Below are 144,179 nucleotides of genomic sequence, written 5' to 3'. Positions count from 1 at the left end.
ATGCTAAAGACCCAGAGTCTTTAGGTCTTGCCTCAGATCACATGGAAGAGATGCATTATATCTGGGCATTTCCAGCCCTTGACTGGATACCATTGTTCTGCCCCCTCCAGAACAATCAAAATCTGTATTTGGACCACAGGGGGTACCTCTGGCAGGCTCAGTGAGCTTTTAGGATAAATTTATTTTTAAAAATAGTATCCTCAGGATTCTGTGTGAATCTCCAGTCCTTCTTCTCAACATAAACTATTTTATGTAAAAATCCACTCAAATATCTACTTTTCCAGGGCAGAAATTTCCACATATAACTATTTTGTTCTCTTTGGGGTTGGGTTCTCCTTCCAGGGGTCTTATTGGACGATTGACACCTGTCCTGACATCTCCCGAAAGAGAAGACACCCCCCAGATGATGATGTAAGTCCTCACCTCATGGGGAGATGCCATTTCTGAGCCAGCTGCTCCTTCTACATGCCTTCCTGTATTTTCAATCCTTTCCTATATTTGGGGCAAAGGACGAATACCAGCGGAGGTGAAACTGTGGGTGTTGGGAGGGTATTTAGCTCCTGCTTACAGATACCCATTCTTTTATAATCCTCAGCTATCCCAAGACTCACCAGAACAGGAGGCAAGCAAGAGCCCACGGGGAGGTGTTCCAGGGAGTGGGGAAGCCTCGCTCCCCCCTGAGGGGAATCCTCAGATGGCACTTCAGAGCCCTGCATCTATCACCGGCTACAGCCAGGTGGGACACAGAGGTGGCAGAGGACATCGGGATGGATGGGTGGGTGGCTGGTGAAAGATCAGGAAAAAAAGTGAAAGGAGAAGGGGAGTGTCAGGAAGACCCTGTGAATGTAGTGTAGGAAAAGGGCCAGAGGCTACATCAGGATAAGAACAGATGAGGAAAGGAGAAAATGATAGTCATTCATTGAGAAGCTGGGAGACGATGGAAGGCAGACAGGAGAACTTGGAGACAGCTGAAGGGCTCTATTGGTCTCTCATTTAGGGCATACATCAAGTCTTTTCTTCCCTCTTTTTCCAGGGCACAGGATCTGTGGATGGTGGAGCAGTAGCAGCAGGGGCTCCAGGCCGGGAAAGTGCTGAGGGTCCTCCTCCCCTGTATAATACCAACCATGACTTCAAATTCTCCTACTCAGAGATCAATTTTCAGGATCTAAGCTGGTCCTTCCGTAACCTCTACAAATCCATGCTGGAGAAGTCGTCTTCCTCCTCTCAGCATGGTGAGTCTGGCACTGGGATGGGAGTATGGACAGCATTGTATTTTTGAATAGGTGGTGACATTCTCTTCTCTCCCTTCTTTCTTATTTTTTAACACAAGGAGAGGTTGATCACTGGTGAGGGGAAGCATGTCATGAACCCAAACTGACGGAGTTGAGCTCTTCTGGCTTAGTTCTGAAGGACAGCTGTTTCAAGAGGCGGGTGGGTTATTAGCTTCAGGAAGTGAGTTGGAGGAATCACCCTTCTAGAACTAAGGGCAGTGACTTTATGGCTGCAAACGAGTCATTTAGAGGATGGACACTAGGGGGCAGCAGTACACTCCCTTCCCTGCGATTCCCTGTTTTGTTGAGAACAATTTAACTTTTTAGCATATTTATATTTATTAGGAAAAATTTCAAACAGATGCAAAAATAGAGAAAATAGTATAATAAAACCTCATGGTTCCATTGGCCAACTTTAACAGTTACCGATATGTTGCTAACCTTGTTTCATTTACCCTCCAGCTTTTTTTTTTGAATTGAGATAATTTAATATCATTACACCTGTAAATACCATTCAATATACATCCTTCATCTAAAGACTTTTCATTTAGTTATCCACTGTCATATCACTCGTAACATAATCAACAATGCTTCCTTAGTATCGGTTTATATCTTGTCTGTACTCAAATTTCCTGAATCATCATGTGAGAATGATTTAAAGTTCTTATTGGGAGGCTTCTTGAGAGCTCCTTTGGCTCAGCCCTCTGCAATTCCTGATTGTTTTTGTTTGTTTGTTTTAAAGAAATGAGAGGTACAGTGGAGTCAAGACTTCAGGCGAAGCAGCAGGACTTGCTCTGCGCAGTGGCCCCATATAGGCAGCAGGAGAGGAACAGAATGACCAAAAGGGGTTAGAAATCACCTTTTGGAAGATTCATATTCATTGTCATGAGTTCTGTCTTTCCCATCCCAGGGGATTCATACTGTAGCATTTGCTGAGTCCAGCTGAAGTGACTGGTCAGTTGCAAGTGGGGATCTTGGAGAAGCTTTCAGAAACAAAGTGAAAAATTAGATTGAGTGAGGACAGCGAAGTTAAATTGTGGCTGGAAGCCCCAAGCCTCCATCTCTAGTCCTTCCCTGCCCAGTCTGAGGAATTCATCCATCCCTCTTCTGGGGTTCTCCCAACTCCATTTGTTGGTGGTAAATATTAAGAAGAATGCAGGGACGATAGGAAGAGGAGAGAAGAGATGCCTAATTGCATTGTTTTATTTATAATTTACTTTTTAACTTTACCTGATGTCTGATTTCTTTTGAAACTCTGATTCCAGACCTACACCAAACTCCCTGAAAAATAGCATGAAGAGGTACATGCTGACCTTTTTGCTAAATCCCAGCAGTCACCACAGTGTCACTGAGCCTCTGTCATAGCTGGCAGGGGAAGGTGGAGGGGGCGGGGGCAGGGCCAAGGAGACCCTTGCTGTCCCAGAACACCCTTTCCCTTTGAAGCCTGCAGTGCTTGTCTGAGGCCTCCCATCTCAACCCGGTGGAAATCCTGTTCAGTGAAAAATGCCCTGCCCGAGTGACTTGCCTCATTCCTCCAACCCTGCAGGCTTCTCGTCTCTCCTGGGGGACATGCCACCCTCTAACAACTACTACATGTACCAGCAGCAGCCACCGCCTCAACAGCAGCCGCCCCCGCCGCCCCAGCCGCCCCCACAGCCTGCGCAGCCGCAGCCACAGACACCAGCCCAGGGCCCCTCAACTGTAGGCGGTGCCCCTCCACTGCACGCCCCAAGCCCAGATGGCTGTACCCCACCAGGGGGGAAGCAAGCCGGTGCAGAAGGCTATGGGCCTCCCCAAGTGATGGCCATGCACCCCCCCCAACTGCAGCATGCAGGCTATCACCATCCCCATCAGCACCATCCCCACCCCCACCCTGCCCAGCAGCCACCGCAGCAGCAGGCACAAGGCCAGCCTCCTCTCAACAGTGCTGGCTTCGGTGAGTTAGTGTGCATGTGGAGCCTAGGGTGGAATGACTCCTTGTTCTGACTCTGTATGTAGTCGTCTGCGGTCAGCTGGCTGAATCTTAGACAGCACCCATTACTCACTTTTCCTTCCTCTTTGCAGCCTTTCCTTCTGACTGGTGCTCAAACATCGACTCCTTAAAGGAAAGCTTCAAGATGGTAAATCGGCTCAACTGGTCCAGCATTGAGCAGTCACAGTTCTCAGGTCAGTGACTGAAGGGTGATAAGCTGCAGGGGAAGGGATACATCATAAATGGAAGAACCTGATAGAGACTGGAACCAGCAGGGGATGACTAAGTGAAGTTTGAGGATTGGGGAATTCATTGTGCCCTTCCTTATTTCACAAGATGGATTATGTTGATATTATTTTCAAACTAATTTTGCCTTAATTCAATATATGACAATGGTTTTTCCTAGCTAATTCTGTCTCAGGAATTCTCCTGGATCCCTATTTTGTAGTTTTGTTACCATTTATTGACAGTGTGACCACAACCAATTCGCTCATTTTGACATTTTGTTTTATTCATCAATAAGATGGAAATATAATAAGTGTTTATAAAGAGCACATAGAATGAGTTCGAGAATACAGAGCTCTAAGAGATGTCCATCATTACCAGTAGTGTGGAAGGGGCTCTGGGCCTCTGCAAGGTTAGCACTTCTTGCTTCTCTGCAGACCTGATGGAGAGCCTGCGACAGGCAGAGCAGAAGAACTGGAGCCTCGACCAGCATCATATTGCCAATCTGTGCGACTCCCTCAACCACTTCCTTACACAGACTGGTCATGTGCCCCCCCAGGGGGCCCCCCACCGGCCACCAGCCCCTGCCCGTATTCCTGACTCCTGTGCCCTCACCAGTGGCAAGCAAGAGCCAGCCATGAACCAAGGTACTGAACAAACAACTTGCCCAGGCGGTGGAAACTATGAAGAAAAGGGAGGGGAAGAGAAGGGCGGGAGAGGATTGGAGAAATCGTCCTATGAGCAGTTATCCACTGAGCAGTGGGACTAGTTTGTCCAGCGTACTCACTGAGCATCTATTGTATCAGCAAAGTCATCTACTGAAAACTGCCAAAGAAATAGGCCATATGGTTCCTTTTTAGACCTTGAATTGGGAGATCAGAACTACTTAAGAAAGGGGAGGAGAAAGTCCCCACTACAAATTTGGGTCTTAGCAAGCCCTACCCAGATCATATCAGGTGGAGTGATGATTCTCTTGTTATATGATCTTTAAACCAGTGAAATGAGAGATTCAGTGATCATGTTTCTTATTCATCATCCTTCTCATAGCTGTTACATTGTATAACTCTGGTACCTCATCCCTTTTTATCCTAAGTGGTGAGGACTGTAACTTCTGCAGACAGCCTTCATGCCTGCAGGAGCTACAGAACAGAGCAGGGAGGGGAGAAGAGACTGGGGAGGAAGAGTACTTTTCTCCTCCCTCTATTGGATCCTGCTTCACTGAGTATATGATCCCATTCAAATAAATCTTGTCTTACTTTGGCAGTGAACTCTTATGTGCACCCACAAGCCCCCCATCTCTACCCTGGCCCATCACCAATGTACCCAATTCCCACCCAGGACTCAGCAGGGTACAATCGCCCAGGTAAGAGCCACGAAGCTTGTTTCACCACCAACCCAGTATCTCTACTTTGACAAGTCTTACTTTCCTCTGGCTCTGAGCCTACATCTCTGTCTTCTTGCCGGCCCCTGGTGGGAGGGTGTAAGCCTTTGTGATTCCCAAGGCCTGAGGGTGGGCTGCCTGCTAGGGAGGTGTGTGTCATGGGAGACTAAAGACCCATTTACTTTAAAATTAGCTCAGGCCTGCCATAGTGAAAGGAAATAAAGTTATGAATATAAGCAAAAGATAGATACATAGAACATTTATATGTAGCTTTGGAATCTAGATAGGGGATATACTCAGGCAAATAAAATGATCATGTTATATAAACATATCTGCTTTGTGCCCATGTCTGCTTTCCTGTTGCCTGACCTCTGGCTTCAGGGGTCTAGGATTGAACTATCTCTGATGGTGGGAGTTGGCAGGGGAGACCCTAAATTGCCATAAGTAGTACAAAATGAACTGATCTTTCACCTTTAAATACATTTTACAAATTCACTATTATCATCTTCCCTAAGCACAAGTGTTTTCAGTTTTTTAGGTGACATCTGACTCTTCATGCATATATTCCTTATCCGTGTAACACATACACAAATTTCTGTTTTGCTATTTCATATAATAGCACCTTCTATATGCTTTTGTCATTATTACAGAGCCTTCATAAGAATAATCTTTAATGGCTACATGTATTATTTTGCTATATGACCTAGTATACTCTAGTTTATTTCCTGAGACCTGACTGAATGGGTGCAGGTGACAAAAATAACTCTGGGCTGATAAAGACAATAGTTTCACCAGACCTTCCTCATGGTATTATTCAGGACTGAGCATTGTCCATCTAGCCTGAGAGAAGAGCTTCCCATCTACTCTCCTTTTAATGTCTTTTTCTTTTCCTGACAGCACACCACATGGTCCCTCGGCCACCAGTTCCCCCTCCTGGTGCCAGTGAGGAGATCCCTGATGATTTCGACTGGGACTTGATCACTTAGTGCATCATCGAGTGTGGCTGTCAGCCCAGGGCTGGGCGGTGAAGTCCGGCGATGGGGAAAGGGCAGCCCCAGCCCATCCCTCCCCAACTCGCCTGTACATAGATAAACATCCTCTTTCTTTCTTGCTCTGTCAGAGAAGCCGCTGCAAGATGCTGCCGAAGATAACCCCCTTTCCTGCCTCATTCTTTCTCTTCCTCCTTTTTCCCCACTTCTTTTATTATTATTCTTATTATATTATTATTATTATTATTATATTATTGGGTATATGCTGTCCCCAGTCTCCTATCCCTACACCATGGACTGTGTCCACCCCTTGGCTAATTTAAAATCATTTGGCTGGAAGGTGAGGCCTTGGTAGCTATGGAGAAAGGTTTGAACTCCAATTACTTTTCTCTTAGAGAAATTCAATGCTAATCCCACCTTTCAGGCCTAAATTGTTTTCTGTTCCTGTCAGTTCAGCCCAGGACTGGAGAGGCCACATTATCAAGTAAAAGTGATCCTAAAACACTGCTTGGTAGCCATAAATTTGCAGGTTTTACTCAATGGTGCTAATTTTGTCCTCTGAGTTCTTCCTCATCCCTTTATATCTTCAGTCCTTACTCCTGCCAATCCTCATTCCCCATTAAGTGTCAGAGTGATGGTGGTGGTACAGGAGGGCGACAGTATAATCCTAGTGGAGTAAGAGCCTGGGTTGGGTCACGTAGAACACTGTAGAGGGGTGATGGAATGTAACGGAGTCAGAAATGGGGTATATGCTACTGTCAAATAAACTTCTGTTGGCCTATTCCTAGCCCATTCTCTGTAGAAGATAGAGTTGGTCTCAGCCAGAACTTTGCTTCTGTGGTGGGGATGAAGACAACTATTCAGCATAGGCTCAGCTTTTAGGAGATGGTTTCAATGTAACCACATTGGCTTTTTAAACAAAATTTTCTCTGGAAATTAAGTGTGGCTAGTAATTACACTTGTAAATTATCCCTCCATCCCCAGTACTCCTATATGAGTATTATTTTGTCCTCCTTTAGTTGTTTGCTCATCCTGTCCACCCATCTTATTTTGTTTCCCCATTTTCTGGGATTCTCAAAAGAAAAGTAACCCATTATCACTCTTAATTTCATCATGTCCTAGGACACGATGGAATCTCTTTCCCACCAATCATAGTAGAACCAAACCTATAGTACTGGTGGCAGGAGGGCGGGGAAACGAAAAGGAAGCTGGTGTGGACACGAGTAGGGAATATTCCAGTTATTTAATTACACAGGCAGATGCTTCTCTTGGAATCCAGATAATTGGGCTGAAGCTTTTGGAATTAGGCTTTTTTGGGGTGAAGAAAGTTAATAGAGGATATTGAATAATCTAGATGGAAGAGTTCAGTAAAGGCTGAGGGAGACCCCTAGAAAAAGGTACAGACAACATATCTCTTTGAACAAGGAGTGGTCATGATTTATTGCTGCAAAGGACTAGTGTATATTTAATGTTAACTGTTGAATTTTAGTTATGGGAGGGAAGATCAATTTTACTTCTGTTTTTATTTCACTGAATGTTCACTTTCCAAAAGCTACAGGAACAAAATGTATGGAATGGGCAGGACCCCTCTCTCTGTGACTTTTGCTTTTTGTTCAGATTCTTTTATTTACTGATGATTTCCAAGAGGTCTAGCTTTCCACTCTCCTGCTTTTTCCCCTCACCCACTCCTTCCTCCCCTTGGTAAGGGGGTTATATATGAAAGTCTGTTGAAGTCCGATGAGACTGAAGTAAAGGGGCAGGAAAGGGCTGTTAACTAAAGAGCACTTTATTTCTTTGAAGTTCTTTGTAAGAAATGGGAATAGGCATAGCTTGAATCCCCCATGTATTGGGGGGCAGTCAGTGAGGCTGAAGGATGACAAAATATTCCCCACTGGGGAGAGGAGAATTTCTCATAGAGGGAGCAAAATGCCCTTGCCCACTGTCCCTTCTTTTCCTTCTTTCTGGTCCAGGTGCCTCCTACACACAACTTCCCAGCTTTCCCCCTAAGATTCCCCCTTGACAGATTATGATTCATCTTTTCCGAACCCCTTCTCTACTCAGATCCATCCAGGATTTGTGAGAGTAGACTAAATCATCCATGTGAATGTCCCTTGTTTATAATTCATCTGTGTCTTCTGAAAACTAGTCTCATTAAGGACTCTGGTGGACAGCCAGGGTAACTGAAGTTTGGGGCTAGGGCTGGAGATTGGCCGTCAGGCCTCCCGAGATTTTAGCTCTCCTCCACTAAACTCAGCCTTGAGAAATGGCACAGGACCAACCTGGCCCTCTTTGGGTCTCAGTTTCCCCTCCCTTCCATAAAATGGAAAATACTTTTTCTTGTTGGTCCTGCATTGCTGGACTTGAAGTATAGTCGTCGTCGTATTGGGTGATGTGTGCAACACTGCAGAAGCTCACTGCCTAAAGAGGAAGTAAGGGAGAAAGTGGAGGAAAGGGACTTAAGGAGCAATTACTTGGTATAGATCCACCCATCCCTGCCTTCCTCTCTTCAACCCCCATGTTTCTGGTTTGCTGCGTCCTTCATACCACCCATAATGCTTTGCATTGGTGCAGGCTGGGAAATGGGTGTATGGTCTCACAAGTTGTTTTTTGCATGCTTTCTTAATAAAAAAAAAAAATGTTTATGGTTTTATTTTCCTGGTATTGGTCTCAAATTTCTCTTTTTGTCAGGGTCAGAAGGGAGAAATGTCAAAGTCTTTGTTTACAGTTGGCTTTTTGTGTCTTCCCCACATCCCACCACTGTGTTTGTTAACCCTGAAGTTCTTATAAGATTGATGAGAAAGAATAGCGAAAACCATACTGTTAACATTCCTTTTTCCAAATTTTATTAAATACAGTGAAATGTTGTTGGGAGAGGCAGCTTACACCCCCTGAAGCTTGGTGTGTGGACTAGGCCACCTTGCTTACATTTCTGAGATGTTTTAAAGATTAAAGAGACTGCAGTTTGAGAAGGAGTTGGGTCCCTATCTGCAACTTCTGTGAACACTTTGAGGTACTCACCAGTTTTTCATCAGAAGTGAGAACATTCCAAATGTAAGAATTTTTTCAGAATATATGTCCAAGATAAATGGAACTCTCAGAAGGAGTCCAGACATGCCAACTATTGAATCTTATAACTGTGCTAAGATCGTTCACCCTAATATCCTATACACTAGCTCCAGGAGTTTGGGACTCATACTCAGGGTCTTGTGAGATGCATTGGGATTTCCAGAAGCCTCGCTAAGCCATTATAGCAATCCTACAGCTACCCACCATGAAATTTATTTACTGTAGATTATGATATATTCTGAGTGTCAAACAAAAGAATCCATGAATCAGCTTTGCAAAGAACCATCAAAAAGCATATATTTATTCACATCAAATACATAAGCAGATTAAGCTGAAAGGTAGCTTTGCAAATCCTACATCATGTCAGACATTACCTTACCTTACAAAGAATTCCTAATGGTTTGAGTTGGCTACTTTATAATTTACTTGTAGTCCAGACCTTCACCTCATCTATTGAACAAATAATAGTGCCTTGCAAGCCTAAAGTATCTCATTTTTTAGATTAAGTCATTGTATTCAGCTTAGATGAGGCTATGTTGTATAAACTTGAAGTTTTAGAGGTTTAACACATAAAAGTTCATGTACAGAGAAAAATGAGGTTATGTAGAGTTGAATAATGTTTTTTTAAAGCTATATATTGGCTGGAATGGATAGACAAGTCGAAAATGTGTGGTCATGAACAAATGAATGAATATTGAGATGCTGGATAAAAAAGTAAAGAATGTGGATAAAATTCATCTTTCAAAACAAAAAGTCATTTTAACATGCTTGCAAAAACTAGCAGCATAAGCACATGACTTAGAAACATGGTTAAATAGAAGAAACGTAAAATTGTCGCGAGTGTTATCTCTGGGAAGTGGGGTTGGGAGGAGGGATTGGTTGGGCAGAGTGTGATGAGAAACTCCTTATATTTCATTATAAGCCTGGAATTCTCTTTAAATTATGTGCATGTATTGCTTTGGTAAAGATAAACATTAATTTTTAAAATGCAAAGGTATGTCTGGTAATTTTGGTGTGAAAGAAACATACCTAGAGTCACGTGTTTAGAAGTTGGATGGTACTCCTAAGGGTGCTCAAACAGGCTGGGGTGAATTCCAAAAGGGAGGCTCCACACCCACCCTCTTTCTCCTTTCATTTGAGATGAGTTTCTTAGGAAATCTTAATTTGGAGCAAAAGGCAGGAAATAATCTGAATCTTATGAATTTAGACGTTATTAGAGGCGCAAAGTCAAATGTGGAAGACTATTTAGAGGCAAAGGAGGACTAAGGGAATTGACAACTTAAGAAAAGGAATGAAAGATAGATGGCTCTATCAAAAGGCAGATAAACAGAGAAGGGAGATTCCCGAACCGCAGCTTACACACCGTTTCATGAGTAAGTTTTTAGATGCCTTAGCAGTACGTCTACACAATATGCTACATAATACACAATGACAATAATGCTAAAATTTCATAGACTTCATCTTGAACCTTTTTTTTTTTTCATTCAAAAACATCACCACGATCAGCACAACAAAGCCATAGAGTAAATGATCATTTTTCATGCAGGTGGGACCAGAAGAAAAGGTTTTAAATTGAATCTGGGAGGGGACTTAGATAATACCAAAGAAAAAAATGTAGTGATGGAAACATCATTTTAAAGCTGACTAGATTTTCATTCATCTCACATGGCTTAGTTTGGGATAGGAACAAACTAATTCTTGCAGAGATTCTCAAATTCAGCATTCATCAGAAACAAGAGAGCTTGTTAGAACACTTGCTGAGACCCACCCCCAGAGATTCTGATTCAGCAAGTCTGGGGTGGGACTTAAGACTCTGTGTTTCTAACAAGTTTCCAGGTGAAGCTGATGTCACTAGTCTGGGACCAGACTTTGAAGGCCTCTGAATTGATGCTTTGATGGTTTTCCTGAAGGTCCCCTGCCCACCATATCCCTCATCCTTAGAAACATTTTGCACTGGGTGAATTCCTAAGAACCTGTGCCCAGGGCAGCTGCTTCATATTTTCACACAGCTGTACTGATGCTGTTTCTTCCCAAAGAGACTTTGTTTGGGGTACAGCTGGTAGAATGTGTGAGCTCCTCACTGAAAGCTGCCTCCAGAATGCCCTTTATGGACTGCCTTGCTTTCTTCCTAAAATCTTTCCCCAGGAGGGCATAGAGGAAGGGATTCAAGCAACTATTGGCAGATGCTAGAGCAAGGGACACATGGTCCCAGGACAGCAGAGCTTCTCTAGAGGGATTTTCTGAGTCAATCAGCAATAATAGGACTCCAACAATGTGGTACGGAGCCCAGCAGACAAGGAAGACAACCACCACAGCTGTGGCCACTCGCGAGGTTTTGCTCCAAGACTTGTTGAAGCTGGCCCGTCGTAGTCGGAAAATGATGAGGCCGTAGCAGGTCACCATGACAACCAAGGGCAGCAGGAAACCTACCACTAGTCTAGTGATGGTCATTGCCACCAGGGCTGTTGGCACTTGAATGTCATATGCAAATTGGTATAAATTATCATCCTGGAAATAATATGTGTATAAATAATTGCTGGAAACACCAGAGAAAAGCTCTGAATCAGTAGAGAAAAAAGCATCAGAGTTGTCCAGAGGGATAGTTCTGTGATTTTCAATGGGAAACCCACTTGGAATTGTAGGTGAGACCTCACCAGCAGACTTAAGTAAATTATAATATGGATGTTGACCAGGTGATCTAGCTGCATCCACAGCGAGTGAGTCTCCAGAAGGTGTTTGCAATGCTTCAGAATATAGGACAGCAGTGGCTGTCCTAGGATGATCATTTGTTTGTAAAGAGAAAGATTCTAACCTGTCATCCATTTCCCCAGGCAGCTGAATGATGGAGTTGTTAACAGTCCTGTTTTCCAGCACATCAAAGGTGAAGTCTGAATAGTCTAGTGAGCTGTAGAGATCAAAATTGTAGCCACACATATTATGGTCATCTACAGTGAACATTTCCCGGTACATGAACACAGGTATACACATTATAAAGGCCACTACCCAAATACATCCACAGACGGTGAAGGCTGTCCTCACATTGCGGTGATTCTGGCACCAGATCGGCTTGAGCACCAAAAGACAGCGGTCCAGGCTAATGGCCGTTAGCAGGAAGACGCTGGCAAACATGTTGAGGATGATGACAGAGGGGATGAGCTTGCACAGGAGCCAGCCGTAGGGCCAGTGTCCCTGGAGAGCCAAGTGAGCCAGGGAAAAGGGCAAGGAGAGGCAGCAGAGAAAGTCCGCCAGCGTGAGATGGAGAAACCACACTGTGTTCACTGTCCGCTGCATCTTCAGGCCGGCCACCCACAGCACCAGCCCGTTGCCTGGCAACCCCAACAGGAAAGTGAGGCTGAGGATGACCATGGAGAGAATTACCTGGGGTTTATCCCAGAGCTGTGAGGGGAGGTCAGTTGAATTGGTCTCAGCAGAGAAAGACTCCATTGCTAAACTTCTATAAAAATATAAACAGAAAAATGTTAGCACTATCATTTTAAAAAGTGCCTATTCTTAGAAGTCTAACCTTCTCCTGTAAAGATGTAGACCCACAAAGGCCTTCCCATCATTTTACTTTGTATTCCTTGACTTCACATTGAACCATGCACATTCTCTGATAAACAATTTAAAATCTACTGTATCAATTCAAATGTGTGTCAAAGTAATAATTTCATTTGGAAGTCCTGTCAATGTAAGTTTCTCTCCTCTTTCTTGCACTTTCAATCTCTAATTTCCACTGGTTCCTTTCCTTACTTAACATCCCCTGTGAAAAACAAACCAACAGGCTAAATGGACAAACAAATAGCAGCTTCTAGACCAGAGGTTCCCAGCTTGAGATCCATGAAAGGGCATGAGAAGCTCCATCACCACCTGGAATGGTATGTGCAAGTGGAACTTTACATCAGCTTCATTTATCTGGGGGCAGAAGGTCTGTTCATTCCCTCCACCAGGTTGTCAAAGGGCTCATCACCAGAGAGGGGCTGCTCCAGACTCGGTATGTTTTTTAGATACAGCCTCATCTTTTCCTTTTGCTCTAAAATTTCTCGAGAGTTGTTTACCCTCCTTGCATTAACTTCCTCACCACCCATCATTTGATTCTCATTTATTTGTTTTTTAATGAATATAACTGGAAAATAGCTTTATTATTAGAGAAGCAGTAAATAGGCATGAAGAAAATTGGAAAATATAGAAAGCAAAAATAAGAAAATAAAATTGTTTTTTATTTTTTATATGCCACCAGTCAATGGTTACTATTTTAGCACCTTAATTTACATCCTTCTGGATCTTTTATATATATGTGTGTGTGTGTGTGTGTGTGTGTGTGTGTGTGTATTTTTTGTTAAGCAAAATTTGATGAAACTACATCATGCTGTGCATATCAGTCTTTAAAATTTTTTAATTGTGGTAAAAAACATGTAACAAAATTTACCATCTTAAGCCATTTTTAAGTGTATAGCTGTGTTAAGTATATTCACATTATTGTGCAACTGGTCTCCAGAATTTTTTCAGTTTGTGAAACTGAAACTGTGTACCTATTAGACAACATCTCCCCACTTCCCTCTTCCCTGAGCCCCTGGAAATCACCATTCTACTTTCTGTTTCTATGCATTTGATTATTCTAGATACCTCATATGGATGGTATCATACAACATTAGTCATTTATAACTGGCTTATTTCATTTAGCATAATGTCCTCTAGGTTCATCACGTTGTAGCATGTGTCAGGATTTCCTTGCCTTTTTTTTTTATTAAGGTATTATTGATATACACTCTTAGGAAGGTTTCACATGAAAAAACAATGGGGTTACTGCATTCACCCATATTATCATGTCTCCCCCCATACCCCATTGCAGTCACTGTCCATCGGTGTAGTAAGATGCCACAGAGTCACTATTTGCCTTCTCTGTGCTACACTGTCTTCCCCATGATCCCCCCCCACCATGTGTGCCAATCATAATACCCCTCAATCCCCTCCCGCTCTCTCCCACCCCTCCCCTTTGGTAACCGCTAGTCCCTTCTTGGGGTCTGTGAGTATTGCTGTTTTGGTCCTTCAGTTTTGCTTAGTTGTTATACTCCCCAAATGAGGGAAAGGCTTTCCTTGCTTTTTAAGGCTGAATACTATCCCATTGTATGTTTCTACCACATTTTGCATATCCATTCATCTGTTGATAGACATTTGAGTGGCTTTCTCCTTTTAGCTATTGTGAATAATGCAGCTATGAGCATGAATGTAAATGCGTGTTTGTTTGACATACCGGGAACTTCACTGAGGCAGAAGGATCTGCTGAGGCACTGTCCCTAACTCATGTATAACTCTGTAAACAGTTCAGTCTAAGTAGGCTTAAAGAGTGGCTGATGGACATAAGTGGCTCTAACAGTAACAACATTTTATCTTGGGCATTAAGTAAAGTAACTTTAACAGGTATTGTTTTTAAATCAAAATAATATATGATGCATGGTAAAAACAAAAAACAAAAAACTTACGCTAGAAAGTTTATAGCAAATAACAGTTCTCTGCATTCCCAAAGCCTAGACCTACTCTTCAGAGGTAATAAATGCATGTTGTTTTATGAACTGCTTGCTTTTTTTACTTAGCAGTCTCCACATTATACATTAAGGTTGTACCTTAAGGAATACTTAGTCAATACCAATTTTTTCCAAATTGCCCCAAATTTCTTTTCTAGCTGATTTGCCCACAATCATATCCAGTCTAGGGTCACACTTCACATCAGGTTGTTGAGTTTCTTAAATCTCTTGATTTAGGATAACTTCTCTTTTTTTTTCAAGGATACTGGCTTGTTTTGAGGTCTGTTGTTCTTACCACTTACTCCTTAACCCTTTGTAATTTGTCTTCTGCCCCTATCACTCCACTAAAATTTCCCCTAAATGACAAATCCAAGCATCTCTTTTTCTGTCTTCATCCTCTACAATATATGTCATTTGTTGCATTGACTCCTTAATACTCTCTTCTCTTGGCCTCTGTGACATTATTCTCCCCTAATTCTGAACCCTCCTGAAAACACACCCAGCTTCAAGCTGTCCTGAACAACTCACTATTCCATGTTAACGCTGTTATCTATTCCTTAGCTAATGCTGTTTACTTCTGTCTGGAACTATGTCCTTCACTTTAACCTCCTCCATCCTTAATCTCTACCTGTTGAAATCCTAGCCATTCTTCAAGATCAAGCTCAAATATTATACCTTCCTTGAAACCTCTCTCCTCTTATAATCCCAATTGGAAATCAGTTCTTCAGTCTCTTAAATTTGTGTCTGTGTGAGTTGAACCTCTTTTCATAGCCTCTGAACAATGACAAATCTTGTATTATAATAATTACTGTGGCTGTCTTATCTATTATTCTGGCCTTAAATTTCATGATGGCAAAAATGAGTCTCATTCTTAAATGCTTGTTCCATAGAATTTAGCACAATGCATTATATGACATAAACAACAAAGATTATTTGAATGGATGAATGCTCACTTTGGAGTTTTACTTTTTTTTCTGTTTTCAACTAAATTAAAAATTCTTATTCTCATCCATTTAATCCAGTAAGGATGCTGCCTCTTCTAACTTCCTTTTTGTTTTCCAGTTCCAAATTCTTTCTGATTGTAATAACATTTTATGTTTCCTCTCATAGAGGCCCAAAATACTTTTGTGACTTAGACGTAGTTCTGCTGAGTTAACCAAATGTCACAGGGTCTTCTTACATGATTAGCAGAAGTTAAAATAACTGAGTCAACAAAACAAAAAAGAAGAAGTAACTATTATTCCCCTTACTCAATACTTAATACTATTAGGATTTCTGTTGTGCATGGCAGCTGATCTAATGTCCTCCTTTGACGTAGGATATATGTACAGATCCACCAGAGAGAGAAGGATAGAGTTATAGAGTTCTGGGTCTGAAAGGAAACAGCTATCAACTCTCCTTGTTTCTATTTTTATTTTGCAGTTTTCAACACTGAATGCAGAAAATTAGGTGACTTTCACATATGCACATCTAGGAGGGTTCTCAGATCCTCAGTCCAATGACTGTCAGCCCATACCCCTTCACCACAAAGAATCACAACTGAAAAGCCTTTGGTACTAAGACAGGCCAAGGTACTGACAGCTGCACAAATTGAAGCAATAAAGACAGAAAAGAGCAAAATTCCAAGATAAAGAATTGGAATTATCTGGGAGCTCTGTTTTAAATACCACATATTATCTGTCTCAATGAAAGTATGTATGAGTCAGTGCCTTAAAAGTCTTTCAGAACAAGAGCACTTTTTACATTTCCCCAAGTGTTTTGGCTGAAAAGTACATTGACATTTAAGATAAGTAGAGGCTATTTTTTTTCTTCTTTTTTAGATTTCAATACTAAACTGGCCAACAGTAATCAAAACGATAAATAAAATACTGAAACTCAAACTCAACTATGAAAGGGAAAGGGAAGTAGATTCCAGGACCAAATACTAATGATAGAATCACTAGAAATAAAGAATAAAATAAAAAAAAGGAAATGGAATGAGAAAAATACACACACACATATATAAAATAGATTATTCAATGATTCAAAAAGCAAAACAACTAGGGAAAGCTGAAATCAAAGTTCAGAAGGAGAAACATAGCTAATTTAAGAGAGGGAAAAATGAGATAAAAATTCCCCGTTAGTTCCGGAATGAAAATAATAAGAGCAAAGTTAAACAAAATGTGGAATATTAAGAAAAAGACAGGTGGACATGGGCTAACACAAAAGTTGGGGACAGAATATAATGAAGGAAACTGAAGATAATGATCCTCAAATCGCTATCTATAATAAGCAAAACAAGCCAGGCACAAGTCACTGGTGGATCTAGATTTTCTTACCAAAAAGATGAGACAATGGCTGAAAGCTTCTGCACGGATCTGGTGGCCACCACGAGCCCTTTCTGGTCCTCACACTTAAATCACTATCACGTCATGAAGTGTGTTTAGGAAACTTGCAGAGTGCTTCCCCTTCCAGCTCCCTGTTCGTTTCTGATGGTAAATGAAACTCTGCAGTTTTGACTACCATCTGACTTCACAGAAGAGTTTCAAAGGCAGTCCCTTCTAAATGTTTCAGATAAAGGTGAAAAAGCAGAAGTGGAAGGGCTTGAATCCCAGATGTTGCTGCAGTACACAGAGTACGTATTAGAGAGAGTACTACATAGGTGTGTTCTGTTTTGTTTTAGAAATGAACAAAAATGACCCTCTGGTAGGTGAGGGTGAGGGTGGGAGTGGTTGGGAGGAATGACCTGCACACTCCCATATAATGAATCTCAAATAACATCTCTTATTAAATGGCTTAATATGCGTAAAGAAAGATGCTAGGCCAAAAGCAGATTATTTAAACTATGTTGTAATCTCTAAAGATTCCCAATCTAATGGGAATATGCACCCATACACAAAACACAGATTGTAATGATAGCCATAAGGACAGAAAAGTAGTGGAAATTAACAGTCTGGGGTGTATTTAGCCTGGGGCATCAAGGAAAGCCCTGTGGCAGAACTAAGATCTGGCAGGGCCTTAAGGAACTACAGGTCTCCTATAGGCAGAAAAAGGTAGCTAAGCTGTTTAGTGTTTAAGTGAGCATAGGCCGAAACAGGTGGGTGGGAGAGTATCCAGGCCCTGGGGGATGGGCAGGGGTCTAGTTGCTCAGAGTGTGTTTCATTAAGAAGTTAGGGCAGGAGACTGAACAAGAACTTTGAGCAATGATTCCTGCTTCAAGGACCCCCCTCATAAAGAATTTTCACTCACATTATTCTTTTACACGTTACATATGAAATGAAGTTTGAGTCCAGTGCATGTGAGCACCGTTGCCTGTGGTGAATGTTTCAGTCAGTATTAAACAACTGATTGTCCAAACAATAATATCTGATTCTCTACTTGTTTGTATTCCAATCACCATGGAATATTTCTGAAGAAGAAAGACCCAAGAAAAATGCCAACAATGGAGATTTAATTAGTTAATTTCCATTGTTATTACCTAATTTCAAAAACTGTATATACTTACAAGAGAGATTAATTGAAATAATAGAGAGGTATAAAGGGTAAAAGGATGAAAGTTTTTATCTCTCATTCTACTTCCAGAAAGTAACTATTTTTTTAATACATTAGTTTTCATTCTTTGTGAATTATTTCTATGTGCAATGCATTTTCTAAAAAAGGTAGTTTCAAACAAAAATGTGATTATAATTTACATGGGATTTTATGACTTCTTTTTCACCGAACCCTGTATCAGGACATATTTCCATGCTATTGCATGTCATTGTATTAATTATGGTCAGTCTTTTTAGCCCAATATTTGGAAACGTTGAATAATGAACGTATTTAGAAAGCAGAGACATGTAACATACAAAAGACACTTACTGTAAGTATATATATATATGCACATAACATGCACTTTATATATATATGCACACACGTGTATATATATATATGCATATATATAAAAATACATATATAGAGAGAAATTCATTCCCATGATAAAAAATTTAAATATAGAAGAATTAAAGTAAAAATTGAAATTTCCTGAACACTTAGTTAACCTAATTCCACTCCCAGGAGGTAACCTCTTTCATAAGCACAAATGTAATTCCATTACACCTGTTTTATTCTGCTTTTCCCATTTATCATTTCATAGTAGGACATAATAGTCCACGTTTTTAAATGGTTCCATATTAATCCATTTAATCAATTATTCCCCTGTTGATGGATATTGTTTTTATCCAATTTTAAAGCTGTCACATACAATGCTTCAGTGAGCACTGTTCTATTTTACACATCTGTGACTATTTCCATAGAACGGATTCTTAGGATTGTAATTTCTAAATCTAAAAGAATGTGCATTTAGATTTTTTTGAAAGATACGGAATTTCTCACTACAGAGACTCCATCAATTTTCACTCCCACCAACAGTGGTGAGAGTATCTTTTCCACTTGTGAAAGGTAAGGTTCAATGTCATACACACGTACTCTGCTCCTACGACAGACACTAGGCTTTTTACTGTAGGAGATGCAGAAACAATGAGAGGTGTACATATTCATAATAGAGTAAGGGCTGCCTAGGAGGGCCCACCATACCCTGAGAACATTGAAGAAAGGCTGATTCGCACTGAAGTAAACAGGAAGATGATGCACTGAAGAGCAGGTAGAAATTTGATAGACACTAATAGGTGCCGTAAAATAGCACATTATCTGCCTCTGTGGCCTGTGGACCGTGAATTTGTTTCTATCTCCAGTTGCCTGCTACGTTGCCTGGTATAACACATTTGGGGCACAAATGAATGAACCAATAGATGTTTCATTGAAAAGGAGGTTGACTTTGAATATAATTTAGAGAGTTAATTTTAGTCTTTAAAGTTGTTTTTGGCATGGATTCAGTTTAACTGGGTCCTCTTTAAAGATTATAGAGCAATTAAAACCAGTGAGAGAGAGAGTGCAGCTGTATTCCTTGGATTTTCAGATCAACAAGGAACTTAGTGAAAACATCTTGTGAATAGAACATCCCTGTTTCTGGATGACTTCTATCCCTTCTTATAAAATGCTAGTGTTTTGTGCTGTAATGTGGAAAATGTGGGGGAATTTATGAGGTTCCCTTCTGTTTTGTTTAATATCTAATTAAAAATTTATAAGCTTCCACAACAGAGAGGGCAGGTGTGGTCATGGCAGCCACTGGCAACTGTGGGCTCTAACAGGATTACTGGTTTCCCTACCAGCTACAGGCCTGTGGGTTCCTAAATTCCTGCCAAGCACCAGCAAGACCTTTCAGCCTCAAAGACAAGCACATGCTTGTTGTTCCAGGTAACACCCTTTTACATTTTTCTCTTTGAATTCTAGGAATACAGTCTCCTGCAGTTATACCATCTTCTCCTATTCCTCTAGTCCTTCTAACACATTTGTACCCAAATCCTTGCATTAAATACCCTGTTTGAAGTACCCACAGTGGTTTCTACTTTCCTGGCTGGGTAATGACTGATTCAGGGAGTATTCACTGTATCTTCTCTGTAGGATTATTAAGAACAAATAAATTAAAATGTGCATGGCAGTACCGGCAAATGAACACTCAGTCAATGTTAACAATTAGTATGTCAAAAAACTAATGTGGTTCCCAGTAGTCTATCATATCAAAACCAATCTCCATCTTGGACATGTAGCAAATAATTTACAGAATATTCCCTTCCTGTTCTGAAGTGGCATCCTTTCTGTCAAATGACATCCTAACCCATGGCCCTCAAGGATACAGAATAGACGAACTCTCTACTCCCTATAACATAACTAATTATGCTCAGTTATACTAAACCAAGTAGAAACACAGACTGAACAACAAAGTCACCTAGAAATTCAGTAGTTCAGTAGAAAAGTAAATACAACAAAAAAAACTTAATCACATCATAATAACAAATATCTGATGAATTTATGCCTGGGTCTTGAAAGATATCAGCCAACTTTGGCATGATAATCATTCAAACCTGAATGGTTTAAAGAAAACTTAACAAACTTTGTTTCTTCTATTGATTTCTTGGCCATTGATTTCCTATTATAATATATATCAAGTATGCATCTAGGACAGCAAATGAAGCAGGATTGGAGGGGAAGTAAACTGAGTGTAGGCACATGTTTCATGACACCCTTTGTGACTTTAGTCCCATGAAACCGGAAGTGGAGAAGGGGACAAGGCTTTGCTCTGTGTTTATCTAATCTAATGAGAAGCCCTGGAAATGTTTTTAGTGGGGACAGGATTCAGGACTATTGAGGGGTAGATGGCTCTCCTAAATGTAGGTTTAGATCGATTTTTGAGTACATTTTGATGAATTTTTTTAGGTTAGCTATTCTACTTGTTGCATTATTTAGAAAATGTCTTCTTCATTTCCTCTCTACTTTGACTTCTCTTCCCCATTTCATTTCCACTAGAATGCAAGAAAATGATATGATACTGGTTGGAAAAACACCCAGTTTTTCCCTCTATGTAGGGAAAAATCCAGTTCTCCATCTGCTGTGTGTCACCTTTACATGCACACAGCTGATACTTCACTTCTGACACTTCTGATCCTAAAAACGTGTTTTTTCTTCCCCCAGCAAACAATTTTGTGACACCAACTGGATGTCCTACAATTTAACTCAATTCTGACACTCTCTGCCTAGAGAGAGTGTCAGATCCCAGAGGTTAAGGGATGAGTCCCATAAGACTCTACCCCACATTAGATGCTAATCACAAGTAGTAGGTCCCCAGGTTACTAACCCACAAACTTATGCCCATCTTGGCTGCACATCAGAGGGTTCTTATGACCCCCTTCCTCTTGGATTCAATTATTCACTAGCGTGGGTCGTGGAACTCAGGGAAACACTTACTTGTGTTTGCCAGTTTATTAAAGGATAGCAATGTACAGACATACGTAGGGTGAGGTCTGGGAGAGTCCTGAGTACAGGACTTCTGTTCCTGTGGAGCTGGGGTATGTCATCCACCCAGTATGGATGTGTTTACCAATCTGGAAGCTTTCTGAATCCCATACTTTGGGATATTTATGGAGCTTTTATCAGGTAGGCATGATCAATCATTAACTCTATTTTCAGCCCTTCTTCCTTCTCAAGAGAAGGGGGACAAGGCTGGAAATTCCAAGCTTCTAATCATGGCTTTCTCTTTTCGGAGCCCCCATCTAGGAACCCACCCAGAGTCACCTCATTAGAACAAAAGACACTCCTATCACCCAAGAAATCACAAGGTTTCAGGAGCCCTGTGCCAGGAACTGGGGTCAAAGATCAAATATTAGAACTAAAGATGCTCCTAATGCTCTTATCACTTAGGAATTTATAAGGGCTTTAGGAGCTCTGTGTCAGGAACCAGGGGCAGAGATCAAGATATACATTTCTTATTGTCTATTACAATATCACATCTACCCACTTCAAAAAAATGTTCTTTCCATACTGGCTGCATTTGCCAGCCACGTAGGGACAAATGGTGTTACAATGATTACTCCATTTTAGTTATTATGTTCTCTGTTGTGTAGCTTCTAAAATACTAAAAATGAATGTGCCAATGTTTACATCGATCTAAACAACATACTTCTTTTTTCAAATGTAGATTAGTATCAACAATAAGAATAACTTGCACAGTGAGAGTTTATTGACCAGACACTGTGCTGAGTACTTCACTGGCTGTAAGCTACTTAACTTTCATAACCCCAATTGATGAGATAGGTGCTAATATAAGTACCTCATCGTCAGAAAGGACATGGAGATGCCAAGAAGCTAAGGAGCTGTCTGAGTTCACAGCACCTTGTAAATGGCAGAACTGGACCCAGAGCACAGGCTGTCAGCCACCACACCGCCCTGCGAGTGCTCAGACAGTCTCTTCTCTTGGTAATCCCGGTAGTCATGCTCTATAAAGTCTCCAAGGACACTGAATTAGCAGAGGCTGAACCACTGCTTCTAGAGGAAATGCAGGGTTAGGTTGTAACTAGAGGGTAGGTTCTAATACTACCTACCAGCCTCTGGTCACAGCAGTTTGGCCAACAGATCAATATATCACCTTGCTTTATGTGTGCTTCTGTTTCAAGGCAGCTTTTAAAATACCTATCGTTGACTCATTGGCATTGACTTCTGCACCAACAGCAATATAGCTCAAGCCCGGATGAAATTTATTTAACACCCCTATTTCCTCCATAAGGCACATCACAGGCTTCTTGAGCTTAGGACCACTACATACAGCACTTCAGCACTATGCTTGGGGGCCATTTTCAATAGCAAAATCACCAACAAAAAGCACAAAACTGCAAAAAAAAAAAAAAGTGACACTAAATAGGCTGTTAAAAGGACACTTGTTTACAATATGAGAACTGAAGAAAGAAGGCAAAGCGCCACCTGCTTTGACCTCAGCTGTGGATGTGCAATTCCAGGGAACCCAATTTTTTTGCCACTCTGTGCATGTCCAAGAATGACTGGAAGTTGGGTGAATATTGATATTTCCGTTATAAATAAATTTAAGCAAATAGGCAGATTTTCAAATATGGAATCTATGAGTAATGGGGATCTGCTATGATTGCTTAGATTGTTGTACATTCTGTCCATTTTCTGAATGGAAAGGGACAAATTACTGAGGCAGAATTGCATACTGGTTAAGGACCTGGGCTCAGAGACACTTGAATCTATGCCAATTGCTTAATCACACAGTCTCAATTTTTTCATTTGCAAAATGGGCAGGATAATAATAATACCTATCTGATGTGAGGATTCATGTTATGATGAACATTAACATGTAGAACAGTACTCAGTACTTAATAAATGCTGGTTGTTGCTGTAACTCAACCATAGGCACAGGAATACTACTAATACATACAAACATTTAAATATAAGGTAGAGGCAGCTGCTGTGTGTTGGTATCAGAAATTTAAGATCTTCCTTTCCTGACACTTAAATATTGGGTGAGCAAGTCAATGACCTTTCTGTATGTCAACATATTTTCTTAATGAAAATGGGGATAATACTACCTACCAGGCAAGATTGTTAAGAGAAATGAATGAGATAGTGTATGTATTTTGTAATCTTAAAGGTACTATGTAACTATTAGGTAATAGCATCATTATTGTTACATAGAATGTTTATTGTTGAAATCAATAACTGACACCTTAGCTGCTTCACATACCTCTTTTTAAGTTTTATTGTGAGGTATATAATACATTTGAATGAGTGTCTATAGTGAATATGTGCATTTTAAGTAATAAAATAACTACCTATGAGCTTACCATCCCGTCTTAGAAGTAGAATGCTACCCGTATCTCTAAAGTACCCTCTGTGTCACGCTGATCTCCTTCCTGTACCTCCCTCCTCAGTATCTACAATTGGGAATTTGGTGTTCATCATTTCCTTACACTTAAAAATGGTTTTGCCACCTAACTGTATTTCCTAAAACTCTACAATTTGAGATTTGTCTGTTTTGAACGTTGTTGAAGTGGACAATCTTATTTTATTTTTTATTAACTTACCTTCCCCCCAAACTCGTCATGGTGTTTTTGTGATGTATGCTTGTTAATACACAAACCAAGCAGCTCATTCATGTTCACTATTTATATATGCTTATGCCACAGTTAATTTGTTCCAATGACAGACATTTATTTCCAATGTCTTGCTGTTATACATGATAAATACTGCAATGAAATCTTGGTGCATTTTTCCTAATTATGCGCAGCTCCTGGATGTATGCTGCACCGAGGGAACATCTGTAGGAGTTGTTCTGCTTCAGCGGGGGGACTCCTGGTATGAGCATGTACAACTTTCCTAGGTACTGCTGAACTCCCACCAGTTCCCTTTGCCCCACATTCTTGCCAACACTGGATATTGGCAGATATAAAAATGTTTGGCCGTCTGGGTTGTGAGAAGAGTCCTCTAAGACTCATCACTGAATAAGGAGATTACCCTGGAAATCAAGTGTTTCCTTAGTAAATTGTCTGCAGAATCTAATAACCATAGTAGGAAGTAGAAGTTGTTTTTGTTGTGTTTGTGTTTGGGGGTGCACTATAGGATGACAGAATGAGGATGAAAATCAGACACCTGTAGCTTTAACATTTTATCCTTTTCGTAATTACACCCAGCACTTGCCACCTGTGTCCTCAAATGGAGTGGAGATTCTCAAAGTATGAGTTATTGCTGCAAACCTCTCTGGGGCCAAATCATTATCCATGTTCTGTAACTGCTAAGGCTTGAACACCTAGGAGGAAACCAGTTATTTTCCTTAGATCAGGAAAAAGAGTCCTAACTCAGGAGCTCTCATATAGAACTTTGAGTGTCTCCAAGTGAGACATATGCTTTGCTTTTCAGAATTGTAGGACCTGGTAGTTTTCTCCATAAATACTAAGTGGCTTTAATCTTAAATTCTGTAGTTCTAGAATTCTGTCTTTTTTTTTTTTTTTTTTGTCTCTAGGTCTCTAGGTCATTATCATTCAAATTATAGATGTTTAATGAACACATCATCACGTGCCAGGCACTGTTTTATACGCTGGGGATATGGCAGTAGAGCAATAGATAAAGTTAGAATTCATTACCCCTCAGGTATAGAGGCCATCAGATCCACAAGCTAGGCCAGTTTAACCTGACACAGTAGCTGCGGCACAACTTTGGGGAGCAAGGAGTGGGAAGAGCTAGATTTAGGTCAGTGGCTGACCTTATTTACTGTTTAATTAAAACACCATAAAGTCATTTTAAGGCCAGTGTAGTGTTTTTAACTTTTAAGAATGTTCATTTAAAAAAAATTACACACTGATATTGCTTACCGTAAGAATCAGATGCAGACATGTGTAAAATCAAAAAGTTAAAATTCTTTTTCTACTTCTCTTCTCCCCAAGTCCATTCCATAAGAGGTGATAGCTATTAAATGTAGGTGTGCATCCTTTGCAGAATCTTTCTATGTACATGTATACGTGTGTGTGTTTTGTGTTTTTGAACATTGCACAAACTCATTTTAAATAATAGGTATAATTCTGCCATCACTTACATCACTCAGTGATTTTTTTTATTTTGGTATCTTTAATCTACAATTACATGAGGAACATTATGTTTACTAGACTCCCCCCATCACCAAGTCCCCCCAACATACCCCATTACAGTCACTGTCCATCAGCATAGTAAGATGCTGTAGAGTCACTACTTGTCTTCTCTGTGTTGCACAGCCCTCCCCGTGCCCCCCCAACATTTTACATGCTAATCATAATGCTCCCTTTCTTTCCCCACCTTATCCCTCCCTTCCCACCCATCATCCCCAGTCCCTTTCCCTTTGGTAACTGTTAGTCCATTCTTGGGTTCTGTGAGTCTGCTGCTGTTTTGCTTCTTCAGTTTTTTTCTTTGTTCTTATACTCCACATATGAGTGAAATCATTTGATACTTGTCTTTCTCTGCCTGGCTTATTTCATTGAGTATAATACCCTCTAGCTCCATCCATGTTGTTGCAAATGGTAGAATTTGTTTTCTTCTTATGGCTGAATAATATTCCATTGTGTATATGTACCACATCTTCTTTATCCATTCATCTACTGATGGATACTTAGGTTGCTTCCAATTCTTGGCTGTTGTAAATAGTGCTGCGATAAACATAGGGGTGCATCTGTCTTTTTCAAACTGGGCTGCTGCATTCTTAGGGTAAATTCCTAGGAGTGGAATTCCTGGGCCAAATGGTATTTCTATTTTGAGGTTTCTGAGCAACCTCCATACTGCTTTCCACAATGGTTGAACTAGTTTACATTCCCACCGGCAGTGTAGGAGGGTTCCTGTTTCTCCACAACCTCACCAACATTTGTTGTTGTTTGCCTTTTCGATAGTGGTGATCCTTACTGGTGTGAGGTGATATCTCACTGTGGTTTTAATTTGCAGTTCTCTGACGACTAGCGATGTGGAGCATCTTTTCATGTGTCTGTTGGCCATCTGAATTTCTTCTTTGGAGAACTGTCTGCTCAGCTCCTCTGCCCATTTTTTAATTGGATGATTTGCTTTTTGTTTGTTGAGGTGTGTGAGCTCTTTATATATTTTGGATGTCAACCCTTTATCGGATCTGTCATTTATGAACATATTCCCCCATACTGTAGGATGCCTTTTTTGTTCTATTGGTGGTGTCCTTGCTGTACAGAAGCTTTTCAGCTTGATGTAGTCCCACTTGTTCATTTTTGCTTTTGTTTCCCTTGCCTATCACTCAGTAATTTACCAGGTCATTTCTTCACTATCTAACTAAAAATTTTTATCTCCTGGACTCCCAGTCTCCATTATATTATAATGAAGTATTTGAAACAAACAAATAAATATACAAAAAATATGATTAACACCAGCATTATTAAGTTATAACTAATGAGCTTTATTCAGGTTCTAATATTTTGCTGTATTTACTTCAGGTATTTTTTAAAGGTATATACTTTTCCCCCAATCTCTCATCTCCTTTGGTCCCCAGAGGTAACCACTTTTCTTTCCTTACTCACTTTTATACTTTCATTACATATGTATAATTCCATAAGCAATATGTAGTTTATTTTCATGTTTAAAAATTTTATATGAATAGTTCTTGATTTACTTTTATGAGTGACATAAAGAAGGGCACAAAATGAAAAGTTATTTCCCTTCCTGTCCTCTTTCCATTTCCCAGAAATAACAGCCCCTGTTAAAGGTCTCAGCTATAGTTCCATAATTATTTTATGCCTTTCAAACCTAAATATTTTATATTCATTTTTTATACAAATGACCTAATATTATACTTTTTCTTCTGTACCTTGCTGTTTTCACTTATTAATTTCCCTTTTCATATCTGAACACATAGATCAGTCTCAGTTTTTAATGGGCACATAGTACTTTATTGATATGTTTGATTATTTATTTATTTGTGGAATTAATCAATTCCAGATTGATGGACATTTAACTTATTTCCATTTTTTAATTATAAAGATTCTGCAATAAACATCCCATATATCTTTGTGTGCTTTGGTTTATAAATTAAATGAAAAACATAGATGTACACACAAAACTACACAATAGTACTATTCTTGAAGCTGTACCATAGGTGCTTCTTGTATTAGCATGTGGTGACGTGTCTCATTTGTAAACCATGAGACGTGAGGTTCCAGGTTTTTTTTACTGAAGCATAGCTGATATACTAATATCGTGTTGTTTTCAGATATACAACATAGTGATTTGACAGGTATCTACACTATTATGATCACTCCAACCAGTGTAGTTACTATCTGCCAACATAGAAAGATATTACAGTATTACTGACTATATTCTCTTTGTTGTACTTTCATCCCCATGACTAATTTATATTGTAATTGAGATTTTGTGCCTTTTCATCTGCTTCTGCTATTTCACCCACCCCTCCTCCGTGGTAACTCCCATCTTTTCTCTGTGTCTGTGAATCTATTTCTGTTTCGTCCAATTTTTTTTTTGGTTTCCAAATATAAGTGAAATTATATGGTATTTGTCTTTGTCTGTTTCACTTAGCATAATACCCTCTAGGTCCATTCATGTTGCTGCAATTGGCAAGATATTTTTCTTTTTTATGGTTGAAAAAATATTCTATGTATATATGTACCACATCTTTTTCATCTGTCTATTGTTGGAACTTTGGTTGTTTTCATACCTTGGCTATTTTAAATAATGCTACAATAAATAAAGGAGTGCATATGTCTTTTTGAATCAATTATTTTGTTTTTGGGTAAATTCCCAGAAGCAGAATTGTTGTGTCATGTGGCATTTCTATTTTTGGTTTTTTGAGGAAACTCCATATTGCTTTCCACAGTGGCTGCAGGAATTGACTTTCCCAGCAACAGTGTAGGTGGGTTCCCCTTTCTCTGCATCCTCACCAACACTTGTTATTTCTTGTCTTTTGGATAATGTGAGGTGATATCTCATTGTGGTTATGATTTGCATTCTCTGATGATTAGTGATAGGGAGCATCTTTTCATGTGCCTGTTTGCCATCTGTATTTCTTCTTTGGAAACATGTCTCTTCAGGTTCTCAGCCCATTTTTTAAGTGGGTTATTTGTTTTGTTTTGTTTTTGTTGAGTTGTAAGAGTTCTTTATATATTTTGGATATTAGTTTCTTACTGGATATGTCATTTGCAAATACTTTCTCCCATACTGTAGGTTGCCTGTCCAATCTTGACTGTATCACCGTGTCTTTGGACAAATGATTTAATAAGTGGAGGATTTAAGTCTGTGATATGTGAAATGCAGAATTTCAATTACACTGAAGACCACTCTAAGGAAGAAAAATCTGTAAACTATGGTTCAAATCTCATTACAGTTCTCATTGTTTCACTTGTAGCAACCCCAGGATTTAGGAAAATTATACTTTAATAAGTACCATTTCATGATAGATAACAGTACCCTGAGCAAAGGTAAATCAAGATTTAAAATCTGTGATAAATAACTTTTTTGCGTGTGGGTAAAGAAGAGAGCTGAAAATATGTTACGGTGGAGGTAAGTCAAGAAAACCACAACTTTTTTTTTCTTGTTTAAATTATATCTAAAAGTAGTCAATATTTGAGATGGATGATATCTCTATAATTTCCAACAAAAGTTCCTTCGTTAAATTTAGTTAAATCACATATATTTGTAAAGACACACATATGAGAAAATTAGCTCGATTTCCAGGACAGTGAATCTTTCTCCAGCTCAGAATTTTAGAATTGTGTAGCTACTACCCTCTAGTGGTAGGAAAAGGTGAGTTCCACCTAAGGTACAAAGTTTTCTCCATTAGGAAAGAACAAATTATCGCTGTTAAAGATGGACAGAAAAGATGTCTTTCATTTAACAACGACAAAATATATAGAGTTCTTACTATATTCTGGAGACTGTGATAGATTCTTGGGAAACACAAACATGTTTCTTGCCCTTGGAATATAAAAATACTTATAAAGAGGTGAATGCAATGTGATAAGAACTAAAAACTGAAGTGTAAGAAATGTCGTGGGAACATAGAGGGAGTTACTAGATTTTTTTAGGGAGTTGAGGAAAGCTCCTTAAAGATATTGATATTGAAATGATATCTGAAAGCATTTTACCAAGGAATGCATGGGAAAGGCATTTCAATCTGTTCAAATAAGTTCAGCATGAACAAAGATGCTGTGTTTGGAAAATAACGGCAATGTGATCAATTAAGCTAGAAAGGACATTGGGGATGAGAGAGAACAAAGAGGATGTGAGGTAAGTGGCTTTTCCAGGAGAAGTTGGGGGCAAAATTATGAATATCATCAGCTAAGGAAACTAGACTTTATTGTATAGCCAGTGGAGAGTTTATATGATGACTCTTTCAAAAAGCAGAGTACAATGCATGTAATGATCTTAGTGTAAGATCGAATCATGAGAAACACTCTTGGACTCTTGGTCCTCTACATAACTTTTTTTTTAACCTGTAAAATGGTGAACAATGTTAGATGTCTCTATTTTTCTCACTGTGGGTCAAGATGTACATACTAGTGGGTATTGAAATCATTATCGTGGGTTTAGAGTAACAATGTAAAATAGACTAGACTAGAACAGAATAAAAGCTACAAAATGCCATCACATTTAGTAAGGGTATCATTTTGGGAAACCTTTGTTTCAGTGATTTTGAATTCAAGTATATATAGGTGCACTGGGTCCTAATTTAAAATGTCTTCTTACTGTGGGTCACAGTAAAAAGAATAAAAGACTTGGAAAAGACTATTAATGTCAAAAATATCTTTTCTTATTTGAAGCTCCTATGCTTCTACTATCTTTTAATAGCTGGCTGATTCTTTGGAAGTAAATCTTATTAATTTAGTTTGAAGAGATCCTATAGGTTGTCTTTCAATACAATGTATGAAATGTTCAAAAGTTTGAGGTCTACCTATATGTACTGATACAGAAAGTTGTTTTGATGTATTAAGTAAAAAGCCAAATGTAGACAGGACGTATACAATGATTCTTTGTGTAAATTCATACACTCACATACACACACACTTATAAATACATAATGCCAGGAAAGAATATATAAAAAATCTGTTTACAGTAGTTAATTCAGTGGAGAAATAAAGGAGAATGATTCAGAGAGGTGGACTTTAAATTTTTTAAGATAAATTTATTTACTTATAATTTCCATACAATAAAATGCATGCATTTTAAGTGTACACTTTGAGTCTTGACTAATACACACTCTGTTACCAACACCACAATAAAGATATAGAACATTTCCATCACATGTCAATCCCCTCTGCAACATACACCACACAATAGCCTCATACCTCTTCCTATACAATTACATTGCCTTTGGCACCAGGCTACCACTCATCTAAATTCTGTTACTACAGGTTAGTTTTCCAGAATTTTGCATAAATGGAGTCATACAGTATGTACTTTTTTGGGCCTGGCTCTTTTGTTCAATATAATGCTTCTGAGTTCTATCCATGTCATGGTGGGTATTAGTAGCAAACCTTTTTATTGCTGTCACTGAGTATTAGTTTGATTCTCTTTATCGCTATTTATCTTTATTTATTACTACTGCATATCAATGACAGCATTCTATTATATGGATACACAACAATTTGTTTATCCATTCACTTGTTGATAGACATTTTTTGTTTCCAATTTTTGGCTAACCTCATGTCAATATGACACTGTCTTAATTCTTGTATCCTGACTCTTGAAACAGGATAGTGTAAATTCTCTATTTTAGTTCTTAACTTTCAAAATTGTTTTGGCTATTCCAGGATCTTTGCATTTCCATATGCATTTCTACATCAGGCTGTTGCTTTCTACTAAAAAGCCTGCTCATATTTTGATTGGGATTGCACTGTATGTATCAATTTGGTAGAACTGACCTTTTAACAATATTAAATCTTTCAATACTTGAATATGGCATATCTCTATTAACTGAGATCTACCTTAATTTCTCTCAGCAATGTTAAATTTATCCCAAAATATGTCATGGTTTTTGATGCTATTTTAAAAGTTTTTTTCTTTTTAAAATTTCAATTTGTTTATTGCTAGTATTTGGAAATGCAATTGATTTTGGTACACTGACATCTTTTAACTTTAGTAAACTCAGTTGTGTTTTTTTTGTTTTTTTTTTTAGTAGATCCATTCAGATTTTCTATGTGCATAATAATGTCACCTATGAGTCAAGGCAGTTGTATTTCTTCCTTCCCAATCTGCACACTTACTCTTTTTCTTGCTCTATTGTTATTGACTGGGATGACAATGAACAAAAGTGGTGAGAGTAACACTTGCCTTGTTTTGTACTTGTTCTTCATCCCAGCAGAAAAGCATCCAATATTTAAACATTAAGCAAGATCTAGTTGTAGGTTTTTCATAGATGTCTTTTATCAAATTGAGGATAATGTTCTTTGCTGAAAACTTTTATCGTGAGTATTGAATTACAAAATGTTTTTTCTGCCTCTACTGGTATACTTATGTGCTTTTTCTTTATACTGTTAATATGGAGTATTACATTTATTGAATTTTGGATGTTAAACAAACCTTAAGTTCTTGGAGGTGAGTTCCAATTAGTCATAGTGTATTATCCTTTTTACTCATCTTTGGATTTGATTTGTTTGTATTTTGTAAAGAATTTTTGCTCATGAGGAAATAGTGCTCTATTCTTGTAACATCTTTGGTTTTGGCATCAAGGTAATGATTGTGGCATAAAAATTAGTTGGGAAGCTTTTTTTTTTTCCTCTTCCATCATCTTAGAGAGTTTGCATTGGATTTTTATTTCTTCCTGAAATATATGGTCAACACTGAAGCCATCTGGGCCTGGATTTTTAATTGTGGGCAGGTTTTCAGTTTATTAGTTAATTCAATTTCTTTGATATAGGGTCACTCAGATTTTCTATGTCTTCTTGAATTACTTTAGGTAGGTAGTGTACATCAGTGACCATTTAACTTATTGGATTTGTTGGCATAAAGTTGTTCATAAGATGTGGACTTTCAACTTTTCATATTGTACTTTTCTGTGTTCTTTGAATTTACTGCAAAGTATATGTAGAATCATGAAATCAGGGAATTTTGGTAAATGGCCAGATTAATAAGTTAAATGATTATACTTACAGAAATCTTTATTATTCAATAATTATTAGTGCCTATGTGAAGGATATTGTTCTGGGTGCTTAAAAAGAAACATTCTTGTTTTTGTGGAGCTTATAATTTAGGTACAATAAAAAGGTACCACAGAAACAAGAGGAAGCATTAGAAAAAATTCATCTAAAGTACCTGTGAAGTCACAGAGGAAGTATTATTTGAGCTGACATGTGAACATATCAGTTTGCCAAATTGACAGGCTAGGGGAGAGTGTTTAAGGCAGGTTCAATGAATGCAAAGGTATAAAGAATATGGACAAGGACAATTCAGGAAACTAGAAATAGTTAAAGATTACTGAAAAAAAATTTTTTAATCTTGGATCTTTCTATGACCTTAATGTCGAGATACACATGCAAAGCTTCCTATAGAAATGAATATGCCATTAACAATTTTCTGTTGACATTCACGTTTACATTTTTTCACTATTACAATGCTGTAATAACCAGTGTACATACTTTTTTGTGCTTATAAGAATTACTCTAAAATACATTATTTGCTAAATTGAAGGTGATGTACAATATTTTAATCAATTCTGCTAAATTTCCCTTCAAAAATGCTGTGCACATTTACATTCCTGTCACCAGTATATGAGATTAAGTGGATTACCCACATCCTTGCCAAGGATGGATATTATAATTCTTAAAATTTAAGATACCACTTGCTACGGGGACAAATTAGAGAGAGGTTTTCAACCAGTCAATATAATGAAGGGGTGGAAGATCACTGCTGTTGCCGTCCGACTGACTTGTGTTTCCATCTTGGGTTTGTCATTTGCTGTGTGCTAATTAATCGTTTCTTGTTGTGGCAAGTTTATATTTGGAGTGTACAGGGAACATTTATGGAGAGAGTTCCGCAGGATTTATCATTATAATAAGACTGGGAGCAAACAGCGACCATTTAAATAGGTCATTATGCTGCCCAAACTAGAATTGAGCTGGTCCCTGGTCCCACTTTAGAATTTAACAGAGTTAGATTTTCCGAAAAGATAATCAGAATACACGCTTAAAGTGCAGCAGACTATTTCAACAGGTGCCGTTCTGGAAAATCGGAGATATAAAGGTGCTATTAGACAACGAACCAGGCTGGGCATTTTTAACTTTCACACTCTGGAAGGGTTAAAATCCGCCATGTCTACGACTGGATCATACATTTCCCGTAGATACTCGGGGATTACCAACGGACGCCCCTCTTCTGTCAGGAAACTACGGTTAAGAAATGCCTCTCAGAAGAAAAGAATTCCAGATTTCAGGGTGGTCCTCGTCCTTCCAGAGCAGCGCGGGTACCGGGAAGGAGCAAGATGGCACTTTCCCGCATCGCCTCTCGGAGATGGGGATTTCCAGAGCGTGACTCACGCACTGTGGGGGCAGCCTTGCCATTACCCAAGATGGAGAGCAGCGCAGCCTCACCGTTTCCAGGTTTCAACATGGCTTCCCCAACGCGCGCCACCGGAGATTAATCCTATGAACCAAGCTAAACTCGAGCGGAAGTTGCGCAAGTGGAAGCGGCTTGTGTCGTAACTCCGCCCCCGCGTCCCGCCCCCGTCCTTACGACCGCCCCCGGTGGCGCCGCTAACAGAGCCAAGATGGCGGCCGAGTTGGAATATGAGTCTGTCCTGTGTGTGAAACCCGATGTCAGCGTCTACCGGATTCCTCCCCGGGCATCCAACCGCGGTTACAGGTACTAACCCCGAGGCTCTGCGGCACATGCGCACCCGTCGGGGTTGAAGGTTTCCTCCTCAGGTAGCACGCTGCCCATTCCTGGCACATCCACCTCTGGGCTGTCACCTTGCTAGCCTCCCCACCTGGACAATAACTGTCGCCCGTCTTCCTGCTCTCCCCCGAATCTGCACTGCCATTATCCTTGTTTCCTCCTCTTTTAAGTAAATTGCCGTTCTTCGGGCTCCCACCCCTCCTCTCCCCGGGCCCCTCCTGGGCTATCCGTCTGCCCGCCGTCATCTCCGTCCAGTGCCGCTCCAGCGCCCGTGTCCTTTCCTGCGCTCTTCCCCGCGCCCTTCGGTTTGTCACTCAGGTTCCACCCCCCCCCCCAATACACACACACATTTCCAACACCCGTGCACATGTGTGGGTGTTCACTGTGTGTTGGCCGCTCTCCGGATGATCCGATTTACCTTCTGGGCTGTTGTCATCCATGCCACTGTCAAGGTTTTCCCTTCAGCTCTTTTGCCAGTAGGCAAAGGTTATGATCACACGTCGTCCATTCTGGTTCTTTTCAATATGTCTTCTTGATGATTTGTGGTATTTTTTGTCTTCCTTCGCTGGCCAACTAACCACCTTGTAAATCCAATGGCTATGAGGGTCTGAGGACGCTGTAGGAAGTTACCAAGTCATGTAGTCGAAGAGTTAACGTGTAACTCACTGGGTTACATGTTAGCAAATGTGAGTATGAGCCCTGGCAACTTGACAGCAGTATGGTTTGGGAAAAACCTCTTAATCTCTCCAACCCTCAATTTTCTTATCTATAAAATACGGGGCGGGGGGAAAAGGTTAACGGTAGTAAAACCTGCTCTAGTTGTGTACCTCACAGAAGTTTTTGGAGAGTGAAATGAAGTGATATAATAAAGGTGAAAGAATTTAGGAAACAGTAAAGGAGTATGTAAATTTAAGATACTGTTCTTAATCCTTTTTCTGACCCACATCACCATTGTGATTTACCTCTTGGCATTTATTATTACATTGGCTGAAAAGTTACCCTCTTCCTATGTCCATTATTTTGCCTCCTTAATAGAGGTTTGTTCATCGTGAATCAGTATCTTTGTGCCTGCTGACCTGTGCACTAGACCCTGTGGGCTTTGCCTTATGACAAAGGGTAGTCCTAATAGTAAGCATTCAGTCAGACCCCAAGTCGACCATGAATAGGAATCAACATACTTTTTTGGTGGTAGTCACAGGTACTAATATGTGTGACTCATCTGAGACACCACCTTTGGGAGGCCTTTCTTGACTTCCATTCTGGCTTAGGTATGCTGTGTGCTTCCATAGTGCTCTTCCTTCTGTATTGTAATTGTTTGGTTTATTTGTCCAGACCAGACTATGAACAGTTTGAGGTCGTTTTTAACTTTGTATTCGCAGGGTCTACCATGCTGTCTGGCACTTAGTGGGCACTCTGTAAATGTTGACTTAAAAAAGAAATAGTAGATTACACTTAGTCACATAAATTAGCATTTACTGAACAATTAAATAAGGTAGTAGAGCCCATGACTTGCAACTTTAGGAGTTAAGACTTTCTAAAGAATATAATACATGTATATTGAAGTTGGATTCTGTTCTTTTTCTTCTACTTCAAGCTTTTCAAAAGGCCTTCCTTCTTCATCCATTTGCATTCTCTATCCTCACTTCCTAGTTTATCCACTGCCTTTATCCCTATGTCATTTAACTGCACTGAGCCATCCAAGCAATTAATTTTCCTTTTTTTGTTATCCTTCTGTTTTCATTACTTATTACTGACATTTTTTATCCTCTATGAGGCATTTTATCATCAACCCCTCTTCTCTTATATGGTAAGTGAAGAGAGCAGAACTAGGTTTGAATCAGAATTCTCATTTATTTGCTGGGTTACCATCTGGGGAAGTCATTTAATCTTTTGAGCATTAGTTTCCTCATCTATAAAAATGAATATAATACTACTTCCCTTGCAAGATCCTCTGACTTAATTTTCACAATAAATAGGCATACTGCCTGGCACATAACAGATGCTTGATAAATATTACTTTACTGTCTTTTTATCTGTGTAATCATTCTTGTTTATGAGAACCCATTTTACATTATGAGTGTGATTAATTCTCTAGGTTGCCATTAAAGGAAAAATTGGGCCTTTTAGGAGAAATGCCTTCTTTGAATGACTAATAATATCAGAGGGAATAAATGACTTTGATTTATCTGTGTAATTCAGCATAAGTGTAAATCAAGTATAAGCTGTTACATCTCAGACTTTCACTGACCAGACTTAGGGAAGGAAGATTAAAGCTTATGATAAATTTTATAAATGATTAAAAAAAATGGTTTCCCAACCTGTAAAACGTTTTTTATTCATCACTTCCATTGTCCCCAGCTAAACCAATATTAAATTCTATAGTGTGTAACTTAATATGTACTCTGTAAATAATGGTTGAGTTCAATGAAAGATAGTAATATGTTTAGGGGTTTGGGAAGGCTCCTGGTACCAGTATACTTCATTTATAGACTTTGTTGTTACATGATTAGTAAAACTCTGTAATATAAAGTATCACTTACAGTATGGAAATAGTATCAATATGAGCATTTTTAATTGATTTTATTTGTGTTTTATGTGTTTTGATTGATGCTTATTGGACTCCAAAATACTCCAGTGGTAACATTGTCTTCCATTTGCTTTGGACTGTGTGTAACATAGAACATCTATATAGGCAGAATCATGAGTTATTCTTATTGATTTTTTAATAGGTAGAAAGAATGAACATCAGCACAGGGAAATAGAAAAATGGCAAATGATTCTGCATAGGATTTCAGTATATTAAAGACATGGACCTGAGGCCTGAGGCTTCCATTTTTCTATCGTAGGGCATCTGACTGGAAGTTAGACCAGCCTGACTGGAGTGGTCGCCTCCGAATCACTTCAAAAGGGAAGATTGCTTATATCAAACTCGAGGATAAAGTTTCAGGTAATCTGTGCTGGTGACCTTCTAACATACTAAGAATACTGGTTTTATGTTTTAAGAAGGTACTTTTACAAGTACCTTCAAGCTGGGGACTGGAATGCAAATACTTGTTAACTGGAGTTTTAGATTTTTGCTTTCTTTGCTCAAAGAAGTCTTTTTCTTACCTGTCAGGGGAGCTCTTTGCTCAGGCACCGGTAGAACAATATCCTGGTATTGCTGTGGAGACAGTGACAGATTCCAGCCGCTACTTTGTAATCCGGATCCAGGATGGTACTGGTAAGGGATTTGGGATTTTGAATGGGATGAGAGTAGGAAATACTTAATGCACTTAAAAGACAGTGGGTCCCACGCTTCAGTTTGCTAAATTTGTCCTCCCTTTTCTCCAAAATTAACTAGTTGTTAAAGGATTAATATGTTATTTGTAATAGATATGAATACAAGTTTGAGATGTGGTAATTGATAGGTGGCTGTACATAAATCAAAATGTATATCTAACCAGAGAATTAACACATGTTGCCCATTCATTGTTTGTGGTGGCTTTTGGTGGCAGGATTTTAAACCATCTAAGTCTAGGGCAACCATTCTCTATCTTTTCTCCATAGTCTCTCTCAGATGTTGGCAAACTTTTTTTGTAAAGATAAAGATAGTAAGTATTTTAGGTTTTGCAGGCCAGACAGTCTCTGTTGCAGCTACTCAGTTCTGCTGTTGTAGTGTGAAAGTGGCCATAGATAATGTGCGAACAATTTGGTATGGCTATGTTCCAGCAAAACTTTATTTACAAAAACAAGCTATGGCAGCATTTGGCTCATGGGCTGTATGTAGTTTGCAGACCCTGACCTGTGAGAAAGTGTTTCACATTCACAGACTTTATCTAGTGAGGGTAATTGTTACATTTGCATTGGGTAGAATTTGCCCAAACACTTCCCATTCTGAGTGTTCCTGTCTTTTTCACAGGGCGTAGTGCTTTCATTGGCATTGGCTTCACAGATCGGGGTGATGCCTTCGACTTTAATGTCTCCTTGCAAGATCACTTCAAGTGAGTGGAATTTGTCCTTCGTTACCAGGTTAAATTGTTTGGGGAATGCTGCTTCAGTTAAATGGGCTCTGTCTCTTTTACCTCCTGGTTCCTTTATTTGGTTAGTTAATTCATTAGAAGTATAAATCTTCAGTTCTCTTTGTTTCCTTGCATTATCTCTGTATCTATTCTGTCTCTTCTTTACATACTGGAGTATGTTTTTGATCTCCTGTACAATGGTTTGAGATGATGCTTTTGTTTATGTCTCTTGGGAATTTGCTCTTGCTTTCAAGTGACTGAGGGAGGCCTACAGTAACATCAGGGCTCTTATGTGAGATATGTAAGCATTATGTGCCATTACTTGAGTAGCTGACATGTTTTGTGTCTATTGCAGCATTTCTTTAGTCCACCCAATTTCAGCGCAGCTGTTGTGGACAGCGGCATGCACAGTGTCAGCCTCCCGCCTCAAGGGCAGCCATACTTCTGCTTTTCTGCCTCAGGACTGAAGTCATGGAAGTCCACTCAGCACCGGGGTGCAACCTGAAGGGCTGAGGAATTAACACCCTCTTGGGGGCAGCCCTCAACCATGGGGGATGGGAATAGGTGGCAAAATGCCTTCCTTTGGAGGAACAAGTTTAATAGCATTCCGTATGGTTCCTCAGTGGTATTGAAGCCCATTCACCCTCCTTCTTGACTTTTCTTCCTTTCTCATTTTGCTGCTGGAATCTTGTTTCACATAAATTAGCTAGACTCAAATTTGTGTGTCAGACTCTACTTTCAGGGAATCCCAAATTAAGATGACTTACTCTTTTATTTACTAAAGGTGGGTAAAGCAGGAATCTGAGATTTCCAAAGAATCTCAGGAAATGGACACTCGTCCCAAGCTGGATCTGGGCTTCAAAGAAGGACAGACCATCAAGTTGAGTATTGGGGTGAGTATTGGTTACCCCCCACTACATTTCCATAAGCTGGTGACTTCTCATTTTCTTTCTCTTGCCCTCCTTCTTTCTTTTTTTTCTTTTGTAGAACATTACAACCAAGAAAGGAGGTGCTTCTAAGCCCAAGACTGCTGGGGCTGGGAGCCTAAGCTTACTCCCGCCCCCACCTGGAGGCAAAGTCACTGTTCCCCCTCCATCCTCGTCAGTGGCCATCAGCAATCATGTCACTCCACCACCCATTCCAAAATCTAACCATGGAGGTAGTGATGCAGGTAAATCTCGCCAGTACTATTAACTTTGAGGAATCACATAACACCTGTTTGCCGAGGAGTGTTGATATTTTTGCTATTAAATGGCACTTATTATTGGCAAAGTGATGCTGGCAGCCTCTAACAAGGGATCAGAGCTCCTCTAGTAAACCAAGAGTCATGGTATTTGGTAGTCATGGTATTTCTTTGACTGAAAATGGGTGGATACTAAAAAGACTCTTTCCTTCATTGTACTTTGCTTAGATTGTAGTAGGCCTGAAAGTCAGATGGACCAAGATTTCAGCCTTGGTTCTCCTACTTAATATCTGAACATGCTTGGTAACGTTGCTTAAGTTTTTTGTCTCAAAATCTGTAAAGTGGAGATACAAAACTACCCCAGGTTTGTGAAAGTTAAATTAGGTGACAGCACCTAGCATAGTACTTAGAACATAGTAGCTACTCAATAAATATTTTTTCTTAATCCTTTCCATTTCTTCATGAGGGCAATTGAGAGAAATGAAACATACATGTTTGTTCACTCTTCTTACTATCTGGCAGGAAAAAAGAATAGATGAATATAGTTATTTCCATTTAAAGAATGAGAGCATTGGAACTTGGAAAGGAAGATTAGAGAACCAGAATTAGAATCTGGGAGTTTTATTTTAATGTGTTAGATGATGCAGATCATTCATTCATATATGTGGTTGCTAAGAGTAAATATTATCTTTCTGAAGTTGTTGAGGTAAAAAATGGCTATAGCCTACTTCTTTTGGTAGGGCACAGGAGACAATATCTAAAATTTAATGATTTTTTAAAATTAAACTTTTTATTTTGAGATAATTGTAGATTCCCATGCAGTTGTAAAAATTAATACAAAGAAGTCATCCTGTTTACCCCTCCTTTACCCAGTTTCCCTCAAAGGTAACATTTGCAAAACTATAGTCAAAATATCACAACTAGGAAATTGACATTGATACCATTTGCTAATCTTAGAGTATATCAGTGTTACATGTTCTCATTTGTGTGTGTGTGTTTAGTTCTGTGCAGTTTTATTGTGTGTAGGCTCCTGGATCCCCCATGGTCAGGATAAAGAACAGTTCCATCATACGGGGTCCCTCATTTCACCCTTTTTTATAACCACACCTCCCTCTGGCCTCACCTTGTGTGTGTGTTGTGTTTGTCCTGTTCCTCACTGCCTCCCCTTCTGCCCTCCAACACACACTGTCTCTAACTCTTGATAATCACTAATTTGTTCACATCTCTATGATTTTATCACTTCAGGATGTTATATATCAGTGGAATTACATAGTATATAACCTTTTTGGATTGGCTTTTCCACTCTGTATAATACCCTTAAGATTCATTCAAGTTGTATGTATCTGTAGTTTGTTCTTATTTATTGCTGAGTAGTATTCCATGATATGGATGTACCACAGTGTGTTTAAGTCACCCGTGGAATGATATCTGGTTGTTTGTAGTTTTTGGCTATTATAAAATATTACAATATTAAAAAATGCTGGTCTTGTAAATAAAGGTGCTTTGAACATAAGTTTTCATTTCTAAGATTTTTATTATGTCTCCCCTTTTCTTTTTCCTTCTCTTACCTTGTATTCAGATATCCTTTTAGATTTGGATTCTCCTGCTCCTGTTACAACACCAGCACCAGCTCCAGTTTCTGCAAGCAATGACTTGTGGGGAGACTTTAGCACTGCACCCAGGTATGAGCACAGGGAAGCAGACATACCCTTTGTCAGGTCAGAGGATATGTACAGTCAGATGAAATCTTTGATCTGGCAAAGGGCAGTTACAGGTCATATAAAGTCTTTGGCAGAAATTCTGAGTAAGAAAGTGTAGGAGTGCTGAGGATGGTGGGATGAGAGAGCTATAGGATGAAGTTTGAGGGGGATGTTTCAGGCCTTGGTAAGTAGAACTGCTATAAAGTAGTTTCAGAAATTCTAGGCAATGAATTCTTGGAAACTGTTAAGTAAAGAGTGGAGTAGGTATCCTAATATTATGCCTTTGGCTTTCTCTCTGTTTTCCTTTCTTGCAGCTCTGTTCCAAACCAGGCACCACAGCCATCCAACTGGGTCCAGTTCTGAATAGCGTTGGCAGGACATTAAGGACAGACTTGAAGAATAAAAATGATCTTGAGGGCACCAATCTGTGAGGGAAGTTAGGAACCCCTTCCCTCCCAGAACCAAAATTACTGGACAATCTTTTTCATAGCTTTTCCATTGTGTTCAAGCTGATTTATGTCACTCCCCTATGTTGTTACTTGTTGTACAGCCAATATAGTACCTCTTACCTCCTGTTCATATCAAGGCAGGGGAATAGTGGGTCTTACCAAACTTGTGCTGACTGCAGGGCTCGAAAAGCCAGGGTCTCTGGGGGGTGGGAATGACTTCTAACATCTGTAAAATTTTTCTCCATCTTTTAAATTCTTCAGCTTATTTCAGAATCATCTCATGACTCTTGTGTGCCTCTTTGTGGAGCCCTATTTAGCAATTTTAGGGGACTCAAAAACCTTGAGACTTCCTTTTCCATTAACCTAAGACTCAAAAAATGGACAGACCGACCTCAGTGTTTACAAATTCAGAATTTTGGTAGGGGTGTGTATTGAAGAAAGACCTGTTCCTGGGTCTCTGTTGGGTGTCCACCTACAGGCTTATCCTTTTCAGTGAACATCCAGTGCTGGGTTCAGCTCCAGCTCCCTCTTGTGTTTACATGTCTCTTCCTTTGACGAGGGTGTTGTGTTGGTGGCGTCTCCACTGTCCTGTTTGTTGAATAGTGCAGCATCTTTGATCAGTGGATGTCTCCTGGATGAAGGAGGCTCAAGGGGCTGTTTTCCAAGTCACATTCTAAAGAAGTGTTTATTTTCTTGCAGCTCTGTCTAGTTGCTGCAGAGCATAGCATTACTTTGTATTTACCCCATTATTTGACCTAAAGTTAAAGGGTTTAGAGTTTTTAACCTGAGGGCAGAAAGGTTGAAAGCACTTAACTCTCTTTCACTACCCACACTGCCTTGCTGTCTGGGTATCTGGCCCCTTTCCATAAACATTTATTTTTCAATCCATCTAACTCTTCAGCAGAAAGCTGCTATTATAGGTGTTTTCCTTTATGAAGGAAGCTGGCGAGTCACAGCTTTAGCTGTGATTGGTTTTGCCCAAGTGACAGCTTCGATACCCATCACCCAGGGTATCTCAAAAGCAAGTTGCTGTCCCACTGCTTCCCTTTCCCTCTGCCCCACCATTCCTTTTACAATGCTGTGAAGAGAGTTCCCTTTCTTAGATGAATGGGCACTATCTATTTTGTTTGTTCATGGGTAATCTTGAGGATGATATGGGAGGATATTGTCTCCTCCCTTTGCACCTATTTAGAAGTATACACTCGGCTGAAGGGAGTCCTTATATTTAGTTTCAAAATATGTTCTCTTGGATTTCCTTAACTCTTTTTGACTTTGGGTCCATTGTTTTCATTGTCTCCTGTTGCAGGCAGCTCTCTTCTTACAGCCATGGCAGGATGTTTTAAAATTCCAATAGAAAACACTAAAAGGAAAATCTATAGAATCATTAGTGACTAACTGCTGGGAACCTATTTTCTCAATCTTCCTCCATGTTGTGTTCTTTGTATTCTCAAGATGATAATATATTATGTATTTGAATTCTGAATAATTGAAAATGAAGTTTAAGATATGTGTATATAAAGCATATGCTGTATTGGTGCAATATGTTAATTAAAAATACAGAAAAAGGTAGTGTCTCTCTTTTAATTTACCTATTTAATTACCTTTTAAATTGAATTGGCTTAATATAAATGGGCCAGTAGGTAATAAAAGGACATTTTATATCCATTACTCTTTTTTAAGAAGGGACTTTTAAGAAGTTGAGGCTAAACCTCTGTGCTCATGGTTCTAAACCCACAGAACATTCCATATAGAGATTATTTATATTCATTATTTGTTTGCTGGTATAGTAGTTAATTTCATTTGCTTCAAATTATCTTCATGGTCTAGGCCACCTGTCATAGCCCAGAACTATAGTCAGCATAACTGAAGGGAATCAGTGTAAGAGCCAGACCCAAAGCCAGAGTCATGGGCTTTGGGAGCTGGAAGGATCTTGGAGTTCTGATTCAGTGATTGTCACAGGAGATGAGTCAGCGTGATATGGGTGCTTGCTTTTTAATTTTTTTTAAATAAGGAAACATACTGCTTTCTCCAGAGATTCTGATCTACCTCCCCAATTCCCTTCCTGGATTGGGGCTTAGATGGCTTCCCCAACCATGGCCTTTCTTTACAGTTACTGAGGTTAGGAGGCACTATCATTGATAGAAGTGTACCCTAGATCTCAGATTTTGTTTGAGAAAAAATGTAGACATTTAAAAAATAATTTTTATTAAGGTTTTATTGATATACACTCTTACGAAGGTTTCACATGAAAAACAACGTGGTTACTACATTCACCCATATTATCGAGGTGGACCGTCATTTTTCTAGTTCAATCCCGTTGCACAGCAATATCTGCTTTCACAGTTGTAACGTGAACCTTTGTAACTCCTGACTTCCTCCATCCTGATGTCCTCTAGCTTCTGTAGCTCCGACTCAGCTTACACATTGCCACCATCACAATCTTCCTAAAACAAAGTGCTGCTCATGCCCTCTCCTCCCCTACTCACTGCTTTTAATGATTTTCCTCTGCCTGCAGAATAAAATCCAAAGTACCATTTCATCCTCAGCCCCCAGTTTTTCCCTTTCATGCACAATGTGGTCCAGCAAACCAAGGTACTTGGCATTCTTCAGATGGCACCGTGAGCACTGAATGCTTGCTAAAGGTCCCCCTGCTTGGAATACCTTCCCTTCTTTACCTGCTTGTTGAAACCCTTTCCATCCTAAGTGTAGCTCACATGCTACTTCATTAAATGTTACCTGTCCTGTTAGTATGAAAGATGATTTCCCTTGTTTTGTTTGGGTTGCTGTTAAAATTCTCTCCCTTACTAGTTTGTAAACTCTTGGAATATAAGGACCATGTCTTCATTTTTATCTGCTCATCATACTTTTCATATACTTTTCTAGATAGCAAATGCTTACTAAATACTTATTACTGGTGGTTTCAGTAAAGAGAGACTAGGAATCAATACGTTGGTGGTGTCTTGCCAATGGGTTTCAGCCTCCGGCAAGTTCGCTGTAGATTCAGTGTGACCAAAGAAATGACAGTAGAATGTTTCTTTGGGGTAAAAGGGTTTATTACCCTGCTTGTTCTCCTGGTTCACCAGGTTGAGTACTAGTGTCTCTGCCTCCACCCAGAGCACTGGGCAGTCGCTGCATAGTATAATAATAGCTTATTGCCTACGGGTGTGGAAGCAGTAGCCTAACATCAGGCCAGTTACATCATCAAGTGGTTTAAGTTCCGTGAGGATCCTGGCCATAGGAGCCCCAACTTCCCCACAGGTATTTTCTTCATTTATTCATTCTCATTTGGGTTCCTTGGTACATGACAAGTATTCCCTATGTTTTGTAGTAGTTGCAGAAAATCTCATTTATGTGCTCCAGACTAGTCAGTCTTAGGGATCAAGCAGTGGTGAAGATAAATTTTACTTTGGTACATAGGCCCTATGGAAAAAGATACTGTATAGCACAGCTGCTGATAGAATTTGTAGCTTAACTCTTATCTTAATTATCATTAACTGGCAAAGATTACATTGTACTTTGGTTATGTTATAGTTACTTTCTTTTTTTAAACTTCTTGTTATTGTTTCTTAATATATTTGTATATGAAGAAACTACGCGTGGTTTGTGATTAGAGCTCACACTCAAGAGCTCCTTATCAATTCACATATTCTTTCATGATAAAAGGGAAGAAGGAAGAGAGTTCTCTTTCCTTGCAGGTCCTTTTAGCCTGGGGGATATATAGGCTTGTGATTTTCACAGTAATTTTATGGCTTGGCATTTATTTCAGATTTTGAAAGAATTGTATTTTTTAGTCCCCTTTTGATGGATATCATGATGCAGCGGTGGCATGTTTTTAAAAAAGCTCTGAGATACTTCAATTGCTACATCTGAGCCAGTAGGGAAATAATTGTCCGTTGTGACCTCATGTTCTGCTCTATCAATTTAAGGGTTGTGTCACCCCCTCAATTAAACACAGTAATGCATTCAGGCCCATTACGAATTTTTTGTTTGCTTTTTAATATTTTCTTTTTTCTATGTGCTCTGTTACTGAGCCTGTAATAGGAAAGAAAGACTGAAGCACTTTGTGAATACTTTATCTGGCTGCATATCAGCATGAGACCACTAGAGGGCACGCGCCTGCTGGTAACTCCGCACAGCTGTAGGAAATACTGCTGACTGTGGTGACCGGAGGCATTTAAAAAGAAAGACATAAAGACTGTCAAGGGACATTTCATCTATGGAATCTAAATATGCACCTGTTCCAAAGTTCTTTGGAAATATAGAAGAATAGCTGTTTGGGTAGGCAGGACATGAAGTATAGAATAATACTTCCTTCAGACTTTAATACTTAAATATTCGAATGGGGAATATACTTATTAATTTTAATGACTCCCCTCAGCCCCTTCAAAATAGATGATTAGTAAATGGGTAGTAAAGAGGAGTAGTGGTTATTAGCATGAATTTGGGAGGCTGTTATTATGTTACAAAATTTTGCTCTGCCACTTACTGGCTTTTTGACCTTGGACAAATTAAACTTTGTTTACCTTAGTTTCTTATGCAAACAGGATACTAGCTCCTACTGTATAGGGTTATTGTGACAATAAAGTGCTTGAAACATGGCCTGGCACATGGTTAGCTCCATGTACAGCTGCTTGGCTGGCTATTCTACTTTTGACTGTTAGGATGTACAATAAGATGGTAAGTATATGGGCAAAATGATGGGAGTTCATTTTTAAAAAACATTTTACATTTTTACTGAGATACAATTGACATGTAGCATCGTGTATGTTTAGGTGTACATGTTGATTTGACACATTTATACATTTCACTATGATTACCACCATAGGGTTAATACATCACATAATTTAATTTTTGTGGTGGGGACATTTAAGATCTAGTCTTTTAGCCACTTTGAAGTTTATAATATGGTATTGTCTATAATGACCTATGCTTTGCATTAGATCTTCAGGACTGATGAATCTACTGGTTGCAAGTCTCCCCAGTTCCCCCAACCCCAGCCGCTGGTGACCACCAATCTACTTCTTTAGATTACACATTTAAGTAATATCATATAGTATTTATTTATCTTTCTCTGACTTACCTCACTTAGCATAATGCCCTCAGGGTCCTCCATGTCTTTGCAACTGGCAGGATTTCCTTCTTTCTCATGGCAGAATAAGATTCTGTTGTAAATATTATGCCGTATCTTCTTTATCCATTTATCAATAATGAACATATGTTTTCCATATCTTGGCTATTGTGAATAACGCAACAAACATGGGAGCGCATATGTCTTTTTGGTATCCTATTTTCATTTCTTTTGGATATATGCTCAGAAATGGAATTTCTGGATCAGATGGTGGTTTTATTTTTAATTTTTTGAGCAACATCCATGTTATTTTCCATAGTGGCTGTAGCACTTCGTATTCTCACCAACGGTGTTAGGAGGGTTCCCTTTTGTCCACATCCTTGCCATCACTTCCTCTCTCTTTGTCTTCTTGATAGCTATTCTAACAGATAAAAGGTAGTGTTTCTGTAGTTTTAATTTACATTTCCCTGATGATTTCAGATGTTGAACATCTTTTCATGTGAATACGCCCCAAGCATCACTCCTGCCAGTCTGGGCCCCTACTCTAAGACTTCAGAGTAGAATGATATACAAACGGTTACTTTGTGGTCTTGAGTCACACTGAGTCAGTCAAGTGCTTGTGACTAAACACAGACTATCTTTTGTTAAAAACACCAAAAAATCTCTTGGTATGTTATTCATATGTCATCGGGAAAATGTCTATTTGGTTCCTCCCCATTTTTTAATTGGATTGTTTGTTATTTTGTTACTGAGTTACATGAATTCTTCTATGTATTTTGAATATTAACTTCTTACCAGACCTATGGTTTGCAAGTATTTTTTTCCATTCTGTAGGTTGTCTTTTCATTTTTTTTTAAATGTATCTTTTTGTTGTGCAGAAGCTTTTTAGTTTGACATAGTCCCACTTGTTGATTTTTAGCTTTTGTTGCTTGTGCTTTTGGTGTCATCTAAAAAAAATCAGTGGCAGGAGCAATGTCAAGGAGTTTCCTCTGTTTTCTCCTGGTTTTAGTGTGTCAGGTCTATGTTTATGTGTCTAATCTATTTTGAGTTAATTTTTGGGAGTGGTGTAAGATAGGTGTCCAGTTTCATTTCTCTGCGTGTAGTAATCCAGTTTTCCCAGTATTGTATGTTGTAGAGACTGTCATTTTCCCATTGAGTGTTCTTGGCTCTCTTGTGAATTAGTTGACTGTTAGTGCCAAGGGTTTAATTCTGGGCTGTATATTGTGTTCTGTTGTTTTTATGCCAGTATTATAATGTTTTAATTACTATAGCTTTGTGGTATAGTTTGAAATCAGGAAATATGTGATGTCCCTGGCTTTATTCTTTCTTTTCCTGATTGCTTTGGCTATTGCTTTGGAGGTGTCTTTTGTGTTTCTATAAAAATTTTAATATTGTTCTATTTCTGTGAAAAATGCCATTGGAACTTTGATAGAGATTGACTTGACTACAGATGGCTTGTATAATATGGGCATTTTAACTATTAACATGAAATACTAATTCTTCCAACATATCAACCCGTGAATACAGGCTTTCCTTTTTTTTTTCCTACATTTAAAATTTTTTAATAAAAGTTGTATATTTTTAGTGTACAGAAATTTCACTTTCTTGGTTGAATTTATTCCTAAAGTATTTTATTGTTTTTGATGTTATTGTGAATGGGCTTGTTTTATTTCTTTTTTAGTTCTTTCATTGTTAGCATATAGAAATGCAACTGATTTTTGTATGTTTATTTTACAACTTGCAACTTTACTAACTGGTGTATTCTAATGTATTTTTAGTGAAGTCTTTAGGATTTTCTCTATAAGAGATCATATCACCTGCAAACAGAGACAGTTTTAATTCTCCCTTTCTGATTTGAATGGCTTTTTTTCCCCCACCTGGGTACTGTGGCTAGGACATCTAGTACTCTGTTGAATAGGAATGGTGAGAGTGGGCCCCCTTGTCTTGTTCCTGAACTTGGAGGAAAACCTTTCAAACTGTCACCATTGAATATGATGTTAGCTGTGGGCTTGTCAAATACGACCTTTGTCATGTTGAGGTATGTTCCTTCTATATTCAATTTGTTGAGTTTGTATCATGAAAGGGTACTATACTGGTCGAATGCTTTTTCTCCATCTATTGAAATGATTGTGTTTTTTTTTTTTCATTTTATTAATGTGGTATATCATAGTTAAATGATTTACATGTTCCACCATCCTTGCCTCCCAGGTATGAATCCTATTTGATCCTGGTGTATGATCTTTTTAATGTGGTGTTGAATTGGGTTTGCTAGTATTTTGTTGATTATTTTTGTATGTATATTCACTAGGCATGTATTGGCCTGTAATTATTTTTTTTATTGAAGTATAGTTGATACACAATATATTGGTTTCAAGTGTACAACACAGTGGTTCAACATTTACATACATTATTAAATCACCCCAACTAGGGCAGTTACTATTAGTCAACATAGAAAGATGTTACAGTACCATTGGCTGTGCTTCATTCCTGTGACCAACTTATATTATGATTGAGATTTTTGTGTCTTTTTATTCCCATCACCTCCCTTACCTACCCACCCGAACCCCTCCCCATGGTAAGACACTTGCCATTGTCTATAAGTTTACTGATACATTGTTCATTTTGTTTTGTTTTGTTTTTATATTCCAAAAATAAGTGAAATCATATGGTATTTGTCTTTCTCTGCCTGGCTTATTTCACTTGCATAATACCCTCTAGGTCCATCCATGTTTTGCAGATGGTAGGATTTTGTTTGTTTTTTAATGGCTGAATAGTATTCCATTGTGTATATGTACCACATCTTTATCCATTTCTCTATTGAGGGACACTTAGGTTGCTTCCATAACATGGCTGTTGTGAATAATGTGGCAGTAAACATAAGAGTGCGTATATCTTTTTGAATCAGGGATTTTGTTTTTCTTTGGGTAAATTCCTAGAAGTGGAATACTGAGTTTTATGGTATTTCTATTTTTAGTTTTTTGAGGATCCTCCATACTGCTTTCCACAGTGGTTGCACCAATTGACATTCCCACCAACAACATAAGAGGGTCCCCTTTTTTCCGCATCCTCACCAGCACTTGTTCTTTCTTCTCTTTTGGATGATCACCATTCTAACTGGTATGAGGTAATATCTCACTGTGGTTTTGATTTGCATTTCCCTAATGAATAGCTATGTGGAGCATCTTTTCACAAGTCTGCTGGCCATCTGTATTTCTTTTATTTATTTTTATTATGGTGTGATTGATATGCACATATACACATGAAGAAACAATGTGGTTACTACATTTACTCAAATTATCAAGTCCCACCCATACCCCAATGCAGTCACTGTCCGTCAGTGCAGCAAGATGGCACAGATTCACTATGTGCCTTCTCTGTGCTACAGTGTTCTCCCCGTGATCCCCCACACCATGTGTACTGAACATAATACCTCGCAATCTTCTTCTCCCTCCCTCCCCACCTGCCCTCCCACACCCCTCCCCATTGGTTTCTGCTAGTTCATTCTTGGAGTCTCTGAGTCTTCTGCCATTTTGTTCCTTCAGTTTTGCTTCATTATTATACTCTACAAATGAGGGAAATCATTTGGCACTTGTCTTTCTCTGCCTGGCTTATTTCACTGAGCATAATGTCCTCCAGCTCCATCCATGTTATTGCAAATGGTAGGATTTGTTTGTTTCTTATAGCTGAATAGTATTCCATTGTATATATGTACCACATCTTCTTTATCCATTCATCTACTGATGGACACTTAGGTTGCTTCCATATCTTGACTATTGTAAAAAGTGCTGCGATAAACATAGGGGTGCATATGTCTTTTTGAATCTGAGAAGTTGTATTCTTTGGGTAAATCCTAAGGAGTGGGATTCCTGGGTCAAATGGTATTTCTATTTTTAGTTTTTTGAGGAACCTCCATTTTGCTTTCCACAATGGTTGAACTACTTTACATTCCCACCAGCAGTGTAGGAGGGTTCCCCTTTCTCCACATCCTTGCTTGCTAGTATTTGTTGTTCTTAATCTTTTTGATGCTGGCCATCCTTACTGGTGTGAGGTGATATCTCATTGTGGTTTTAATTTGCATTTCCCTGATAATTAGTGATGTGGAGCATCTTTTCATGTATCTGTTTGGCCATCTGTATTTCTTTAGAAAATGTCTGTTCAGGTTCTTTGCCCATTTTTTATTTGGGTTATTTGTTTTTTTGGTGTTGAGTTGTATGAACTCTTGATATATTTTCAATATATAGGGATGTTTAACCCTAACTAAACAAATAATTTATGAATATTTCCTCCTATACTGTAGGTGGACTTTTTGTTTTATTGGTAGTGTCTTTTGCTGTATAGAAGCTTTTTAGTTTGATGTAGTCCTGCTTGTTCATTTTTTGTTTTGTTTCCCTTGCCTGGGCATATGTCTCCAGAAAAAAATTTCTCATGCTTATGCTCAAGATATTTTGCCTGTTTTCTTCTAAGAGTTTTATGGTTTCATGTCTTATATTTAGGTCTTTGATACATTTTGAGTTTACTTTTGTGTATGGAGTTAGACAGTAATCCAGTTTCATTCTCTTGTGTAGTAGCTGTCCAATTTTCTGAACACCTGCTACTGAAGAGGCTCTCTTTTCCCCACTGTATGTTCATGGCTTCTTTAATGTATATTAATCGACCATATATTTGTGCATTTTTTTCTGCTCACTCTTTTCTGTTCCATTGATCTATGGGTCTGTTCTTGTGCTGTACCATATTGTTTTGATTACTGGAGCTTTGTAGTATAGCTTGAATCAGGGAGGGTTATAATCAGCTTTGTTCTTCTTTCTCAAGATTTCTTTGGCTATTTGGGTCTTTTGTGGTTCCATATGAATTTTAAGATTCTTTGCTCCAATTCACTGAAAAAAGTCATTGATATTTTGCTAGGGATTGCATTGAATCTGTTAACTGCTTTGGGTAGGATGACCATTTTGACAATATTAATTTTCCCTATTCATAAGCATTGGATAGATTTCCATTCATTTGTGTCTCCTTTAATTTCTCTCATCAGTGTCTTACAGATTTTAGAGTGCAGGTCTTTTACCTCCTTGGTTAGGTTTATTCCTAGGTATTTTATTCTTTTTGATGCAATTACAAGTGCAATTGTTTTCCTGTTCTCTTTCTGCTAGTTTGTTATTAGTATGCAGAATTGTGACAGATTTCTGTATATTAATTTTGTCCTTTAACATTGCTGAATCCAGTTATTATTCTAATAGTTTTTTGGTAGAATCTTTAGGATTTTCTATATATAGTATCATGTCATCTGCAAATAGTGACAGTTTTACTTCTTCCTTACCAATTGGGATGTCTTATCTCTTTGTGTTGTCTCATTGCTGTGGCTAGGACCTCCAGTACTATGTTGAATAAAAGTGGTGAGAGTGGACATACTTGTCTTGTTCTGGTCTTAGAGGAAAAGCTTTCAGCTTTTTGCCATTATGATGTTAGTGGTTTTGTTGTATATGGCCTTTTAAAAAAATTTTATTAAGGTATTATTGATCTACACTCTTATGAAGGTTTCACATGAAAAAAAAGTGTGGTTACTAACATTTACCCATATTATCAAGTCCCCACCCATACCCCACTGTAGTCACTGTCCACGAGTGTAGTAGGATGCCACAGAATTCTGGAGTGAAAATCATCTGGTCTTGAGATTTTCTTGTTTGGAAGGTTTGGATTACTGATTACTATCTTTACTTGTTACTGGTTTGTTTAGATTTTCTATTACTTCCTGATTCAGTCTTGGTAGGCTGTTTGCTTCTAGGAATTTTTCCATTTTTCTAGGTTTATCCTATTTGTTGGTGTATCATTGTTCATAGCAGTCTTTCACGATTGATTGTATTTCTGTAGTACCAGTTGTAATGTCCCCTCTTTCATTTCTGATGTTACTTATTTGAATCTTTTTTTTGCAGTCTTGCTAAAGGTTTGTTAATTTTGTCAAAACACCAGCTCTTAGTTTCATTGATCTTCTCTATTGTTTTTCTGGACTCTGTTTCATTTATTTCCACTCTGAATTTGTTATTTCATGTCTTCTACTTACTTTGGGCTAGTTTGTTTTTCTTTTCCTGTTCCTTGAGGTGTAAAGTGAATTTGTTTGGGATTTTTTTTAAGGTAGGTATTTATTACTGTAAACTTTCCTTTTTGAACTGCTTTTGCAGCCTCCCATAGCTTTTGTTATGTTGTATTTCCACTTTAGTTTGTTTCAGGATTTTTTTTATTTCTTGATTTCTATTTCACTTACTGGTTCTTTAGGAATGTGTTGTTTAATTTCCGTGTATTTGTGAATTTCTCATTTTTTGTCCTGTTATTGATTTCTAGTTTCATACTGTTGTGGTTGGAGAAAATACTTTCTGTAGTGGTATTCTTTGAGTCCCTATTATTATGTGACTCTGTTGTTGACTTTTGCTTTGTGGGTTATTCTGAAGCTTACATAAAACATCTTATTTATATAACAGTCTATTTTATCGTGATAACAATTTAACTTTGATCAACTGAAAAACATCTACCTTTCTATTCCACTCCTTTTATGTTTTTGATGTCACTATTTACCTCTCTTTATGTTGTGCATCCATTAACAAATTACTGTAGGTATAGCTATTTCTAATTTTGTGTTTAACATTTATTATTATACTAAAAGTGTTTAACACACCACCATATTACAGTATGAGAATATCTGATATGACTATATGTTTATCTTTACCAGTGTGTCAAATATTTTCATGTTACTAATTAGCATCTTTCATTTCAGCTTGAAGAACTCCTTTCAGCATTTATTATAAGGCAGGTATAATGATGGTGAACTCTCTGAACTTTTTGTTTGTTAGGTTAAGTCTTTATCTTACCTTCATTTCTAAATGATAACTTTGATGGGTAAAATATTCTTGGTTAGCTGTTTCTTTCTTTCAGCACTTTGAATATATCATCCCATTCTCTCCTGGTCTACAGGGACTCTGATAACAAATTTGCTTATCGCCTTAAGAGGGTTTTTTTGTATGAGAGAAATTTTTAGTCTTGATATTTTAAAAATTCTTTGTCTATGATTTTAGATAGTTTTACTAGAAGTGTCTTGGGATAATTATTTGGGTTGAGATTTTGGGGTAACCTCTTGCCTTGACAACCTTTTGGATGTCTAAATCTCTCCCCAGGTTTGGAGTATTTTTAGCTATTCTTTTTTCTTTCTTTTTTTAATTAAAGTGTCATCGATATACAATCTTATGAAAGTTTTGCATGAGCAACATTGTGCTTTCAGCATTCACCCATATTATCAAGTCCTCACCCTCCTCCCCTATTGCAGTCACTGTCCATCAGCATAGTAAGATGGTATAGAGTCATTACTTGTCTTCTCCATGCTGTACTGCCTTCCCTGTGACCTACCTATATTGTGATTGTGAATTATAGAGCCCCTCAATACCCTTATCCCTCCCCACCTACCTTCCCCAACCTCTCCTCTTTGGTAACCACTAGTCCCTTCTTGGAGTCTGGATGTCTGTTGTTATTTTTGTTTCTTCAGTTTTTTTGTTTTTATACTCCCAAAATGAGTGAAGTCATTTGGCACTTGTCTTTTTCCACCTGGCTTATTTCACTGAGCATAATACCCTCTAGTTCCATCCATGCTGTAAATGGTAGGATTTCTTTTCTTTTTATGGCTGAATAACATTCCACTGTGTATATGTACCACATCTTCTTTATCCATTCATCTATTGATGGACACTTAAGGTTGCTTCCATATCTTGGCTTTTGTAAATAGTGCTGCAATAAACATAGGGGTGCATATGTCTTTTTGAATCTGAGATCTTGTTTCCTTTGGGTAAATTCCTAGGAGTGGAATTCCTGAGTCAAATGGTATTTCTATTTTTAGTTTTTTCAGGAACCTCCATATTGCTTTCCACAGTGGTTGAACCAATTCACATTCCCACCAGCAGTGTAGGAGAGTTCCCCTTTCTCCTCATCCTCTTCAGGATTTGTTGTTTCTTGTCTTTCAGATGTTGGCCATCTTAACTGGTGTGAGGTGATAGCTCACTGTGGTTTTAATTTGTATTTCCCTGATGATTAGCGATGTGGAACATCTTTTTTATGTTCCCATTTAGCCATTATTTCTCTAAATAGCTTTCTATCTCTTTCTCCCTCTTTTCTCCTTCTATAACTCTAATGATATGTACGTTGCTTTTAATGCTTTTCCATAAGTACTGTAGGCATTTTTCCTTCCTTTTTGTTTTTTCTTTTTGCTCCTCTGATTTGGATAATATCAAATGATCTGTCTTCTAGATCACTGACTCTTTCTTCTGCTTGGTTAATCTGCTGTTGGAGCTCTCTACTGAACTTCAGTCATTGCATTCTTCAGCTCTGAAATTTATGTTTTTTTTTTTAATGTTCTCTTTATTGAACTTCTCACTTTTTTCCTTGTATTTTTTTAAATAAAATTAAATTGTTTCTTTGTGTTCTCTTGTAGCTCCCTAAAATCCTTTAGAACAATTATTTTGAATTCTTTGTCAGGTAATTCCTGGATCTCCATTTCTTTAGGGCCAAAGAAAAACTGGAGGTTTTCTGTATTCCCTTATATGTTTCCCTGATCTGCATTATCCTGTAGCCTAGCATAGTTGTCTGAGTATTTGAAGAAGCAGTCACCTCATGTACTGACTTTGGTAAGGAAGACGTTCACTCATGCATGGGTGCATGCTAGTGTATGCTGTGACCCCAGGTCTAGTGGTGCAAGGTGCCAAGTGTTGGGATGTTTAGTTGCACTGGTCTGAAGGAGCCACAATATGTCTTTTTGTCTTTGGCTAAGGCTGATGGAGTCTACAATGATGACAACTGTGTGATCCTTGGTGAATATTTAAGGGGATCCACAAAAGCTTAAAGGGCTTTTGGGATCCTCAGCAGTGTTTCCAGGCTATAGTGGTGGCTGGAGCTGGTGGTAGAACACACTTGGCTTCAGGAACCAGCTGCAGGCACCTGTGAAATGGCAGGGGCCAGTTGCAGAAACACAGTGGTGTGGGCCAGAGTAGGCAGCAAGAACTGGAGCCAGCTATCGGCGAACTGGAGCCAGCTATCGGCTCACTGGCAACCATGTGCCTCCCCCTTGTGGTGTGCAGTGCTGTAGTGGAAGCTGGTGGCATGCATATACACAGCTGGATAAGCTAGCCTCCAGTGTGCACATGATATCTGAGGTCAGCTGCTGGGGTCTGTGCCAGCATCTTGTATTTGTGCATCCGCAGAGGGCTGCATTTGTTGCCAGTTTGGTTCAAGGGGTCCAATGAGGACAGCAGTGGAGGTGGGTGTTGTAGGGAGAGAGTAAGGTGGCTGCATCAACAAATATGCATACCCGTTGGACAAAAGCTGGTAAAATCTGCATGGGGTCTGCTGCAGCTGTTAGTTTCAGCAGTGGTGAAATCATCTGGGTCTGTCTGCAGAGCGGGTCACTCAACTGTGTTCTATCCTGCTGTGGGCTGCTATTGGTAGCCCCTGCTTTTCTTTAAAAAAAATTTTTTTTTAAATTTCATTATTTATTTAGATGTTTAAGCTTCTTCACTAGATTTTTACAAGCTGGTGAACACTGACAAATTATTTCTCCCACAGAACTATAACCACACATTCCCAGACAGTATAAGTATATGGTTGAACTAACATTAATACACATTACCATTTTATCAGTTACATAATAAAACAAATTATCAAGTATCCACATATTAAGTTACACAGCTCAAAAGGCATATAAAATATTAGATGTCTGCTCAATTCATTAGCAGATACCCACTTCTTTTTTTTGCAAGAGAGGTTGGGAAGAGAAAGGGAAAAAAAAATCACACTTCAAACAAAAGTAAGTTGGTAAACAACTTCAGATAACTATGAAAAAATTACAAGAATTTTGGAAATTTTATAATTGAGAATTGTTTTAGCTATAATGACAAAGCATCTCTACCTTTTGAAAAAATATTTACTAAATTAAAGAGCACATTCTACATATTCTGCACAAGACAAAGGCAACATTTTGCTAAAAATACTTAATAGCCTCCTATCTTTTTTCAGACCCTCCCTGTAAGTTGCACCCCAAAGTGCAAACATTAAAATTAACTGTAAGGCTTTTTTGTCTGGGAATGCTAAAGACATGTGCTTCTGTATGATGTAGATTTTCAAAATGGAGGTTTTCCATAATAGCACAAAGTGATATTTAGAGAAAGACATTAAAAAATCACTGTAAGACTTGGTTTAAAAAAAAAGTTGAGCAAACCTGATGTACACTGGTACAAATATGGGAGATGTAAACATAAAGTGAGCAGGCAAGTAACCATATTCGCTCTATTTTCTATGTTTGAAATGACTTATGGAATAAACCACATAAGGTCCAGAGTGTTCATAGTTCCTGGGATTTTAGTTCTGTATGATACTAAAAATATAGAAGTATTGTGCCGAGTATTTTAGCACCTAATCTTTCTAAATTTCTTATATATTGTTAAGATTCTGGCATGGGAATAAATTTAAAGACATAACTCAATGCTACATGATTTCAGGAAAGGTCAACTGGTAGAAATGATAAGCACATCTTAAATGCTGAGCAGCAAGAATCTTTTGCTAAGTGTCCAAATAGGTCGACTGTAACTCATAGAGGTTGCAATTCTTTCAAGCTTGTAGCATGGTAAAACTCTCTTCAAGATTCCTATGCAAGCTTCATTAGACTTTTTCACCAAGCCAACATGTTGGCTAATATGTACAAGTTCCTTTCTCAGGTTCCATGATGAAGGCAGTGGTATCACGCACCCCAGTTTTATTGAATGCAGCAGTTGTTTCTATGACCACTGAAGTCTTTGAAGCGCATCCCATTTCAGGACGATATTTTTCCAAATACAAAAGTTGCTTACTGTTAAAAGCTCCACGTCGCTTTTGTCTTAGGAACTGTACTGCATCTTCGTATTTCATTCCATCTTCAAATACTGCCAGGGAACCAAGCACTGGAGCTCTTCCGAGACCTGCAACACAATGAACAGCAATGCAGTAACCAGGTTCCTCATGAAACTTAATTTTTACAAGACTTAACCAGTAATCAACAATCTCGTTGGATGGTGGTGCACCATCATCAAAGGGCCAGTCAAGAACACAGATGCCTTCTTTCTCCACAAGAGTAGTGTCATAAGTTGCTTCACATACTCTTACTATTGTAGTAACTCCATACTTCTTAAGTTCCTCTATGAATTTGTTTAGGGTTGCATTGGTTGTGTTGTGTGTAATAAGAAATCTCACATTCTTGTCTGTGACTTTCACAGGAGCTGGGCGGATCATTCGAGCCATGTTAATTTAGTTAGAAAAAGACTCAGTAGGATTATGAAACAATTAAAAAAACTGAATACAGAAATGATGCAAAGAAACTGAGTCTACTTCAGAATACTCCACTTGAAATTCTCAGTGCTTTGGGTATGAAGTTGGGAATAATGGGAAATGAAATGAACCTCCTAACAAGAAGTAGCAATTCTTGAATCCAGTAATACTGAGGCAATAGAAAGGAAGTGCACTGAGGTTTACCCCATCCAGGTCAGAACTCTTGTAAAATGTTTTGTGGATTTCAATTCAACACTTCTGTGTCCAGGTTAACCACTCTTATGGGGGCTTCTTGGTGGAGTAGTAATGAATTTCTACAGTTCACTTGTCTGCATAGAGGTCGTGCTGTGCCTGGCAGTAATCTCCACTGCCCTTCAGAGACACCATAAATGTGTGACCAAGAACACCACAGAACTGAGGAATATGTTTACTCATTGAAGATTGTGGCCTAATCATACAGCCAGTTCTGAGGTGGCGGTGACACAGGTGGTGGGGGGGGCGGGGGTGGGTGGGAGGGGGAGGGCACTAGACTCTATCATGACTCTTTAAAAACTTTTTAAAATTTTACCAAATGCACATCATCACAGTGGTTCATCAGTCCTCCCCATCGCCATCCCTGCCCCTGTTCCTGCCTACTCCCCTTCCCCTTGGTAGCCACTAGTCACTTCTTAGTGTCTGTGAGTCTGATGCTGTTTTTTTTCCTTCTGTTCTGCCTTTTTTTGTATTCCACAAATAAGTAAAATCATCTGTATTTGTCTTTGTCTGGCTTATTTCACTGAACATAATACCCTCTAGATCCGTCCATGTTGTTGCAAATGGCAGGGTTTCTTTTCTTTTTATGCATAGCCTCTGCTTTTCTTTCTTTTTCCTAGCTGTCTGATGCATCTCAGCTTTGCTGGGTGGGATGAAACTGAAGCAGGACTCCTTGAAGTGCCCTGAAAGGCTAGGGAAGTTGATCACTCACTCCGTTCTTCCTTTCTGGGTAAAGGGAACTCCTCCTAGTTGGGAGGCACCCTCTTGGTGCTGAGCAGTGCTGGCTCGGGGGATGGGATGATACAGGTAAAATGAAGCTGTCTTTCTTCTTGAGTGTTTTTTCCCAGGTTTTTGTTCCACTATGTTGCTAAAGTTTCCTGAGTAACTCTGGAGTTCTTCTAGAGCTGTTTTTGCTCATGGATAGCTGTCTCGTTGTTGATTTTTGTTGGGTGGACAGATGGGATCTGCTTCATCACTATTTTGGTGACATTGAAAAATAATTTATCTAATTCCTTTGTATCTGATGGACTAAGTTGTTCCAGATTCACCTGGTACTTCCCTAGTGGTTTTTCTTTTTTTTAATCTAAAGCCCAGGGAGAGGTATTACTGATGGGTTTTCTCTTTCTAGTTTCCCTTTCACTGAATTTACAGTTGTGAAAGATTCTGAATTAGAGATATGAATTCCAACTTCTTGATCAGTGCTTGTCCAAGGGCTTGTTGCATCTCCTTTGTGTGCATTTAAATCCAAACCTTTTGGTGGTTACATGAATGTATGCACATATCAAAATTCATCAAGCTGTATACTAAGATTTGTGCATTTTACTATATGTACCTCAATTTAAAAAATACTTCTGAAACTTAAAAAAAAAATCCAAACTTAGCCTTTACTGAATCTGATGATCTTTCACTCAGATTAGACTCTCAGTTCATGATGGTTAACTCGGTTGCGTTTTCACCTCGTGTCCCACATTCTTGTATTCTGAACCCGTCAGGATCCAATGGCAAGTGGAGAACACTTCTCAGGAATAGAATAGTTACCTGCTGAAAAGACATGACTTACTCTAAAAAAGTACTAGAGGCTTCCTCTGGATTATCCTAGGGTTTGCCTTAGACTCCAGTCAGCATGGATTTCCCAAAGAGGATTTTAAATACCACTGGTTTCTTAGGGCTAAGTGCAGACTATCAGCTGTGCAGCCTGAACCATCTAGACAGCCTTTCTTTTATGTCACTAAGCCCTGGAATGTTTTCAGTTATCTAGTAATTAATGTGTTATATACCCAAATGTGGAGGATGTTGCCTTCAAAATCTGAAGATGCTTATGAGTTCTACCTTTTTTAATGGTAACTTGTTATTTTGGGAGGGATATTTACTTATTTTTTAAAATGAACACCCTGTAAATGCAGTACAGAGGAGCTATCTCATTAATTTGTGAACAGGCACTCCACTCAGTGTATTCTGCAAGTACTACTTTTATAAACGTCTTGCAACATGTGTTTAAACACTTTTCTGAATACAGTACAGAACTGTGTATCCATCAACTCCCAGAAATAACACTCTTCTTGAGGTATCCTGTGAGTACCACTTTCATAAACATCTTCGTATATGTTTTCAAACAGTTCTCTAAATGTGTTACAGAGGTGCTATCACTTTCATTCTGGAGGGGGTGTTTAAATGCCCTGGACAGTTATCCATCAGAATCACCTGAGGACTTGTTTAAACAGACTTCTGGGCCTCACCTCCAAAACTTCTGATTCAGCCGATCTAGAGTGGGACCCAAGAATTTGCATGTCTAATTTCTCAGGTGGTATTGATGCTGCTAGTTTGGGGAACACACAAAGAACCACTGCCTAGACCACTCAGAAATTCAGTGACATGAGGCTTACCAAGGTGTGTAAAGCACCAGATTGTCCTGCTCTCATAGTATCTCATGGTACTATCACTGGAGTGAACCAGCATGATGTCCTGTGAAATGCTGAGAGGTTAAAGTTCTCTGCAGTATAAATGGTGGGACAGAATGAACGAGTTTTGTCGATATGAGGCGAGGGTATGGCTCTTGTTTCTGATGGGAGAAAAAGCAGATTGATTCTGATGTTTCTTGCTTATTAAGTGGAGGAAAAGATACTCACCTCATTAATATTACATACTAAGGACCAAGGACTGCATTGATTTGCTGTAGACTTCATATTTGGAATAGCAGCTAAAGTTAGAGTCACCACCTGGCTAAATTTATGATAATCCACTGCCATTCTCTATCATTTACATCGTGGGATGGCGAGTTAAATCAAGAATATCCTAGGAATTGCCAATTCTTCATCTTTGAAATCTTTGTTAGTAGTACTAATCTCTGTGATTCCTTATGGATGCCTTACTGTTTTAGTTTTGTTAGGAAGGGGCAGATTCAGGGGCTTCAGTTTGGTCTTTTCACCCTAATGGATCTTACTCCACAGGCCACGGAGACAATGGGTATTCTGCCAGTTGAAGACTATCTATTCCACCTGTACAACAGAAAATTGACAACCACAGGGTGGATTCGGGCGCTCATGCCTACTGTTTTTGTGGGCAAAAGAAACTCAATAGACTTTGCATGTTTGGGATGCCTTGGGGTATATGGAAGTCCTTCATATATTGTTTTAAAATTAGTTCTTAAGGTCACATTTTATCACAATAAAGCCTCTAGTTTTCGTGTAAGAGACCTAGCAAAGCTTGAATTCAGCTGAGTTTATAGTTTTCCAATCTGTAGAATCAAAGCAAGTGTGCAATGATTGGTTTAATCTACAATATGGAAGTTACTGCCAAGTGAGCCACTTTTTGCCAAGGGTGGAACACTTGGTGGTTTGTGGAAGGTCTGCCTGGAATTATTTAATAGGGGAAGCTCTAAAGGGTTAAGTCTGAGATACCTCCTTAGCAGGATGAGTATCTCTCAACCATTGACAAGTTGTCACAACCTATATTAGTTGCATGGGATTTTGTAAAAATAACATTCAGTAATAGGGAGGACTGGAGACCCATCTCATTCCTTTTCTCACCAGCCCCCACTTAAACTCCATCCATTTTTATCAAAATCCTTAATATTCTTATAGGTTCCAAGGAATCACAAAGTCTTTGATTTGAAAGTGACTTAATGGTAATTTTGTAGAAAACATCCATTTTCATAACATTCTTGAAAGACAATTATCCAATATCTGCTTGGGTAGCTCCCTCTTTGAAAATTAACCTTTTATAATACAAACAAATATGGGGTTTGGAATTTGGCAGGCCTGGGTTAAAATTGAAAGTCAATTTTTATATGTAACTTTGGCCAATTGAATAACTACTCATACTCTCAATTCCCTTATTGGTCAAGGGGATAACTGCATAGTTTTTCAGGATTGACTTGAATATTAAGTGAGATGAAGGCAATGTGTTCATCACAGTGCAGAACATAGTAGGATCAAATGTGCTGAGCATTATTGCAGTCTTTTTCACTGTTGATGACTCTAGAAATAGAACTATTTGTTTTTAAGTCAACAATAAAGGAGAATTTGTTGAGTCACATTACCAGGAAGGACAAGTGCAAAGATGGACATTAGAGTGATTAGTACTAAGAGCTTCTTCACAGACTGAAGTCAGTCCATGATTGGTGCTATATGGCTATTTTATCATATGAATTGTGTTTAGAAGCCCAAGGAATCTTGATTATTCTTTGTGTGGGTTTGATGGAGGTATCATAAACCAGAAATGGAAAAACAGAATGGTTTTATTTTTCTAGTAACTGATAGCAGCTTATCCTTCTTTCTTTTTTTTAATTTATTTTATTTATTTATTTATTTTTAATTTTTTTATTGCAGGGTAGTTGACACACCGTATTACATTAGTTTCAGGTGTACAACACAGTGATTCAACATTTATATACATGATAATTCTAGGTACCAGCTATCACCATACCAAGTTGTTACAATATTTTGACTATATTCCTTATGCTATACATTACATCCCGGTTACTTATTTATTTTACAATTGGAAGTGTGTTTATATATATATATATATATATATATATATATATATATATATATATATATATTTTGTGAGGGCATCTCTCATATTTATTGATCAAATAGTTGTTAACAACAATAAAATTCTGTATAGGGGGGTCAATGCTCAATGCACAATCATTAATCCACCCCAAGCCTAACCTTCATCAGTCTCCAATCTTCTGATGCATAATGAACAAGTTCTTACATGGAGAACAAATTCTTACATAGTGAATAAGTTACATGGTGAACACCACAAGGGCAGTCATCACAGAAGCTCTCGGTTCTGCTCATGCATTATGAACTATAAACAGTTCAAATATGAATATTCATTTGATCTTTAAACTTGATCTATATGTGGATACCACACTTCTCTCTTTATTATTATTATTTTTAATAAAATGCTGAAGTGGTAGGTAGATACGAGATAAAGGTAGAAAACAGAGTTTAGTGTTGTAAGAGAGCAAATGTAGATGATCAGGTGTGTGCCTGTAGACTATGTGTTAATCCGAGCTAGACAAGGGCAATAAACATCCATGTATGCAGAAGATTTCTCTCAGAACATGAGGGGGGAGGTTCTAAGCCTCACCTCTGCTGATCCCCATTTTCTCACCTGATGGCCCCCTGCGACTGTGCCTGTCTTAGGTTGTTCCTCCCTTGAGGAATCTTACCCGTCTCTGGCTAACCAGTCATCTTCCGGGGCCATACAGGGAAATGTTAAGTTGGTAAGTGAGAGAGAAGCCTTATTGTTTGAAAAGGTTAGCTTGTTACTTCTTTGCATATTTATGCCCTGTGGCTTCTATGCCCAGCATTTGTCTTGACAGCTTATCCTTCTTTTTAAGGGTAGAGTCAGAAGAAGAAAAATACTGCAGTTTATGTTTCTTAGTTCTTTTCGATAAACATCAGTCCTTTCCAATACTGACTATGCAATCTATAATTAAAATGTCATTCTGGGGTCTGTCAGTTGCTGGTCATATGTATAGCTATTGATTCTGTGTCATCTGTTTGTCTGCTATACTTTGTTGACTTCCATTGCCCTAGAGAGCCCTTGGCTAAATAATTTAAAGAGTGCTATTAACCAAATATTTGTATCCTCTCAAAATTCATATGTTGAAATCCTAATCCCTAAAGTGATGGTATTAGGACATGGGGCTTTTGAAGGGTGATTAGGTCAGAAGAATGGAGTTTTCACGAGTGGGATTAATGTCCTTGTACAGAGACCCCAGAGAGCTCTCTTGCCTCTTATGCCATGTGAAGATGCAGTGAAAAGACAGCTATCTATGAACTAGGAAGGTGGGGTCTCACCAGATACTGAATTTGCTGGCACCTTGATCTTGGACTTCCCAGCTTCCACAACTGTGAGAAGTAAATGTTGTTTAAGCCCAGTCTATTGTATTTGCTGCCCTTGGCATGTCTCTAAGTGGGTAGAGTGTATTTCCCTGCCCCATTCACAGTAAGTCCAGGAAACTTGCATTGGCCAATGGAATCAGAGTGGATGTCATGTACATCCACTTACCTGAGTAGAGGATTTGAATGTTACTACATGTTTCAGCTTACAAGGAACTGCTCTATAATTCTAGGTTCTAGAAATAAAAACGACCTACAGAAAAGCCAACCAGGGTTACAGCTAACATTATGCAGACCCTAAACCCACATATAATGTGAGTAAGAAATAAGTGTTTGTCATTATAAGACACTCAGATTTTGGGGCTGTTTGTCATAGAGTGTGATCCTGTTACAATATGATTTACTGTAGGAGAGAGCTAACTTTAGGAATATGTATTTTGCTTTTTCCTTACAAGCTAACATTGTTACAACTGTGATAATCAATGATTATTATTGGGAGGATGGTGTGTGCACACACACTTGTCCACACATAAGTGCTTGTTAGGTCCAGAGTTATATGCTGGAAATTTGTAAGAATTTAACTCTTCCCCTTACCTTTTTTCATACCTTGTTCCCTTTCCTTACAAAACAAATCAGTCCTAAATAAAGCATCAGGTGGGTCAGAGCAAGGTAGGTGTCTTGTAGAGCTGGGTAGGAGGGCAGCACCGGTCTGGTGCTCATTGGCAGAACACAGGCAGGTTGAAGGGGAACCTTAGAGGGGGTTGGTCTGGCAGTGGTGCTGGAGGCCAGGAAGTGTGAGGAGAACATCCCTGCAGGGGTGGGAAAATATGCACGCTGAGGAGAGTGTCTGCACATGGCAATGACCTGCTGTGGTGGCAGCAAAGATAGAAGATTGGCTACCTCCAGGGGATTGATCGAAGTTAAAATCAGTGGAAGTGGGAAGGAGCCAAGATGGTGGTATGAGTAGAGCAGTGGAAATCTCCTCCCCAAACCATATATATTTTTGCAAATACAACAAATACAACTCTTCCTAAAAGAGAGACCAGAAGACACAGGACAACAGCCAGACCACATCCACACCTGCTAGAACCCAGCGCCTCATGAAGGGGGTAAGATACAAGCCATGGCCTGGTGGGACCTGAGCACCCCTCACCCCAGTTCCCAGCGGGAGGAGAGGAATCAGAGTGGGGAGGGAGAGGAAGCCCAGCACTGCTAAACACCCAGCCCCAGCCATCTGGACCAGACCACAGACACAGTGTGTGCGTGGAGTGCTGGAAACTAGGGAAACAGGACAGTAAGACCTGTGAGCAGGTCCCCGTAGCCAGTGCCCCTGGGACAAAGAAAAGTGAGTGCTTTTTGAAAGTCTTAAAGGGACAGTGACCCCCCAGCTGGACAGAAGCATCCTGGGACACTTAGCCCAGCAGCTGGGAATCCCGGGGAACTCCAGGTGCCCTAACCCCCTGGGCAGCAGTGCAGCTCGGAGGCCCCTCATGGAGATAAACAGCCTCTCAGCTGTTTTCCCTCCAATGCGGCTCTGCCATATTGGAGAAGCAGCCTGAGGCAGGCCACACCCACAGTAACCGCGGAGCTAAGCTCCATAGCGGCCGGGCAAGAATCAAGCCCCGTCTGCACACAGCTGCCCAGCACAAGCCACTAGAGGTCGCTGTTCTCTCAGGAGAGGAAGGCCACAAACCAGCAAGAAGGGACGTTCTCCCAGCCGTCACACACGCCAGCTCCGCAAACTATCTCTATCGCCATGAAAAGGCAGAAGAATTTGATATAGACCAAAGTAACAGAGTCAACCCCTGAGAAGGATATAGACCTAACCAGTCTTCCTGAAAAAGAATTCAAAATAAAGGTCATAACCATGCTGACAGAGCTGCAGAGAAATATACAAGAGCTAAGGGATGACGTCTGGAGGGAGATTACAGAAATGAAACAATCTCTGGAAGGATTTATAAGCAGAATGGATAAGATGCAAGAGGACAGATGGAATAGAAACCAGAGAACAGGAACACATAGAAGCTGATGCAGAGAGAGATAAAAGGATCTCCAGGAATGAAACAATATTAAGAGAACTGTGTGACCAATCCAAAAAGAACAGTATCCTCATTATAGGGGTACCAGAAGAAGAAGAAGAGAGAAAAATGGACAGAAAGTGTCTTTGAAGAAATAATTGCTGAAAACTTCCCCAAACTGGGGGATGAATTAATCAATCAGACCACAGAAGTACACAGAACTCCCAACAGAAGGGACCCAAGGACGACAACCTCAAGACACATAATAATTAAAATGGCAAAGATCAAGGACAAGGACAGTTTTAAAAGCAGTTAGAGAGAGGAAAAAGTCACCTACAAAGGAAAACCCATCAGGCTATCATCAGACTTCTCAACAGAAACCTTACAGGCCAGAAGAGAATGGCATGATATATTTAATGCAATGAAACAGAAGGGCCTTGAACCAAGAATACTGTATCCAGCATGATTATCATTTAAATATGAAGGAGAGATTAAACAATTTCCAGTCAAGCAAAAGTTGAGGGAATTTGCCTCCCACAAACCACCTCTACAGGGTATTTTAGAGGGACTGTTCTAGACAGGAGCACTCCTAAGACTAAACAGATGTCACCAGAGAAAATAAAAATCACAGCAAAGAAAGCAGACCAACCAAATACTAACTAAAGGCAAAAAATAGAATAAACTACCCACAAAAGCAGTTAAAGGAAACACAAAAGAGCACAGAATAAAACAACCAACATATAAAGAATGGAGGAGGAGGAATAAGAAGGGAGAGAAATAAAGAATCACCAGGCAGTGTTTATAACAGCGCATTAAGTGAGTTAAGTTAGACAGTATGATACTAAAGAAGCTAACTTTGAACCTTAGGTAACCATGAATCTAAAGCCTGCAATGGCAATAAGTACATATCTTTCAATAATCACCCTAAATGTAAATGGACTGAATGCACCAATCAAAAGACACAGAGTAACAGAATGGATAAAAAAGCAAGACCCATCTGTATGCTGCTTACAAGAAACTCACCTCAAACCCAAAGACATGCACGGACTAAAAGTCAAGGGATGGAAAAAGATATTTCATGCAAACAACAGGGAGAAAAAAACAGGTGTTGCAGTACTAGTATCAGACAAAATAGACTTCAAAACAAAGAAAGTAACAAGAGATAAAGAAGGACATTACATAATGATAAAGGGCTCAGTCCAACAAGAGGATATAACCATTATAAATATATATGCACCCAACACAGGAGCACCAACATATGTGAAACAAATACTAACAGAACTAAAGGAGGAAATTGACTGAAATGCATTCATTTTAGGAGACTTCAACACATCATTCACTCCAAAGGACAGATCCACCAGACAGAAAGTAAGTAAGTACATGGAGACACTGAACAACACACTAGAACAGATGGACCTAGTAGACATCTATAGAACTCTACATCCAAAAGCAACAGGATGCACATTCTTCTCAAGTGCACATGGAACATTCTCCAGATTAGACCACATACTAGGCCACAAAAAGAGCCTCAGTAAATTCCAAAAGATTGAAATTCTATCAACCAACCTTTCAGACCACAAAGGTATAAAACTAGAAATAAATTGTACAAAGAAATCAAAAAGGCTCACAAACACATGGAGGCTTAATAAGATGCTCCTAAATAATCAGTGGATCAACGACCAAATTAAAATAGAGATCAAGGAATATATGGAAACAAATGACAACAACAACACAAAGCCCCAACTTCTGTGGGAAGCAGTGAAAGCAGTCTTAAGAGAAAAGTATATAGCAATCCAGGCATACTTAAAGAAGGAAGAACAATCCCAAATGAGTAGTCTAACATCACAATTATTGAAATTGGAAAAAGAAAAACAAATGAGGCCTAAAGTCAGCAGAAGGAGGGACATAATAAAGATCAGAGAAGAAATAAACAAAATTGAGAAGAATGAATCAATAGAAAAAAATCAGTGAAACCAAGAGCTGGTTCGTTGAGAAAATAAACAAAATAGATAAGCCTCTAGTCAAACTTATAAGAGAAAAAGAGAATCAACACACATCAACAGAATCAGAAACGAGAATGGAAAAATCATCACAGACTCCACAGAAATACAAAGAATTATTAAAGACTACTATGAAAACCTATATGCTAACAAGCTGGAAAACCTAGAATAAATGGACAAATTCCTAGAAAAATACGACCCTCCAAGACTGACCAAGGAAGAAACACAAAAGTTAAACAAACCAATTACAAGCCAAGAAATTGGAGCGGTAATGAAAAAATACCCAAGAACAAAACCCCCGGGCCAGATGGATTTACCTCAGAATTTTATCAGACATATAGAGAAGACATAATGTCCATTCTCCTTAAAGTTTTCAAAAAAATAGAAGAGGAGGGAATACTCCCGAACTCATTCTATGAAACCAACATCGCCCTAATAGCAAAACCAGGGAAATGCCCCACCAAAAAAAGAAAATTACAGACCAATAACCCTGATGAATGTAGACGAAAAAATACTCAATAAAATATTAGCAAACTGAATTAAAAAATATATCAAAAGGATCATACACCATGACCAAGTGGGATTCATCCCAGGGATGCAAGGATGGTACAACATTTGAAAATCCATCAACATCATCCATCACATAAACAAAAAGGACAAAAGCCATATGATCATCCCCATAGATGCTGAAAAAGCATTCTACAAAATTCAACATCCATTCATGATAAAAACTCTCAACAAAATGGGTATAGAGAGCAAGTACCTCAACATAATAAAGGCTATATATGATAAACCCACAGCTAACATCATACTGAACAGTGAGAAGCTGAAAGCTTTTCCTCTGAGATCTGGAACAAGACAGGGATGCTCACCCTCCCCACTGTTATTTAACATAGTACTGGAAGTCCTAGCCACAGCAATTAGACAAAACAAAGAAATACAAGGAATCCAGATTGGTAAAGAAGAAGCTAAGCTTTCAGTATTTGGAGATGAAATGATATTGTACATAAAAAACCCTAAAGACTCCACTCCAAAACTACTAGAACTGATACTGGAATACAGCAAAGTTGCAGGATACAAAATTAACACACAGAAATCTGTGACTTTCCTATACACTAACAATGAACTAATAGAAAGAGAAATCAGGAAAACAATTCCATTCACAATAGCATCAAAAAGAATAACATACCTAGGAATAAACCTAACCTAGGAAGTGAAAGACCTATACCCTGAAAACTATAAGACACTCCTAAGAGAAATTAAAGAGGCCACTAACAAATGGAAACTCATCCCATGCTCTTGGCTAGGGAGAATTAATATCATCAAAATGACCATCCTGCCCAAAGCAATATACAGATTTGATGCAATCCCTATCAAATGACCAACAGCATTCTTCAATGAACTGGAAAAAATAGTTCAAAAAATCATATGGAAACACCAAAGACCCCAAATAGCCAAAGCAATCCTGAGAAGGAAAGAGAAAGTGGGGGGGGGGATCTCACTCCCCAACTTCAAGCTCTACTACAAAGCTATAGTAATCAAGACAATTTGGTACTGGCACAAGAACAGAGCCACAGACCAGTAGAACAGATTAGAGACTCCAGACATTAACCCAAACATATATGGTCAATTAATATATGATAAAGGTGCCATGAATACAATGGGGAAATGACAGTCTCTTCAACAGATGGTGCTGGCAAAACTGGACAGCTACATGTAAGAGAATGAAACTGGATCATTGCCTAACACCATACACAAAAGTAAATTCGAAATGGATCAATGACCTGAATGTAAGTCATGAAACCATAAAACTCTTAGAAAAAAACATAGGCAAAAATCTCTTGGACATAAACATGAGTGACTTCTTCATGAATATATCTCCCCGGGCAAGGAAAACAAAAGCAAAAATGAACAAGTGGGACTATATCAACCTGAAAAGCTTCTGTACAGCAAAGGACACCATAAATAGAACAAAAAGGTACCCTACAGTATGGGAGAATATATTTGTAAATGACAGATCCGATAAAGGCTTGACATCCAAAATATATAAAAAGCTCATGCACCTCAACAAGCAAAAAGCAAATAATCCAATTAAAAAATGGGCAAAGTTGCTGAACAGACAGTTCTCTAACGAAGAAATTCAGATGGCCAACAGACACATGAAAAGATGCTCCACATCACTAGTTATCAGAGAAATGCAAATTAAAACCACAATGAGATATCACCTCACACCAGTAAGGATGGCTACCATCCAAAAGACAAACAACAACAAATGTTGGCGAAGGTTGTGGGGAAAGGGGAGCCCTCCTACACTGCTGGTGGGAATGTAAATTAGTTCAACCATTGTGGAAAGCAATATGGAGGTTCCTCAAAATGCTCAAAATAGAAATACCATTTGACCCAGGAATTCCACTTCTAGGAATTTACCCTAAGAATGCAGCACTCCAGTTTGAAAAAGACAGATGCACCCCTATGTTCATCGCAGCACTATTTACAATAGCCAAGAAATGGAAGCAACCTAAGTGTCCATCAGTAGATGAATGGATAAAGAAGATGTGGTACATATACACAATGGAATATTATTCAGCCATAAGAAGAAAACAAATCCTACCATTTGCAGCAACATGGATGGAGCTAGAGGATATTATGCTCAGTGAAATAAGCCAAGTGGAGAAAGACAAGTACCAAATGATTTCACTCATCTGTGGAGTATAAGAACAAAAGAAAAACCGAAGGAACAAAACAGAAGCAGAATCACAGAACCCAAGAATGGACTAACAGTTACCAAAGGGAAAGAGACTGGGGAGAATGGGAGGGTAGGGAGGGATAAGGGTGGGGAAGAAGAAAGAGGGTATTATGATTAGCATGTATAATGTGGGGGTTGGAGGAAAGGGGAGGGCTTTACAACCCAGGAAAGACAAGTAGTGATTCTACAACATCTTACTATGCTGATGGACAGTGACTGTAATGGGGTTTGTGGGGGCAACTTGGGGTAGGGGAGAGCCTAGTATACATAATGTTCTTCATGTAATTGTAGATTAATGATAACAAAATAAAATTAAATTAAAAATTAAAAAAAAACATAGGCAAAAATCTCTTGCACATAAACATTAGCGACTTCTTCAAGAACATATCTCCCCGGGCAAGGAAAACAAAAGCAAAGTTGAACAAGTGGGACTACATCAAGCTGTAAAGCTTCTGTACAACAAAGGACACCATCAATAGATCAAAAAGGTATCCTACAGTATGGGAGAATATATTCATAAATGACAGATCCGATAAAGGCTTGACATCCAAAATATATAAAGAGCTCATGCACCTCAACAAACAAAAAGCAAATAATCCAATTAAAAAATGGGCAGGGGAGCTGAACCGACACTTCTCCAAAAAAGAAATTCAGATGGACAACAGACACTTGAAAAGATGCTCCAAATCGATAGTTATCAGAGAAATGCAAATTAAAACCACAATGAGATATCACCTCACACTAGTGAGGATGGCTACCATCCGAAAGACAAACAACAACAAATGTTGGCAAGGTTGTGGAGAAAGGGGAACCCTCCTACACTGCTGGTGGGAATGTAAATTAGTTCAACCATTTTGGAAAGCAGTATGGAGGTTCCTCAAAATGCTCAAAATATATTTACCCTAAGAATGCAGCAGCCCAGTTTGAAAAAGACAGATGCACCCCTATGTTTATCACAGCACTATTTACAATAGTCAAGAAATGGAAGCAACCTAAGTGTTCATCAGTAGATGAATGGATAAAGAAGATGTGGTACATATACACAATGGAATATTATTCAGCCATAAGAAGAAAACAAATCCTACCATTTGCAACAACATGGATGGAGCTAGAGGGTATTATGCTCAGTGAAATAAGCCAGGCGGAGAAAGACAAATACCAAATGATTTCACTCAATGTGGAGTATAAGAACAAAGAAAAACTGAAGGAACAAAACAGCAGAAGAATCACAGAATCCAAGAATGGACTAACAGTTACCAAAGGGAAAGAGACTGGGGAGAATGGGAGGGTAGGGAGGGATAAGGGTGGAGAAGAAGACAGGGGGTATTATGATTAGCATGTATAATGTGGGGGATGGGGGAAAGGGGAGGGCTGTGCAACACAGAGAAGACAAGTAGTGATTTTACAGCATCTTACTACACTGATGGACAGTGACTGTAGTGGGGCTTGTGGGGGGGACTTGGTGAAGGGGAGAGCCTAGTAAACATAATGCTCTTCATGTAATTGTTGATTAATAAGAACAAAATAATAAAAAATCAGTGGAAGCGGCTTCCTTACTATCACACGTGGAAGGGAGAAAACTAGGATGAATCCTTGGTATTGGGGTGGAATTAGAGGAGTTACTGTGAACTCATGGCTTGCAATATATTTGGATATAGAAATAAATGTAGAGGTAAATGCGTGTCATGCAGGAGTGGGAGGACTTAGGTGGGAAGGAGCATCGTTTGGTGGGTAGTTGAATCTAGGGTGTGAGCTTGGAGTATGTGGAAAGACTCCACATGAAAGATTTAGTTTTTGGAGTGTTTCCAATGGCCTTTGGAAAAAGTCATATTTAACACTTAGTTTATCTCCTAATTTGTGAGTCCATTTAATTATCCTAACTTACTAAAAGATTGTCATATGCAAGTAGTGACTCTATAGCATCTTACTACGCTGATAGTGACGGTAATGGGGTCTGTGGTGGGAACTAGATAATAGGGGGAGTCTAGTAACCATAATGTTGCTCATGTAATTGTACATTAATGATACCAAAAAAAAATAGTCACACATGCCTGTATAGCCTTTTGTTGTGGTGGCATGAAGATTCAAGGGATAGAGAAGGGTGGCCTACTTCTCTAACATCCAGTAGAAAGAACGGATTTCTGGTGTTGCTGGTGGTGACTGTAGGCAGATGAATGGAGGTACGTGATGGAGTTGGTCAAAAATAACATGGAATAACAGGGAGCACTGGGGAGCAGCTTCTGAAGGCAGATGATCTAAACTTTGACTCCCTATGACATTAAAAGATGCTGACTCATGAAAATGCGGAGGTTGACATGTGAGTTTGTCAATGATCCTCTTAGAATGTGGTCCCCAAAAGTTGCCTGAGCAGCCTCAAGTGATGAGGAGGATGCAGCATGAATGAGTGTGTACCCAGGTTGGGCATTTACATGGAGATGCAAACAGATATTTAAATTTCATTCTTGCTAATGACAGTTCTCAGGAAAAAATTCTAATTGCTTAGTTGTTCCTCTTTTCCTTCACTTCCTTTTTCTTTGCCTACCCTTTGAGTTCCTACTTATATTTGCAGGCGTATGTTTAAAGGCTGTTATCCTCACTGCGCTGGTCTGGGGGAGTGGACCAAGTAAAAATCTGAGGTTTTTAGTTTTCTCCGAGATTCCTGTAAGGGTTATTTGCCCATCCAGGGCGTCTATTCTCATCTAGTTGTGTGATAGGAAGTAAAACCAGTTACTACATGTTTGGGTTTCATTTTAAGATGCTTTAAGGAAGAGATGAAAAGGATTTTTTGAAGAGAGCAGAAGATCTCTTCTCAGTATGACTTCAGAGATCACTTATGCTGAAGTGAGTTTCAAGAAAGAATCCAAGCCCTCAGGCACCAAATCAAAGCCTCCTGCAGGTAAGAAACATTTTCTGGTGGTCAGAGAAAAAGCTGAAGAATTAAGAGAAAATACTACAAACAAAGCATAGGTAATGCTAATAGCTGATTCTCCTGACCGTCCACAGTGGGGAAACAGGATTCTCAGAAGACTGAGTTGTTGAGGATGAGCAGTAAGTGATTGTACAGTTGTAGAATAATAAACTGAGGTGTGAGAAAGCCACTACAGTACTAAACTACAAGAATGCTAATTATACTCAGATGTTGTATGCCTGTGCTTTCTGAGGCTGAGTGAGGACTTGTTAAGATTTACTCTCTTAGCAACTTTCAAATATGCAATAACATTTCATAGTTCATAATATTATTAAAATCTGTAGTAGTATTAACTATAGTTACCATGCTGCACATTACAGCCTCAGGACTTGTTTATTTTAATAATCGGAAATTCATATCTTTTGACTACCTTCATTCATTTTACCAGCTGTTCAGCCCTGCTTCTGGTAACCACCAATCTCATATGAGTTCAGTTTTGGGTTTTTTTTTGGGTTCCACATATAAGTGAGGTCATACAGTGTCTATCTTTCTCTTTCTGACTTATTTCATTTAGCATAATGCCCTCAAGGGTCCATCCATGTTGTCACAAATGGCAAGATTTCCTTTTTTTTACTGGCTGAATAATATTCTTTTGTGTATAAATAACAGATTTTCTTTATCCACTCATCCATTGATGGACACTTGAGAAAATAATTCTCATGAAATGGTGACTAAAAATGTCTGACCTTATTTTAAGGATATGATGAAGAATGCTTATAAAGATTTATTTGCTATTGCATTTTTGAAATAGTTAAAGTTGGAAGCAATCTAGATTATTTAAACATACAATGAAATAATATGCAACCACAATAGAATATATTAAAGAAGAAGCTATGGTAGTATGAAAAATGTTCATGATATAGTGTAAAAGAAAAGAGTAGGTCAGAAACCAATATATATGTTATATCAATCATGTGGGAAAATGTGAATGAATGTATACACACTTTAAAAATTGCTAGAGGATATATACCAAGATATTAAGCTATCCCCAATGGTAGAAGTCTGTGTTTTTATGCGTTTTCCAAAGTTTCTATAGGGAACATTATTCTTTCTTTCCTATTTTCATATTATTCAAATATATTGTTGGTAATAATGTGTCATCCAAGAAAAGAGAGAAGAGGAAGAGAAGAAAGAGGAAAGTCAGAATTTTTATAATTAAACTAATTTTATTTCTCCTTCAGCTCCCAAAGAGAACACCAACCTTCACAAAAGTTATCCCAGTTTTCTTACGCTGCTTCTTGCCTCATTGCTGATACTTCAGCTGCTATTGGCAATCTCATTTTTTATTGCTTTTATCAGTAAGTATCCAACTGAATCTATTAGGAATGTGTGCTTTATGTGAAGAGATGACCTCCATTAGAAACTGACATTTAGCAATGGGTTTATTCAGAAATCTGGAGAAGTCGTCTCTGGGGGGAGACATAGTGAGTGGGAATCCATTGGGAATTTTATTATTTGAATTTAGTTACTTTTCTATAAAAATAATGGAATATACTCTTTAGAGAAATTGGAGAGTATGTGTGTGCATGTGTTTGTGTTGTGAATGAAATCTATATGGCACCATTTCTGCACTAGACAGTTGTTTAAATGAAGACAAATGTGTTTTTCCTTAGTAGTGTTTCCTTAGGCCTTTGGGATGCACAGACAAATATTTTGGGATGAGAAGATGAACGAGAAGGAGATGGGAAGAAATATTCCAGAAAGAGTTCCCCATTGAATTTTTACCTTAGTTTTTTCTATCCTGCCCAAGACTGTGTGAGATTTAAAAGCCAATTTTGCAAATAGGTGAATTTCTGCACATCTTTGCTTTTAAGAATTTAACAGTTTTAAAAGGTATAAGAACTACAGTTAACCCTCGAACAAAGCCAGCGTTAAGGACGCTGACCCCCCCACCCCCAGTGCAGTTAAATATTGATGTGTAAGTTTTGACCCCCTAAAAACTTAACTTCTAATAGCCTACTGTTGACCAGAAGCTTTACTAATATCATAAACAGTTATTTACACATATTTTTTATGTTGTATGTATTATGTACTGTATTCTTAAAATAAATAAAGCTAGGGAAAAGTAAATGTTTTTACAAATCTCCAAACCATTTTCCAATATATTTATCGAAAAAAAATCCATGCATAGGTGGACCAAGTGTAGCTCAAACCCATGCTGTTCAGGGGTCAAACATAGTTTATATTTAGGTAGCTAGTTTGTTCATTCATTTGGCCATTCAGTAAGCAATGGTGTCCATTTACTTTATGTCAGGCATGGTGCCAGAGTCCAGACAGAGCCATAGCCCTATGTCTCAGGAAGTTCCGAGAATGATGGTAACCAAACAGATGACCTAGTGGTTATAATATTATACGGCAAGTGTAGTGCAAATAAGCACAGGAGGTTGAGATAGGCTTCCTGAAGGAGATGATGTCTATAGCTATACCAAGAATGACATGGAGATGTGAGACAGCATAAAAGAATTTGGGAAGTGTAAGTGTAAATGACTGGAACATATAGCACTAAGTAAACTGTGAGAAATGAAGTTGTTGGTGGGAGAAGTAAGCAGGGCTCAGATGATAAAGAGTGTTGGTTGTGTAATTCTAAAGAGTATGGATTGTCTTCTGCTGCTTAATAAACTCATCTAAAATTTACTGGATTAAGATGACTTTTTATCTCCTGAATCTGTGGTTTGGCAGTTTGGACTGGGCTCAGTTGGGAGGTACCTTCTGCCCTGGCTGAAATCATGCATGCATATGCAGTCAGGTGCCTGCCACTGGCAACTGAGCTTTTGAGGAAGAGGATGTCAGCTGGAATGACATGGGCAATTTGGCTATTTCTTTGGTAATTCATTAGGTTAGCCTGAGCTTATTCAGATGGTGACCTATGGGATCCTAAGAGTGAAAGCAGAAGTGAGCAAAGCCTCTTGAAGCTTTGCTTGGAACTAACCAGGGTTGTTCCTGCACATTCTATTGGCCAAAGGAAGTCCAGATTCAAGGGGCTGACTGGAAAAGCTGAGAAGTCATATTGCAACAGGGTTTACAGAGCAGAAAATTGTGGCCATTTTTGCAATGTGTCACAGTCTTGGATGGCCACTGAAGAATTGTAAACAGGCAAGTAATTTGACTTATAAAAATATGCTTTGGCAGAGGTGTGTAAATTGGATATATGAGGACAAAATTAGAAGCAAAGAGAGCTGTTAGAAAGCCAATTCAATGTCCAATTGAGAAATAGTAAGAACCTGATCTAAGGCTACTGAAAGAAAAGAAGGGGTCATTATGGGTGATAATGAGAAGGTAGAGAATCAAGAAGGTAGAGGTTTGATGAATATTAGACCTTGGCTGAGAGAAGTAAACTGTGGCTATAATATTTTGAGTTGGTGAACTCAGAAATCATGAAGTTCATCCAAAAATGTAGCTAATGTAGGAGGAGCATCAGGTTTGGGATGGAAGATGGTGATTTAAGTTTTGGGCATGTTTAGTTTTATGTGACTGGGAAACTCAACTGGACATGCCTAGCAGGAGGCATATTTGTCTGAATTCAGGAGCAAGGCCTGAGCTTTGGAAGTCATTTACATATAGGTAGCAGTTGAAGCCATGGAGACACTTGATATCACTCAGGGAGGGGATTTAGTGTGAAAAGGAAGGATTAGTATGGAACACTGGGGAATGTTACATTTTTAAAAAGATGGATGGAGAAAGAGGAGCTTGTAAAGGAGTATAAGAAGTAAAGGCAAAAAAGTGAGGCAAAACCAGGAAAGAGTAGTGTCTGAGAGTTAAGGGGAAAGAGAACTGGGGGTCAAGTATTGCAGGAAATCAAAAGGGAAAAAAACTAGGAAGTGGCCCTAGGATATTACTAACTCATTGCGAGGGTGGTTTTAGTGGAGTGGTGGAAGCAGAAGCCAGCACGTGGTGAGTCAAAGAGCAAATAGGAGGTAAGGAGGAAAGAAAAAGAAAATTCACTTCTAAAGGCGGATGTAAGTTAATTTTGAGGTGGGAGAGTCTTGGGCATGTTAGTGTGCTGAAGAATAAGAGCCAGTGGGGATGGATAGAGCAAAGGAAAGATGATTTAGAGATGCCCTTCCCTCCTCAGCAATGTCAGGTCTTTTTTTTTTTTTTTTTATTCCCCACTTTACAAGTAGTTCAGAACTTCTCAGAATTAGCTAAAATTCTCCCCCAAAGATCCATGCTGTGTAATTCTTAGAAGGATGCTTTCTCTCCATTCCCCCTCGTCCAAGTCTTAGCCTTTGCATGCATCATACATTTAGTATTGAAGAAAAATATGGACAAGTCCCTTCAGATACAGTATAATGGAACTGTCCCATCCTCTTTCAATTACTGATCTTTTCAGCAATTCCTGGAGAAATCTGTGGTTTCAAAAACCAGTAGAATTAGGGTTACATTGAATGTGGGGTGGTGGGAAATCTTCACAGTCAGGTTTTATCTACTCGTATTTGATATTTATAAATTTTGTTCCTATAAAGAATGCACAAAAGTAACAAGAGCAAAGTCATAATGCTACCAGAACAATGAATGGTCTTATTGTCTTTTTCAGTTTTTTTCCAGAAATATTCTGAGCTCCTCAAAGAAAAAAAGACCTTAAAAGAACTCACTCACACAGCATTGGAATGTGTACAAGAAAATTTGACCATTGAAGGTAAAAAATGGTGTACCTCTAATTCAGTTGTTGACTATACTGTGTACCCAAATAAATATTTCCAGTAAAACTCACAGGTTGATCATTCTAAGAAGTTGAGTCTCTTGGTCATTTTAAGCTTAAAGTTTACAAATATTTGAGACCTAAAATTCTTTCATGCATGTCTTTAACTTGCCTGTTTAAAGAAATAGAGCCTTAATTGTGGAAAAGGTGATACTGTTCTTGGATTTCTTTAGCTTTCATTTCTTCTGAACTTTCTGTGCACAGTTGCTTTTTTTGTCACGTTATCAGGTAAAACTCACTTTCTCAAGAGAGATCTAGTCATTTGTGTTTTAGAAAACATACTGTATGGGCATAAAACATTTCTGGGAGAATACACAAAATATTCTTACAGGTTTACCTTTGGAGATTAGGGTTGATGACGTTGGAAGAAAAAAAGTTTTAGTTTTATTTAATAAAAATGATGATGATGGTATGAAGATGATTTTAATATAGATGTGAGTTATTTAATGTAAAAAACAGACTATTTTTTAAAAAACAGACTATTTTTTAAAGAACAGTTCTGTTTTTACTGCAAAATTGAGCAGGTAACACAGAGTTCCTATATCATTCCCCTCCCCTGTGCATACAATTTCCTCAATTATTAACATTTTGCATTAGTTTGATATATCTATTACAACTAATGAACCAATATTGATATCCTATCACTAATTAAAAATTCATAGTTCATTCAATTTTCTTTAGTTTTTAATCTAAGTTTTATCTAATGTTGTTTTTCTATTCTAGGATCCTACCTAGGATACTGCATTACCCTTAATTTTCATATCTCTTTTGCCTCCTCTTGGCTGTGGCAGTTTCTCAGATGCTCCTTGTTTTTGATGACTTTGACAGTTTTGAGGGTTATTGACCAGGTATATTGTAGGATGTCCCTGTATTGGAATTTCTCTGATGTTTTTTAATGATTAGACTGGGCTTATTGGTGTTTAATTTAAGAAGAAGATCACAGGCATAAAGTGCCATTTTCATCACATCCAAGATAGGCACTGTCAACATGACTATTTTTTTCAGTTTCCCCTATTGTTTCTTTATTTTTTTAATGTTTTTTTTGGTATCATTAATCTACAATTACATGAGGAACATTATGTTTACTACACTCCCCCCATCACCAAGTCCCCCCCACATACCCCGTTACAGTCATTGTCCATCAGCGTAGTAAGATGCTGTAGAATCACTACTTGTCTTCTCTGTGTTGCACAGCCCTCCCCGTGCCCTCCCCTCACATTATACATGCTAATCGTAATGCCCTCTCTCTTCCCCTCCTTCCCTCCCATCCTCCCCAGTCCCTTTCCCTTTGGTAACTGTTAGTCCATTCTTGGGTTCTGTAGTTGGCTGCTGTTTTGCGCGTTCAGTTTTTTTCTTTGTTCTTATACTCCACATATGAATGAAATCATTTGGTACTTGTCTTTCTCCGCCTGGCCTATTTCACTGAGCATAATGCCCTCTAGTTCCATCCATGTTGTTGCAAATGGTAGGATTTGTTTTCTTCTTATGGCTGAGTAATATTCCATTGTGTATATGTACCACATCTTCTTTATCCATTCATCTACTGATGGACACTTAGGTTGCTTCCATTTCTTGGCTATTGTAAATAGTGCTGCGATAAACATAGCGGTACATATGTCTTTTTCAAACTGACCTGCTGCATTCTTAGGGTAAATTCCTAGGAGTGAAATTCCGGGGTCAAATGGTATTTCTATTTTGAGTTTTTTGAGGAACCTCCATACTGCTTTCCACAATGGTTGAACTAGTTTACATTCCCACCGGCAGTGTAGGAGGGTTCCCCTTTCTCCACAACCTCGCCAACATTTGTTGTTGTTTGTCTTTTGGATGGCAGCCATCCTTAATGGTGTGAGGTGATATCTCATTGTGGTTTTAATTTGCATTTCTCTGATGACAAGTGATGTGGAGCATCTTTTCATGTGTCTGTTGGCCATCTGAATTTTTTCTTTGGAGAAGTGTCTGTTCAGATCCTGTGCCAATTTTTTAATTGGATTATATGCTTTTTGTTTGTTGAGGTGGGTAAGTTCTTTATATATTTTGGATGTCAACCCTTTATCGGATCTGTCATTTATGAATATATTCTCCTATACTGTAGGATGTCTTTTTGTTCTATTGGTGGTGTCCTTTGCTGTACAGAAGCTTTTCAGCTTGATATAGTCCCACTTGTTCATTTTTGCTTTTGTTTTTCTTGCCTGGGGAGATATGTTCATGAAGAAGTTGCTCATGTTTATGTCCAAGAGATTTTTACTTATTTTATTTCTAAGAGTTTTATGGTTTCATGACTTACATTCAGGTCTTTAATCCATTTTGAATTTACTTTTGTGTATGGGGTACACAGTGATCCAGTTTCATTCTCTTACATGTAGCTGTCCAGTTTTGCCAACACCAGCTGTTCAGGAGGCTGTCATTTCCCCATTGTATGTCCATGGCTCCTTTATCATATATTAATTGACCATATATGTTTGGGTTAATGTCTGGAGTCTCTATTCTGTTCCACTGGTCTGTGGCTCTGTTCTTGTGCCAGTACCAAACTATCTTGATTACTGTGGCTTTGTAGTAGAGCTTGAAGTTGGAAAGCGAGATCCCCCTGCTTTATTCTTCCTTCTCAGGATTGCTTTGGCTATTTGGGGGCTTTTGTGGTTCCATATGAATTTTAGAACTATTTGTTCCAGTTCGTTGAAGAATGCTGTTGGTATTTTAATAGGGATTGCATTGAATCTGTAGATTGCTTTAGGCAGGATGGCCATTTTGACAATATTAATTCTCCCTAGCCAAGAGCATGGGATGAGTTTCCATTTGTTAGTGTCCTCTTTAATTTCTCTTAAGAGTGTCTTGTAGTTTTCAGGGTATAGGCCTTTCACCTCCTTGGTTAGGTTTATTCCTAGGTATTTTATTCTTTTTGATGCTATTGTGAATGGGATTGTTTTCCTGATTTCTTTTTATGCTAGTTCATTGTTAGTGTATAGGAAAGCCACAGATTTCTGTGTGTTAATTTTGTATTCTGTAACTTTGCTGAATTCAGATATTTGTTCTAGTAGTTTTGGAGTGAAGTCTTTAGGGTTTTTTATGTACAATATCATGTCATCTGCAAATAGTGACAGTTTGACTTCTTCTTTACCAATGTGGATGCCTTGTATTTCTTTGTTTTGTCTGATTGCCATGGCTAGGACCTCCAGTACTATGTTAAATAACAGTGGGGAGAGTGGGCATCCCTGTCTAGTTCCCGATCTTAAGAGGAAAAGCTTTCAGCTTCTCGCTGTTAAGTATGATGTTGGCTGTGGGTTTGTCATAGATGGCCTTTATTATGTTGAGGTACTTGCCCTCTATACTCATTTTGTTGAGAGTTTTTATCATGAATGGATGTTGAATTTTGTCAAATGCTTTTTCAGCATCTATGGAGATGATCACGTGGTTTTTGTTCTTCTTTTTGTTGATGTGGTGGATGATGTTGATGGATTTTCGAATGATGTACCATCCTTGCATCCCTGAGATCAATCCCACTTGATCATGGTGTATGATCCTTTTGATGTATTTTTGAATTCGCTTTCCTAATATTTTGTTGAGTATTTTTGTATGTATGTTCATCAGGGATATTGGTCTGTAATTTTCTTTTATGGTGGGGTCTTTGCCTGGTTTTGGTGTTAGAGTAATGTTGGCTTCATAGAATGAGTTTTTTTTTTTGTTTTTTTTTGTAGATAATCATTTTTTATTGAATGGTAGTTGACACACAGTATTACATTACATTAGTTTCAGGTGTACAACACAGTGATTCAACATTTATATACATGATAATTCTAGGTACCAGCTATCACCATATCAAGTTGTTACAATATTTTGACTATATTCCTTATGCTATATATTACATCCTGGTTACTTATTTATTTTACATTTGGAAGTGTGTACTTTTTTTTTTTTTTTTTTGTGAGGGCATCTCTCATATTTATTGATCAAATGGTTGTTAACAACAATAAAATTCTGTATAGGGGAGTCAATGCTCAATGCACAATCATTAATCCACCCCAAGCCTAATTTCCGTCAGTCTCCAATCTTCTGAGGCATAACAAACAAGTTCGTACATGGAGAACAAATTCTTACATAGTGAATAACTTACATGGTGAACAGTACAAGGGCAGTCATCACAGAAACTTTCGGTTTTGCTCATGCATTATGAACTATAAACAGTTCAAATATGAATACTCATTTGATTTTTATACTTGATTTATATGTGGATACAACATTTCTCTCTTTATTATTATTATTTTTAATAAAATGCCGAAGTGGTAGGTAGATACAAGATAAAGGTAGAAAACATAGTTTAGTGTTGTAAGAGAGCAAATGTAGATGATCAGGTGTGTGCCTGTAGACTATGTGTCAATCCAAGCTAGACCAGGGCAATAAGACATCCACGGATGCAGAAGATTTCTCTCAGAACAGGGGGGGGTGAGGTTCTAAGCCTCACCTCTGTTGATCCCCAATTTCTCACCTGATAGTCCCCCTGCGACTGTGCCTGTCTTCGGTTGTTCCTCCCTTGAGGAATCTTACCCGTCTCTGGCTAACCAGTCATCTTCCGGGGCCATACAGGGAAATGTAAAGTTGGTAAGTGAGAGAGAAGCCTTATTGTTTGAAAAGGTTAGCTTTTTACTTCTTTGCAGATTTATGCCCAGCATTTGTCTTGAGGTATCTTTACCACTTGGAAGAATTATGATACTCGGTAAATTTGATATGAGGCATGAATTCTATTTAAGGGTTGTAATTAGAAAGGAAGAAGAAAAGCTACAGAAGTAGCAGGTAGAAGAAAACATGGGAAGATTGATTATTTCTTTGACATATCTTCTTGTAGAGTAACTTCAGCATGTATAGGTTTTAAACTACTAATTAAATTGTGCACACACATTAACATAATAGGAGTATAGTTACATAACCAAAGCATACCTGTAATTACCAGCCATCTCCAGTGAAACCAAGAAAACCAGTTAGGCACCTTAGGCATTTGTGAAAACTTATCTATGATATGGTGGATATTGTCCAACTGAGCTTGAACAGTCTGAGGGAAATCAAATTAAAACAACCCATTCCTGGGGACTGTTCACATCCCATATGTTCTTTTAACAGTAAATAGTCTGTAGTTGTAAGATTTTGGAGTGCTACAATTTGCACTTCTCCTAATTCTTGGTTGAGTTCCAACAGTATAGATCCAGTCAAATTTGTTATTTTACTGTATGCACAGGCCAGTTTAGATATCTCCTTCTTCATTCCCATGGCAAGTCCAGGAACTGGTGGGCTGAGTTCATCTACAGCTGTAGCAGTGCATGGATCATTGTTGGGGTTTTTTGATGATCATCTTCTGGCATGAGTCTTCCAGAGAGTGCTGATGTTGGAAGTTCTTTTTCATATCGTATCTTAGTTCATTTTCGGGGTAGCCAAATTAGGCTTTGATCCTCTGTATAAACACAAACAGACCCTTTGCCTACACTTTTATATGCCCTTTATACCCTTGTGTAGGACTCATTGGAGGTCTCCACACAGGAACTGCCTTTTTTTTTTTTTTGGTATCATTAATCTATACTTACATGACGAATATTATGTTTAGTAGGCTCTCCCCTATACCAGGTCCCCCCTATAAACCCCTTTACAGTCACTGTCCATCAGCATAGCAAATGTTGTAGAATCACTACTTGTCTTCTCTGTGTTGTACAGCCCTCCTCTTTCTCCCACCCCCCCATGCATGCTAATCTTAATACCCCCCTCCTTCTCCCCCCCTTATCCCTCCCTACCCACCCATCCTCCCCAGTCCCTTTCCCTTTGGTACCTGTTAGTCCATTCTTGAGTTCTGTGACTCTGCTGCTGTTTTGTTCCTTCAGTTTTTCCTTTGTTCTTATATTCAACAGATGAGTGAAAGCATTTGGTATTTCTCTTTCTCTGCTTGGCTTGTTTCCTGAGCATAATACCCTCCAGCTCCATCCATGTTGCTGCAAATGGTAGGATTTGCCCTTTTCTTATGGCTGAGTAGTATTCCATTGTGTATATGTACCACATCTTCTTTATCCATTCATCTATCGATGGACATTTAGGTTGCTTCCATTTCTTGGCTATTGTAAATAGTGCTGCGATAAACATAGGGGTGCATTGGTCTTTCTCATACTTGATTGCTGCATTCTTAGGGTAAATTCCTAGGAGTGCAATTCCTGGGTCAAATGGTAAGTCTGTTTTGAGCATTTTGATGTACCTCCATACTGCTTTCCACAATGGTTGAACTAATTTACATTCCCACCAGCAGTGTAGGAGGGTTCCCCTTTCTCCACAGCCTCCCCAATATTTGTTGTTCTCTGTCTTTTGGATGGCAACCATCCTTACTGGTGTGAGGTGATACCTCATTGTAGTTTTAATTTGCATTTCTCTGATAATTAGCAATGTGGAGCATCTTTTCATGTGTCTGTTGGCCATCTGTATTTCTGTTTTGGAGAACTGTCTGTTCAGTTCCTCTGCCCATTTTTTAATTGCGTTATTTGATTTTTGTTTGTTGAGGCGTGTGAGCTCTTTATATATTCTGGACATCAAGCCTTTATCGGATGTGTCATTTTCAAATATATTCTCCCATACTGTAGGGTTCCTTTTTGTTCTATTGATGGTGTCTTTTGCTGTACAGAAGCTTTTCAGCTTAATATAGTCTCACTTGTTCATTTTTGCTGTTGTTTTCCTTGCCCGGGGAGATATGATCAAGAAGAGGTCACTCATGTTTATGTCTAAGAGGTTTTTGCCTATGTTTTCTTCCAAGAGTTTAATGGTTTCATGGCTTACATTCAGGTCTTTGATCCATTTTGAGTTTACTTTTGTATATGGGGTTAGACAATGGTCCAGTTTCATTCTCCTACATGTAGCTGTCCAGTTTTGCCAGCACCATCTGTTGAAGAGACTGTCATTTCGCCATTGTATGTCCATGGCTCCTTTATCAAATATTAATTGACCATATATGTCTGGGTTAATGTCTGGATTCTCTAGTCTGTTCCATTGGTCTGTGGCTCTGTTCTTGTGCCAGTACCAAATTGTCTTGATTACTATGGCTTTATAGTAGAGCTTGAAGTTGGGGAGTGAGATCCCCCCTACTTTATTCTTCTTTCTCAGGATTGCTTTGGCTATTAGGGGTCTTTTGTGTTTCCATATGAATTTTTGAATTATTTGTTCCCGTTCATTGAAGAATGTTGCTGGTAGTTTCATAGGGATTGCATCGAATCTGTCTATTGCTTTGGGCAGGATGGCCATTTTGACGATATTAATTCTTCCTAGCCACGAGCATGGGATGCGTTTCCATCTGTTAGTGTCCCCTTTAATTTCTCTTAAGAGTGACTTGTAGTTTTCAGAGTATAAGTCTTTCACTTCTTTGGTTAGGTTTATTCCTAGGTATTTTATTTTCTTTGATGCAATTGTGAATGGAGTTGTTTTCCTGATTTCTCTTTCTGTTGGTTCATTGTTAGTGCATAGGAAAGCCACAGATTTCTGTGTGTTGATTTTGTATCCTGCAACTTTGCTGTATTCCGATATCAGTCCTAGTAGTTTTGGGGTGGAGTCTTTAGGGTTTTTTATGTACAGTATCATGTCATCTGCAAATAGTGACAGTTTAACTTCTTCTTTACCAATCTGGATTCCTTGTATGTTTTTGTTTTGTGTGGTTGCCATGGCTAGGACCTCCAGTACTATGTTAAATAACAGTGGGGAGAGTGGGCATCCCTGTCTAGTTCCCGATCTCAGAGGAAATGCTTTCAGCTTCTCGCTGTTCAATATAATGTTGGCTGTGGGTTTATCATAGATGGCCTTTATTATGTTGAGGTACTTGCCCTCTACTCCCATTTTGCTGAGAGTTTTTATCATGAATGGATGTTGAACTTTGTCAAATGCTTTTTCAGCATCTATGGAGATGATCATGTGGTTTTTGTCCTTCTTTTTGTTGATGTGGTGGATGATGTTGATGGATTTTCGAATGTTGTACCATCCTTACATCCTTGAAATCAATCCCACTTGATCATGGTGTATGATCCTTTTGATGTATTTTTGAATTCGCTTTCCTAATATTTTGTTGAGTATTTTTGTATGTATGTTCATCAGGGATATTGGTCTGTAATTTTCTTTTATGGTGGGGTCTTTGCCTGGTTTTGGTATTAGAGTAGTGTTGACTTCATAGAATGAGTTTTGAAGTATTCCCTCCACTTCTATATTTTGGAAAACTTTAAGGAGAATGGGTATTATGTCTTCTCTATATGTCTGGTAAAATTAAAAGTTGAATCTGTCTGGCCTGGCGGTTTTGTTCTTGGGTAATTTTTTGATTACCGCTTCAATTTTGTTGCTGGTAATTGGTTGGTTTAGATTTTGTGTTTCTTCCTTGGTCAGTTTTGGAAGGTTGTATTTTTCTAGGAAGTTTTTCATTTCTTCTAGGTTTTCCAGCTTGTTAGCATATAGATTTTCATAGTATTCTCTAATAATTCCTTGTATTTCTGTGGGGTCTGTCATGTTTTTTCCTTTCTTTTTTCTGATTCTGTTGTGTGTAGATTCTCTTTTTCTTTTAATAAGTCTGGCTCAGGGCTTATCTATTTTGTTTATTTTCTCAAAGAACCAGCTCTTGGTTTTATTGATGTTTTCTATTGTTCTATTCTTCTCAATTTTATTTATTTCTTCTCTGATCTTTATTATGTCCCTCCTTCTGCTGTCTTTGGGCTTCATTTGTTCTTCTTTTTCCAGTTTCAATAATTGTGACTTTATTCATTTGGGATTGTTCTTCCTTCTTTAAATAGGCCTGCATTGTTGTATACTTTCTTCTTAGAACTGCCTTCTCTGTATCCCACAGAACTTGGAGCTTTGTGCTGATGATGTCATTTGTTTCCATATATTGTTTGATCTCTATTTTAATTTGGTCATTGATCCATTGATTATTTAGGAGCATGTTGTTAGGCCTCCGTGTGTTTGTGAGTCTTTTTGTTTTCTTTGTACAATTTATTTCTAGTTTTATACCTTTGTGGTCTGAGAAGTTGGTTTGTATGTCAACATGATTTTTAACTATTGACGTTGACTTTGATCACCTGGCTGAAGTTGTTGTGTTTGTCAGATTTCTCACTGTAGTTCTTGTTGCCCACTCCCCACCCCTGTGTCTGGCCAGTCACCACCACCAGTATTATAGTCTTTTCAGGGAAGTTGCTATGTGCAGTCCGCAATTAAGGATTAGAGATATGTTCCCTGTCCTTTGGGGTGGAATATTGTATTAGTCTGCTTGGGCTGCCATAACAAACTCATGAACTGGTGGCTTAAACAACAAGACATTTATTTTTTCACAGTTCTGGAGACTGAGAGTCTAAGACCAAGGTGCCAGCAGGATTGGTTTCTGTTAAAGCATTTCTCTCTGGCTTTCAAATGGCCAGCTTCTCACAGCATCCTCACATGACCTTTCCTATGTGCTCATGGAGAGAGAGAGAGAGAAATAGATCTCTTATGTCTCTTATAGGACATCAGTTCTATTGGATTAGTGCCTCACACTTATGACCTCATTTAATCCTAATTACCTCCTTAAAGGCTACAAATACATTCACATTAGGGGTTAGGATGAAACCACCATATGAATTTTGGGGGAACATAATTCAGTCCATAACATTCTATCCTCTAACCACCACCCCCATCAAATTCATATCCTTCCTGCATGCAAAATACATTCAACCTGTCCCAACAGCCCCCAAATTATTAACCCATTCTAGTATCAGTTCCAAGTCCAAAGTCTCATTTCAATGTAATCTAAGTCAGGTATGGATGAGACTTGAAGTATGATTCATTTGGAGCCAAATTCCTCTCTAGCTGTGAACCTGTGAAACAGACATGTGCTTCCAAAATTCATTGCTAAGACTGAAAGGAAAGGAGCGACACACAGCAGCAATTCACCGGAGAAATCCACTTTATTGGGGAAAGGTGCTGGGTTATATAGGAAGGGGCATGGGGTGATTGTGGTGTTACTTCTACGGGGCTGGTGGCTATTGGCTAGGTGCTGGGAGTGGGAGGGGGGAGAGAGGTGATAGGTCTTTAGGTGGCGCCGTCGGGAACTGAGGACCCGGAAGAGAAGCCGGAAGTTCGCCATCTTACTGGTGGGGGCCCTTCATTCCCCCCTTTCTCCTCTATGGGGTTGTGGACGTTGCTTTCTTTCTGACTGCTTCCTGCTGAACGGGGGCGGAGAAGGGAGTGAGGGCTTGAGGATTGGGGGGAAAGGGTTGATAGGACTCCCCACAGTAAGGACGAGTAGATGTGGACTTCTTCAGGTTGGAAATCAATGAAGGTTCCCTGTAACTATAGGTCGAGGACTTGTTGATTCTAATGGTGCCAAGAGGATACGGGTGCCAGAAGCCACGCGTCTGCGGCCATTGTTTCTAGGAACAGTTTCCAGCGGAGAGAGGGGTCCATCTCAGCGTGTGGTGAGGAGGTCACGTGAGGGTGAGGGATCTTCTGTGGCTAAAAGCTGGTAGTTCCTGAGTAAAAGCTGGTTGAAAGTTTGATTAGAGATTTTACCAACTTGGGATTTGATGAACTTTATTATACAGGGTAAGAAGAGACAGGCGAGGAGAATGATTATTATAGGGCCTGCAATGGGCCACAGCCAGGTGAGGAAGGGGTTTGTTAGTATTGAAGAGAATGGGTTGGAATTGGAAGCAGAGTGGAGGCTGGAGGCAAGGTCGGTGAGTTTGGTAATGTCAGTTTCTACAATGCCGGATTCGTTGATGTAATAGCAGCACTCTTCTCGAAGAAAGACGCAGGTGCCGCCCTTTTTGGCTGTAAGCAGATCTAAGGCCCACCGGTTTTGAAGGGTGACTTTAACTAGCAAAGTGACCTGTCTTTGGAGAGAGGCCAGGGAATCAGCAGTGGATGTCAGGGCTCTTTCAAGTTTGTCGTTGAGATTTCTAATTGCCCATAGAGAGTGACTCAAGGCTCTTCTCGAAAACCCTGCACCAATGACTGAGGTGGTCAAAGAGATACCGTCCATGATGGGAAGGAAAGCAGCCCTTTTTGTGCGCGAGGGCAAGGGAGGTTGGAGTTCAAGGAATTCTGCCATGTTGTAAAGTGTAAACTGTGGGATTAGGGTGACGAGAATGCAGCGTATATCGGAGTTGGGAGGCAGTGAGTTGAAAAGACTGCCATTGCACTAAAAGAAGTGTCCCGGTTGAGTGAAAGTCTTAGAACCGGAGGTAGGGGTGTAGATAGAGAGGCAGTGAAGTGCGCTGGAGGGGGGTGGAGCTGGGCTTACACAGTGGTGGATGGTGAGATTATCTGCATATTCTGGTTTCCATAGGGGTATGTCTGCTAGGGGGTGGAGGGGTTGTCCTTTTGCATGGAAGGAGTAGTTGGAAATATTAAGAGGCACGGCGGCCAACAATGGGCGCTGTAGTGATGCGCACAAGAAACAATTGGCGGTGTTGAGGGTGTGGTTGAGAAAGATGGTGGTGTCTTGAATAAGCTGTAACTAAGAGTAGGAGGAATAAGAAGATGAAGAAGTGCCATCAAGAGTTTGGATAATGACTTTTTCGGAATGTCCGATATCTGATGCAACTTGAGAGATCTGGGAGTGAGAGGGAACATACTCTGGAGAGATATGAAGGGTACTGTGGGGGGTCGAGGACTCCTCATAGTAAACTGAGGCTGTGACCCCGGCGACCTATCAAGAGTCCCAGGGATCTGGGATTGATAAGGAGAATGAGCCATTGGGGTATTTCATGAAATGGTTGGAGGAGTAATACTGTGGGTACTGGGAGTTACTCATGTAGTGAATGGTGCAAGACCAGTAGGGACATCCGCCGTAGGTGTCTGGTCATCGCCTGCAATAGGCTTGTCTTTGGTCATAGAGGAAGCAGAGGTAGGGAGAATAAAGGTAGCTGCTAGTGAACACTTCAGTGGAGGGAGGACAGTGGAGGTATAAAGGCCCAGAGCAGCTTTTCAGAGGGCAGTCTGATGTGGCAATGAGGGCAGTAACTTTTGTTTGATGCTGTGTGTAAGTCTGTCTGACTTTGAATCGAATGAGGAGAAAAAGCAAGAGAGCGGTAAAGGAGGAAAAAGTAATGATTCGGGTATGGATGGCAATGGGGGTGAAAGGGATTTTGGAGGAAAGAGGACAGTAAGGTCAGGAGTCTGGAGGGAGGGAAAGTCTGTAAACTTTGAAGGTTAAGAGATCTTTTAGGTGATGTGGGGACAGAATGGTAAGGGGTGCCCCGAATGTCAGTTTATGAGCTTCCTTCTGCAAGAGCTGTCCAGTGGCTAATGCCCGTAGGCAGGGGGCTCATCCCTGAACTGTGGGGTCTAATTGCTTGGAAAGATAAGCTACTGGGGCAAAGGATGGGCTATAATATTGGCCTAGGACTCTTAGAGCTTGACTGGACTTCTCATGAATGTATAATGAGAAGGGCTTCGACAAATCAGGAAGATGGAGAGCTGGGGCTTCCACAAGGGCTCGACAGAGCTTAATGAAGGAGTGTCGGGGTGAGAAGGATAATGGTTCTTCAGGGGGGCCCTTGCTGAGGTCATATAGGGGTCTTGCCAATAGGGAGAAGTTAGGCATCTACACTCTAAAATACCCAGCCAGGCCTAGAAAGGAAAGGATTTCTGTCTTGGTTTTGGGAACAGGCAGGTCAGAGAGGAGCTGTTTTCTGTCTAAGGTAATGGACTTTGTTGAGATAGAAGAAATCGGAGGTAAGTGACAGAAGGGGAAAAGATTTGAGCTTTGACAGGGGATACTCGGTAACTTCTGGAAGCTAGAAGGTTAAGTAGGGAGGCAGTGTCAAGTTGAGACTGTTCCCATGAGGGACTGCAGAGTAGAAGATCGTCCACGTATTGTAATAAGGTGGACTCGGAAGACTTGTGGCAAAACTGTCCAAGTGAGTTGTTCAGAATGTCTTGTGTATGGGTCCGTCCAGGTGAAGGCAAAAAAATCTTGGGAGGAGGGGTCTCGGGAGGCTAAGGCAGGGCAGCGATAAAAGGGTGTATGGATTTGGGACTAAGGGATGGATAGGGACAACGGCCATGTTGATGAGGCGAAGGTCTTGGACGAGGCAGAAAGATCCGTTGGTTTTTTTAACAGCTAATATGGGGGTATTAAATGGGGAGTGAGTGGGTCTAAGGTAATTTTTGTTTAAGAGATCTTGGACGATGGGTTGGAGGCCTATGAGGGCTGAAGTGGTTAGGGGGTATTGGGCCTGACAGATATACTGAGAGGGGTCACGTAATTTGATGGAGGCAGGAGGACGTAGAGCTACAGAGAGGCTTGTAATGTTCCAAACTCTGGGATTTACAGGGTGTATGAGGGCAGAACTGGAGCTTTCATTGGGTAGAGGGGTGTCATCGGCTATGAGGGCCATCAGAAAGGGAGTACTGGGGGCTGTGGGAGTGGATATAGTTATGGAAACATGGAGGAGAGAAAGGATGTCCCGTCTTAGTAAGGGGATGGGGACACTGGGGCATAACCAGGAAGGAGTGGGAGAAAGGTATGGGATTGTCTTGGATTGTGCATAAAAGGAGGGGGGTTTAATGGGAAAATCTGTTTACTTCCTACCCTGACTATAGGAGTAATGGCAGGTGTGGTAGGGCCCTGGTATTCCCGCAAGACTGAGAAGGTGGCTCCTGTATCTAGGAGGAAGGAGATGGGGCGACCGTCTATTACTGAAGTAACCCTGGGCTCTTGTTTGGTGATGGAAATGGTCAGGCGAGAAGCTCCCAGGCCCCGTCAATCTTCTTCTGCCAGCCCCACTACGGCGGGCTTAGGATGGGGGTTGTTCGTCCAGCCTCCCCTTCGGGTGGCTGGGCAATCAGACCTCCAGTGGCCCTTTTTGTGGCATCTGGGGCATGGGGTGGTAGGAGATCTGGGGTAGGGGCATGCCCTTGACCAATGTCCTTCTTGTATGCACTTGAAACAAGCTCCTGTGGGGGGCTTGTTTGTAGAAGAGCGCCCAGGTTGTGGTTTTATCAGCTGGGCTAACATTTGGAAATTGGCCTGATCAGCCTTTCATTTATGGCATTCCTTCTCCTCCTCCCGGTTATGGAAGACTTTAAAGGCCACTGTTAAGATCTCAGTCTGTGGGGTAGTGGGGCCCTGTTCTAACTTTTTGAGTTTAGCTTTAATGTCGGGGTAGCTTTGAGCCAGGAAGTATGTCATAAGGACATGTCTCCCATCAGGCGTTTCTGGGTCCAGGCTGGTATAGTGTAATAGGGCTTGAGTGAGTCTGTGTAAGAACTTGGAGGGAGCTTTTGAAAATTGATTATTTATGAGCTGTTTTTTTTCAGACTTGCTATTAAGCAGCAGGCGAAGATATCTTGAGAGCGGAGACTCACAGTGGTGTTATAATCTCAGTGTGGGTCTTGTTTGGGGACAGTGGTGGGGCCAGGGGGATAGGTGGGGTCAGTCCTGTGGGTTTAGGTGGCGTGCGTTTGGGCAAAGTCTCAAACTCGTCTGTGCTCTTCAGGAAGGAGGGTATTGGCCAGGAGCATGAAAATGTCATGATGTGTGAGGCTGTATGACTGGAGGGTCTATTGAAACTCTTTGATATATGTTGTGGGATCAGTGGAAAAGGAACTTAGGCGTTTCTGAAGTTGGGCTAAATCTCTTAAGGAGAAATGGACGTGAACGCGCACGATGCCTTCGGATCTTGCTACTTCTCGGAGGGGGGGCGATAATCTTGGGAGGCCCTCGGGACTGAGTGTGAGGGGGACTGAAGGGTTCTGGCTCAGTCTGGGGGGGAGAAACAGGTGATGGGGGCAAAGACAGAGGAGGCTGTTGGAACTTAGAGGGGAGCTGAAAGGCTCAGGCTTGATCTGCAGGGGGGTGAGGTGGGGGAGGAGATGGTGGTGGAGGAAGGGGGAGGGGCTGTTGTAGGAGAGGAGGGGGAAGGGAGTGAATGGGAGGCTTCTGCGGGGGAGACGGCTTGCAGGCTAGGAGAACTTGGGGGGAGGGCGGGAGGAGGAGGTGGAAAGCCTCGGTATAGGGAATCTCCTTCCAGTTTTTCAGGCGCTGGCAGTAGTTAAAGAGATCGCGAGTGATGTTAGGATCAAGAGTTCCCCCTGCGGGCCATTGGTTGTTATTGTCTAGGGGGTATGTCGGCCGATCTTGGGAGCAGTATTTACGGAGAAGTTTTGGTTTTATATCAGGTGTCAGGGAGAGGGTGGCTAGATACCTGAGCAGGCATTCAAGAGGTGAACTTCCAGGGAGGGATGAGGAGGCTCCCGTGGTAAAGGACAGAGAAGGAGACAAACAGGGGAAGACGAACGGAGACGCTCGGACTGGGAGCAGACGGCAAGGGGACAAAGGGCGTCCCCGGTGATCCTTGGGGGTCTGCGGAAACTCGTATACGAGTGGGTTTCTTAGGAAGTGTGGGTCGTCACCCAGACTTCTCTAAGAAGGCAGAGTGCCGGAGTCCGAGGTACTTAGTACTAGGAGTTTTCGGCGGACAGAACGGATTTTGGCAGGTAAAATGGAAGAAAGGAGTGGAAAAGGAGTCACCTCATTTATGGCTGTTGGAGGAGGGGCCTGAGGGTCCGCTGCAGCCGTGAAGGCCGGAGGCGGGAAGAGTTCTTTCTTTGTCCCTGAGCGTCAGGGCCTTGCCGGACGATCACAGTCAATGGCGCTGCGATAGCTCGGGGAAGAGTGGCCCGCTCCAGGGGGAAAACTTACCCAAAGGCCAAAGAGGAGTGGTGAGTGTGAGGAGCCAGCGCCGGAAAAAGAGGATGAGGGCAAGCTGCTGCTGGTGTCGGGGGGAAGACGGGGCCCAGTTGGGGTGTCCCGTCTCCTGGGTTTAGGCACCAATGAAAGGAAAGGAGCGACACACAGCAGCAATTCACCGGAGAAATCCGCTTTATTGGGGAAAGGTGCTGGGTTATATAGGAAGGGGCATGGGGTGATTGTGGTGTCACTTCTACGGGGCTGGTGGCTATTGGCTAGATGCTGGGAGTGGGAGTGGGGAGAGAGGTGATAGGTCTTTAGGTGGCGCCGTCGGGAACTGAGGACCCGGAAGAGAAGCCGGAAGTTCGCCATCTTACTGGTGGGGGCCCTTCAAGGACAAACATAAGATAGACATCCCCATTACAAAAGAGAGAAATCGGGAAGAGAGGGATGATGTGTTCCAAGCAAGTCTAAAACCTAGCAAGGCAAATTCCACTGGATCTTAAGGGCTTAGAATAATCTTCTTTGGCTGCTGCTCTGTTCTCTGTGCCCACTGAAATGGCAGTATCATCCCTGTGGTCTTAATAATGGCTTTGTTCCATGACTCTGTGGGCAGCCTTGCCACTGAGGCACTGGCAGCAGCATACTGGCCCACTGAAACTGAGGAGGTTCCCTAATCTCTGAAACTAAGGAAACAGCCTTACCCACTTGTGGTGGGAATGGAGGGCCTGATGAATTCTGAATCACCTTTGAGTCATTCTTCCCTTAAATGATAGTGCATGTTTTTAAAGAAATTTCTGTAATGCGTCCCGGAGTGGTTGTACCAATTTACAGTTCTGCCATTAGTGTGTGAGGGTTCCCTTTTCTCCGCATCATTGCCAACACTTTGTTATTTCTTCTTTTTTTGATTATCAGCCACTCTGATTCATGTGAGGTGGTATCTCATTGTGGTTGGTGATTTGTATTTCTCTGATGATTGGTGATATTGAGCATTTTTTTCATGTCTATTGGCCACCTGTGTGTCTTTGCATGAATAGATAAAGAAGATGTGGTACATATATACAAAGGAATGCTACTAAGCCATCAAAGAGAATCTTGCAGTTTTTGACAACATGGTTGGACCTAGAGGGTATTATGTTAAGTGAAATTAGTTAGACAGAGAAAGACAATACCATATGATTTCATTTATATGTGGAATCTAAAAAATAGAACAAACAAAACAAACAGACTGAGACCCACAGAACAGACTGGTGGTTGGCATAGGGGAGAGGGGTTGGGGGGATGAGTAAAATAGGTGGAAGGGAAAAAAATTAGAATGTTTTATATCTTGATCTGGGTGATGGATACATGAGTATATACACATGTAAAAACCCATCTAGCTGTGCACTAAGATTTATACATTTCATTGTAGGTACCTGAATATTAGAAAAAAAGAATGCATGCCTGAAGCAAATAGCTCTATTTTCTCATGCAGTAGAATAACAGAAACTCACTAGATTTCCTTCATTCTTCTTATTTTCTCTGTCCCCTTTAGTCTCAGTTGGCAGTATTAGGGCTAGTATAGTCCTATTTCAGTTTCTGATTTCAGCTGACATGTCTCATTGAATCCATGGGTAATCTATAGAGTAATTGTCCAGCCACATCCTTTGTGTTCTCTCCAGGACACACTTCCTCATTTTTTACAGTATGGAGAGAGAATTTTCCTGATCAAGTTCTGGCTCCTTTTTGCTCAGCATTTTCTTCAATCTCTCTCTTTCCTTTTGCATTTTACTATAAGCAGTAAGGAGAAATCAGTCCAACAGCTTTAACATCTTGCTTAGAAATCTTCTCAGCTAAATATCTAATGTCACTCACAAGTTCTACTTACCACAAAATATTAGAACAAATTCAGCAAATTTTTTGTCATTTTATAATAAGAATTGCCCTTCCTCCACTTTCTAATAACATGTTCCTAATTTCCATCTGATCATCATATTATGTTTATCCTTTCTTTTGTTAAGGTGGGGTATCACATTGATTGCTTTGTGAATATTGAACCATCCATGCATCCCTAGAAAAGATCCCACTTGGTTGTGGGGAATGATCTTGTTAATGTATTTCTGAATTCAGTTTGCTAGTATTTTGTTGAGGATTTGTGTCTATGTTCATCACAGATGTTAGTCTGTAATTTTCTTTTTTATATTGTCTTGGTCAGGTTTTCGGTCAGGATGATGCTGGCCTCATAGAAGGAATTTGAAAACTTCCCTACCTTTTCAACTTTTTGGAGTATCTTGAGGATAGTTGTCAACTCTTAAATATTTGGTAGAATTCACCTGTAAAGCCATGTGGTCCTGGAATTTTGTTTGTTGGAAGTCTTTTGATTGCTGGTTCTCTTTTGTTACTTGTTTCTGGTGTTCAAGTTTTCTATTTCTTTCTGGTTTAGTCTTGGAAGATTGCATGTTTCTAGGAATTTATCCATTTATTCTAGGTTGTCCAGTTTGTTGGCGTATAATTTTTCATAGTAGTCTCTTAAAATTGTATTTCTGTGGTGTTGTAAATTCTCTTTATCATTTCTGATTTTATTTTATTTGGGACCTCTGTTTCTTAATGAGACTAACTAAAGGTTTATCAATTTTGTTTACCTTTTCAAATAACCAGCTATTATTGATCTTTTGTATTTTTTTAGTTTCATTGATCTTATATATTTCTTTTAGTCTCTATTTTATTTATTTTCATTCTGGTGTTTATTATTTCCTTCCTTCTACTAATATGGGCTTTGTTCTTTTTTCTAGTTTCTTTAGGTGTAAGATTAGATTGTTTGAGATTTTCCTTATTTCCTGAGGTTGGCTTGTATCACTATAAACCTCTCCTTTAGAACTGCTTTTGCTGCATCTCAAAGATTTTGAAGGATCTTGTTTCTATTTTCATTATTATTGAATTATTTTTTGATTTCCTCTTTTATTCTTCATTGACCCATTGGTTGTTTAGTAACATGTTGCTTAGACTCCACCTTTGTGTTTTATCCAGTTTTTTTCTTGTGATTCATTTCCAGTTTATTGATTTTTCTGTCTGGATGATCTATCCATTGATGTAAGTGGGTGTTAAAGTCCCATCTTATTATTGTATGACTATCAATTTCTCCCTTTGTGTCTGTTAATGTTTGTTTCATATATCTAGGTGCTTCACTGTTGGGTGTGTAGATATTTACAATTATTGCATCTCCTTGCTGTACTGAATGCTTAATCATTATCTTTATTTGTCTCTTATTAGTGATATAAGTACAGCTACTCCAGGTTTTTTTTTTTCCATTCACACAGAATGTCTTTTTCTATTTCTTTGGTTTCAGTCTGTGTCTTTAGGTCTGAAGTGAGTCTCTTGTAGGCAGCATATGATGGGTCTTGTTTTTTCATCCATTTAGTCACCCTGTGTCCTTTGATTGGAGCATTTAGTCCATGGTGTATAGAAAAGCAACTGATTTCTGTATATTGACTTTATATCCTGCAATGTTACTGAATTCATTATTAGACTTACTGATTTATTATTAGTAACAGTTTAATATTTGGGATTTTCAATATGTAAGAGCATATTATCAACAAATAGCAGTAATTTTACTTCTTCCTTTCATTTTTTGGTGCCTTTAATTTCTTTGTTTCACTGATTACTCTAGCTAGGACTTCCAGTACTATGTTGAATAAAAATGGTGAGAGTGGAGATCTTTATCTTGTTCCTGATCTTAGAGAAAAAGCTTTCAATTTTTCTCCATTGAGTATGATGTTAGCTATGGATTTGTTGTATATAAACTTTATTATGTTGAGATATATTCCATAACTATAACTAATCTGTTGAGGGTTTTTATCGTGAAGGATGTTATGTTTAGTCAAATGCTTTTTCTGCATGTATTGAGATGATCATATGACTTATTTTTTTATTGAAGTATCATTGATATACAATCTTATATTGGTTTCAAGTATATAACAGAGTGATTTAACACTTACTCATATTATTGAATCCTCATCCCCCACTAGTGTGATTACTGTCTGTCAACATAGAAAGATATTATGGAATCATTGACTATATTTGCCATGCTGTACCATTATCACCTTGACCGACTTATATTATGATTGAGAATTTTTGTGCCCCTTATCCACCTCACCCTTCCCACCCACCCACCACCACCCTCCCCCTATGGTAACCACTAGTCACTTCTCAGTGTCTGTAAGTCTACTGCTGTTTTGTTCATTCTGTTTTGCTTTATTTATATTCCACATGACTGAATAATATATGTACCACATCTTGTTTATCCATTCATCTATTGATGGACACTTAGGTTGCTTCCATATCTTGGCTATCATAAATAAAGCAGTGATAAACATAGCAGAACATATATCTTTCTGAATTAGGAATTTTGTTTTCTTCAGGTAAATTCCTAGAAGTGGAATTATTGGGTCAAATGGTATTTCTACTTTTAGTTTTTTGAGGAACCTCCATATTGCTTTCTACAACATTTGCAGCAATTTACATTCCAACCAACAGTGTTGGAGGGTTCCCATTTCTCCACATCCTTACCAGCATTTGTTATTTCTTGTCCTTTGGATAGTGGCTACCCTAACTGGTGTGAGGTGATATCTCATTGTGGTTTTAATTTGCATTTCCCTGATGATTAGTAATGTGGAACATCTTTTCATGTGTCTTTTGACCATTTGTACTTCTCTGAAATCTGTTCAGGTATTCTGAATATCTGTTCAGGTATTCTGCCCATTTTTTAGTTGGGTTGTTTGTTTTTTGGGTGTTGAGGCATATGAGCTCTTTCTGTGTTTTGGATGTTAACCCCTTACCAGATGAATTGTTTATGAATATATTTTCCCATACTGTAGGTTGCCTTTTTGTTCTGCTGCTGGTGTCCTTTTCTGTACAGAAGCTTTTTAGTTTGATATAGTCCCACTTGTTTATTTTTTATTTTGTTTCCCTTGCCTGGGCAGATGTGTCCAGGAAAAAATTTCTCATGCTTATATTCAAGAGGTTTTTGCTCATGTTTTCTTAAAAGAGTTTATGGCTTCATGTCTTACATTTAGGTATTTGATCCATTTTGAGTTTACTATTGTGTATGGAGTTGGACAGTAATACAGTTTCATTCTCTTCTCTTTCATATAGCTGTCCAGTTTTCCCAACACCAGTTATTGAAGAGGCTGTCATTTCCCCATTGTATATTCATGGTTCTTTTATTGTATATTAATTGACCATATATATATATATGTATGCATTTATTTCTGGGTTCTGAGTTCTGTTCTGTTGATCTATGGGTCTATTCTTGTGCCAGTGCCATTCTGTTTTGATTACTGTAGCTTTGTGATATAGCTTGAAGTCAGGGAGAAGAATACCCCCAGCTTTGTTGTTCTTCTTCAGGATTGCTTTGGCTATATTGTGGTTCCATATGAATTTTGGGATTATTTGTTCTAGTTCATTGAAAAATACCATTGGTGTTTTGATAGGGATTGCAATGAATCTTCAAATTGCTTTGGGCAGGATGACCATTTTGACAATAGTAATTCTTCCTATCCACGAGCACAGGATAGATGACCATTTATTGGTGTCTTCTTTAATTTCTCTCATGAGTGTCTTATAGTTTTTAGCGTACAGGTCTTTCACCTCCTTGGTTAGATTTATTTGTAAGTATTTTATTCTTTTTGATTCAAGAGAGTAGCTTAAAGTAACATAGTGATACTACTTCCTCTTTCTTGTTTCTTGTTTCATTGCTATTGTTTCATTTATACATTAGCATACATAATTTCATATATTTTTGCTATAATTTTGAGCAAACTGTCATATATTAAGTCAATTAAGAATACAAAAGATTAAAGTTCTTATTTTACCTTCATTATTCCTTCTTTGGTAATCATCCTTTTTAATGTAGATCCATGTTTTTCTGACCTATATTATTTTTCCTTTTCTCTAAAGAACTTATTTTAACATTTCTTGGAATGCAGATCTAGTGGCATCAAATTCCCTCAACTTTTGTTTTCTGAAGGAGTCCTTTTTTTATCCTCATCTTTGAAGATTAATTTTGCAGGGTACAGAATTAGGGTGGAATTTTTTTCTCTCAACACTTTAAAATTTTCACTTCACTCTCTTCTTGCTTCCATGGTTTCTGAGAAATCTGCTGTAATATCTTTGCTCCTCTATAGGAGCTTGATTTTTTTTACTCTGGCTTCCTTAAGGATTTTTCTTTGTCTTTGATTTGATTCTGTCTGATTTTACTAGACTTTGTAGTTGAATATGATATGTTGAGGTGTATTTTTCTTCAGCATTTATCCTGCTTGGTGTTTTCTTGGGCTTCCCATATCTGAAATTTGATATCTGTCATTAATTTTGGGGAAATTTTTGAACCTTATTGTTTGAATATTTCTTCTGTTTTTTATCTTTATTCTCCTTCTAATTTTCCCATTATGTAAATGTTACACCTTTTGTATCTGCCCCACATTTCTTGGATATCCTGGCCTGACTTTTTTTTCTTTCATTTTTTTTTCTCTTTGCTTTTTATTTTTGGAGGCTTCTATTGAGATATTCTCATGCTCAGAGATTTCTTTTACTCAGCTATGACCTGTCTACTAATCAACTCACTAAAGGCACTTTTCCTTTTTCTTGTAGTATTTTTGATCTCTGGCATTTCTTTATGGTTCCTTATTGGAATGTCCATCTCTCTGCTCATATTGCCCAGCTGTTCTTGCATGCTGTCTGCATTGTTCATTAAAGCTCTTACCATTTTAATCATAGTTGTTTTAAATTCTGGTGTGATATTTCCAACATCTCTGACACATCTGAGTCAAGTTCTGATGCTTGCTCTGGCTTTTCAGACTGTGGGTCTTTTTTAAATTTAATTTAATTTATTTCTGCTATCATTAATCTATAATTACATGAAGAACACTATGTTTACAAGGCTCCCCCCTCACCAAGTCCCCCACATATACCCCACTACAGTCACTGTCCATCAGCATAGCAAGATGCTGTATAATCACCACCTGTCTTCTCTGTGTTGCACAGCCCTCCCCATACCCCCCCACAACACTATACTTGCTAATCGTAATGCCCCCTTTCTTTTTCCCCACCCTTGTCCCTCCCTGCCCACCCATCATCCCCAGTCCCTTTCCCTTTGGTAACTGTTAGTCCATTCTTGGATTCTGTGATTCTGCTGCTGTTTTGTTCCTTCAGTTTTTCTTTGTTCTTATACTCCACATATGAGTGAAATCATTTGGTACTTGTCTTTCTCCGCCTGGCTTATTTCACTGAGCATAATACCCTCTAGCTCCACCCATGTTGTTGCAAATGGTAGGATTTGTTTTCTTCTTATGGCTGAATAATATTCCATTGTGTATATGTACCACATCTTCTTTATCCATTCATCTACTGATGGACACTTAGGTTGCTTCCATTTCTTGGCTATTGTAAATAGTGCTGTGATAAATATAGGGGTGCATCTGTCTTTTTCAAACTGGAGTGCTGTATCCTTAGGGTAAGTTCCTAGAAGTGGAATTCCTGGGTCAAATGGTATTTCTATTTTGAGCATTTTGAGGAACCTCCATACTGCTTTCCACAATGGTTGAACTAATTTACATTCCCACCAGCAGTGTAGGAGGGTTCCCTTTTTCTCCACAACCTCGCCAACATTTGTTGTTGTTTGTCTTTGGATGGTAGCCATCCTTACTGGTGTGAGGTGATATCTCATTGTGGTTTTAATTTGCATTTCTCTGATGACAAGCAATGTGGAGCATCTTTTCATGTGTCTGTTGGCCATCTGAATTTCTTCTTTAGAGAACTGTCTATTCAGCTCTGCTGCCCATTTTTTAATTGGATTATTTGCTCTTTGTTTGTTGAGGTGTGTGAGCTCTTTATATATTTTGGATGTCAACCCTTTATCGGATCTATCATTTATGAATATATTCTCCCATACTGTAGGATACCTTTTTGTTCTATTGATGATATCATTTGCTGTACAGAAGCTTTTCAGCTTGATATAGTCCCACTTGTTCATTTTTGCTGTTGTTTTCCTTGCCTGGGGAGATATGTTCAAGAAGAGGTCACTCATGTTTATATCTAAGAGATTGTTGCCTATGTTTTTTTCTAAGAGTTTTATGGTTTCATGACTTACATTCAAGTCTTTGATCCATTTTGAATTTACTTTTGTGTATGGGGTTAGACGGTGATCCAGCTTCATTCTCCTACATGTAGCTGTCCAGTTTTGCCAGCACCATCTATTGAAGAGACTGTCATTTCCCCATTGTATGTCCATGGCTCCTTTATCATATATCAATTGACCATATATGTTTGGGTTAATGTTTGGAGTCTCTATTCTGTTCCATTGGTCTGTGGCGCTGTTCTTGTGCCAGTACCAAATTGTCTTGATTACTGTGGCTTTGTAGTAGAGCTTGAAGTTGGGGAGTGAGATCCCCTCCACTTTATTCTTCCTTCTCAGGATTGCTTTAGCTATTTGGGGTCTTTGGTGTTTCCATATTAATTTTTGAACTATTTGTTCTAGTTCATTGAAGAATGCTGTCGGTAATTTGATAGGGATTGCATTGAATCTGTATATTGTTTTGGGCAGGATGGCCATTTTGACAATATTAATTCTTCCTAGCCAGGAGCATGGGATGAGTTTCCATTTGTTAGTGACCTCTTTAATTTCTCTTAAGAGTGCCTTGTAGTTTTCAGGGTATGAGTCTTTCACTTCCTTGGTTAGGTTTATTCCTAGGTATTTTATTCTTTTTGATGCTATTGTGAATGGAATTGTTTTCCTGATTTCTCTTTCTATTAGTTCATTGTTAGTGTATAGGAAAGCCACAGATTTCTGTGTGTTAATTTTGTATCCTGCAACTTTGCTGAATTCAGATATTAGTTCTAGTAGTTCTGGAGTGGAGTCTTTGGACTGTGGGTCTTTTTGTTTTTGTTTTGTTTTGCCTTTTAGTATGTCTTGTAATTTTTTCTCATTAGCTGTACATGACATACTGAGTAAAAGGAACTTGTATAAATACACCTTTAGTAATGTGGTGGTGAGGTGTGTGCAGGGAGGGGAAGCATTTTACAGTTCTATGCCTGGTCTTATTTTTTCAGTGAGTCTTTGCCTCTGGGCTTTGAATGTAAAGTGCTTCTCAGTTGTTTTGTTCACCTGTCTTAAAGTGGAACAGATGGCTAGAGTGGGTTGGAGTTGGGTATTTCCCTTTCCTTAGTCAGGCTCTGATAAAACCACAGTTGGCTAGGCTCTGGTAAGATAGTTTCTCCTGAGGGCAAACCTTGTTGAGAATAGAATGCACTGGTATATTTCAAAATGGTACATATTCCCCTCTTCTTGCCAGAAGCATGAGAGGACTTTTCTCAGATATTCACAGTGAGAACCTGGCAGAGCTCAAGGAGGTAAACTCAAAAGTTTTGCCCTTCTCCATCGCTGACTGGATCATCCTGGAATTTTTTTCATTAGATTTGTCCACACTGACCTTACAACAGTTCAGCAATTACAGTTCAGGTTTCTCTACCCTGGGGCTGGTTCCCATGCAGGTTTCAGCTCCTGGGTTTCTGATCCAGTAAGCTGTAATTCTCTGTATTTGCTTTTCCAATTTTGAAGGCAGTGGTTTGCTCTGTGAAGGGTTGTTGATACTCTGTTCAGCTTTTTGCCTGTTGTTAGAATGGAGTAGTGACTTCCAAGCTTCTTTCTTACATGCCAAAATGGAAACTGAAAGACTATTTATTTATTTATTTATTTACTCTTTTTAGTCTACTTTGTCTCTATTGTTTGATTGGATAATTTCGCTTAGTTTTTCAAATCACTTATTTCTCTGTCCTCTCCATTCTGCTGATGAGCTCATCCACTGAGCTTTTTGTTTTGGTTATTATCTTCTTCAATTATAATATTTGTTTGGTTTTTCTTTGTGCTTTAAGTTGCTGAAGTTTTCTATTTCTTTGCTGAGGCTTTCTATTTTTTCATTAGGTTCAAACATATTTGTTCTTTTTTGTTGAAGCATGTTTGTCATACTTTCTTTAAAATCTTTGTCAAATAATTTTAGTATCTCTGTTATCTTGGTATTGACATATATTTTCTTTTTTAAAAATTAATTCTGAGAACTTCATGGTTCTTGGTATAATGAGTGATTTTCCAATGAAGCATGGACATTTTTATATTATGTTCTGAGAGTCTGGATCTTATTTAAACCTTCTGTTTTAGTTGGATTTTCCTGACACCCCTCTGGCAAGGGAAAGGGGTCTCTGCCTTGTCACTGCCTGATGTAGGTGGACTTGACTTCCTTGACACCAGATGGGCAGTGACTCCATGTTACTGCTGGGTGAAATGGCAGTTCCAATTTCTGTGTGGTCTCCCTTGGTCTTTAGTTTTAATAATACACACACTTAAAAAATTACTTTTATTATAATACACATTTATATATTCTCTCAATACAGAGAAAGACTGGAGCTGCTGCCCAAAGAATTGGAAGCCATTTGGTTCCAACTGCTACTTTATTTCTACTGTAGTAAAAAATTGGACTGAAAGTGAGAAGAACTGCTTGGGAATGAAGGCTCACCTACTGGTGATCAACAGCAAGGATGAGCAGGTACTTACTATAGATAATGGACCCAGGAGCCCTACCTGGCTTTTGTACATACACCTCTCTTGTCTATTTTTTTGTTTTATTGTTTGGGGATAATGGTGCTATGACAGAAGGCTCTTGGCAAAATGATTAGGAAAGGCTACCAAGGCCTTTAAATTCCATACCTTCTTCCTGTTTCTGTAAATTAGCCTCTTCCAAAATAAATTGGGGAATCTATACTATAAAATGTGGAGTTGGAGTAGAAGGATAAAAATATGTCAGACCGAAATATCAGTTTATTAGTTCAACATGCAAATGTTTTGTAAATTGTTAACTTTTTAACAGAGGAGGGCTATCAGATCAAATAGGGAAATAAAGTTCAATCATGAGGAGTCACAATCAACAATCAGAAATGAAGTTAAAGAATTTCCAAAGTTATGAAAGGAAAAAGATTTAATCTGCAAACATTTTCTAATGCATCACTTTGCACCATGTCTTCATTACCATCTCTTAGTGAAGAAAAGAGGGGAAGTGAGTCTGAGATGAGAATTCATTATGGTCATGGATAGAAAGTGCTTCCATAGGTATTGAACATTGCAGTGTTCTGAATATTTGTGTCCCCAAAATTCATATTTTGATATCCTAACCCCCAAAGATGATAGTATTAGGAGATGGGGTCTTTGGGAGGTAATGAGGATGGAGCCTTCATGAATGGAATTAGTGTTCTTATAAAAATGAGACCACACACAGCTACCTTGCCCCTTCCATTATGTGAAGACATGGTGAGAAGGTGCCAGCTACAAACCAGGAAGAGAGCCTTCACCCAACCACGCTAGTACCCTGATCTGGGACTTCCCGCCTCCAGAACTGTGAGAAATAAACCTCTATTGTTCAAAAGCCACCCAGTCTGTGCAATTTTGTTACAGCAGTCTGAGAAGACTAAGACAAACATCATGCTTGCTAGTGATATCTTTGATCCTGTTCTGCTCAGCCAGGGAAGATTTGGGCTCCTGGGCAGGGCCGCCCTCCAGGGAGTGGCTCCTCCTGGGTCCTCCCCTTTTCTTCTTCCTCAGGCCATAGGAACTCAGTTCTAGCTGAATATTTAAAGGTTCTGACTCCTTTCTTTTCTTCCCTCAGGATTTCATTACCAAGAATCTGTATACACAACATGCTTATTTTATAGGACTGTCAGACCCAGAGGGGAAGCACCAGTGGCAGTGGGTTGATCAGACGCAGTACAGTCAAAGTGTCACGTGAGTATAGGAATCCTGTCTTTGGTCATACAGGAATTTTAGGGTGTTCCAACCATCAGTTATTACATAAAATATCTCACTCTTCCCATTGAATCATCACAAGAACTCTATGAGATACACATTAATGTTTTTCCCACTTAGAGATGAAGAAACTGAGTTTTAAGAGTTTTGGTAACTCAGCAGAGGTTATCCAGCAGTGGGAACTGTGGTCCTCAAACTTAGCTCAATTTGATACCAAAAAACCCTGCTTTTACCATACATTATATCTCTAAACATAACAAAAATTCATGCCAATTAAGACCACAACTAATTATTAAGATTTAATATCTCTCATAAAACTAATAAGCTAAATTCTGATACCTATGATATCTCATAATTATGGGGTCTTTTTAAATTGAGTACCTTAGTATATTTTAGCACATTACCACCTTTGATCTTCACATCACTGTGTGAAACATGTAGGAATATTATTGTAGTCTCTTTTTAAAATATGGAAATTAGGAAAATTAAATTACTTGTCCAGGATAACAGGGATCATAGCAGATTCAGAGGTTTTAACTAGTTCTTCAGTCTCCAAAAGCAGGTGCCCAAAGAAAAGAAGCTACAGTGACACTTGGTTCTAGGGTGAAATCTTTTTGTCACTATGGACAGTCCCCTGGGAGCAGGACATAATGATGGACAGATAGAAGGGAGCCTCTGGGATGTCTGCTGGGAGAATCTTTAATACAATCAGAAGACAGTGCTGGGTGAGAGAAGCACAGCTTTGAAAGGAAATGCCAGAGACTTAGATGAAGAGAAACTGTGTGGAAGTGGGGAAAGAATGATGTGGGCATATCTGACCTTGGCTTCTACACAGTTCAACCACAGCCCCTTCCCCAACTGTCTCTAAGCCTTTTCAAAGCACTATTAAAAAAACATCCTCATCGTTTTTTTCCCTTTCAGATTCTGGCACTCAGGTGAACCCAGTAATCCTGAGGAGGGTTGTGTTTTGCTAAATTTTCGTTCTTATTCAAGATCCTGGGGCTGGAATGATATCCCTTGCCGTGAACAACAGATGTCACTCTGCAAAATGAGGAAGATCTACCTGTGAATTAAACATTCTGCATGAGCATGTGGTTGAATTGGTATCCACCATTATAATAGCTGATTTGCTTTTTCTACCCATGTGAAGTCTTGTGTGAAGGATCTCCATAGAATTTTTCAGTAGGCTGTCACCCATTCCACTTTTGATAGAATCAGTGTACACATTCATTTATAAAATGAACATATATTGAACATTTCCCATGTTCAGACCTTATACTGGAGACCAGTGGGGGAGCATGCACCTCCTCTCCTCTTTGTCAGACTCCTAAGGGGTTAGGTACTTTTATAGTTATGTGATGTGGCTCCTCTGTCTGTCTGGATTTTTCTCTTTATGAGTTGGTCAAAAGCAAGATAATCCCAACCATTACTTTCCATTTCTCCCAGACATCCTTAGTACCTCTAAGTGAAAGCATATTCTGTAACAGTTCAATATCATGCACATCAATGGAAGTTAAGTTCCAGCTTTGGCCCAGGAGACTCTTAGGAATCATTAACATTCTCTGTTGGGTCTTGGACTTTCACTTAACAGCAGGGTACAGGCCAAGGGAAATCAGAAATCGAGTATTAGAGATTTAAAATTAGAGAACTGAGATTAGAAGTTATTACTGATAAGAGGACATGGATCTGTATTCATCTAGTATTCTGGTAGTTTTTTCTTGTTTTATAGTTTCTAAATGTGAATTTCCACTCAACATGGCTCCTGGTTTATTTATATTTCCCTGTTTACTAAAGTTCTTACAGATGATTTTCTTTTTACTATAATATAAAATACATCATGTTTGCAACTAAGCCTGTTATTCATTGCCTTAATATGGTAATTGTAATTGATCATGATAAAGCTGATTCTAGCCATGGCTTTTCCAATATGACCTTCTGAGATTCACTCTGATTATCTTGATGCAACTGAGTAATTACATTTGCCACTCATTTTCTGACTATATCTGAAAATGAGGAATTTTTATACAGTCTGATCTTATCCATCATGTATAGAATTTATCGGTTTACTTCTCAGAGAGCAACTTACTAACAATTCTGGGAGAATTCTAGGGGAACTTATTTATAATGAGCTTTTCCCATTATCATTTCATTAATATGGGGATAGTGTAAAGGGAGGGCATAAAGAACGTTTACTGAATGCCTTTGATTGGCAGAATAGAGGATGTACTTGAACTGGAGCAAAATGGAGAATGGTGATTATTAGTCACTGCTGGGTCTTTTCTCTAACTCCCACCTTATATTTTCTGAATGTGGTTCAGATCCTATTTTCTTTAATTTTCCCTGGAGCATCAGTAAGTCAAGACTGTGGGCAATAGATTTCATGTAATATTTGTGTTTAAAGAGTGGTATTAAAGTGAAGAAGCATCCAACTGACTCCCAATCAGTGGACAGAATTGTGAAAAATAATAAAATCACTTTAAGCCACTAAGTTTTGGGAGTGGTTTATTATTCAACAATATATAACTGAAACACCTTTGACCTATGTTACAGTTTTGAACCAAATTCTGAAAATAGTGACATATATTCAATCATGCTGCTGTCTCTAAAAAGATTAGTGACAATTTTAAAATGAGAGTACATGAATTTTACCTTAGTGAATAAAATGCAATATTAAGGTGTTGACTTTTTATCATTTAATTCCTATTATTGTATAGTGGGCATATTATATTATATCATAGGTATGTGGTTCTTAAATAAATTTTCAATATTAAATGGGCATATGCTACATTATTTTTATTGTTAAAGGTGTGCAATCAGAAATTGTTCTGAGATCACTCTTCTAGAAGATGAATCTCAAAATGCTTAATTAAAGTTTAGGTACATGTTCTCTATAAGGTGAAAGAAAAAGACAGGCTCCATTCAGAACTGTTAGAATAAAATGTGTTTATGTGTTGGTTTATTTGGCAGATATGTTTAAGTCTGTAAATGAAATATAACTTAGAATTTGAGGCTCTATTTTCATCTTTACAGTTGCTGTTAAAAGCAAATAATCCTGGAAACAAAGGAGTCTACCAACACTTGAAGCCCTTTTGGTCAATCTGCCACTTAGTAAGTAGAAGATGAAGCTGACACTGAATGCACAGTACTAGCTTTTGCCCATTGGAATTAAAATGATCATCCTGGATGATTTCTCTGATGGTGGGAATCTGCTGACACCTGAAAACTCTTAGGGCCTATTTAATGTCATTTTGTTTAGATGATTTAATACTGAAACATGCAGTAATACTTCTTTCTTTGTTAAAATGGAAATTGTCAATCATGAACACTTTGTCAAAGATGAATTCAATGACTCAAGTATGGAGATAGTAATGTAAGAATTCAAATTTATAAGCCAAATGTCCAGTAAAAGGGTTTGAAATCATGTTCTGTCTGCACAGTGAAATGCTCTGCATCAGTTAAAATTGTAGCAAATGGAACTTGATAATAAAGAACCAGTGTTTAGTCTTGTGGTACATATTGTTGACCTCTTTATCCCTTCTCCTTACAAATAAATGTCTGCATTGTTCAGAGAAAGAAATGTCTATCTTTTGTGCAGCCCATGTGTTTTGGGATCTCACATCCAGCTCTGTGGGTGGATATTGATTAACCCAAGGCAATCAAAACAATCACCTGAGTGGTTGGCTTAGGACACACAGGAATTTTCCAAGTCATGCTAATGAATCACCTTTCCTTCTTCCCAGGAGTCAGAACGAATCTCCCTCTCCCAAAGACTATGTCCCAAAGAATATGAACAGAGAATTACGTAGTCCTGCGTCCTACTGACCCATCACCAGAATATCATGCAGAGTATTCCCACTGCCCTAATTGCCTATTCATCTCTCTCCACCTCCTCTCAGCAACCATTGATCTTTTTATTTGCTCCATAGTTTTGCCTTTGCCAGAATGTCATATGGTCAGAATTATAAAGCACGTAGCCTTTTCAAATTGGTTTCTTTCACTTAATAATAAGTATTTAAGGGTTCATCCATGTCTTTCTGTGGCTTGATAGCTTGTTTGTTTTTAGCATCGAACATATTCCTCTGTGGGATGTACCACAGTTTATTTATCCATTCACTTAGTGAAGGACATTCGTGGTTGCTTCCAAGTTCTGTCAGTTATTAATAAAGTTGCTATAAACATCTGTGTGCATGTTTTTGTGTGCTCATAAATTTTCAACTGCTTTGGGTAAATACTAGGGGATGTGATTACTGGATTGTATGGTAAAGGTATTTTAGTTTGTAAGAAACCTCAAAACTGTATTCCAAAATACCTTCATTCCGAATTCCCACCAACAATGATTGAGAGTTCCTGTCTCTCCACATCATGACTAATAATTGATTTGGGCCATTCTAATAGGTGTACAGTGGTATTTCATTGTTTTCATTTGCTTTTCCTTGATCACATACAATGTGGAGCACATTTTCACATGCTTATTTGTACCTGTCTGTCTTCTTTGGTGAGGTGTCTGTTCAGGTCTTTGGCCCATGATTTGTACTGATATATAAACACATTAGTTTCAAGTGTACAGCACAGTGGTTCAGCAGTTCCCCATATTATAAATCCTCACCCCCACTAGTACAGCTACTGTCTGTCAACATAGGAAGATGTTACAGAATCATTGGCTGTATTCTCCATGTACTAATATACCCATGACCTACCTACATTATGCTTGAGAATTTTTGTGCCCCTTTATCCCCCTTACCTTCCCCACCCATCCACCCATCCTAACCCTCCCTCCTGGTAACCACCAGTCCCTTCTCAGTGTCTATGAGTCTACTGCTGTTTTGTTAATTCTGTTTTGCCTTGTATTTACATATTCCACAAGTAAGTGAAATCATATGGCATTTGTCTTTCTCCACCTGGCTTACTTCTCTGAGAATACCCTCTAGCTCCATCCACATTGTTGGAAAAGGCAGGATTTCTTTTCTTTTTATGGTTTAATAGTATTCCATTGTGCATATGCACCACCTCTTCTTTATCCATTCATCTACTGATGGGCACTTGGGTTACTTCCGTATCTTGGCTATTGTAAATAAAAGAGCAATAAATATAGAAGTGAATATATATTTTTGGATCAGGGATTTTGTTTTCTTTGGGTAAATTCCTAGAAGTGGAATTACTGGGCTGTATGGTATTTCTATTTTTAGTTTCTTGAGGAACCTCCATACTGCTTTCCATAGTGGCTGCACCAATTGACATTCCCACCAACAGTGTAGGAAGGTTCCTATTTCTCTGCATCCTCACCAACACTTGTTATTTCTTGTGTTTTGAACAGTGACTATTCTAACTGGTGTGAGGTGATGTTTCATTGTGGTTTTAACTTGCATTTCCCAGATGATTAGCAATGAGGAGCATCTTTTCATGTGTTTGGCCCATTTTTAATTGGGTATTTCCTTACTGTTGAGTTTTAAGAGTTCTTTGTGTATTTTGGGTAATAGTCCTTTATCAGATACATCTTTTGCAAATATTTTCTTCCAGTCTGTCACTTGTCTTATAACTCTCTTGACACTTTTGCAGAGCAGAAAATTTTCACTTCAATGAAGTCCAGCTTATCAGTTCTTTCTTTCATGGATCATGTCTTGGTGTTGTATCTAAAAAGGCACCACCATACTCGAGGTTGTTTAGATATTCTCCCATGTTATCTCCTGGGAGTTTCATAGTTTTGCATTTTACATTTAAGTCCACGATCCATTTTGAGTTACTTTTTGTGAAGGATGTAAGGTCTGTGTGTAGATTCCTGGTTTTGCACATGGATGTCTAATTGTTTCAGCACCTTTTGTTGAGGAAAGTATCTTTACTTCATCATATTGCCTTTTTAAATATTTCACATATAAGTGATCTCATATGATATTTTTTAGTATGACTTATTTCACTTTAGCATAGTGCACTTGATGTCCACCCATGCTGTTGCAAATGACAAGGTTCCATTCTTTGTTTATGGCTGAATAATATTCCATTATATATATATATACACCACAGTTTATCCATTTGCAAATGTATATTTTGAAATCAAAACAATTATTTTAAAAATACATTTTTTTATAATGTGAACTGTAAATTAGGAAAAGAAATTTGGCTTTCCTTTCTTCAAATATTCCAGAAGAGCCTTTCAAAAGCTTCAGAATATTTTTTTGGGGGGGGGATTTACCCTCATGTTTTTTTGTTTTTTTTTTGAGAGGGCATCTCTCATATTTATTGATAAAATGGTTGTTAACAACAATCAAATTCTGTATAGGGGAGTCAATGCTCAATGCACAATCATTAATCCACCCCAAGCCTAATTCTCGTCAGTCTCCAATCTTCTGAAGCATAATGAACAAGTTCTTACATGGTGAACAAATTTTTACATAGTGATAAGTTCTTACATGGTGAACAGTACAAGGGCAGTCATCACAGAATCTTTCGGTTTTGATCACGCATTATGAACTATAAACAATCAGGTCAAATATGAATATTCGTTTGATTTTTATACTTGATTTATATGTGGATCCCACATTTCTCCCTTTATTATTATTTATTTATTATTATTATTATTTTTAATAAAGTGCTGAAGTGGTAGGTAGATGCAACATAAAGGTAGAAAACATAGTTTAGTGTTGTAAGAGAGCAAATGTAGATGATTAGGTGTGTGCCTGTAGACTATGTGTTAATCCAAGCTAGACAAGGGCAATAAAACATCCACATATGCAGAAGATTTCTCTCAGAACAGGGGGGGTGAGGTTCTAAGCCTCACCTCTGTTGATCCCCAATTTCTCACCTGATGACCCCCCTGCGACTGTGCCTGTCTTAGGTTGTTCCTCCCTTGAGGAATCTTACCCGTCTCTGGCTAACCAGTCATCTTCCGGGGCCATACAGGGAAATGTAAAGTTGGTAAGTGAGAGGGAAGCAATATTGTTTGAAAAGGTTAGCTTTTTACTTCTTTGCAGATTTATGCTCTGTGGCTTCTATGCCCAGCATTTGTCTTGAGGTGTCTTTACCACTTGGAGGAATTACGATACTTGGTAAATTCGATATGAGGCACGAATTCTATTTAAGGGTTGTAATTAGGAAGGAAGAAGAAAAGCTATAGAAGTTGCAGACAGAAGAAAACAGGGGAAGATGATTGATTATTTCTTTGACATATCTTCTTGTAGAGTAACTTAAGCATGTGTAGGTTTTAAACTACTAATTAAATTGCATACACACATTAACATAATAGGAATACAGTTACATAACCAAAGCAGATCTATAATTACCAGCACTCTCCAATGAAACCAAGAAAACCAGTTAGGCACCCTAGGCATTTGTGAAAATTTATCTATCATATGATGGATATTGTCCAACTGTACTTGAACAGTCTGAGAGAAATCAGACAAATTAAAACAACCCATTCCTGGGAACTGTTCACATCCCATATGTTCTTTTAACAGTAGATAGTCTGTAGTCATTAGATTTTGGAGCGCTACAACTTGCACTTCTCCTAATTCTTGGTTGAGTTCCAACAGTATAGGTCCAGTCAAATTTGTTGTTTTACTGTATGCACAGGCCAGCTTAGATATCTCCTTCTTCATTCCCATGGCAAGTCCAGGAACCAGTGGGATGAATGCAGCTACAACTGCAGCATCGCCTGGATCTTTGTTGAGATTTTTTGATGATCATCTTCTGGTATGAGTCTTCCAGAGAGTTGGAAGTTCTTCTTCATATCGTATCTTAGTTCATTTTCGGGGTAGCCAAATTAGGCTTTGATCCTCTGTATAAACACAAACAGACCCTTTGCCCACACTTTGATATGCCCTTTATATCATTGTGTAGAACTCATTGGAGGTCACCACACAGGAACTGCTTTTTTTTTTAAGAGAAAGGAATATTATCAGAAAAATGTATCTCCATAACAGATCATCTGACACCCTTTAAGTGATCAAAATTAAGGATATTTAAAGCATGCATTAATCGTTGATTTACAGTTAGTTTTATCCTATCAGGGAATAATCCCCCTTTTCTTTCTTTTTTTTTTGTTATCATTAACCTACACTTACATGAAGACTATTATGTTTGCTAGGCTCTCCCCTATACCAGGTCCCCCCTATAAACCCCTTTACAGTCACTGTGCATCAAAAGCTTCAGAATTTTATAAAATGTTTTGAATGCTACAGTCTTTCTGTAAATTCCAATACCTTCAAGGGACTAGCATTGATAATCTTTTAAATGTCAATCTTATTTTATAAAGTGCTAACTTTTCATTGTAGACTGATAACAAATATTTTGTAATGAAACATAAGGAAGTTAGAATATATAGATTTTTTTAACAACTGGTTTCAAAGGAAGTGACAACCCTGACTGGAGTAAGGAAATATTTCCTGGAAGGAATTAAAACACACACACACACACACACACACACACACACATATCCCCCCACACACACTTCAAAAGCAAAATTCCAACAGTGAAGCTGTTGCTTTTTTGGAGCAATATTTACCTCAATTTGAGTGAGGGTCATTCTGTTTAAAAACATAATAACTTAAAAATCTTGCCCAGCTCTAGTGATTACAAACTAAGTTGTACTTGGCTCATTAAATGACTCTGACATTCATTGAGGATTCTAGTTTATTCTTCCTTTTAGGTAAGTGAATTGTAGATCACCGTGTCAGGAAATTTTTAATGAAATGTATGGCCCTATTTGAAGAGTTTCAGAAGATGTGCCTGGAAATGTAGCAGTTTGCAGGGAACAAAATCTCTCAATTTTTTTCCTCCTCCCCTTATCCCTTATACATGGGAGAGGATGGCCAGAGCTGGCTGGTGTTGGGGGTTTCCTTTCTCACAAGTAGAAGGCTAGAGCTGAATGGAGTCCAGTATTTCCCTTCTCCTAGGTTATGTAGGCTCTGATAATTGTCCACGAGAGTATGTACTGGTTAACTAGGTTCTGTGAATAGGCCTTGTCAAGAACAACAGAGTGCTCTGGCCTCTTCAAATTGTTCCTTTCCCTCACTTTGATGGAAACACAATGGGGTTTTCCTCTGATATTTACTGTGAGAGTATGGTCAGACTCCTGGAGGTAAGTCTCGCAAGTGAAGGGGCAGTCTTGCAATGACTGTTGTCACCTTGGAGTTTTTAACTTTCTGAGTTGTCCACACTGCCTCTATAATTCATGAGTTCCAGCTCAGATTTTCCGACCCTGGCAGTGTTTCCTGCTGCAGTTTCCACTCATGAGTCTGCTGTAGTCAGCCATGTCTTCCCTGTCCTGCCCTGTCCGTCTCCAGTCCTGGATGCAGGGGTTAGCTCTGCATCCTCACCTCTCCCATAGATCTTGGAAGATTTGTTGATTTCTCAGTTTCTTCAACTTTTTACTTATTGTTAGGACAGACTGGTGACTTCCAAGCTCTTCACATGTGGAATTGGAAACTGGAAGCCTGCCTTATTTTCTCTTAAACCCAACCATTGAATACTTAATTTCAGTTATGGTGTTCTTCAATCCTAAAATTTCAAATTCTTTTTGAAAAGAATCATTCTCTTTAGAAATTCTCAATGTTTTCTTTTATCTCAAAGCACCTTAAGCATTTTATTTTAAAGTCTTAATCTGAACATTCTGCTATCTTGAACCCCACTGGTCTTTTTCTATAGCCCATTGTTTCTTCAGGTTTTCATTCATGTGGGTTTTTTTCCCCCTCTGTGTGTAATTACTTTTGATTCAGTTCTGTATATTGTGTATGAAACACTGTACAAATAATGTGATTCCTTCTTATCTTTTTTCAGAGAGGAATTACTTTTGGTTCTTGTAGGCAGTTAAGGGCATTAGTAATCTTCAATCAGCTAAATTCATCTTGAGAGATTCAGATGATTGAAAGGTGAGCAACCAGGTCTGGGATTGTTGGTCTAACCTGGTTTACCCATACCTCTCAGTTCATCTTTATTTAAGCCAAATAATAGCCAAACAACAATTAGCCAAGCTCATATCATTAAGATGTATTTTTGATAAAAATAATTATTTAAGATTTTTTTGTTAGTACAATATGGTACTAATTTATTTTTGTTTAATGCAGGACCTTAATATTTGCACAAAAGTTGGACTTTTTGTAAAAATCACTTGCACTGTTTATGTTAAGGAAATTAAAATTAAAATGTTATGTAATTTTTGTATTACTGCATTTATGAAAAAATTCTATTAATGGCTTTGAAGCTTTCATCAGAAACTCAAATGGGTCAGTGGCCCAGAAGAGTTTAATCATTGCTTATTTAGGAAGATTTCAACTTCCCATCACTTAACTTCAGTATTGCAATCCTCTGACAAGGACTAAGGAAAAACAAAATCATGTAGGGTTACACAAACTGTTCCACTTTTAATAATGATGAACTATTTTGTGAGGACCAATGGTTATATCAAGAAAAATTAGCAGGCCAGTGACAGTTTCAAAGCACTGGGGAGTTACCAGGGCCCTGAGGACATGAAGCCCATGGCGGTAGCATATAGCCATTGCGGATACATTAACAATGATCAGCAATTCTTCCCTCAATTTGTTGGAATTAGGTAGTCCTCATTAATATATCTTAATCCTAATCTTAATATAGTCCCAGGAACAGAAGATAGTCCCCAAAATGACTTATTTTGAACTTCCACTGGTAATAGGAAACAACAATAATAATCTGATAAATTGAAAATAATGAGATGCTGTATATCTTATACATCTGACAATATCTTACACACATTTGTGTGAATAAAATATTTGAGTCTAAATATTTCTTAGTGCAAGTGCTTGCCATCAACTATTGATTTAATTGTCTTTAAATTTCCAAACAAAAGAATCAAATTGGGTCTATTGTATTCAGTCATGGACACCAGTTTTCAAAAGGAGAGCCCAGGTGGCTTTCTTTGAAAGGGATTTGGTTCCCATTGCTGATTGACCTCTCATGTCCCCTTTAAATGAGTTCAAAGCCAAAAACAGAACAAAATCCACTTTGACTCTTTCTAATAATATGTGATTCTATTTTCAATCCATACTCGTTATTATCTTCTCCATTGCTAGTTTTGGCATTCCTCCCTAGTCAGATATAAATATCCTACATTTGTCTACACATCTTGAAGGCAAATTCTGGCACGCTAAGACCCCCACCCCTTAAGATCCAATCATCAATGCAGAATACACCTACCCCTACTCCTTAAAAATGCACTTCCTCAACCACAAGCTGCTGTTCCCTCTCTCTGGGGGCAGCCATTTTCTCTTTCAGATAATAAAATCTCTTGTGTGGGCCCATGTCTTCTGAATCGTTCTGGGTAAGGAAGGTCATGGCAAGATACCCTTTCATTGGTGCCATGACTTGGATGAGGTTCTCCCACTGACTTTGCTCTTCCTCCGGGAACCTGAGCTGCTCTGGGAACCTTCACTGCCCGATCCTCCTCCACAGGCTCACCATCCATTTTCCTGGTCGCTCGTCTTCTCGCCCAACACCGGCCTTCCATTTGGTGAGTCTCCCCTTCATGGTCAACTTAAATGTCCCTTTGGAACCTGGGAAGTGACCATTGAGTGTCCGGCACCCCCAAGGGCTCCTCTGGGACAGGGGCACCTCCAACCTTGACTTTCAAAGTTACGGTTGATACCTATAGTCGACCCTTCTCTGCCTCCCCATATCGAGAATCCTCATTCACTGAGGCCCGGTCTTCCTTTATCTACCTAAACTCCTGGTATCAGGTACTGAGCCTCCTCTGCATTTTCACCTTGACTGCTTGGTTAGAGGTAGTGACGACCCCCTAACTGTGTCTGGTCTTCTCTGCGACCTTCTTAATCGCTCAAGGATGCCTCAGTGACTTCTGAACGGTCTTGTTCTCATCATGGGATCTGGCCCCTCCATTCCCGCAGATTCACCGCTAGGGTGCTTACTCAATAATCTAAAACCCCTCCACCTCACTCCAGACCTCAAACCTTTTAAGCTTATTCACTACTGTAATGAAATCTGGCCACAATATTCTTTGGACAACCAGTCTAAATTGCCTCCAAATGGCTCTTTAGATCCTAATATTCTCTGTGACTTATACAACTTCTGTGAGCGCACGGGCAAATGGAAAGAGATCCCATATATCCAGGCTTTCTCTGACCTCTGAACCAAGCCTTCTCTCTGCCTCCCTTGCAATCCTAAACATCTCCTCGCTCTAAAAAACTTCACCCCACCACCCACCAATTTCCACCAAGTCCTCTGACTTTGACCCTGCTGATGAACCTCCTCCCTACCAATCTCAAACCCCTACAGCTCCCCCTCAACCACCAGTTCCTCTCCCACCCCAACCTCCTTTCTTCTCTGCAAGATCAAATCCCAACCCTTCCAGCTCCCCTAGTTCCGTTGCAGGAGCCGCAGCACCTCCTCCTCCTCCACAACCAGTTCCCCTTCCCTCACCCAGTCCTGTGCCAAGCCCTCCAATCACTCTCTCTCGAACCCAGATCCTAGCCCCACTATGGGAAGTAGCCGGTACAGAGGGCGTCATCCAAGTCCATGGCCCTTTCTCTCTCTCCAACCTATCTCAAATTGAGAAAAGATTAGGCTCTTTCACCTCCAACCCAGCTATTTACATAAAAGAGTTCCAGGACCTAACTCAGTCATATGATCTTACCTTTCATGATATTCACATGATCCTATCCAACACACTTTTGCCCGAGGAGTGTAGGCGAGTCTGGGAACAGGCTAGAACTCATGCCGATGAGGTTCACCAAACTACTACAGCTCATCCCATTGGTGCTGAGGTGGTTCCTGACTGAGACCCTAACTGGGACTATAATACGGCAGGAGGAGTCACCAGTCGAAATCAATTCATCACCTGCCTCTTGGTGGGTCTCAGGAAGTCAGCCAATAAAGCCATTAACTATGAAAAACTTCAAGAGGTTATTCAGGATAAAAATGAGGATCCCTCTATGTTCCTAGACCACCTCACCAAAGCTCTTTTACAATATACAAACCTAGACCCTGAGACCCCAGATGGGAGACAATTATTAATGACCTACTTCTTCACCCAGAGATTCCCTGACATTAAGGCTAAACTTAAACATCTGGAGAAGGGACCCTTAACTCCTCAGGCAGAAGTCCTGGCAGTGGCCTTCAAAGTATATAATGGAAGAGATGAAAAGACCTGTAAACAAAAATATCAAATGTTGGCTAAGGCGTTTCAATCTACCCCAACTACTGGTGCTCAGGTATCCTCACTTCCTAAGAAGCAGCCAGGAGGACCTCCTGGTCCCTGTTTCAAATGTGGTCAAAAGGGTCATTGGGCTAGAGCCTGCCCAAATCCCCAGAAGCCTCCCGGTCCATGCCCTAAGTGCCATCAGGAGGGACACTGGGCTGTTGACTGTCCTTGCACACCGAGAGGTGCCAGGCCATCCAGCTCTAACGCTCCACACGTAGACCTTCTGGGTTTGGTAACTGATGATTGAGGGGGCCCGGGACTCCTCCACCTGACCACTACCATCACTGTACAGGAGCCCAGGGTAACCACTGTGGTAGTGGGTAGGCCTATCTCTTTCCTTTTGGACACCAGGGCTACCTACTCAGTCCTGAAGGAGTTTTGGGGACCTACCTCCCTCTCACAGTCCTCTGTAGTCGGGTAGAGGGCACAGTTTATCAACCTTTACAAACTCCCATGCTTCACTGCATCTTTAGAGGCATTACTCCCTCTCATTCCTTTTCAGTGATTCCCCGTTGTCCTATTCCCCTTATGGGAAGAGACCTGTTATCCAAACTAGGGGCTCTTATCTCCTTTACCTTTGGCCCACACCTCAACCCCGACTCGCCTTCGATCCCACTTTAACTCGCCCTCCAACCCACTGCAAACTCACCTCCCTCTCCTTTTCCTCTGCCACCCCAACTAGTCAACCCTGTAGTCTGGGATACCCTCACCCCCTCTATTGCCACCTGCTCCCCAATAATTATCAGAGTTAAAGACCCCACCACTTTTCCCTCTCAAACTCAGTACCCACTGCCCCTCAAGAGTTTACTGGGCCTGCAGCCAATTATCCAAGAACTTTTATACAAATGGCTACTACGACCAGCCAATTCCCCTTACAACACCCTGATACTGGCTATCAAAAAACCTAACGGCTCTTATAGGCTAGTTCAAGATTTAAGAATTATCAGTGCAGCTGTTATTCCAATCCATCTACTAGTCCCTAACCCCTATACTTTATTATCCACTATCCCCACCTCTTCTACTTACTTCTCCATCCTTGACCTCAAAAATCCATTCTTCACGATTCTCCTCCATCCCAATGGGACCACTTACACCTTCAATTCCACAGACTACAAATCCTCCAGTAACCTACTCTACAGCCCAAACAGGACCTCCTTACAGTTGCATAAGGCGGCATATGTGCCCTACTCCAAGAACAATGCTGCTTCTACATCAACAAACCCCATCTCATCTGGAATGGCACAAAACACCTCCATGAACAAGCCTCTAAACTCCTAGAAACTCCCCTAACAATCTGTTCCCTTACCCCTTCAATTGGCTCCTGTTCTTCCTAGCCCCTATTACCTTTATTCTTCTTCTTCTCCTTTTCCTTCCCTGCTTCATTAACCTATTCCAAAAAATTCATTCAAAATCAAGTTTTGAAAATTTCTAACCATACTGTCAACCAGTTACTCCTCCAGGGCTATCAAGGCCTTCTCACGAAGAATAATGAAACCAGCTAGATGACATCATGGATCATCTCAGGATGCCCGCCCTTCCCCAACTCTACAGCAATGGCCTCACTAACCCCAGAATCTGCGCCCCCTTCCAGCAGGAAGTAACTAGAGAATGAGATTCTACGCCCAGTTCCCTAGAGGCCCAACTAAGAAAAGTAAAAGATGGGAATGAAGGCAAATTATGGCACGCTAAGACCCCCACCCCTTAAGATCTAATCACCACCAACCAGATGGTTGCCCACCCCTTAAGATCCAATCACCAATGCAGAACACACCCTACCCCTACTCCTTAAAAACGAGCTTCCCCACCCATGAGCTGCTGCTCCCTCTCTCTGGGGGCAGCCATTTTGTCTTTCAGATAATAAAATCTCTTGTGTGGGTCCATGATTCCTGAGTCGTTCTGGGGTAAGGAGGGTCGCGGTGAGATACCCTTTCACATCTGACCTGAACCTACCCACCATTCTGCTTTTTCTCTGATTTGCCATTCTCCCTACTGATTTCTGTTTTAATATTGCATTTTATTTTATTTCAGTGTATCACTCTTTTTGCATTTGCTCCTACCATCTCAGCACTCTTTAGTCAAAGGATTTCCACTGTAATTTAGAAATGGATATGGGACAGAGGAATGGAAAGAAGCAAGGAAAATAGAGCACAGGGCAGCAAACGGTCAAGGAGGAAGTGACTGGAGAGCATGAGCTGGCGATGGACAAGGAAGTGAAGTCTTTAAATTGCTTTTCCTGTCTAGCTCAAGAGAATGTTTTATTTTCCTGTATCCTCAAGTAACTCAGTCTTTGGGTTTGTGTTTCTTCATCTCTGAGGGGAACTGGAGCAGATGGTGAGTTTTTATAACTTCTCCTTCTTCCTTTATGACGTTGTGTCTCCAACCAACCCTGGGGAGAATTCTCTGGGTTCTTAATCCTGTTCTCAATGTCTATTTTCATCATTAGCTGTAACTTCATATCCCTGTGTAAACCCGGGGAGAGGAAATACCAGGGCAAAATACCTCTAAAAACCAAAATCAGTCAAAGGGAGAAATAAAGTTTAAAACCCATTTATTGCTTACAAAACTGCAGTCTGGCCCATCTCTCTTGCTCCAGCTGCAAAAACCAGCCCTCCCCTCACCTCTCCGGTACAGATAAGCCCTCCTTGCCAAGGTAATTACCCATTGATATGGAGATAAACTTCTCCCACCCTTGAGTGCCTGTTGATATGCAGATGTACTAAGGCAGGGAAGATATTCTGGAAATATTACAATTTTACTCACACCTTGAAAAAGCCTGTTGAGTTCAACGTTCATATATCTGTTGTAGATTGTTTCTTGTGTTCTCAAGAGTGCTCACTTGAGAATGTGGACGTGCTTGTGACATTAATAGAAGAGGTCTACATTCTGGAGACTGTATGTTAGGAAGAATCCCCAATGACAAGGATTTAGTGAGTCCTGCCTCTGATGTTATGCCATTTCAAGCTCCTCCTTACCTTATCAGGGAGATTATAAAAGATTACTAACTTCTGTCCAAGATTGGCCTGATGTAATAGGAATGCTTAATTCCTTGTACAGATAGATTACAGAATCTTCCATTTTGCAATCATATTTCTCGACAATGTCCATGGGTCTTTATGTAATTTACTATATTAATCTTTATTATCTAAGCCATATCTATTCAGTCAGACTTTTGCTCACTTCTTTAAACAATATTCAACACATAGACTAAGCCTTACATAAAATCCAAATGTAAAGATTGGCTAGGGAGCACTTCAATTAATTAAGACTACAAATAAATTTATTTTAGGGCAAAAATTTTCTACTTGGCATGCCAGAATATATAGGGATCAGAGAGAGAAATTTTTTATCAGGCACTGAAGAAATGATCTAAATATTCTTGTTGAAGGTCTATTGAACAGTTTTGGGCATGTTTCTCAACTTCTTCTTTTATTTTTCCCAATATTTTAAATCAGTAGAAATTTTAGTCCAAACCACGACTTCTTCTTTCGAGCTACACTTCACACTGGAAGTCTCTTAGCTTCATTGGAGTGTTTAGCAGTTTGTCTCTGACTTCTGTCCTCTTTGAATGAGGTAATATCTTCAGAGAAAGAGATATAAGAGGCTTTGGACCTTCTGCACACAGGGAGCTCACATAATGGAGCAGGAAAGGCAGCACCAAGGGAGAGGTGAGCATTCCTTTCCTCAGGTCCAGAGAGGAAGGTGGAAGTGTGTGGTGAGATGGTAAGAGTCCTCTGGGAGAAGAGGTAGGCAATGGACAGATTGAGGGGACGGTGGTTGGAGCGCTGCAGTAGAGTGATGGGAAATTGAAAGACTAATTCCTCAGAGCCAGAGGCACTTGAGAGAATAAGAAACCAAATACTAACACAGTGGTATGAGAAGTGGGAGACTGAAGTGATGTTTCGAAAAACGGGGGAATCAATGGGTGAATAGATCAGGATATATAAGAAGAAATAATAAGGAAATGGAAATTACAGTTGGCTGAGGAGCAGATTTGTCCCGATGGTTTAGGACTTCAGAGCTACCACCCGTTGCACACCCTGAGGGGGTTTCTGAGCCCTCTTGTTTTGGGTTTTTAATTGCTCTGAGAGTCTTCATCTGGCTTCCTCATTGCTCTAAGCCTCTTAGGAACTCTTGCGTTCTGGCCCCTCAGTAACTGCATTTGTCTTGCTGCTCTGACAGAGAACTCAGGATGGTGCTCGCAAGTGAAGCTCTGGTCTGGATTGGTGATTTCTATAGTACTCCTCAGTTCTTGTTTTATTGTGAGCTGTGTGGGTAAGTTTTTATGGAGGTGCCACTTCTCTTGATCCATTTCCGTCTCATGTTCTATCAAGATTCCCCAGAGCATGTTCTCCTTTATCCCATTAATATGTTGGCTCTTACTTGCAATGACATGCTTTCCTTGATTGCTCCTCATACTCCATATCCTCCTCACCTCCGCTGCGACCCTTTTCTCCTCTTTTATATCTTTTGATAACTGACTCTGCTTCCAGATTCACGTCACCTGGTTTTGTTAGCATTTTTCCAAGCATGACCTCACATCTGAGTGTGCTAGTTGTAACCATCATCTGAGAATGCATCTCCCACAGCTGGGTTCATTAGTGATCATATGTTCTCTAGCCACAAAAGCCCTCCTTTGAGAGTGTAATTGTAATTGCTTTTGTAATCATAATTTAGTTAGGGTCTTTGATTTTCATGTGTGAGTCTTTCCCAAAATGAAAGGAAAAAGTTTTCAAATGAAATATTGGTGATGTAAGGGAATAAAAGATTTTTTCCCTGTTCCATTTGCCTCCAAATGAATAAATCAAGTTCATTTTGTGAGAAGTCTGAAAGGCCTTTTGCTTTCCAGCCTATAATTTCCTTCTCTATTTGTTTCTAAGTTGATTTAAAAGTTATGGAGCAGTCCAGAGGTAGTGGAATTGATATCCTATGTTGAATGAGTTGTGTTTGACATTCCTTCTGAGATGTAAATCAATCTCAGGGTCTTTATTAAAATAAAAGTAATTATCACCAAAGTTAGAATCTGCTTCACTTTTCATAGTCAAGTACAAGAGAGAAGGGGGCTTAAGAATAGTTATTTCATTAATCAAGAGAAAGCAGATATTCAGAACCCCAAAACATAGGCTAAGAGAAAGGCAGAATGATTGACAGTACTGAGCTTCCGCTGGTAGAAGGATAAGAAAGAGGAGTGTAGAATCAAGTTAGAAACTGAGGGAACAGGTCTGGCTCAGTGTCCACACCTTTGAATAGAAAAGTTAATGTTCATTTGATGCATTTAAAATGCCTAAATATTTAAAGGCTCCCCTTGGTGGTTATTTACCCCATATATTTATCTGTATCTATCCACAGTCTGAAATTTTAGAAAAAATCAAAATGACCTGCAAACTTGCTTCTAGATTATTAAAATTAAGTAGAAGCAGATAGACACTGAGTCAATAAACACCTACTGATGCTTTGTGACTGTCAGTGTTCTAGGTGTCTGTGATTACTTGATGTGGAAAACAGAATCTGTCCCCTAGAATATAGACCTTAAATTTCAATGGGGGAAAGAGCCAAAACTGAGTGTGAAGGCATATAAACAGGCAAGATAAATGAGTACAAACAAGCAATAATTCGGCATGGTCTTTATTAGGCTGCATAGAGAGAGAAGAGAGTGGTGGCAGTTGGAGGTAAGCCAGATTGACCCAGATTTATAAAAGATAAGGGTCTACACTAAAAGAATGGATGGATACTAATTCTTCCTCTCCTTTACAGCGACTTACCATTTTACATATGGGAAAAGTAGCAGGAGGCTGTCCGAACTACACACATCTCATTCAAGTCTAACCTGCTTCAGTGAAGGGACAGGGGTGACAGGTAAAGTGTTGCAAAGCTTAACCAGACTCTCTTTTCTCAGAAAGCGGTCATGGCTGAGCTCATAATTGGTTTAGTCTATTTAAAAAATAATAATAAAGTCTCTGCTTGGATATCTTTAAGATATTTCTAAATACACATGTTCATATTAAGCTCTAGATTTGCTCTCAAAACAATCCTTCCCCCAGATTTCTTGATCTCAATAAGTGCTACCAACATAGCATTCATAATTTGCCCAAGCCAACCCTGGAAATTATTCAGAGCAGCTCTTGTTTCCATTATCCTCATCCTTATCTAGTGGATAAAATCCTCTTGCTGATAGCTCGGGTTCTCGAACAGTAATACCCATCTCCATTCCAAGTATCAGCTTTTTTACTGATCAGTTTAGATCTTGGAATGTGGCTCAGGAGAAGCCTGCCCTCACTCTAAAATAGAGTCCTGGCAAGTTCATATACGGACAGTGGGGCAGCTGTATTCAGAATCATGGGCTGCCTCACACTGTGTCTAGTGAAGACAGGCAGAGTACATATTTATAGCAGTCTTTATGGCCTTACTTCTTCCAAGAAAAGATATCCAAATAGATGTCAGATTCTTGTTATTTCAAGAACTAAATAATTCACTCCCCTACATTTATGGAGAAACCTGGTAAAGCGAGGCATAAGTTCCTTTGTATTTCTATGAGATACTGGAATTTTCCCTTGTTTGGAATTTGGCAAGAATATAGTGTAACAGCGATGGTGAGGAATAATTTTCTCTACTCTCCTTGCCCTGTGGGTTTGGTCACATTGGGGTTCTTTGCTCATAGAGTAGTGGATTCTGGGGAGGAGAACAGAATTCTTTCAGGATAGTCTTCCTCTCACCTTTTGGAGGCACTCCTGTAACAACTGGAGTTTTAAAGAATGCCTTCCTGGAACAGGTAATGGGCTTTCAGAAGACACTGTAATGACAGAGACAGAGATGGGTATTAAACTCCACGACTATCTGGTGTACGAGACTGCAAATTTACTCCCTAAATACAGCTGGTCTAATATGATCAACCAGGCTGTACAGTATAGCTAATTCATATGATAAGCTTGTGTGATAAAATTATTTTATATAATACCATGTAGGCAAAAAAAAGGTGCTCAAATTGTAACAATATCCTTTCAAATTATTATAATGAAGAGGAAAAGCAAGTCTAAACACAATATTTTCATTTTGTTAAAAAATAATGTAGCCCACATTGTACCTTCTCCAATTTCTTTCTCACTTAGTCCCAAACAGAGAGTTGAGATGTTCAGAGGCATGAATAGTCAAGTCTCCTCAATAGGCCTATATTCTGCCTAGACCTGTGGTCTTCAAGCTGTTTTGCTTGTTAACCCCTAAAAGGATTTTGAAAAACTATGTAACCCCTTATACAAATTAATTAGATATCTAAGATATATCATCACATTATAGAAGCAATGACTTTAATTTCTGTAACATTGTAAATGTTAATATTTAAAAAGCAAGGCTAATACATCTCTTTAAAATGTATCATTTAGTATCTAAATACCATTACAAAGTGTCACCCTCACTCCCATCATACAGTAAAAAATGTACTATGTATTATATAATACTAGGATTTTTTAATCATTCTTTTCCCTTTCAACTAATATTTACATTATACTTCCCCCATTTGCCACAATATTTAAACAAGTATACATCTAATGTTTTTATTTCTTGTGGACAGTAAGGCTTTAAGTATTACAAAATCTCTTCTGGATTGACTTATTACAATTATCATCAGAATGCAAAATTCAAAACATTAGAAATTTATTATAAATTTTGAAAAGTTATTAATAATAAGGAGAAACTATTGAAAACACATTTCTTAATGAGCTGAATGGGACTTTTAACAAAATGCAATCAGATGTGTTTACTACTGAATAGTATTAGTAGACTGAGATAGAATTCAACAACAATTCTACTCCCATTTTTCAATTAGTGACACAAACTGATAAGTCTTACTTATCTAAATAAGTAGAGGAGAGAAACAGAAATTATTTTGTTAAAATATCACCCAATTTTTTGAACTTTTTCAGAGTGATTTGCCAAAAATCACATGATGTTCTATTACCAAAGATTATTTATAATGGTCTATTAACTGAGAATTTGATTACATTATTTTTCAGTGTTGTTGAAAGTAAAGAACAATAAATAGAACAATTTGTAAAAGGTTTGTTATTCATCAGTCAGTACTCAATTAGTTTTTCAATTTTTGGAAGTACACCAAAAAAGGTTATAGTAAGTCTTATCAAGTGACTATTAATTACACCTTTCTAAAAATACTTATAAAACACCACGAGCAATCCATTATTCTCACAATTGGAAAAATAGGATATTATTAATATCAGTATACTTTTTTGACAAATACTTCTGTCCATTACAACATTCAATAGTTTTGTCCACCTTGGAGTTGGAGACTTAGTATATTCAACATATTGAAAAAGATTTGCCACATATTATTTAATTGGCAAACAACCCCCACCATCAAAACAGTCAGCCAAATTTGACTTTTTAAATTAAAAGAATATGTTAACACAGGCTTTGAGGAGTGCTGTGAAAAAGTCTTTAATAATGAACAGAATGCATAATTAAGATAGATTTCTAAAAATGGCCGATATTAAAACAATATAGAGATGATCTATATATTTTATTCACTTTATAATATAAAAGGGAAAATAAGCCTGTAGATTGTTTCTCATCACATAATGTGTAATGATACAATAACATTCTTTCTAAAGAATGCATAAAATAGTCCAACATATAAAAACATAGATGAATCTTAGCAATGTGGAATGAAAAATTAAGCCCACAAAGACCACATATATTACAATGGCTTTAAAAACATTCAAAACCCAGCAAACCTTAACAACTTAATACCTTATTTAGGTATACATTTGTCTTGCTGTTGGGTTTCAGCCCTGGACAAGTTCACTATGGGTTCAATGTGACCAGAGAAATGACAGTAAAACGTTCTTGGGGTGAAAGGGTCATACCCAACTTCATTCCCATGGTGGCAGGTCAGTCACTAAAATCCCGTCCACTCAGGGCGAGTCTGCAGGCAGCAAAGCCAGTCTCGGCCTCTGAGCCTCTCTGCCCCCGCAGCTGTCTCAGTCTCTGTCCTCGGCGCTGCCACCACTCTAGTCTCATCTCTGCTCTCCTGCAATATTACAGCGTGCCACCGTGTTGTACAGAACACTGAGCAGAGGTCCTTCTAGAGTTAATGGCAACGTATTGCCCACACATGTGTAGTGAGCTAGCCAGCCAGGGCCAGGTGAGAATCCTGGCTATAGGATCCTTCACTTTATCCACAACATATACATGTGCTAAAATTCCATTGTGTATATATACCACATCTTCATCCATTCATCTGTTGATGGTCACTCAAGTGGCTTCCATTTCTTGGTGATTGTAAAGAATGCTGTGATAAACATAGGGGTGCATATATCTTTTCAAATTAGTGTTTTTCTTTTCTTAGAGTAAATGCTCAAAAGTGGAATTACTGGATTGTATGGCATATATATATAAAATCAAAATAAGCCAGTAGATTTATATATGGTAGCTAGAGATTTTTTTAAATCCTAGGACAGTGGCAAACTGGTGCTTCTAAGTGGAAAGGAGAGAAAACTGATATTGTTTAAACTCTCAAGTGCTTGATACTGTGCAAAAATTAGTACTAGTCATAGGTAACATTTATGAGCAATTATTCCACATTAAAGGATTTTTAAAGTGCTTTACACATAATACATGATTAAGTCTCCTGTTGAGGTTGGTAATATTATTTTATCCACTTTAAAGATGAAATAACTGAGGCTTAAGGTTATGTAATTTGTTCATGGGTATACATAAAATAAATTATAAAGCCAGAATTCTAATGAGGCATAATTCTAATTTTCATGACCACCCTGTGAACAAGTATCATTTCCATTTAAAAAACCTGAGGATCTGTGGCTTGCTGAGATTATTAAGCAAAACTGGAGTTCCAGATTCACCTGTTAGTCATTTCAAATGCTGAGAGAACATGGTGCTTCTAATGTAAAAGAGATATGAAGAGCAGAAAAAATGATTGGTAGTAGCTTTTTCGCAAAAAATCTAGACCAGTTCTGGAGGTAAACCTTAGCAAATATTGAGGGCTTAGTGTTAAAAATGTTTATTTAAAAGCAATTCTATTGCTCCAAATTATGTGATTGAGGGAAACAATAAATACATGAAGAAACTGTCTCTGGAAAGCAGCTGTAGATCCTTAGCATTTGATGTGCACACAACATACCTCTTTAATCTTATTTGTCTCGTGTTGCACCCACCCTTCTCTTTCATACGACACAGAAAAAAACTGGGAATGTTGCCCAAGTACTTGGAAGTCATTTGGTTCCAGCTGCTACCTCATTTCTACTGAAAGGAATTTTTGGGCTCAGAGTGAGCAGAACTGTGTTGCAATGGGTGCTCATTTGGTGGTGATCAACTCGGAAGCAGAGCAGGTATTTTTGGTTTCTTTATTTTTCAGTACAAATTTTAGTATTATGGAAAACAACCTGCAAAATTTGCCATCTTAACTGCTTTTTGTTTTTATAGTTCCCAGATAACTGTCTTCTTGAGCAATCAAAGTATAGTTGACATAAAATATTATATTGGTTTCAACATAGGGATTCGACAATTATATACACTGCAAAATGCTCAGCATGATAAGAGTAGTTGCCATCTGTCATCAAAGATATTACATATCATTGACTGTATTCCTTATACTGTGCTTTCATCCCCATAACTAATTTATTTTATAATGAGAAGTTTGTACCTCTTTATCCCCTTCATCTATTTTGCCCAGCCCCTCACCTCCCTCCTCTATGGCAAACACCAGTCTGTTCTCTGTGTTTGAGTCTATTTCTGCTTTATTTGTTAGTTTGTTCATTTTGCTTCTTAGATTCCACATATAAATGAAACCACATTATTTGTCTTTCTCTGTCTGACTTCACTTAGCTTAATACCCTCTAGATACATCTATGTTGTTGCAAATGACAATATTTCATTCTTTTTTATAGTTGATATTCCATTGTGTATATGTACCACATCTTCATCCATTCATCTACTGATGGACACTTAAGTTGTTCCATATCTTGGCTATTGTAAATAATGCTGTGATAAACATAAGGGTGCATATATCTTTTCAAACTAGTGTTTTTCTTTTCTTGGAGTAAATACACAAAAGTGGAAATACTGGTTTGTATGGTATTTATGTTTTTAATATTTTGAGGAGCCTCCATATGGTTTTCCATAGTGGCTGCACCAGTTTACATTTCTACCAACAGCACATGAGGGTTCCTTTTATTTCATGTCTTTGCCAACATTTGTTATTTCTTATCTTTTGGATAATAACTATTCTGACACGTGTGAGGTGATATCTTATTGTGGTTTTGAATTGCATTTTCCTGATGATTAGTGATGTGGAGCATCTTTTCATGTGTGTTGGCCATCTCTGTGTCTTCTTTGGAAAAATGTCTATTCAGGCATTTTGCACATTTTTAAATTGGATTTTTTTGGTGTTGAATTGTTTGAGTTATTTATATACTTTAGATAATAGCCCCTTATCAAATATAATTTGTGGATGCACTCTCCCATTCAGTAGATTTGTTACCTTTTTGTTTGGTTGATGGTGTTCTTCGCTGTACACATAGTCCTACTTTTTTATTTAGCTTTGGTTTCCCTTATCTGGGAAGACATATCCAGAAAAAAATTGCTAAGGCTAGTGTCTGAGAGTTAACTGCATATGTTTTCTTTTAGTGGCTTTATGGTTTAGGTCTTACATTTAGGTCTTAAATCCAATTCAAGTTTATTTTTGCTTATGGTATGATTCAGTTCCATTCTCTTGCATGTGGCTGTTCAGTTTCCCCAATACCCTTTCTTAAAGAGACTGTCTTTTCCCCATGATATAGTCTTGCCTCCTTTGTCACATGTTAACTGACTATATAAGCATGGGTTTATTTCTGAGTTCTCTATTCTGTTCCATTGATTAGTGTCTTTTTTTAGGCTGGTATCATATTGTTTTGATTACTGTAGCTTTGTAGTATAGTTTGAAATCAGGGCATATGATACCTCCAGCTTTGTTCTTTTTTCTCAGGATTCTTTGGCCATTCAGAGTCTTTAGTGGTTCCATACAAATTTTATGTTTATTTGTTTTAGTTCTGTGAGAAAGTGATTGGACAGGGATTGCAATGAATCTGTAGATTGCGTTGGGTAGTATGGAAATTTTAACAATATAAATTCTTCCAACCCATGAACATAATATATCTTTCCATTTATTTATGTCACAATCAAATTCTTTCATCAGTATCTTATGGTTTTCAAAGTATAGGTCTCTCACCTTCTTGGTTTAATTTATTCCTAGGTATTTTATTCTTTTTGGTGCAATTGTAAATGGGATTGTTTTCTTAATTTCTCCTTCCGCTAGTTCATTGTTAGTATAAAGACATGCAAGAGGTTTCTGTATATTGATTTTATATCATTTACTGAATTAACTTATTAGTTCTAATAGTTTTTTTTGTTGGTTTGGTGCTTTTAAGCAAATAATGACATTCTACTTCTTCCTTACCAATTTGGATGCCTTTGATTTCTTTTTCTTGTCTGATTGCTGTGGCTAGGACCTCCAGCACTATGTTGAAAAAGAGTTGTACAGTGGATATCCTTGTCTTGTTCCTGATCTTAGAGGTACAGCTTTTAGCTTTTTGCTATTTAGTATGATGTTAGCTGTGGGTTTGCTGTATATGGCCTTTATTATGTTGAGGTATGATCCCTCTACCCACTGTGTTGATATTTTTATCATGAATGGATGTTGAATTTGCCAAATGTGAAGCCAACAAATTTTTAAAGAAACTAATCACTACAGTTAAAATGTAGTAAGTGCTCTTTTATGTATAACTTGTACAAGTAACTTAACTCATTTCTAGGAAGTACTATTTAGGACAGTAGGAAAACAAATTTGTATTTTGATAACCCCAGTGCAATTTCTCTGCTAATCAAAAGTAAGATGAAACATATGTGTGCCTTCATTGATCAATATTTTACTTTGAGACACTAAACATCTAGTTAAAAAGTTGAAGTGGTAGCATGATCTATGATATCTAAGGAGTTGACAAGCTTAACAACACCCATTTTTAATACATTTCCATCCTCCTATATTTGTTGATACCACTAATGAAATGTTTTGTAATAGACTTGTGGTAATTATGCAAGTGGTAGTTTGTGATAATTGGTTCAGTTTTATGAACAACAGATTTTTAAATTAGGGAGATTAATAAGGTAGATGATTACTGTGCCTCCTGTGCTCTGCGTTCTTTGAAAATGATGACAGAAAACTACCAAGCAAATAGTATATACCAAGCCTCAACACATTGCCTGCTCCTCAGTTTCTCTCATATTTTTGTATTACTCAGCTTTCCTTTTAATCAAAGCATTATAGTTTATAACAAATGCATTATACAAAAACTTAAAGCTTCATTATAGTCCAACAGATTCAAGATCTGCAGTAAGAATGAAATATTCACAAAGGTTTGCATTAATGAAGACTACACAGAATAACTCGAGGATTTATGTGGATCTGATTGCAAATTTTTGTGCTTTACATTCTTACAGAAAAGTCAGTTCAAAATGATCATTTGTAAGATTAAAATAAAAATATAAAGTTTTTAAAATCTAAAAATGAAAGATACAACACACTTGAACTTATAAAATTAAAAAAATTGAAAGTGCAAAAACTGACAAGTACATTTAAAAAGAACTGTCTCAGTAATGACTCTGTAGCATCTTACTACGCTGATAGACAGTGACCACAGTAGCGGTGAGGGGTGAGTACTTGATAATATGGGTGAATGTTGAAACCACAATGTTGTTCATGTGAAACCTTCATAAGATTGTATATCAATGATACTTTAATTAAAAAAAAGAGAAAAAGAACTCTGTCTCTTGGTAATGAAAATAATAGAATAAATTCTGTCTGAAATGGAATCCTTGGGTTAGGAATCTTTCCCTCTTGTGATGATGTTGGTATTTTTAGCCTGTTCTCTGGCCAGTAGGCTGTCATGTGACTGTTCCTCACATCTTGCATTTTCTTTTCTCTTTAGAGCTGTAAGGAACTTTTACTTAGTTCAATCTGGAAATTTCAGTCTATGACTCCTTTTTATTTATGCAGAATTTCATTGTCCAGCAACTGAATGAATCATTATCTTATTTTCTGGGACTCTCAGATCTACAAGGGAATGGCAATTGGCAATGGATTGATCAGACACCTTACAAGGACAATGTCAGGTGAGTACAGAATCAGATTAGTTGGAGAAAATTTAGGGAAGTTTTGTTAGCAGTTGTTATTAATGCCAATATTAAGAATTATTATAACAGATTCTAACAATATTGAGCACTTACTGGGTACATGCTTATCTCATTTAAACTTCATGAAAACTTATTTTTCAGAACTCATTTTACTGATAAAAAATTGAATAACTTCCCTGAGGTCAATAAAGTAGTAAGATGAGAAACTGGGTCTCAACTTGATCTTGACTTGATATCTATCCAACTCCAAAGGTGGTAGTGTTCTAGTGCTCTTAACCATTACACTTTGCTGCCTCTAAATACATGTAGACACTTTGATTAAATTTTTCTCCAATTAATAAGATTTGAATTATCTGAGTCAGACTATGTTCAATTCTCTAAGACAGTTATGTAATACAACTTATTTGTGACTTAAAACTCCAGAATTTAAGTATACATTATCTCATCTGATTCTTACACTACCTTGTGAGCTATTTGGTGACCTTATGATTCCTATTTGTATAGATGAAGAATCTAATACCTAGGAGATTAAATCATGTTTTTAAGATCAAAGTGCATCAGCAACAAAGCCTGGTCTCTTAATTCTAAAAATAATGTCCTTTCCCCCCTGCTTTTACTACAGATTATATTCCCTGGAGGCAAGGTAACTATTCATGTTCCCACTCAGTCTTCTGACCCTTGTTTAGGATAGCTCCATGTGAATAGAAAAACCTAGGAAGGTGGTAAGAGTACACAAATAAAGAAAGCAGCTTCTTTACTACATGCCACTAGGAAAGTAATTGTTTAATAACCCAGGTCAGGATAAAGGCCATATATATATGAGGAAGTGAGGGTCAGATTCTAGGGGAAAGGTCTAAAATTACTCTATTTCATAAAAATTTTGCCAGGAGAATGTTAGAGGAACAGGAATAAAAGTGTATGTCCACACTTGAGGCTTTTGAAGAGGGCAGTATGAGGACAGCAATTGTTAGGGTGTTTTCCCACTATGAACCCTCATTCTGTTCAACTGTAACCATACATATTTTCTAACCAATCACTGTGCATTCATTAAAGAAGTGTTTTTACCCTTTGTTTCACTTTAGATTATGGCACCAACATGAACCCAATTTTTCTGCAGAAGAATGTGCTTCAATCGTTTTCTGGAGTAGTAGAGGATGGGGCTGGAATGATGTTTTTTGTGATACTAATAGGAATTCGATCTGTGAGATGAAGAAGGTTTACCTATAAGTGGAAACTTATTCATTCACACCTTTAAAATTGAGACCTATCATAAAATGGTATTTCCTCTTGTAATTTATCTATAATCCTTATCATAGAGGTTCCCAGGAATATTCAGATGCTTTTTTCTCTTCAAGCATCTCTCTTCTAGTCCTTCTTTTCCATTAATGACAGGATGAGCTCTTCCTTCCTTTGCTATTCATTCTTTCCTTTCTTCATTCACCCTTTCACAAACATTCTTTGTGCCAGGGATTGTACTATTTTGTTTATTAGAAGACTTACAAGGTAGTAACTTTTGAAAATCATGACCTTCCTTTCTCAAAATGCCACTGAGAATTCCTTTTGGTCAGGGTATTGACTGGAACTGCAATCATCTGAAGGCCTGGCAAGAGCTGAAGGATCTTCTTTCTAGATGACCCACTCACGTGGGCACAAATTGGTATTGGCTATTGGTAGAAAGCCTTAGTTCCTCACCACAGGGAACTATCCATAGTTACTTGCATATCCTCACAATATGGTAGCTGGTTTCCATCAGGGCATGCAATCCAAGACTGAGTCCAGCAACTGAATGAATCATTATCTTATTTTCTGGGACTCTCAGATCTACAAGGGAATGGCAATTGGCAATGGACTGATCAGACACCTTACAAGCACAATGTCAGGTGAGGGCAGAATCAGATTAGTTGGAGAAAATTTAGGGAAGTTTTGTTAGCAGTTGCTATTAATGCCGATATTAACAATTATTATAACAGATAGAGAACAAGTGACAACAGGAGTGTCTTTTATTATCTAGCCTCAGAATCAACCCTGACATCTTTTGGTGCATTCCACTGGTCACACAGACCAAACCTGACATAATAAAGAAGGGGCTACCCGAAGGTTCATGAATACCAAAAGGTGAAAATCAATGAGGGTCATCTTGGAGGCTGGTTACCATGGCAGGATTTCTTTAAAAAGCTACAAAATATGTGTACCAAGAAGGAAAACAATAAAAATTCTTCTACGCTAAAATTATGAAAATGACATAAAATACTATAAAGAAAAATTATAAATGCTAAACTGGGAGAAGATGTTTTAAATACTTATAAATAACATAGTATTAATGCCAAGAACATAAAAGCAAGTGTGATAAATCAATTAGGAAACAAAAAAGAAGTGAAATATTTGAAAAGCATTTCATGGAAGAGGAAATACATAATCTAATAAATGTTTGTGTAGAGATGCTCTGTTCCACTCATAATCTGAGAAGTGCAAGTCAAGACCACAATATTATATCACTACATACCCATTTTAGTGGCAAAAAATTAAGAGACACAATGCCAAGAGTTAGAGGAGATATAGATAAATGATATCTCTTATATACTGCTGATTTAGATTTATTTTGTTATTACCTCCTTGGAAAGTATACAAATTTATATTTTTCCTTTATAAATATCATCTAATAAATGCCTTATTGAGAGAGAGCTAAGGTCTATGAAGTGGTGGGCATTAAAATGAAGAGCTGTTCTGTGGGGATAACTTTAACTGGAGGTCTTCTGCATAGAATCTTATATTATTTTGGCACACATAAGGTAAAAGTGAAAACAAATCAACGATTTGATATACCGAAAGCTCAATATAATGATTTTATTTGAATCATAGACAGAGGGTAGGGTCGGAACACAGAAAACATAGGCATGTGATAAAGTTCTAGATTTTGTATTGGGTAGTGATGTTCATATAAAATAAACATTAAACACAATGAAATATGAAGAGGATAGTGTATCTTTGTGGGGAAGTTGGGGTTCCTATGGCCAGGATCCTCACTGAACTTAAACCATCTGATGATGTAAGTGGCCTGTTGCTAGGCTACCACTTCCACACCTTTAGGCAATAAACTATTATTGTGCTATATAGAGAGCTCAGCCCAGTGCTCTGGGCAGAGGCAGAGACGCTAATTCTTGACCTACTGCTGGGAGAACAAGCCGGGTAATAAACCCTTTCACCCCAAAGAACGTTTTGCTGTCATTTTCTTTGGTCACATTGAATCCATAGCAAACTTGCCTGGAGCTGAAACCCAGTGGCAAGACAATCTTAAATTATGATTAAAATATTTTTGTGCACCCAAACTCTGAATATGAAAAATAATTAATTTGGAGACTAGAATAATGAAAGTTGGGGGTTCTATGACTGAGCCTTTGAGGTCAAGGTCACATTGCAGTGACAGTGATCCCCAAATCCAGAAGTTGTTGCCTCCCTGCCACCATGACCACAATTGTACCTCCACCCACAAGAGTCTGGTAGCTAGACACTAGACTCCTGAGGGTAGCCACAACAATTGCATCTGGAAATTCACAATTTATGACCTTGATTATCAGCAGAAACACCATGTGGATAAGCGAAGGTTCCTGAGGCCAGGATTCTCGCCTGGTACTGGTTGGCTAGCTCACTACACACATGTGGGCAATGCATTGTTATTGACTCTATATAAAGAGCTCCGCCCAGTGCTCTTGGTGACACGGTGCCACAGCAAGGCTGCAGGATAGCAGAGCAGGGGCTGGAGTGGTGGCAGCCCTGAGGGCAGAGACTGAGATGGCTGCGGGGGCAGAGAGGCCCAGTGGCAGAGACTGGCTTGCTGTAAGCAGGCTCGCTCTGAGTGGACAGGGTTCTAGTGGACGGGGTTCTGCCATGGTGGGATTGAAGTTGGATATGAACTCTTTCACCCCTAGAACGTTCTACTGTCATTTCTTTGGTCTCATTGAATCCATAATGAACTTGCCAAGGGCTGAAACCTATTGGCAAGACACGTCAGCAGGAAATTAACCCTTGCTTCATCTTCGCTTCCAAGTATTACATTTGGCAGTTAATTGACAGCTACAAATTTTCTTGAAGAAAACAGTTGGAGGGGAATCTGGAAAATGTAGTTCATAGCTTTTCAGCCTTTGAAGCCCTGGTAGGCACAATGAAAGAGGTGATAATGGGTGCTGGGTGCTGATTGACTAGATCTGGCACAGTTGTGATGTGGCATTCTTTAAATACATTGTAAGATTTGATTTAAGCACCTGTATCCATAAGTGAGATGACCGATGTCTTCTTTTTTTAAATACTCAAATAGTTTGGAATCAGTTTACAATGACTTTGTGGAATGAGTGAGAATGCTTTTCTTCCTTTTCTAGTTTCTGAACAGTTTGGTTAAACTTACCTGTAATGTAGTGTCTTTGTTTGGGTAGTGTGGGGAAAATGGAAGTTCCTATGGCCAGGATCCTCACCTGACCCTAAACTACTTGATGATGTAACTGGCCTGCTGCTAGGCTACTGCTTCCACACCCGCAGGCAATGAGCTATTATTGACTGAGTCACTATATAAAGAGCTCTGCCCAGCGCTTTGGGCAGAAGCAGAGATGGAGGTGGATTACAGACCTGCAGACTGCTGGATGCAAACATGATTCTAGTGCTCAACCTACCACTGGGAGAATAAAGCCGGTATAAACGTTTTTACCCCAAGAATGTTCTGTTGTTATTTCTTGGTCTCATTGAATCCATGGTGAACTTGTCCAGGGCTGAAACCCTCAGGCAAAGCAGGTAGCTATAAAAAAATACCACAGACTGGGTAACTTATAAAACAATAGCAATTTATTTCTCACAGTTTTGGAGGCTGGGAAGTCCAAATCAAAGCATCAGCATGATGATGTTTTGGTGAACATCAAGGCCCTGTCCCTAGTTCACAGCAAGCCCCTTTTCATTGTGTCCTCACACAGCAGAAAGGGATTCTAGGGGTCTCTCTAGAGCTTCTTATGGATCCCATTCACAAGGGCTCCACTCTTACAACCTAAACACCTCCTAATACCATCATTTTTGCACATCAGTGCTTCAACAGTTGAATACTGGGTGGACACAAATATTCAGATAATAACATATAGGTACATGTTCCTCAGAAGTTTGGTTATTTACCTGTAAAGTTCTCTGGACTTGCTTCCTATTTAAGACTATTTATTTGATCACATTTTTCCTATAATTTTAAGGCTTAGGGTTTCTAACTCTTCTAAGCAATTTCACTAATTTTTATCTTCTAGAAAACCATCTATATCATATTAATTTCTAATTAATTAATGTTTGTTCGATTAATTTTCAAGAGGAGCTCACACAACTTGGGGAAACAATTTACTTACTAGATTACTCATTTATTACTAAGGATATTAAAGGAGATGAATGGACAACCAGATGAAGAGACACATGGGGTGACATCCAGAGGCTCCTGAACACAGAAGTTTCTGTCCTCATGAAGTCTGTGATTCACCACCCTTCTGGCATATGGATGTGTTCCTGTTCACCCACGCAGAAGCTCTCCAAATCCTGTCCTTTTGTGTTTTTATGGAATATTTATTATGTAGGCATGATTGATTAAGTCATTGGCCATTGGGGCCTCCAGCACCTCTGTCTTCCCTGGAGGTGATGGAGAGGGGCTGAAGGTTCAAACCTTCTAATCACATGGTCGGTTCCCCAGGCAACCAGCCTCCCTCCTTAGGTTATCTTGGGGTTTTCCAAAGATCATCTCACTAACATAAACTCAGGTGGTTGAAAGGGGTTTGTTATGAATAATAAAAGACACCCATTCACCTTTATGCTATGAAGCTATTTCAGGAACCAAGAGCACAAATTTAATAGTATAATAAAAAATGCTCCTGTTGCTCTAATCACTTAGGAAATTACAAGCATTTGGGTAGTTTGAATCAGGAATGAAGGACAAAGACCAAATATGTGTCTTATTACATATTTATTTTTTTTTTTTATTTTTTTTATTTTTTATTGAAGGGTAGTTGACACACAGTATTACATTACATTAGTTTCAGGTCTACAACACAGTGATTCAACATTTATATACATGATAATTCTAAGTACCAGCTATCACCATACCAAGTTGTTACAATATTTTGACTATATTCCTTATGCTATACATTACATCCCGGTTGCTTATTTATTTTACAATTGGAAGTGTGTACTTTTTCTTGGTTGTTGTTGTTAGGGCATCTCTCATTTTTATTGATCAAATGGTTGTTAACAACAATAAAATTCTGTATAGGGGAGTCAATGCTCAATGCACAATCATTAATCCACCCCAAGCCTAATTTTCGTCAGTCTCCAATCTTCTGAAGCATAACGAACAAGTTCTTACATGGAGAACAAATTCTTACATAGTGAATAAGTTACATGGTGAACACTACAAGGGCAGTCATCACAGAAACTTTTGGTTTTGCTCATGCATTATGAACTATAAACAGTCAGTTCAAATATGAATACACATTTGATTTTTATACTTGATTTATATGTGGATACCACATTTCTCTCTTTATTATTTTTAATAGGATGCTGAAGTGGTAGGTAGATACAACATAAAGGTAGAAAACATAGTTTAGTGTTGTAAGAGAGCAAATGTAGATGATCAGGTGTGTGCCTGTAGACTATGTGTTAATCCAAGCTAGACAAGGGCAATAAAACATCCACATATGCAGAAGATTTCTCTCAGAACAGGGGGGGTGAGGTTCTAAGCCTCACCTCTGTTGATCCCCAATTTCTCACCTGATGACCCCCCAGCGACTGTGCCTGTCTTAGGTTGTTCCTCCCTTGAGGAATCTTACCCGTCTCTGGCTAACCAGTCATCTTCCGGGGCCACACAGGGAAATGTTAAGTTGGTAAGTGAGAGAGAAGCCTTATTGTTTGAAATGGTTAGCTTTTTATTTCTTTGCATATTTATGCCCTGTGGCTTCTATGCCCAGCATTTGTCTTGAGGTATCTTTACCACTTGGAGGAGTTATGATACTCGGTAAATTTGATATGAGGCACGAATTCTATTTAAGAATTCGTTGTAATTAGGAAGGAAGAAGAAAAGCTATAGAAGTAGCAGGCGGGAGAAAACATGGGAAGATTGATTATTTCTTTGACATATCTTCTTGTAGAGTAACTTCAGCATGTATAGATTTTAAGCTACTACTTAAATTGCGCACACACATTAACATAATAGGAGTATAGTTACATAACCAAAGCATACCTGTAATTACCAGCCATCTCCAGTGAAACCAAGAAAACCAGTTAGGCACCCTAGGCATTTGTGAAAACTTATCAATGATATGATGGTTATTATCTAACTGAATTTGAATAGTTTGAGAAAAATCAGACAAATTAAAACAACCCATTCCTGGGCACTGTTCACATCCCATATGTTCTTTTAACAGTAAATAGTCTGTAGTTGTAAGATTTTGGAGCGCTACAATTTGCACTTCTCCTAATTCTTGGTTGAGTTCCAACAGTATAGATCCAGTCAAATTTGTTGTTTTACTGTATGCACAGGCCAGCTTAGATATCTCCTTCATTCCCATGGCAAGTCCAGGAGCTGGTGGGATGAGTGCATCTACAGCTGTAGCAGTGCGTGGATCTTTGTTGGGGTTTTTTGATGATCATCTTCTGGCATGAGTCTTCCCGAGAGTGCTGATGTTGGAAGTTCTCTTTCATATCGTTTCTTAGTTCATTTTCGGGGTAGCCAAATTAGGCTTTGATCCTCTGTATAAACACAAACAGACCCTTTGCCTACACTTTTATATGTCCTTTATATTATTGTGTAGAATTCATTAGAGGTCACCACATAGGAACTGCATTTTTTTTTTTAATCATTAATCTACACTTACATGACGAATACTTACGAATACTTTGTTTACTAGGCTCTCCCCTATACCAGGTCCCCCCTATATACTCCTTTACAGTCACTGTCCATCAGCGTAGCAACCTGTTGTAGAATCACTACTTGTCTTCTCTGTGTTGTACAGCCCTCCCCTTTCTCCCACCCCGCTATGGATGCTAATCTTAATACCCCCCTACTTCTCCCCCCCTTATCCCTCCCTACCCACCCATCCTCCCCAGTCCCTTTCCCTTTGGTACCTGTTAGTCCATTCTTGAGTTCTGTGATTCTGCTGCTGTTTTGTTCCTTCAGTTTTTCCTTTGTTCTTATATTCCACAGATGAGTGAAATCATTTGGTATTTCTCTTTCTCTGCTTGGCTTGTTTCACTGAGCAAAATACCCTCCAGCTCCATCCATGTTGCTGCAAATGGTTGGATTTGCCCTTTTCTTATGGCTGAGTAGTATTCCATTGTGTATATGTACCACATCTTCTTTATCCATTCATCTATCGATGGACATTTAGGTTGCTTCCAATTCTTGGCTATTGTAAATAGTGCTGCGATAAACATAGGGGTGCACTGATCTTTCTCATACTTGATTGCTGCATTCTTAGGGTAAATTCCTAGGAGTGCAATTCCTGGGTCAAATGGTAAGTCTGTTTTGAGCATTTTGATGTACCTCCATACTGCTTTCCACAATGGTTGAACAAGTTTACATTCCCACCAGCAGTGTAGGAGGGTTCCCCTTTCTCCACAGCCTCGCCAACATTTGTTGTTGTTTGTCTTTTGGATGGCAGCCATCCTTACTGGTGTGAGGTGATACCTCATTGTAGTTTTAATTTGCATTTCTCTGATAATTAGCGATGTGGAGCATCTTTTCATGTGTCTGTTGGCCATCTGTATTTCTTTTTTGGAGAACCGTCTGTTCAGTTCCTTTGCCCATTTTTTAATTGGGTTATTTGTTTTTTGTTTGTTGAGGCGTGTGAGCTCTTTATATATTCTGGACGTCAAGCCTTTATCGGATGTGTCATTTTCAAAGATATTCTCCCATACTGTAGGGTTTCTTTTTGTTCTATTGATGGTGTCTTTTGCTGTACAGAAGCTTTTCAGCTTAATATAGTCCCACTTGTTCATTTTTGCTGTTGTTTTCCTTGCCCGGGGAGATATGTTCAAGAAGAGGTCACTCATGTTTATGTCTAAGAGGTTTGTGCCTATGTTTTCTTCCAAGAGTTTAATGGTTTCATGACTTACATTCAGGTCTTTGATCCATTTTGAGTTTACTTTTGTATATGGGGTTAGACGATGGTCCAGTTTCATTCTCCTACATGTAGCTGTCCAGTTTTGCCAGCACCATCTGTTGAAGAGACTGTCATTTCGCCATTGTATGTCCATGGCTCCTTTATCAAATATTAATTGACCATATATGTCTGAGTTAATGTCTGGATTCTCTAGTCTGTTCCATTGGTCTGTGGCTCTGTTCTTGTGCCAGTACCAAATTGTCTTGATTACTATGGCTTTATAATAGAGCTTGAAGTTGGGGAGTGAGATCCCCCCTACTTTATTCTTCTTTCTCAGGATTGCTTTGGCTATTCGGGGTCTTTGGTGGTTCCATATGAATTTTTGAATTATTTGATCCAGTTCATTGAAGAATGTTGCTGGTAGTTTCATAGGGATTGCATCAAATCTGTATATTGCTTTGGGCAGGATGGCCATTTTGACGATATTAATTCTTCCTAGCCATGAGCATGGGATGCGTTTCCATCTGTTAGTGTCCCCTTTAATTTCTTTTAAGAGTGACTTGTAGTTTTCAGAATATAAGTCTTTCACTTCTTTGGTTAGGTTTATTCCTAGGTATTTTATTTTTTTTGATGCAATTGTGAATGGAGTTGTTTTCCTGATTTCTCTTTCTGTTGGTTCATTGTTGGTATATAGGAAAGCCACAGATTTCTGTGTGTTGATTTTGTATCCTGCAACTTTGCTGTATTCCGATATCAGTTCTAGTAGTTCTGGGGTGGAGTCTTTAGGGTTTTTTATGTACAGTATCATGTCATCTGCAAATAGTGACAGTTTGACTTCTTCTTTGCCAATCTGGATTCCTTGTATTTTTTTGTTTTGTCTGATTGCCGTGGCTAGGACCTCTAGTACAATGTTAAATAACAGTGGGGAGAGTGGGCATCCCTGTCTAGTTCCCGATCTCAGCGGAAATGCTTTCAGCTTCTCGCTATTCAATATAATGTTGGCTGTGGGTTTTTCATAGATGGCCTTTATTATGTTGAGGTACTTGCCCTCTATTCCCATTTTGCTGAGAGTTTTTATCATGAATGGATGTTGAACTTTGTCAAATGCTTTTTCAGCATCTATGGAGATGATCATGTGGTTTTTGTCTTTCTTTTTGTTGATGTGGTGGATGATATTGATGGACTTTCGAATGTTGTGCCATCCTTGCATCCCTGGGATGAATCCCACTTGGTCATGGTGTACGATGGTTTTGATGTATTTTTGAATTCGGTTTGCTAAAATTTTGTTGAGTATTTTTGCGTCTACGTTCATCAGGGATATTGGTCTATAGTTTTCTTTTTTGGTGGTGTCTTTGCCTGGTTTTGGTATTAGGGTGATGTTAGCTTCATAGAATGAGTTTGGGAGTATCCCCTCCTCTTCTATTTCTTGGAAAACTTTAAGGAGAATGGGTATTATGTCTTCCCTGTATGTCTGATAAAATTCCGAGGTAAATCCATCTGGCCCGGGGGTTTTGTTCTTTGGTAGTTTTTTGATTACCGCTTCAATTTCGTTGCTGGTAATTGGTCTGTTTAGATTTTCTGTTTCTTTTTGGGTCAGTCTTGGAAGGTTGTATTTTTCTAGGAAGTTGTCCATTTCTCCTAGGTTTCCCAGCTTGTTAGCATATAGGTTTTCATAGTAGTCTCTAATAATTCTTTGTATTTCTGCGGGATCTGTTGTGATTTTTCCTTTCTCATTTCTGATACTGTTGATTTGTGTTGACTCTCTTTTCCTCTTAATAAGTCTGGCTAGAGGC

General features: G+C 38.9%; 5 protein-coding genes, 1 long non-coding RNA gene and 1 pseudogene across 11 annotated transcripts in view; 4 read left to right on the top strand and 3 right to left on the bottom strand.

The window, feature by feature from the left end:
• The window catches only part of FOXJ2 (forkhead box J2), a 17,529-nt gene extending 9,023 nt beyond the window's left edge, over window positions 1–8,506 (top strand). For all 4 annotated transcript variants that reach the window (XM_036909930.2, XM_036909932.2, XM_036909931.2 and 1 more), the window contains 8 exons: window positions 343–411; window positions 596–736; window positions 1,034–1,232; window positions 2,818–3,207; window positions 3,336–3,437; window positions 3,906–4,115; window positions 4,733–4,831; window positions 5,747–8,506. In XM_036909930.2, coding sequence (XP_036765825.1) covers window positions 343–411; window positions 596–736; window positions 1,034–1,232; window positions 2,818–3,207; window positions 3,336–3,437; window positions 3,906–4,115; window positions 4,733–4,831; window positions 5,747–5,835 — 1,299 coding nt within the window. In that variant the 3' untranslated portion in view covers window positions 5,836–8,506. The remainder of the gene's footprint in view (window positions 1–342; window positions 412–595; window positions 737–1,033; window positions 1,233–2,817; window positions 3,208–3,335; window positions 3,438–3,905; window positions 4,116–4,732; window positions 4,832–5,746) is intronic.
• Window positions 8,507–9,175: 669 nt separating this feature from the next.
• On the bottom strand, window positions 9,176–16,942 carry C3AR1 (complement C3a receptor 1). 2 transcript variants are annotated; one of them, XM_036909936.2, is made up of 2 exons: window positions 16,745–16,942; window positions 9,176–12,350 (listed from the first exon to the last, which is right to left on the bottom strand). In XM_036909936.2, exon 2 carries the CDS (start codon window positions 12,346–12,348, stop codon window positions 10,906–10,908), a length of 1,443 nt encoding a protein of 480 aa, XP_036765831.1. In that variant the 5' UTR covers window positions 12,349–12,350; window positions 16,745–16,942; the 3' UTR covers window positions 9,176–10,905. The 2 variants fall into 2 exon arrangements, with proteins under 2 accessions (XP_036765831.1, XP_036765830.1); XM_036909935.2 differs by having other exon boundaries at window positions 9,176–12,355; window positions 16,745–16,941.
• Window positions 16,943–32,410: 15,468 nt separating this feature from the next.
• On the bottom strand, window positions 32,411–37,012 carry LOC118924812 (uncharacterized). Its single transcript, XR_005029754.2, has 2 exons — window positions 34,591–37,012; window positions 32,411–33,499 (listed from the first exon to the last, which is right to left on the bottom strand). It is a non-coding gene; the product is annotated as an uncharacterized LOC118924812 (long non-coding RNA).
• NECAP1 (NECAP endocytosis associated 1) lies at window positions 33,994–43,069 on the top strand. The gene is made up of 8 exons (XM_036909937.2): window positions 33,994–34,139; window positions 37,019–37,119; window positions 37,288–37,392; window positions 38,071–38,152; window positions 38,955–39,063; window positions 39,158–39,341; window positions 40,933–41,035; window positions 41,368–43,069. Exons 1-8 carry the CDS (start codon window positions 34,045–34,047, stop codon window positions 41,414–41,416), a joined length of 828 nt encoding a protein of 275 aa, XP_036765832.1. The 5' UTR covers window positions 33,994–34,044; the 3' UTR covers window positions 41,417–43,069.
• A 14,275-nt stretch (window positions 43,070–57,344) lies between these two features.
• Window positions 57,345–57,887, bottom strand: LOC118924772 (protein tyrosine phosphatase type IVA 1-like; annotated as a pseudogene).
• Window positions 57,888–72,855: 14,968 nt separating this feature from the next.
• CLEC4A (C-type lectin domain family 4 member A) lies at window positions 72,856–109,411 on the top strand. Its single transcript, XM_036909938.2, has 6 exons — window positions 72,856–73,662; window positions 74,916–75,032; window positions 78,269–78,370; window positions 104,511–104,662; window positions 105,776–105,891; window positions 106,834–109,411. Exons 1-6 carry the CDS (start codon window positions 73,581–73,583, stop codon window positions 106,979–106,981), a joined length of 717 nt encoding a protein of 238 aa, XP_036765833.2. The 5' UTR covers window positions 72,856–73,580; the 3' UTR covers window positions 106,982–109,411.
• Window positions 109,412–122,565: 13,154 nt separating this feature from the next.
• LOC118924814 (C-type lectin domain family 6 member A) lies at window positions 122,566–134,575 on the top strand. Of its 2 annotated transcripts, XM_036909941.2 has the most exons (6): window positions 122,567–122,757; window positions 123,272–123,364; window positions 124,844–124,945; window positions 129,293–129,444; window positions 133,146–133,261; window positions 134,365–134,575. In XM_036909941.2, the coding sequence occupies exons 1-6, from the start codon at window positions 122,727–122,729 to the stop codon at window positions 134,507–134,509; spliced, it is 639 nt and encodes a 212-aa protein (XP_036765836.1). In that variant the 5' UTR covers window positions 122,567–122,726; the 3' UTR covers window positions 134,510–134,575. The 2 variants fall into 2 exon arrangements, with proteins under 2 accessions (XP_036765837.1, XP_036765836.1); XM_036909942.2 differs by lacking the exon at window positions 124,844–124,945 and having other exon boundaries at window positions 122,566–122,757.
• Window positions 134,576–144,179: the final 9,604 nt, after the last annotated feature.

The sequence above is a fragment of the Manis pentadactyla genome, chromosome 14 (assembly GCF_030020395.1).
Source record: "Manis pentadactyla isolate mManPen7 chromosome 14, mManPen7.hap1, whole genome shotgun sequence".
NCBI lineage: Eukaryota > Metazoa > Chordata > Mammalia > Pholidota > Manidae > Manis > Manis pentadactyla.
This window is presented reverse-complemented; position numbering and strand designations above follow the sequence as displayed.

Bases quoted from the DNA above. Each gene is read 5' to 3' on its own strand.
- C3AR1 (XM_036909936.2), bottom strand. From the start codon at position 12,348: ATGGAGTCTTTCTCTGCTGAGACCAATTCAACTGACCTCCCCTCACAG.
- NECAP1 (XM_036909937.2), top strand. From the start codon at position 34,045: ATGGCGGCCGAGTTGGAATATGAGTCTGTCCTGTGTGTGAAACCCGAT. The intron at 34,140-37,018 runs GTACTAACCCCG...TTTCTATCGTAG, and splicing joins GCATCCAACCGCGGTTACAG to GGCATCTGACTGGAAGTTAG. The intron at 37,393-38,070 runs GTAAGGGATTTG...TCTTTTTCACAG, and splicing joins CCGGATCCAGGATGGTACTG to GGCGTAGTGCTTTCATTGGC.
- LOC118924814 (XM_036909941.2), top strand. From the start codon at position 122,727: ATGGAGCAGGAAAGGCAGCACCAAGGGAGAG. The intron at 123,365-124,843 runs GTAAGTTTTTAT...TCTCCTTTACAG, and splicing joins TTTTATTGTGAGCTGTGTGG to CGACTTACCATTTTACATAT. The intron at 129,445-133,145 runs GTATTTTTGGTT...TTATTTATGCAG, and splicing joins TCAACTCGGAAGCAGAGCAG to AATTTCATTGTCCAGCAACT.
- CLEC4A (XM_036909938.2), top strand. From the start codon at position 73,581: ATGACTTCAGAGATCACTTATGCTGAAGTGAGTTTCAAGAAAGAATCC. The intron at 75,033-78,268 runs GTAAGTATCCAA...TGTCTTTTTCAG, and splicing joins ATTTTTTATTGCTTTTATCA to TTTTTTTCCAGAAATATTCT. The intron at 105,892-106,833 runs GTGAGTATAGGA...TTTCCCTTTCAG, and splicing joins CAGTACAGTCAAAGTGTCAC to ATTCTGGCACTCAGGTGAAC.